Here is a 143,389-nt window from a genome sequence, read left to right as displayed (position 1 = left end):
TGATAGATGCTGGATAGAATTATAAAGAATTAACAAGAGGCTCAAGGAAAACTATGCAGATGGACATAAACCAAGCATTTGTTGATTGTAGGGAAACAAACAGGAAATATTTAATTATGTAAATATATGTAATTACAATGTTCAGGAGTGAAGACATTTGCACAAAATAATCATAGAATACCGCTTTAGCTCAAAATATAAAACAGCAGGATGCTCGTGATGAACGCACCCTGCAGTAGCTGGACTTAGGATACCATGTGAGGGACCCCACCTGAAACCAGCGCCTTCTCAAGGGCAGGCAATTCCTCCTCAGCTGGGGGTGGATTTGGGGTTGGGAAGTGGCTTCCTGAGGTCACTGGGGATTTTCAGATCTCATAGGCAGTTGAGGGGTGGGTCTTTACTGCCTTACTTTTTGTGACCATATAGACAGCTAGGAAGTGTTGACTTCTAAATAGCCCTAACATATCTCCCTGGCTACCTGAACTAGAACATCAACATAGTAGCAAAACACACGTAACTGTGGGGCCTGTGCAACAAAACGTGACAATAAACAATATGTAAGGGGGGAACAGCGACTGGCAATGCCAGAGACCCCAATTCTCGTCTTTACAGGCAGTCTGTAAACAATGCCTAAAACTAATGAACCAGCAGGTGGCAGTACACATACATGTATATATATAGAGAGAGAGGGTGAGAGAAGGAGATAAAAAAATAAGAGAAGAGCAAAAATAGTTAAAAGTCCGTGCAGTGGCATGGGGGCTCTGGAGGGAATTGTTGGGACAAGGAATCCCTGTCTGACTTTTCTTTTTTTTTGAATGTGGTTGTCTTAGTTCCCCGGGCTGCTGTAAAAAGTGCCCCACTGGGCGACTTAAAGCCGCAGAGACGTTCGGCCCCCCAGTTGTGCAGGCGGCCTGCCTCGAGGTGCGGCAGAGCGGCCTTCCCTCTGAGGTCCGCTCCCTGCCCCTTTCTGGCTTCCGTGTGGTCTGTGCCTCAGCTGGCCCGTGCCCCGTCCCCTCGTCTGTCCGTCGTGCCCCATTTCCTCTTCTTAGGACCCAGCCACATTGCACCAAGGACTGCCATTCCCCAGGGCCACCTCATCTTTGTCTAACTCCACCCGTAACAATCCCACTTCCAAACACGTCCACGTTCCGAGCTGCTGGGGACACAGAGGAGCAGCTCTGGGTTCCTTCCAGTGCGGTGGCGCCAGCTCCACTCTCCACTTCCGGAACATCGCATCACCCCAGGAGGACACCCCGCACCCATCAGCAGTCATTCCCCAGTTCCCTCCCCCTGCCCCAACCCCAGCCCCTGACAAACACCCGACTCCCTTCTGTCTCCATGCATTTGCCAGCTCTGGATATTTCATAGAAATGGAATCACACAATTGGTGGATTCTTTTTTTTTTTTTTTTGAGGTACCTGGGCCAGAGATCGAACCTGGGACCTCGTGTGTGGGAAGCAGGTGCTCAACCACTGAGCCACATCGGCAACCCTCAGTTCGGTTTTTTTTAAGCTGCCAAAAACAAAACAAAACACTTTAATTGTTAAGAAAGAAAACATCATTGCACTAAATCTTTTACACATCAAAACATCAAATCAGTCCCCTGTATATTTCTTTTTTTTAATATTGTATTTTTTTGAAGATACATAGATCACGAAAAATGTTTTACCCCACACAACTCCAAGTCCCAAAAATGTTCCCACGTCACATCTCTTCTTCCCTCCCTGCCCTCAGGAACTCCTGTGGCCACTTCCTCCATATCAGTGCTACAATTTCTTCCATTGCTAGAGTCACACTAGTTCTATAGTAGAATACCGATAAGTGCACTCTAATCCGTGTTTTATTCCTCCATCCCGAGGACCCTGGGATGGTGCTGTCCACGCCATGTGGGTCTAAGCCCCCTCTCGATATAGAGTTCATTTGTTTTGCTTGTTGTTTGTTTTTACGAAAACCCAGGGTGCAAATCGGGACCTCCCAGGTGGGAAGCAGGCGCTCAACCGCTTGAGCCACAGCCTTCCCAGTATGCGGGCTTTGGTGTCTGGCTTCTTTTGTTTATGTGCACATATGACTCTGGAAAAATGAAAACGATATAAAAGCGAGGGAACTCTTAAAGTTCTCATCACCGGCCGCAGCCAGGAGGCACACGTTTCTTTTCTTCCCTCCCCAGCGCTGTGTCTCGGGCAGGCCAGAAGAGCCGAGGAGGGTGAGTCTTTCTCCAAGGCGCCCCTCTCTGGGGGGGGGGGGGGGGGGGTTGGCAAGGCCCCAGGGGCGTCCAGGAGGCCTGACCCCCGCCCTGCTCCCCGCAGGCTCCCTGCCCAAGCCCTCGCTCCAGGCTCTGCCCAGCTCCCTGGTGCCACTGCAGAAGCCGGTGCGCCTCCAGTGCCGGGGGCCCCCGGGCGTGGACCTGTACCGCCTGGAGAAGCTGCGGTCCGGAAACTACAAGGACACGGACGTCCTCTTCTTCCCGGCCATGGAGAGGACACTCGCCGGAACGTACCGCTGCTCCTACCAGAATGGGTCGGTCTGGTCTCCGCCCAGTGACCAGCTGGACCTGGTGGCTACCGGTAACGGGCGCGGGGCTGCGCGCGAGGCTCCGGGCTGCGCGAGGGCGCCCCCAGACTCAGGAGTCGAGATAGGCAGTTTCGTGCAACATTTTAAGAAAATAAAAATCAATGCAAAAAGAAGCCATGATGAACGAAATACCATGATTTAAAATAAAGACAGGATCCCGCCGTGCGGTGCGGACGCACGCTGAGGACTAGCGGAGAAGAAAAGCGCGCACCTGCCTCCGTCCGTATTTTCATGGACTTTGAAAACGATTAGCTGTTTTCTAGAAATAGAGTCCGAAAATATTATTCAGGGGCTTGTTTCCATGAAAGCCAGGAAAGTAAACTGACAAATTCTGGTTTTCTTGTAAAAAAAGAAATATCTAAAATTAAAACAATGTGTTTGAATAATCCACTTTTCAGATTGTCGATTTTTAAAATCAGCTCCTTTAATATTGTAGGAAAAAAGTTAACCGTTTAAAAATAGAAGCATGCCTAGAAACATGGCTTATCTTCTAAGCAAAATTCAATTTGACAAAATAAGTAATTAAAATACCTGGCAGGGCCGGGTTGAATTCTGATATTTTTGTTCATTGGGAATTTGCTGGCATTAATTTTGATGTCTAACAAGTTGTCCTAAAATGTTGCTTATCTTGATTATGGAGTTTTTTGCCTCCAGAGCCAGGGTCTCCCTGTCCTCACCCTGACTCCAGCCCTGCCCCGCAGCGATCCCCCAAGCCTCAAGCATGCTGCCCTCCCCTCCTCGCTCCGCCCGAGCCCTTGCCAGCCCTCCTCAGCCTGGCCTCCTGCCTCCTTCCTGAGATGCTGACAGGTGCGCTCTCCTCTCTGAGTTTCTCCATCTTCGCCTGACCTGTAGTTGCTGCTTGCCACCTCATCCTCCACCCTGCTTCCACTCTCTCCTTGGCCCTCGTCACTCTCCAGTATGGCGTGGATTTACACGTGATCTCAGTTACTGACTTTTTTTTTTTTGAAAATGTTATAACTTTATTGTTTTTATTTATTTTCAAGATTCGCTTATTTCTCCCTGGCTCCGCCCCTGCCCCCCATCGTCTGCTCTCTGTGTCTATTTTTTGTGCATTCTTTTGTGTCTGCTTGTCTTCCTTTTAGGTGGCACTGGGAACCGATCCTGGGACCTCCCAGAGTGGGAGAGAGGTGCTCAATCTCTTGTGCCACCTCAGCTCCCTGCTCTGCTGTGTCTCTTAGTGTCTCTCCTCTGTGTCTCTTTTTGTTGCGTCATCTTGCTGCACCAGCTCTCCGCTCAGGTCAGCTTGCTGTGTAGTTTGGCTCTCTGCTTGGGTCAGCTCTCCACCTGGGCCACCTCACTGCATGGGCCAGCTTGCCTTCACCAGGAGGCCCCAGGAATCGAACCCTGGACCTTCCATATGGTAGATGGGAGCCCAATTGCTTGAGCCACATCTGCTTCCCTATTCTTTCTTCCTGATAGGATTTTTATTTGTAATGACTGGTGCTATATTTCCACCCCTCAGAACAGATCCCCACACTAACACTAGCTTAAGAAAATAAAAACTGTTGAAAGAATGAATGAGTCATAAATATTGGGCAACTTTTGTTTCTGCCAGGGTTCTCTGCCCGGTGGGCATTGCCATGCTTGAAGAGGGTGACAATAAATTATAGAAGATCCACGTTTAGGAGGGAGAAATGGAGCCAAACTCCCTGCTGCTTATTATGTTATATCCTTGGACCAGCTATTTAACATCATGCATCTTTTTTTTTCTTCAATTTTTTGTCTTTATTTATTTTTTTAATATTACATTAAAAAAAATGAGGTCCCCACATACCCCCCACCCCCCTCACCCCACTCCTCCCCCCATAACAACAACCTCCTCCATCATCATGAGACATTCATTGCACTTGGTGAATACATCTCTGAGCACCGCTGCACCTCATGGTCAATGGTCCACACCGTAGCCCACACTCTCCCCCAGTCCACCCAGTGGGCCATGGGAAGACATACAATGTCCAGTAACTGTCCCCACAGCACCACCCAAGACAACTCCAAGTCCCGAAAATGCCTCCACATCACATCTCTTCCTCCCATTCCCCACACCCAGCAGCCACCATGGCCACTTTCTCCACACCAATGCCACATTTTCTTTGAATAGAATATCAGTAAGTCCACTCTAATCCATACTCTATTCCTCCATCCTGTGGGCCTTGGAATGGTTGTATCCACTCCACATCTATATCAAGAGGGGCTTAGATGCTGGATGCAATCCTCCTGCTTTCAGTTGTAGGCACTCTTGGCTCCCTGGTGTGCATCTTAGTTTACTGTAGAACAGAATTAGCCATGACTTGAGTTTATCGGTCTTTGAGAGGATTCAATAAAACTGATAAGTGCTGTGAACTTAGAACCGCTGGAAGCTGCTACATCGACGCTCTTCAGCTGCTACCACTGTATTTTGAGCACTGACTATGCACTAGGCCCTCTCCTAACTGCTTACTACATATTGTCCCATTTAATCCTGAGGGGGTTGCTCACTCCTGCTTTATAGTAGGGGATGTGGAGTTTCCTGGGGCTGCTGCAAAAAACTAACACACACCTGGTGGCTTTAAAGAACGGACACTCAGTGCCTCACAGTCCTGGAGGGCAAAAGTACAAAATCGCGGTGTCCGCAGGGCCGTGCCCCTGGAGCCCGTCGGGGAGACCCTTGGCACCCCGAGGCCTGTGGCCGCTCCTCTCCAGCTCCGCCTCGGTCCGCGTGGCCTCCTCTCCTCACCTGTCTTCTGTCCCTTGTGTCCAGGTTTCCCTCTTCTCATGCGGACACTGGCGCCACTGGGTCCGACCCCGCCTAATCCAGTTTGGCCTCATCTTAATCAATCACATCTACCGAGATCCTCTTTATAAATAGGGTCACACGGTGCTGGGGTTTAGGACTTGACTCTGTCTTTTTGGGGGTCACAGTTGAACCCCTAATACTGACAAAGGAGGCCTCACAGACCCTAAGCTGCAGAACTGCGTTGCAGCCCAGGCTGACCCTCCCCACGGGCTGGGCGGGGGTAAGCTGGGAAGCGGACCCCGTCCTGAACACCGGCGTCTCCTTCTCTCCCAGGAGCTTACGACAAGCCCTCGCTCTCAGCTTTGCCCAGCCCAGCAGTGTCTCCGGGAGGGGACGTGACCCTGCGGTGTCAGACCCGGCATGGTTTTGACCAGTTTGCTCTGTACAAGGAGGGTGCAGCTGGGCCCTCGAAGAACCCCGAGAAGTGGTACCAGGCTGATTTCCCCATCATTACGGTGACTGCAGCCGACAGCGGGACCTACAGATGCTACAGCTTCTTCAGCACATTTCCATACCTGTGGTCGGCCCCCAGTGACCCCCTGGAGCTCGTGGTCAAAGGTGAGGGGGTGCAGGTCAACTCCTTCCTCCCAGATGGCAGGTCCATGGGGAGGTGTGAGAGAAGAGGGAAGGCAGGAGAGGCCCAACACTCTATCAACTCTGGAGGACGTGAGTTCCCTGTTGCTGCTGTAATAAATCACAAATTCATCATCTTACAAGTCTGGAGGTCAGCAGTTCAAAATCGGGCCTCGTTGGGCTAAGATAAAAGTGTCGGTGGGACTGTATTCATTCTGGAAGCTCTAGGGGAGAGAATCCATTTTTTTTGCCCTGTCCAGTGCGCAGAGCCCACCTGCACTCTTTGGTACGTGGCCCCTTCCTCCATCTTCCAAGATGTCAGCTCAGCAAGTTCAAATCTTCCTCCAACTTTGACCCTCTTGCCTCCCTCTTCTAAGGATCTTTGTAACTACATTAGGTCCGCTTGGTTAACTCAGGATAATCTCACCTTTTTAAGGTCCTTAATCATATACACAAAGACCCCTCTGCCAGGTAAGGCAACATATTCATGGGTTCTGGGGGGATTTCCAGATATCTATGGCTATCTTTGGGGGGTCATTATTCTGCCTACCACATAGGATATGCATTAATGAAAAAAAAAGCTTAAGACCATGAATAGAGCTTTGTACCTTGTCTGGATTTCAAATAAATAGCAACCAGAAAAGTGGAGAAATTACTAACTGAAAAATGCTGCTGTTGTAGGAATAAAAATGTGAAATGTCTCTCTTTATACCATAATTACACAGTCAGACCTTCTTATTTTAATGGTTTAAGTACAAGGTAACTTTATGAAAAAGCTTGCTGCTAAATCTTCATAGCAACTAATGCAATTTTAAAACCATTACTGATGTTTTGTACTAATCATAGTTTTATGGTTATGTCCTTTCACAAGTATTTGAGGCAACCAAATTATTAATATTTAAAATGTCTCAACATACACAATGGGAAAATTCTTATCTTTCTAGTCATTACTGGATGAAAAAACTGACTCTAGGGTAAAGTGAATATATCATTTGCTTTCGGACTTATTTTCATTCCAATTTAGAGAGTGAGGTCACTATTAACTAAAAGTTTTCTCCCATTCCACAATCCAGCTTTAGAACATTTCCATTACCCCATAAAGATCCCTTCTACTGATTTGCTGTGACTCCTGCCTCTAGCTCTGGACATCCACCAATCTTCTTTCTGTCTGTGTAGACTTGCTTCTTTTGGGTTCCTATTCATGTGCAGCTGCTTTCATTCAATGCATTTAAGGCCTGCGCTGAGACTGGTGCTCTGCTAGGGGCAGAATGTACAACTGTGAACCTTCCTCTTATACAGCATCTTTTTCCTTGGACACTCATGCAAGTGCACACACGTACACAGCAATTAGTAGAGCAAGCAATCCTTAACCAAAGATGAATCCAACACACATATAATTGCAATTGTCATAAGCACTATGGGTTAGAAGTGTGTAGTGCTGTCAATACCTCAAAGGGGAGGTGGTCTGGTGGAGCCTCTCTGAGGAAGCAATATTCGATCTGGGTCTCAGGTAGATGGCATGGGGTGCAGGTGGGTGGAATAGCATGTGCAAACACTCCGTGGTGGGAAGGAGGTTGACAGACTTGTGTAGCTTCAAGGCCACGGTGGCTGGAAGGTGGTGATGGAAGGGAGACTGTTTCATTCCTTAGGGGTCTGTATTAGTCAGCCAAAGGGGTGCTGATGCAAAATACCAGAAATTGGTTGGTTTTTTAAAGGGTATTTATTTGGGGTAGGAGCTTACAGAGACCAGGCCATAAGGCATAAGTTACTTCCCTCACCAAAGTCTATTTTCACGTGTTGGAGCAAGACAGCTGTCAATGGCTGCGAGGGTTCAGGCTTCCTGGGTTCCTCCCTTCCAAGGTCTTGCTCCTCTCTGGGTTCAAGGTTCCTTTCCTCCCAGGGCCTGCTTCTTCCTGGGCTCAGGGTTCCTTTTTCACTGGGGCTGGCTTCTCTTTCCTCTGTGAGCTTACTTCCCAGGGCTCCAGCTTAAGGCTCCAGCATCAAATCCAACATCAACCCCCCCCCCATCTCTATCCTTTGCCATGTCTTTTATCTGTGAGTCCCCACCCACCAAGGGGCAGGTACTCAACGCCCTACTGATTACTTAATCAAGTACACCTCTGAATCCAATATAATCTCATATGCCCGGAGGAAACGACCAGTTTACAACCATAATCCAATCTTTATTTTTGGAATTCATCAATAATATCAAACTGGTACAGAACCTGCACCCACAAGTGATAACTATCCCCTCTCTCCAACTTATGCTGTGATCCCTGTTCCCATATCTGCGCGCCAGGGGACAAGGAACTGGTTTTGCTCCAGGGACAAAGTAAGGATTTAGGTCGCAATGATCCAGAAAGGGGTGGGGGGCACAAAACTGAGACTGGGAAAGGAGAAAAGACAGCTATAGGGCTTGGCATTGGTGATGGACCTCAGAACGCGCCATGTTCTGCAGCGTGTGCTCATCAAGTGCTACTTAATCCTGACAACAAGGCAGTGATGCAGGCTTCTTTACCCTTATTTTTTCCTGGTGAGGAAACTGAGTCCCAGAAATGTTTCATTATTTGCTCAGGACTCATAGCTAACAGATTTCTGTCCTTTTTTGGTTTTTCAGGAACCTCTACGACTCCCGTACAATTACCTACAGAACCACCTTCCTCTGTATTAGGTATGTTGTAGAGGATGCCCCCTGGTGTCTGGGATATGAAGCATATGAATATCTCCTCTTCCTTTCTCTCTAGATTTCTCAATTTAATTCGTCTGTCCTTTTCCAAAATTTCTTTGTTTAAAAATCGGTTTCTGTTCGTAAATGGTGTGGGTAGAGTAAGTCGATAAATATTAATATGCTGTCCTATACCATCAACTTTATCCTGTTCTAGGCGGATGGTTTAAAATGTCTAAAATGTAGGAGAATAACCTGGGCAGCCTGTAAATTGTAGAATCCTGGGCTCCATTTCTGAGTCTCTAATTCCATAAGTCAGGGGCTTTCAAACTTTAGCGTGCATGACTGTCGCCCAGGAGGCTTGTTAAAGTGTAGATTTCTGTGTCTCACCCCTAAAGCTTCTGATTCAGGATGTCTGGGGTAGGGGTACGGCACTTTTCATCCCTAACAAATTTCCTGGTGCTGCTCCTGCTGCTTGTCCAGGGACCCCACTTTGGGAACCACTGCACCAAATTTTGGGTGGATCGCAGTATTCCCTCTTTTACAAGCATTTTCTCTGATTCTCGTGTACTGGGCTACAGCCTGTGCTTTTATGAAATAGCATGCTAGGCGGCGTATGCCTAACATTTCCTGCGTCTCAGTGGGTAGAGCCAAGTTTCGAGTGACAAGAGGCATGATGAAAAGAGCTGCGATTGATCAAGGATGTGCTGTTGTGTTGGATGGAAGGTAACATGGGGGCTGTCCTGCCAAACGGAGCAGGGGCACATAAAAAGGCATGTGTGTGCTTTCTTGATTGGATTTTTAACTTTTAACTTTTGAAATAATGACAGATTCACAGAAAGTTGCAAAGAGAGTATAGAATGATCCCTTGCACCCTTCACCCAGTTTTCCTGATGGTTTCATAATTATAGTACGACATCAAAACCAGGAATTTGACACTGGCACAATGCACGTGTACAGTTCCGTGTCAATTTATCTTATGTGTAGAGTCAAGTAACCACCACTGGTATCAGGATACGTAACTGTCCCATCACCACAAAGCTTTCCCTGTGTGTCCTTTAGAGACACATCCATCCTTTCCCTCTCCCTCATACTTACCTCCAGGAAACCACTATTTCATTCTCCCCCTCTATAATTTTGTCATTTTGAGAATGTTCCTTAAATGGAACCATGCAGTATGAAACCTTTTGAGATTGGCTTTCTTCACTCAGCACAATACCTTTGAGATCCACCCAAGTTGTTGCATTTATCAGTAGTTCATTCCTTTTATTGTTGGCAGTATTCCATGGTATGCATGCACAAAGCACTGTGTTTAACTCTAAACTCAAACAGGACTTCATTAAAACTCATGGGACTGAAGTAGTAGTGGAAAACTAATATGTGATATCTCATTATGCCCTGGATAGCTGAGAATAGGCTAGGTTTGGCTGTGCTGCTTCCATAAAAAAAAAAAAAGGGCCCCAGATATGGTTCCCACCTTCAAAAAAGCCTGTGTATATGTATGGGCTGAGGGGGTTCAGAAAGTTTTGGTAGCCATGGAAAACAACAGGAGGTTCCTGGTTAAGAAAACGGCCTTAGTTGGCATGGATGGGGTGGGGGCACCTGTTCTCAGTGCCTGGTATTGGCTTGTTCTTCCACTGAGCTCATGACTCATTTCTTATTTTTTAAATTGAGATTTAACTCATATACTTCACCATACCCACTAGGATGGCTGTAATAGGAATAAAAAATGACAATAACAAGTGTTAGCGGGAATGTGGAGAAATTGGAATGCTCATGTGCAGCTGGTGCGGATGTCAAATGGTGCAGCCACTTTGAGAAACAGCTTGGCACTCCCTCAAAACGTTAAACATGGAGTTACCAGGTGGCCCAGCAATTCTACACCTAGGTGTATATCCCAAAGAATTGGTAACTTATGTTCACACAAAACACGTACAAAAATGTTCATAGCAACGTTATTCATAACAGCCCCAAAGTGGCAACAACCCAAAGGCCCATCAGCTGATAGACGGGTCCTCTTTCTATTAAGCCAGTGAGTGACAGGAGACAAGACGTTTCAGGTTCTTTTGAATTGACACTATTCTTCCTCAGTTTCTGTGAAGTGTCAGAGAAGGGGCTTCCAGAAAGCTGAGATATCTCAGAAGGGCTTTAGGGGAGGGACCCACTGAGCAGACCTGAAATCACTCCACTTCTTTATACTCTTCCTGCTTAGAATTACAAGAAGCATCCAGGGAACGGAACCTCTTACTTATGAACAAAAGCCCCACAACCCGTGAGTAACCAGGCCCTTTCTGCTCAGTAGAAAGGACTGTGAGGGTGGGCCCCTCTCTTCCATCTAGGGCCATAGGCTTTCAGCCCACTCTACTAAACGACTCCATTTCCTTACAATCCTTTTAGAATTCCCAGAACCCTTCAGGAAACTGGACATCTCACCCACGACCAAAGGCTCCACAACCTGTGAGTAACCAGGCACTTTCAGCTTGACAGAAAGAACTGTGAGGGTGGGCCTCCTTTCCATCTCTAAGGCTGTAGGCTTTTTTTTTTTTTTGAGGTACTCGTATGTAGAAACTTGGTGTTCAACCACTGAGCCATATCGACAATCCTGAGGTGTTTTTTCTTTTCTTGTTTATTTTTTTTTGGAGGCACTGGGAACTGAACCGGGAACCTCCCGTGTGGGAAGCAGGCGCTCAACTGCTTGACCACATCCACTTCCCAGGCTTTAGGCTTTTAATCTGCTTCACTAAACCACCCGACTCTTTCCAGGAAACTGCTTGGTTTGAGAGGGAGGGAATGGGGTGTGAATGGGCTCTGAAGTTGGGGACAGAGGAGCATTCTGGGCAAGATAGCCATTTCAAAGATGGCGGAGCCAAAGATTTAATGGGCAGACCTGAGTGGGGGGAGATGAAAATGAGCTCTTTCCCCTCACATATTCTAGACCCAGAAAGTCCCAGAAAGACTTCCACTCCTTATCTGCTGATCCAGATTCCTCAAATGGTAACAAGGGTCTTTGGAAAAGAGTAAGGAAGCTTGGACTGGGCCTACCTCCCATATCTTTGGTTCATCCAGATCTGAGCTCCTAAATCATGCTCATATTGTCTTGAATCTCTGAAAATCTGATCCATGCTTTCAGGAGTACCCCATGAAAGGGGACCAAGTCTGGCATTTGGGGAGGTAGGGGGAAGGAGTCCGGGAGCCCAATCCTTGTATTATGGGAAGCAAAAGATGGGAGAAGGGCATGAAGATGATCAAGAGGTGAAGCTAAAAAACAAATCAAAAAAAGGAAAGAAAAGAGGGGAAGCTGCACTAATGAGGGGGTGAGAGTAGGTAGCCTTGTTCTTCACACTAACATTTCCTATTCTTTAAAAATTTTTTTTAAAAAATTGAGATATAATTCGTATACCATAAAACCAGCCATTTAAAGGTGGATGGTTCATTGGTTTTCAGTATATTCACTTACTTGTGCAACTATAGAACATTTTCTTCCCCCCAAAAGTATCTCCATACCCTCTAGCAGTCACTCCAACTTTCCTCCCACTGATCTATTTTCTGTCTCTGTGGATTTGCCTATTCTGGACATTTTGCATAAAGGAATCACACAATATACCTGTCCCTACTTTCTTATGCTCCATTGGTTCTAGCCTCTTATCCATAGAGATAGCCACTTAATGGCTGAGGGACTGTGATCTCTCAGGAAAGGCAGGGGGATTTTCTGATGTGCCTCGGGCTTCAACTTTTCCATGCTTGTACTGCCCCAAGTGTGGGCCATAAAGTGGCAGAAACCACCTCTCACGATCCTAGTTTGCACATTTGGCTTTGTTCCTAGGGTATGACTGTCTAGGTGGGTCACCAGGGTGACATTTCTCTGCCCACCTTCAAGTTCTTCCTTTTTTTTTTTTTTAAAGATTTATTTTTTATTTGTTTCTCTCCCCTTCCCCCCACCCCCCAGTTGTCTCTTCTCTGTGCCCATTCGCTGTGTGTTCTTCTGTGTCTGTTTCTATTCTTGTCAGTGGCACCAGGAATCTGTGTCTCTTTGCTGCATCATCTTGCTGTGTCAGCTCTCCATGTGTGTGGTGCTATCCCTGGGCAGGCTGAACTTTCTTTCGTGCTGGGTGGCTCTCCTTACTACACCCACGTGGCATGGCGCTCCTTGCACACATCAGCACTGTGCATGGGCCAGCTCCACACGGGTCAAGGAGGCCCTGGGTTTGAACCATGGACCTCCCATGTGGTAGGTGGATGCTCTAACAGTTGAGCCAAGTCTGCTTCCCTTCATGTTCATCTTAAATGCATAGGATTCTGCCTCACAAGTGTGTGTTTTTAGGGTGGGGGCAGGAACAGATAAAAGGGAGATAGTCCCATCCCTTTACACTTACTCTTTTTTGATTCCCAGGGACCTTTAGAAATAGCACCAACTTTCAAGAGGGGTCAGACTCTACAGCTGGTAAGTAAGTGGTCCTCTCTGGAACGCTTCCTTTTTACCCCTGTCTCTTCATCCAAAGCTGACTCCTTACCCTATGAAGGCTATACAGATCTGTGATCATGGGTTCTGGTTTGTAAGATATAAAGGGGAGGGGAGAACATTAACATTAGGGAGTCCAAAAATGAGCAAAAAGTTTAGGTGGGAAGGTTGAGATTTTCTCAAAGGGTCAGAGCAAGAGAAATTCTATTTCTACCCCCATCCCTTGCAACAGTCTTCTCTTGCACAATTATCCAGGTAATTAGATAGTGTCTGAGCCTGGGAGGTGTTGATTTGGAGACAGGGGTGGGGGTATTGAACAGGAGAGGTGATATTCAGATAATTGGGCATATTTAGCCCTGACTTTGGTGAGGAGAGGAGGGGCATGACACCCCAGGAAGGAGATTCACACACCAACTAGTAGAGAATAATAGGATCTCAGATCGAGATGTGGCTTGGAGTAAGTCCTTGAGATGTGCTTTTATCACCTGCTCTTGTCTCTCTTTATTCCTCCAGGTTTTGACCACCAGTACTACACTAGGAGTAATGTGGTTCGGATTTGTCTTGGCGCTGTGGTTCTAATACTCCTGGTGGGGATTGTGGCAGAGGATTGGCACAGCCGGAAGAAACCCTTGCGGCATAGGGTCAGAGCCATCCAGAGGCCACTCCCACCACTCCCACAGATCCAGAAACCACATGGCTCTCAGGATGGGGGTCGACCAGATGGTTACAGCCATGAGTACCACCATTAGAACTATGGGTGCTGTCATATCTAACAGGTAGATCACGCAAGTGGGAAGGGGACTTAAAAAGGCGTGAGAAGTTTGTGGAGGGCTAAGGCAACAGGTAGAGAGGGTACAGGTGAGAAAAGGAGGTGGCCTCTTCTTGGTGATGCCCAACCTGTGTCCACTCCATAAAGGAGCTGGTGAGTCAGTGTCTATTTTGGCTGTCTGTCCAAGGACTCCCTCTATTTTGGGATGTAAGGGATCTTGCACAGGTCTAAGAATCTATACACTGTAGATCTTATTCCCCTTGACTGGACTGTCACACTATCCTCTTACTTCAACTGTCTCTAACATGGGCTCCAAATGGGCCTCTCTAACATCTGTAATTCTCACAGCTGCACCTCTCCCTCCTCTGCACAGAATCTTACGATGCTTCTCCCTTGTCTCTTCCATGATTCCCTCTTTCCCTCTGCACTTCTCTGTGGTCATCCCTAAATTTAGACTTTACCCTAACTCCTTACACTCCATTTTAGGTTCCAGTCTGATAAATCTCCTTTTCTTCTCTGAATGGGTCTGGTTCCTTCAGGCTGTTCAGCATGCTATTTCTTTTCCCTAGAATATAATAGTAATTATGATTCACGTCATTAGGTTCCCTTTATACTTAGAAAAAGCATCCAAAGTTGTTCCCTTGTCCTAAAAGGCTTTTTGCAATTTGACTGGTTGGCTACTACTCAGAGTGTTCTACTCCCGTGCCTCTGAATCACTCCATTTCAGCCACAATGACCCACTTGATGTTTCTCCAATATGCTGAGCAGGTTTACAGTTTCCAACTTGATTTCAGCCTAGGTCCCCAATTTTCCTATAGCTTTCTCCTTCCTTAATTTCTTCCAGAGTTCTGGCCAAAAATACCTCTTCAAAGACATGTATTCCCAACTCCATATTTGAAGACTTAAAATGTATCAGTTTTGTTGTTATAAATCTTGCATTTCATATATATATCTTTTTCTGCACGTGATCATTTTCTTTAGGAGTAGAATAGACTAGCGATTTCTGCTTATTTTAGCTATTAACATGTAATAGAGAATGATTTTCTTAAGCGGTAGGACTGTTTTATACTTCTCATAGAAGTTCATGAAAGTTCTTATTGTACTACCTCATTGCCAACCTTAATATTTTCAGACTTAAATTTGCACCAAAGCTATTAAACAGAATTTAAGCAAGATTTAAAGAGAATGCCAACTTTGCTGGTAAAAAGAATATACAATATAAAGAACCATGAGAAAAAAATCAGACTAATTCATTATCTTGATTCTTTTACTAGACTATAGGCAGGGTAACTCCAAAATCCAGGTCATAGAAAGTTTTTTGGGAGTCATGATATAAACATAAGGAGGTTAAAAACACGTAACAACTAGATGCAATGCATGTACTTTTTCTTTTTGGACTATAGTTAGAAAATAGCCATTAAGAGATTAGAGAAATTTAAAAATCAACTGGTACGTGATATTGATGATTTATTATTAATTTTCTTAACTGTGATAATGATATATATGTGGGCATATATATATATGGCATTTAGAAGAATTCTGAAGTATTTATTAGTCAGTTGTAAGTTTTGGAACACTGGATACTTAAGGTTTCTAAAATTCAAAATGAAATGAATGAACTTATGATTGAATAAAATTTCTGAAAAATAGATCAGTGAAGGTAATTGGGGGCAATAGAAAAATACCAGATGCTAGTAGAAGGTGAAGATTTCACAGTGCAGTGAAATGGTGATTACCTTGAAAGATTGTATTTATGAAAGAGCAGAAATGCAGTACCTAGACTTGTGATGCAACTCAGTGATCTTCTCCTAACACAAGAAGAGCTCATTTCACTTATACATAATTTTTAGGAAGGATTAAAGTCACATTCCATGTTAAAAATATGCTGGAGATATGAATAAGATAACTATTAAAAGGAAAAAATCATAAACACACTGCTATAAACCAGAGGCAAACTGACATAATATCAGCCGTATGGAATTAGGACATAGTTAGAAGCAATGAAAAAATATTATAACTGTGAATTAAAGAAGTTCAGATTTGAGATAGGAAGGAAACAAGAAGGTATGAAAAGTGACCCCAAAGTTGTAGAAGACCAAAAACGGTGTGAGCAAACCCTGTGATACAACTCCTGCTCCAGAGCTCCTTCTGCTGAGACCTCATTCTAGCTTAGCTTCTGTCTTCTGCCCTATCCTGCTTCCCATAGAGCACTTTCTCAAAATTTTACTTGCAAAAGTCTCTCTTCTAGTGAATTTATCCAAGACAGCTATACCAGGGATGGTCCTAGGAGGCATAATGTAAAGATGGGACACTTAGGTGAAGAACTTCTTGGCCAGATGTCAGTGGAGACCCCATTCCTGGTATTAGGTGGAGTTTTAATTATCTCCATCATGCTGGGCCAGGGAAATTTTGAAGACTTTCGAAAGTCACGAACTGATATTGGTTATGAACAGCAAGGGTATGAACTTGCTGATAGGATATCTCTGGTTTTTGGGAGATGTAGTGGAAAAAGCGTCTACAAGGAATTTGCAAATAGGTGTCTGCTGCTAAGTTCCACTGATAAAAGTAAAAGACGAACTACTGGCACAGATCTACTAATCAGCATTTAAAAGTAAAGCCAGAGAGAGAAGGGGAGAGAGAGAGAACGAGAGCCCATGGCGACATTTAAAGAGCAGGTAATATCCCCGCAGCCCTAGGGCAGGCAGAGCTGACGATCAGGCAGAGGACCTAACTGCAGTAGAGCAGAACCTCAAAGACTGATGCATGAGCCCAGGTGAGCTGCTACGGTGAAGTCAGGGCCCTGAGGCGGATGTGGGAGGTGACTTAGCATGGGAAAGCAGGGTAGGTACACTTCAGCACCTGGAAACGCCAAATCCCTTGACCCTCTAGGTTTTCAGAAGCGGCCCATCCTCCCTTGTAGATGACACACCTCCACTTGCTTGAAGGCAATGCTTGCCCAGCTCAGGACTTGTCCCCAATCCGCATCCCTCCTGGGGATACGCAAACCTAAGCATAATTCAGCTAGGGATGTGCTAGTCGTGAAGGAAAGGAGAGCGATTATACACCACAGGGACTGTAGGAGCTCGCTGACTGAAGAAAACCAGACACCTCTTTATAGATACCTTTCCCATTTTAAAAACCACGCTCAAGTGTACAATTCAGTGATATTTATATATTCTGAATATTGTGCTACCGTCTCCAACATGCATTATCCAAACTTCTTCATCACCTCAAACAGAAACTCTGCCCCCATTAAGCAATAACTACCATGCACCTCATCCTCTGGTCCCTGGTAACCTGAATTCTCCTTTCTGTATCTATGAATTTGCTTATTTCAGATAAGAGAGATCTTGCAATATTTGTAATTTTGCTTTGGCTTATGTCACACAATATGATGTCTTCAAGTTTCATCCTTGTTGTAGCATTTTTCAGAACTTCATTCCTTTTTTCCAATATTTTATTATGAAAATTTTCAAACATCAGTCAAAATGAAAGAATTTTACAGTGAATATTCATATATCTACCACTCGAATTCTATCATTAACACTTTTTTTGTTAGGGCAGTTGCAGATTTACAGAAACGTCATGGGGAAAGTTTGAAGTACAGTGTGCCCACATACCCCCTCTCTCATACCCAGTCTTCTCTATCACTAACATTTTGTGTTAGTGTGGTAGCTTTATAATTCATGAAATAACAATATTTTATTTAGGTTATTTACTTTGGCCCACTGTTTACATTAGGATTCACTCTTTGTGATGTGCAGTTCTGTTTTTATTTGTGTGTGTGGTAACTTATATACATACTAAAATTTCACTTTTTATCCCTTTTTAAATATCCAAGTCAGTGGTATTAATTACATACACAAAGTTGTGCCTCCATCACCACCATCCATTACAAAAACGTTTCCATCACCCCACACAGAAACGCCATACCGATTAAACATTAACTCCCCACCCCCCACCCCACTCTGTCCCTGGTAACCTATATTCTAGTTTCTGACTTTGTGAATGTGAATATTCTGCTTATTTCATATAAGTGAGATCATACATTATTTATCCTTTGTGTCTGCTTATTTCACTCAACATGATGTCTTCAAGGTTCATTCATGTTGCAGCATGCATCAAAATTTCATTCCTTTTTATGGCTGAATAATATTCTGTTGTATGTGTACACCACATTTTGCTTATCCATTCAGGGGGCTGTAATTTTTCCAGGATGTAGCATATATCTTGCATTAGTTTCCTCTTGCTGCTGTAATGAATTACCACACATGACCATGGCTTAAAACACTCACAGTGGCTTAAAACAACACAGATTTATTTTCTTACGGTTATGGAGATCAGAGGCCCAAAATGAGTCTTCAGGACTAAAAGTCAAGGTGTAGCAGGACGTTTTCCTTCTGGAAGCTCCAGAGGAGAATATGTTTCCTTTCCTTTTTTAGTTTCTAGAGGCTGCCTGCATTTCTTGGCTGGTGGCCCCATCCTCCTCCTTCAAAGCGCATCACTCTGACCTCCGCTTCCATCTGTGTGTCTCCTTCTCTTACTCCATCCCTCCTGCCTCCTCCTTCTAAGGACACTTGTTACTTCATTGGGCCCCCTGGATCAGGATCGCATCCCCTTCTCAGGATTCTTCATGCAGTCACATCTTTAAAGCCCCCTTTGCCATGTAAGATGACATTTTCAAAGGTTCTAGGGATTGGGACACAGACATCCTTGGGAAGGGGCATTATTTTGCCTACCATGGTGGGACTATAGGATGCCTCTATTTGGTAGATGAGGTTGGTGCTGGAAGAAATCATACATAATGAAATTATAGATTGAAAAGATGAAGAAGTGAGAATTGAATTGAGTGCAACCCTAGAGTTTATGATAAGGGCTTGGAAAGAAAATCCGCTAGTGTTTTCTACTTCTCATCACCCCTGTCGTAGAACCAGGTGGTGTTCTGGCCTGAGAAGTATCATCAGGAAAGTCAAAATCCAAAGCCTAGATTTGAAATTCCAAAATTCAAAGTGAAAGGGAGTAGAATGGGGAGCTGTATCCAGTGTATAATGGTGTTAGATAAACAATATTATTGGAGGGTGATGGAGGCTATTGGTGCAGAAATGGATAATGGAAGAAGAAATTCAAAGATAAGAGTTGGAGAACCAGGAGACAAAACTGGAGAAATTGAATCTTCCAGTGCAGATTATTATGGGTAGTTAACTGAGGTAAGCTTGCAATGCATAGTTGATGTTACGAGTCCATTGAGTTATATGATGTGATATGTGGGCATTTTAAAAGGCCAGGAATGAGGCTGAGAAGAAACTGAGAAGTGGCAGGTACATATGAAAAGGAAACATCAGAGATGGCATCACGGAAGAGAAAGAGATTGAAAGTCTCCAGAAAGCCGAGTTGTTCTTGGACTCTTCTCCTGAGATCAAAACCTGTTCCCCACATCATACGATTCCATTTGTATGAAATAGACAGAGTAGGTAAATCCATAATGCAGAATGTGGATTGGTGGTTTAGGGTTTGGGAGAATGGGAGCATAGGGAATAACTGTTTATGGGTAAAGGGGTCATATTTTGGGGTGATGAAAATGCTTTGGAACTAGATAGAGGTGGTATTTGTACAATCATGTGAATGTACTAAATGCCATGGAATTTCTCACTTTAAAATGGTTAATTTTATGTTGTGTGGTTTCCACCTCAATAATAAAAATTTTTTGCTCCCCGATACCTATCCTTCTCCGTGTGGGGTAATGTCCCTGGGAAATCATGGGATTACACCAGAAATACCTCTCTTCTACTGGCTCCAGGCTCTGGCATCCTGCAGAGAGCTATCTTCGCATGGCAAGCCTCTCTGTTGCTGATACTCACAGTCCTTGGGTGGAGTTCAGCCTGGCTTCTCCAAGGATATGACTCTTGTACCCACATCAGGTTCTCCTATGAATTGAATTGTGCCCACCAAATATATGTTCAAGTCCTACTCTCTGCTCCTGTGAATTTGATCCCACTTGAAAATAGGATCTTTGAAGATGCTATTAGTTAACAGGAGGCCAAACTGGATGAGGGTGGGTCCCAATCCAGTATGACTGGTACCCTTACAAGGAGAAGAAATTTGGATAGAAAAGTTGTAGGAGAAAGGCAGAAAGAAGACAGCTATGTAACAGAGGCAGAGAGCAAGTTATCTCTCAGATTGGTGGGAAACCACCACCAGAACCCTACAGGTTTCAGAGGGATCATGGCTCTGCCAACACCTGGATGGTGGACTCCTTGCTTTGAACTGTGGAGCAATAAGTTTCTGCTGTTTTAAGCCTCTTGGCTTGTTACCTTGTTGTGCAGCCCTAGATATCTAAGATAGGTTCTATCTTCCAGCAGAGAGAACCTCAAACCCTGAGGTGGCTCCCTAACCCTGGAAGGTAACTTCCCAACTGGGTCCACCATGAGGGTGGGCTAAGATGACATGCTGGTATGTATCAATAAAATGGATTTGTTAAAAAATACGTGTCAATAAAATTGATTTGTTAAAAAAAGATGACATGCTGGACTTGGTCATGGAATCTGCTAGAAAAAAGAAACACTAGAGGTTAAAATGGTATCTCCACTTCTCACTGCTAAACGCCATGTTTGAACCTGATGCTGAGGAAGAGGTCTAGGGGGAGTGGGAAGGTTGCTTCAATTAAAAAAAAAAGATTCACTTTTCTCAACTCTACAATGTGAACAATAATGTCTATATTATAAGGTAGTTTTGAGCATTAAATGAGATAACAAATGGGTAAATATTTTAAAAGAGTCCATACTTATTAAGTCTTCAATAAATGTTATCTATTATAGTAAATTGATAATGGCTCTGTTTCAAAGAACTGAAGCTTAACTAATAAAAATGGGTATTGAATGAATTGTTTTAATGCAACTATAACTGTAAAAATGTTGACCACTCTACATCAAGTCCCTCTGTAGCAAGGCCAGCTTATTTCTGCTACTCCTACGTCTGTTCCTGTAAACCATAATGTAAACTATAGACCATGGGTAGTAGCAATGCTTTAAAATACGTTTATCAGTTGTAACAAATGTACCACACTAATGTAAGATGTTGTTAATTGGGGGGAAAGTGTGCGAGGGGAAGAGGGTGGGGTATATAGGAATCTCCTATATTTTCAATGTAACATTTATGTAATCTAAAGCTTCTTTAAAAAAAAAGAAAAAAAAAAAAGAAAAAAGAAACCTCTGAAATGTAGAAATGGAAAGAGTTCTTTTTGTCTTAACACAGTGGACAATTGTACTGGGAATCTATTAGAAGACAGAAGAAAAACAGTTACAGAGATAAAGCAAACTAAATAGATAGGAAAAAGACAAATATTAATTTCATGGGAAGAAAACTGAAAATAGGAAGCAAGTTATATTCTCCAAGAAGTCCCAGCTGTAGAATATCCCTGTCTACATATAAAAACAGGAGTTAAAAATGCTGTTTGACCTAAATTAAAGGGGAAATGGAAAGGACAAATGAGTTTATATGGCTATGAGTCTCTAAAAAAGAGTCTGGAGGTTGTCAGAAGGATTGCCCTTATGCACACCTGAGCAGAGTCTCAGAGACAAATAAAGTAGATACAACCCCAGGTATTGGTTCTTTTGAGGGCTAAAGAGACCCACAGGTTCTATGGTAATGGCAGATGGAGTTCACTGCCATGTCAGTTGGCCCTTCTTTGGAGCTGGTGTTTCTGCTTGATGGAGCTGGACTCAGATGGGATCTCTTTTCACAAGCCTTTCATGCTACTTTACTGGAATTGTAGTTGGTGCTGGGGTTTAAGATATATCTAGGGGATTTGAATCTCTGGACTGACAATATGATAGCCAGGCCCTGAGCCTCAACAGACTTCAACTCCTACACTCTGATTTATTGGACTTACTCCACTCAGCTAACACAGAGTTGAAGAATGTCAACCACCACATCATGGAGCCTAGAGTGCCTACAACTGAAAGCAGGAGGACTGCATCCAGTATCCATGTGGAATCTAAGCCCCCTCTTGACATAGATGTGGAATGGACACAACCAAGCCAAGGCCCACAGGAAGGAGGAATACAGTAAGGATCAGAGTGGACTTAATGATATCCTATTCATGAACTATTGTGGTTAATAATTGAGAAAATGTGGCATTGATGTGGAAAAAGTGGCCATGGTGGTTACTGGGTGCGGGGAATGGGAGGAAGAGATGAGATGTGGAGGCATTTTTGGGACTTGGAGTTGTCCTGGGTGGTGCTGCAGGGACAATTGCCGGACATTGTATGTCTTCCCATGGCCCACTGGATGGAACGTGGGAGAGTGTGGGCTATGGTGTAGACCATTGGCCATGGGGTGCAGCGATGCCCAGAGATGTACTCTCCAGATGCAATGGATGTGTCATGATGATGGGGGAGAGTGTTACTGTGGGGGGAGTGGTGGGGTGGGGGCGGTGTGGGTGAATGGGGATCTCATATTTTTTGAATGTAATATTTTTTAAAAAAATGAATAAATAAAAAAAATTAACAAAAAAAGAAGTCCTAGCTGTGAATAACATCTGTGCGGGTATAATAATGCTAATATTGAATGCCAATATGTAGATGTAGATGTAGATATTGGAAGAGGAAAAACAATAAGAATAGCAGCATAAAAGAACCAAATCCTCATCTTTCATGATAAGAATCCAATAGTAAATGTCTAAGTTCATTATTCACATGGTGACACTTTTTTTTTTGAAATCTAGTGATATGGAAAGGCCTTGAGAACCAGTTGAAAGTGTGTCTCTTAGGTCAAGCGCAAGGAAAAAGACAATAGCAGAGGTGGTCAACAGCTGCATCTTATAAACATCTTTTTGGTGCTATTGGAAAATTTAAAAATAGGTACATGTATATTTTTGTAATAAAATAAAATAGATAACCAGAAAGATGGTGGCAGATTAAGGAGCTTCCTAGAGTCAGCTTGTGCTACAGAGTAGTTAGTAATCACCCAGAACTCTCTAAAGCACCTGATTGGGGGCTCCAGGAGATTAGAAGAGCATCCTGCCACATTCTTGAAAGAATGTAAGGAGAGAATTGTCTATCTGCAGAGAAGATTCATAAGTAGAACACTCCACATCACAGAGGCTGGTGTCCATCCTCCACTGGAGGCACAAGCCACCTCAGGAGCTATTCTGCAGCTGGAATTGGAAGTTCTTCTCAAAAATGGGGGAGGAAGAGACAATTGGGCACCAACTTCAGCTACTGATTAGTAAATTAGGCGGGCTAATGTATAATCCTAAGAACAGCTCAAGTTTGAACTTGTCCAAGTCAGAAAGAGGTCGGTAGCTGCCATTTTAACTCTGCCCCTGGCACAAGGGGAAATGAGGTGGACTGAAAATCACTGTTCTGGCAGGGAAAGGTTTCTTTTTTTTTTTTATTTAATTATTTATATATTATTTTTTTAAAATTACATTAAAAAAAAATATGAGGTCCCACTCAACCCCACCGCCCCCGCCCCCCACTCCCCCCACAGCAACACTCTCTCCCATCATCATGACACATCCATTGCACCTGGTAAGTTCATCTCTGAGCATCACTGCACCCCATAGTCAATGGTCCACATCATAGCCCAGACTCTCTCACGTTCCATCCAGTGGGCCCTGGGGGGATCTACAGTGTCCCGTAATTGTCCGTGAAGCACTAAGGGAAAGGTTTCTTTCCATCCAGATCAGGTTGCAGCTCTAGCCTAAGCCTCAGCCCCACCTCTGGCAGGGAGGAAGCTGGGGGGACTTGCATCAGCTTCTCTGGGAAAATACAGTCATGCTGGTGATCATCCTACTCAGGTGGTGCAAACCTCCTCAGGAGCTATTCTGTGGCTGGAGTTGGAAGCTCCATTTCCCAAAAACAGGAAAGAGAGATGGCCACCAACTTCAGGTACTGATTAATAAGTTGACTGACTAAAATATAACTCTAAGAGCAGCTAAAGTTTGAACCTGTCTGAGTGGGAAAGAGGCCAGTAGCCACCATTTTGACTCTGCCCCAGGCATGCGGGGAAGTTGAGCTGACTGGAAATCACAGTGACAGTAGGGACCGGGTTTTTTCACCCACATCAGCCTGCAGTCCTGGCTTAGGCTTCAGTGCCACCTCTTACAGGGAGGAAGCTTATGGGCCCTGCACCAGCCTCTCTGGGTAACTGCAGGTATATTTGGCTGGCACAGACTGATTAGTCAGAAGTCTACCTAGGCAACTGTGGTCATTTTGGAACTGCATGACATAGATTGCTGCCCACACCTGCAGCTCCATCCCTGCCCCAGGGAGGACAGAAACTGGTGTGAAGCTTCATTAGTCTCCCTGGACAACTAGAGTCTAGGCCTGCATGACTTGGATTATTCCACACAGCTGTGACTCTGTCCCTACTCCTGGCAAAGGAGAAAGTTGGGAGAAGCTTCATCAGTCCCTGGGGCAATGAGGGCAGCTTCAGCTCCAAGCTTATAGCACCAATTACATCCTTAGCTCCTACTGTACAACCAACAAGGGAGAAAGGGCGGGAAGCCCCAAACTAAAGAGAAAAACTGCACCCAGAGTAAATACTCTAGTAAACCAGATGCCAAGACACCAACAAAAAATTACAATCCACACCAAGAAACAGGATGCTATGGCCCAGTTAAAGAAACAAGATAAGCCTCCAGATGACATAAAGGAGTTGAGACAAGACAAATCATAGATGTTCAAACAAATCTCCTTAATAAATTCAATGAGATGGCTAAAGAGGTTAAGGATATTAAGAAGACATTGGATGAGCACAAAGAAGAATTTGAAAGTATACATAGAAAAATAGCAGACTTATGGGAATAAAAGGTGCAATAAATGAAATAAAAAATACGCTGGAGGGAAGCAGATGTGGCTCAAGCGATTGGGTTCCCATCTACTATATGAGAGGTCCTGGTTTCAATTCACAGGGCCTCCTGGTGAAGGCAGGCTGGTCTGAGCAGCATGCTGGCCCACATAGGAGTGTTGGCCCATGCAGGAGTGCTGGCCCATGCAGGAGTGCTGGCCTGCATGGAGTGCTGGCCCACATGGGGAGCTGATGTAGGAAGATGACACAACAAAAAGAGACAGAGAGGAGAGACAATTGGAGATGCAGTAGTCCAGGGATCTGAGGTGGCACAAGAGATTGAGTGCCTCTCTCTCATTCCAGAATGTCCCAGGATTGGTTCTTGGTGCTGTCTAAAGAGAAGACAAGTTGACACAGAAGAGTGTGCAGTGAATGGACACAGAAAGCAGACAGCAAGTGCAAAACGATGGGTGTGTGTGTTAAAATAAATAAATCTTTTTTTTAAAAAAGAAAGTACACTGGTATCATATAATAGCAGATTTGAGGAGGCAGAAGAAAGGACTGGTGAGCTTGAAAAAATGGCCTCCAAATGTGAACATATGAAACAACAGATGAAGAAAAGAATGGAAAAAATTGAACAAGCACTCAGGGAACTAAACAACAACAAGAGATGTGCAGTCATACATGTCATGGGTGCCCCAGAAGGAGAAAGGGGCAGAAGGAATATTTGAAGAAATAATGGTAGAAAATTTTCCAACCCTATTGAAGGGCATGGCTATCCACATCCAAGAAGCCCAATGTACTCTTATCGAATAAATCTGAATAGACCAATACTGAGACACATACTTATCAGAATTGACCCAGGCCCGCCCGCGGGCCAGGCCAATACGACAGGACGTCTCCCGTCCGACCAAGCTCGGGGATCTAGAAACAAAGCAAATGACACAGAGACTGGGACAAGAGACACGAAGAATGGAGGCAAGACAGGATTCTGATCAAGCCTCGTTTATTGGGGGTAAAACACGGGAATTTATAGGGAGGGAAGGGAACGTGTACATAGGTGATAGGCTGGTATTGTGGGTGGCAGACGTCCAAGGAGGGGATTGGCCGACAGTTCGCGTCGGGTCTGCAGAGTCTCGCACCTTATGCATACGTATTGCTGTGGTCACCTGAGTTATGGCGGGAAGGGGAGAACAAAGAAGCAGGGAGGAAGAAGAATAAGGAAATGACAGGGCAGATTTGTGAACTCTGCCATGTTGTGAGATCCGCCATGTTGTGAGATCCGCCATTTTGTGGGAGGTTGTAAATAGGTCTCACAGCGGGTGGCTCCCTACACAGAATGTCAAATGCCAAAGACAAAGAGAATTCTGAGAGCAGTAAGAGAAAAGCAATGCAAACAATATAAGGGATACTCAATAAGATTAAGTACCAATTTCTCATCAGAAACCATGGAGGCAAGAAGACAGTGGTATGATATATTTAAGATACTGCAAGAGAAAAATTTCCAGCCAAGAATCTTATATCCAGCAAGATTGTCTTTCAAAAATGAGGGTGAGATTAGAATATTCACAGGTAAACAAAAAACTGAGAGTTTGTAACCAAGAGACTGGCTTTGCAGGAAATACCAAAGGGTCTGAAAAGAAAAGACAGGAGAGAGAGACTTGGAAGAGAGCCTAGAAATGAAGATTATTTCAGCAAAAGTAACAAAAAGTCTCAAAAGAGTGGTGAAAATTAAATATGAGAGGTAAAACCCAAAGGTCAAAATGGGTGAAATAAGAACTGCCTTTTGTAATAACATTGACTATTAATGGATTAAATTTCCCAATCAAAAGATATAGACCAGCAGAATGGATAAGAAAATATGAGCCACCTATATGCTGTCTATAAGGGACTCACCTTAGACCCAAGGATACCAATAAATAGAAAGTGAAAGGCTGAAAAATGATATTCCACGCATGTAGTAACAACAACAAAAAGAGCCAGAGTAGCTGCACTTATATTAGATGAAATAGACTTTAAAAGATACTAGTAATGTACAATCTGAGAAGAAATCAGGAAAAAAAATTTCATTTACAATAGGGACTGAAAGAATCAAGTATTTAGGAATAAGCTTAACCAATGATGTAAAGCACTTGTATTCAGAAAACTACAACTTATTGTTAAAAAAAAATAAAAAAAGGTCCTAAATATTTGGAAGAACATTCTATGTTCATGGATTGGAAAACTAACTATCATTAAGATGTCAAATTGATATATAGATTCAATTTTATTGTAACCCCAATTTTTATTGTAACCCCAATAAAAATTCCACCAGTATTTTAAAAATAAATGAAAAACAAGATTATCAAATTTATTTGGCAGGGTAAGAGGTCCCAAATAACAGAAACATCTTAAAAAGGAAAAGCAAAGTTGGAGGACTCTCACTTCTGGACTTTAATTCATATTACCTAGCTACAGTGGTAAAAAACAGCATGGTACTGGCATAAAGACAGACACATAGGCCAATGGAACAAAACCAATGGTTCAGAAACAGACCCTCACAAGTGATTATTGACAAACCTGTCAAACCCACCCAGCTTGGGGAGAACAGTCCATTTAACAAATGGTGCTGAGCAACTGAATACCCATAGCCAAAAGAAAGAAAGAGGACTCCTATCTCATATCTCAAAATCGATCAAAAACCTAAATATAAAAGCAATAACAATAAAGCTTCTAGAAGAAAATGTAGGAAAATATCTTCAAGACCTGGTAGTAGGTGGTGGATTCTTAAAGGAGATGAGAGAAAGACTGAGATGGACTATTAATGTTCAATGTATGTAGAAGTATCAATTAACTTTATCGTAAAAGTGTGGAAATGTGTAGAGAAGATGGTAACTTATTATAGTGAGTAACTCCTTGTTTATAAATCAGAATGTGGCTGAAAAGGGTAGTCTAGGGATGTAAATGCCAATTGAAAGAAAGCTAGAGAATAATCTAGGGACTGAATAACACAGTGAACTAGAGGTTGGTGAGAATTGTGGTTGATGATACAGATGCAAGAATGTCCTTTGTGAGCTAGAGCAGATGTACATCACTATTGCAGGGTAGTGAGAATATGAGGAAGCATGGGAAAAATACAACTGGAGTGACTTATGGACTGTGGTTAACAGTCATAATGTAATATTCATGCATCTAAGTCAAAGATATAGTGTGTTGATAATGGGGGAGTATAGAAAAAATGTGCCAAATATGTGCTATGGACCATGGTTATTGATAATAGTCTGATGATATTATCTCATAATCTGTAACAAATGTTCCACCATGTTATGGTGTGTTGATAGAGGGGTGTTATATGGGAATTCTGCATATGTGCTTGGATTGTTTTGTTAAATTTACAACTTCTGTCATAAAAATATATTTAAAAAGTAATAGTAGTGTGGACTGGGGAAAAAATACACCATGTGTAAGATAAGGACTATAGTTAGTAATAAGATTTTGATGATAGTCTTTCATAATTTGTAACAAATATCTCACAACAATGCAAGGTGTTGGTAGTAGGTTGATGTGCGGGACCTCAGTAAGATGTTATGCATGTTTGCTTGGTAAGTTCATAGCTTTTACTATACACTTATTGTTCATATATGTTCATATATAAATGATATGTAAAAAATAATAGGGTGGGTTGGGGGAAAAATACACCAAACATGAGATACTTTGGTTAGTAGTAATGTTTTGAGGATGCTCTTTAATCATTGTAAAAAATGTTTCACAACAATGCAAAGTATTGTTATTAGGGTGAGGCACGAGAGCTCTGTATGATGTTATGTATGTTTGTTTTTTAAGTCCACAAGTGTTACTATACACTCATTGTTTATGTATGTTCAAGTATGAGTGATATACTTCAATAAATTAAAAAAATAAAATAAATGGCAGCATACACATTTTTTTTTTTGGTGGAGATTTTCTATTAATGGAATTAAGGACAGAAAGTCTCAAAATTGTTTCCCTCAGGGAAGACGGCCTATTAAAGGGGAGAGTTCTGAAATATATATTTGCTTTATATAATGTGCCATCCTGTGGTTTAAAAATTGCATCTCTCTCTGAAATATCCCAATAATAGCACAAAGAAAAATGTGTGTAATTCAGAATGGAACTGCAAAGCTAAGTACATGAGATGGCTAACACTCAATTAGTCATGGTAGCAAACAACAATTTAAAGTACAAGGTAGTTGAAACTCACCTTGGTCAATAACTTTTCACAGTAATTCAGCCATTTAAGCTGGGATTCCATCTCCAAAAACAAAGGAAAGGAGCCAAAGAAGAAAGATGAGGTGTTTCAAGAATGGGAGCAGGAGGGAGATGTGGGTGGCTGAGCTGTGCTCACTTGCTCAAGTAACACAACCCTACATGGCCAGTCAGGGCCGAAGAGGGAACTGGAGGGAAGGAAGTAGTTTCTGCCCCCACATCCTGGGTTCTGACTCACCTTCTGACTTCCCTTGTACAATAGTGGCCCCGAGCTCAGGGAGTGCCATGACCTTCGCATCATCAGCCCTGCTCTGCCTTGGTGAGTCCTGGAGATGGGGGCTGGAGAAGCCTTGATTCCAGACAAAAGAGGCAGGGGGTGCTTGCCTGGGAGCCGTGGACCTTGTCTGGGTTTGGGATCCATGGGAATGGGTGTCACTCACCGAGGGCTCTCTTCCAGGGCTGTGGCTGGGCCAGAGGATCCTGGCAGAGGAGGGTGAGTTCTTTGGGAAGCTCCCTCACTGGGGACAGCAGGGGAGTGAGGAGGGTGTGTGGCTTAGCTATTGGGGGGCCAGCAAAGAGAAGCCTGCAGGGGAGCTCCGAGGTGCCGGGCGGGGTGAGGGTGTCAGGCTCTCCTGACTTCTGGTTTCTATTTCCTGCTAGGAACACTTCCCAAGCCCACTCTCTGGGCTAATCCAGGCCCTGTGGTCCCCCAGGGTGCCAAAGTGGCTCTCTACTGTAGTATCAGTGAACGGACAAAGAAGGTGGAGTTGTGGAAGGAAGGCCGTTGCACATATTCCGTCAAAGAACCCAAAGTGAATACTTCATTCTTGATCACCAACATGACCAGAGCCAAAGCGGGCACGTACCAATGCCGCTATGATCCTGGGGACACGTTCTCTGAGTTCAGTGACCCACTGGAGCTGGTGACCCCAGGTAAGGGCTGCCAATTGAACAGGGCAGCTGTACCCACCCATCCCTAGACACATACGAACTCACACAGACTCACTTGAGCATGTGGCCATTGTGTCTCCACTTGAACATAGGAGGGTGTGGCTGGGTCACAGGTGGACATGCACACTTGGGGGAAAGGTGGTAAGTTCACTTTTGAGCATGAGTTTGCATTTTACAGGGCACTGGAACGTCAATAGTTACTAAAGGTCAGGAGAAAAGCAACCTTGGAGATAAACTAGTAATGAATAATGTTTACTGTGAACATGGTCTTTGTGCAGATGTGTTAGCAACAAATTGTTTATCTATTCATTGGTTGGTGGACATTTAGGTTGTTTCCACGTTTTGGCTATTGTGGGTTTCCTTTCGGGGTGATGAAAATGTTCTGGAACTGGGTGGTGGTGATGGTTGCGCAACGTTGTACCAAATGCCACTAATGGTAAATTTTACATTATGTGCATTTTTCCGCAATAAAATAGTGAAGAAATGCCATAATGGAAGCAGAAAAATAGTCAACATTTAAAAACATTTATATTTAATAATTAATATTCTTCAAATGTTAGGTTGCACCATATGTAATTGTTTGTAGAGGTAAAAAACAAACATCAACAGTTTCGTATGGTTTACCTTAATCCACATCAAACAAAACATGATGTAATGTACTAGTCTTAAAATAATTGTGATTTATGAAACTATTATTCATGGTTTACTATAGGAGGAGTGGCCCAGTAATGGAACTCAAGTTTAAAATGAATGAGTTTTTTTCAATCTTGCCAATGTATCGCTATGATGTATGAGTAAACAAATTCTGAGATAATGTCGAAAGTAAAAAACAAAACAAAACAAACTCAGATGGTGAAACCCACAATATGGATTTATTTCTCCATTTTGCAGATGAGAAGATGGAGGGTCAGAGACTTTAAATAACCTGCTAGAGCTGTTCAGTTGTGGAGCTGAGTTTAATTCAGTTTTATCCATTTGATTCTGAGCCCTCTTACAGGAAACTTGGTTTGCAGGAGGGAGGTTAAAGGGAAGATAAACCAGAAAGAGAATCACCAAAATTTCTGAAGGGAGGGGTTTATGGTCTGTGATATAAAACTATCACAGAGGACCAGACAAATTAGGGAAATCTGCATAGTTCTCCACTTCCTCTATGCAGAGCTTTTTATAGCACCATGGTATAACTTCTAACACAGCCACGGAAAGAGTGGGTGTGGATGGGCTTGATGGTACAAATATGACCAAATCCTACAAATTCTGGGGGTGTTTTTCTAGTGTATTAGTTTCCTAGGGCTGCCATAACAAACGACCACAAACTGGGTGATTTCAAACAAGAGAAATCCAAAATCAAGATGGTGGCAGGGTTGGTTCCTTCTGGAGGCTCCGAGTGAGAACCTGTTTCATGCTTCTTTCCTAGCTTCTGAGGATTGCTGGCAATCATTGGCATTCCTTGGCTTGTAGACATATCACTCCAATATCTGATTCTATCGTCACAAAGCCACCTTCTCGGTGTGTGTGTCTTCACATGACCTTATAAGGACACCAGTCCTTGACTTTAGAGCCCAACCTAATCCAAGGTGATGGCATCTTAACTAACTACAAATGCAAAGGCGCTATTTCCAGATAAGGTCACATTTTGAAGGGCTGGGTGGACATGAATTTTGGGGGGACACTATTCAATCCTGTGCACCTGGGATTGCAAGTGGGTAACTCAACTGTTTGGGACTGAGAGTGGATTTATCCTCCAGAGAACCTAGATCCAGCTATACAGATTGAGGCATACAAGCAGGGTTCTAATCCTAGGGTTTATTTTTCCCACCCAGATTCCATGTTAAAGCCCGCCCTTCCAGTCTTGCTTAGCTATGTGGTGGCCCTAGGTGGAAATGTGACGTTGGAGGGCAGGGAGCTCCAGGTTTTCTCTGACGAAGGCAGGAGGGCTTGTGTCTGTAAAGGAGGGGAACCCCCCAAGGAGCCAGTCACATCCTGGGTGATGTGACTGCCAGTGATGGTATGAGGTGAGCCCAGGAAGGCTGTGCTTCTCCTGGTGACAGATAAGGAGGTGGCCCTTGTATTCTCTGTGGGGTCTCATGTGGCTCCTGGGATGCGCGCCCCACCCAGATATGGGGATGTGTCCATTGAACAAGTTTTGATCTCAGGAAATGGAGAAATCAAATAGTCACTTCTGTGTTGTGGAAATGTTTGGAATCTTTGCCTTCCATGAAGACATTCTCTCAACACTCTTCCTACCACCCTGACTGCTCCTTCTCGATCTCTTTTCCATACCAGATTTGGCCTTTATATCCATACTACGTTTGTACGTTCTTCCGAGGCTTAGCAATGTCTAATGCCAGCCTGGTATTGGCCCATGGCATGTATTTGTGGAGGTAAAAAAAAAAGCCACTTATTCCTCAAGACACTTTACTGCCATCTGATGGGAACATAGGTAAAATTGATAAACATACAAATGATTATGACTATGAATGGCACCCCCTGGAGTTGTTCATCACACAGCCTGTACAATATGGTGTGTGGGGTGAAGCAGACATTTAATAAATGTTTGATGAATGAATAAATGATGAGTAAGACAATCCAAAAAAATACAACTTGCCTCAGCAGGTCCATGTAACTTCCCACAATCTTGCCCAGGGGCTGGAAGATGTTTCTTTGGGTTGGCCTCCCAGGTCCTCCAACCCATGATTCCAAGATACCATTTTTATTGTCTTTTGGGGGACTTCTTTCTGTCTGGGCATCTAGTCATATTATTCATTGTTCCCAATGACTTTCTAGAAAGTTCTCTATTCTGTGTTGCTTTAGAATCTTGCTTCCTTCCTAGTTTTGGATAACACAGTACTCACAGAACTTACCATCATTGCCAATACCTGAAAACACTCTGACATTAGGGATGAAAACAGAGCTTCATTGGTTTCTCTTCTTTTGTCCATATGGATAAAGTCTGAGGAAGAGAGACAGAATGCAGTTAAAGCCCCATGATATCAAAAGTTCCCACTTCTTGCTCGTGATCCAAGCTAGAAAAATGAAAACAAAATGAGGCAGTTGTAGTCTTGCCCATTAGATAGATGAAGGAAATGGAGCTCAGAAAATTTAAATTACCACCCATGGTATGTTTGAGTCTTATACTGTCTCACAGCATTTGAAGAGCAGAAGAGAGAACAATCCTCTCATCCTAGGACCTTTGAGTGTGGGTGGGAATTCTAACTGAAGACATTTTCTGGGGAAGATCCAATGAGCAGGGAGTTCTTAGGAACCAAGGAGGCGGGAAGAGAGCAATGGGAGCAGAGGCCACGGAGGCTGACCCATGGATCTGTATCCTAATGGTGGCGTTCTGGGGAATCGCACCTGTGCTCTGGCTTCCAGACCTGCTCCCTGGACCCTCCTTCTCAGCCTGGCCAGGCCCTGAGGTGGTCTCAGGTGGGAATGTGACACTTCTGTGCCAGACACCATTCCAGGGTGTGGAGCTTGCTCTGTACAAGGAAGGAGAAGCTGCACCTGTGAAGACCAAGGCACCTACTCTAGGTGCTGCTGAATTCCACATCACCAATGTGAGCATCAGACACTCTGGGAAGTACAGCTGCCGTTACTACCTGGGCCCAGACAACTCTGTTCAAGCACAGTCCAGCAACTCCCTGAGGCTGGTGGTGATAGGTAAGAGGGAAACCCTCAAGGGAGAAATTCTCTATTTTCTTTCTTCTTATGTATTTTTTTATTTTTAAATGAGCCTTTATCTTTAAAAGATATTTAGATTACATAAAAGTTACATAAAAAATATAGGGGATCCCCACATGCCCCACTCCCCACATCTCCCACACTTTCCAAATTAACACATCCCTCATTAGTGGGGTACATTCATTGCAATCGATGAACACATTTTGGAGCTTTGCCACTAAGCATGGATCATGTTTACATTGTAGTTTGCACTCTGTCCTGCACAATTTTGTAAGTTATGACAATATATGGCCTGTATCTGTCATTGCAATGTCATTCAGGACAATTCCCAAGTCCCAAAAATATCCATGTATTTACACCTGTTTTCCCCTCTCACTGCCCTCAGAATCTTTTGTGACCACTGCCTCCACATCAGTAACAGTTTTTTTTTCCATTGCTAGAATCACAATGAGTCTATAGTAGAAAACCAGTAAGTCTACTTTAGTCCATAGCTCATTCCCTAATCCTGAGGATTCTGGGATAGTGATGTCCACTCCACCTCTAATTGAGAGGGGGTTTTGATCCCATAGGGCTGATGAATGGGACTCTCCTGCTTGCAATTGTAGACTCTCTTGGTTCCTTGTGATGGTCATTGTCCATCATCATCTCCTTGTTAGTTGTCCTGGCAGAGTCTAATGAACTGGAGAGTTGGTGTTGCAACACAGTTGAGATTCAAGGCCCAGTTGGAACATGGACAGCCCAAAGATTTTAGTCCCTTGCATGTACACCTATCAACCCTAGTACTAATTATAGATTCAAGTAGAAGGGTCAGAAGAGCCATGTTTAGGGAAACCACAACTGAGTCCAACTCTGTCACACAGGGGAGCATAAATTCCAAAGTAGGGCCCACTGGTAGGACACCAAACTTCTGAGCTATCTGCCCTGACTATAGTGTTTGGGTGTTTCCAGAGTCCTCATGAGCCCCAATTCTGAGATAATTACTTTGGCAGTCAGTGAGAGTCTACTGAGACATGCATAAGTGTAACCTCTAGAATGACCTCCTGACTCATTTTGAAGTCTCTCAGGCATATAAACACATTTGTCTTTACCTTTTCCCCCTTTTGGTCAAGGCCTTTTTCCGGTTGTATTGCTAGTTGGTGCTTGGCAGTAATGCCTTGGTGCTAGGGAGGCTCATCCCCAGAATTCATGTCCCACACTGAGGGGAAGGTAGTGCATTTGTATGCTGAGTTTGTCTTAGAGAGAGGCCACATTTAAGCAGTAAGGATGCTCTCAGGAGGTAACTCTTAGGCATCTATTTTCTTCCGATGAGCTCACCATCAGGAGAGTCTTAGAAGCAACCTAACATCTTTAGGGACAATGGCAACATTCCTCGCTCACCAGTCCAAAAAGGGCAGGTTGCATTTTGGGGAGGAGACAGTGGAAGAACCTTCAGAGACAGCTCTTCCTTCCTAAAAACATATACGTACTTTCCACTGTGGTTATTTGTAAGTCAGAGATGGGTCATGGTCTGGGTCATCTAAATCCTCATAGTTTTCTCAGTTTCCACGATCTTTCCAGACATGAATCAGACTTGGTATCTCAGTTTGAGGCAACTCCAGTGTATGCAACTCAATATTGGAAGGTGCTAAATGCAGAGAATTTTTGGTTGTGGTGGGCTAATGCTAGGAAAAAGAATGAGAGAGAGAAGGAAGAATCAGGAAGGGAATTATGGAGACAATGATTGTGTTCACTCCTTTCCCCCAGGCTCAGAACCCAGGGACAGCCTAACTATCATCATCACCTTGGTCTGCCTTGTCGCTTCAGTCTTCCTCCTCATTCTCTTGGTCTTCTGTTACCGACACACCCAATGCAGTGAGTTTGGGAGGACATAGGAAATTGCGGGAATAAGCATGCAGGATGAGAACTCACTTTGGGGCTGATTCACTCTCCTATGTTTATTTTGCAGGAGCACCACCTGGACGGACTGCTAAAAGGCATGGAGATTCAGTTGCTGTCTTTCTTTCTTGGCTGTGCTTGCTATACTTCAGCCATGCACATGCTGGTAGATAGATCCCAAAATTTAGCTGGTCACTTAGACACACCAGAGGAGCTCCTAGATTCATTTTCTCTCTTTTCTACATACAGGTTCCCAAGCCTCTATCTGTGTCCATGTTGCAGAACCAGCAGCTCTGGAGAGAGCCCTGAAGACATAATTTGTAAGTGAGATAGGTGTGGATAATTTGGATGTCCGCGTTGTGCTGGGGAGATGGACATTCATTCCATGGGGAGGGGGATGCTGATCTTTTCCTCTCCCTCTTCCAGATGCAGTTGTGGATAACCAGAGGCATTTGGCTACATGTGTGAGTTCTTAGGACCTTCCTCCCCAAGCCTTCCCACCCTGAAGATGTCCTTTTCCTATTCTTATAGCGCAAATACCTTTCTCCCAAAATCTGGGGTGGGGAACACAGTCACAGAGCCTCTAACTTGTTGATGTGGGCAGATGATGAGCCCTAAATTGACGTGCACAAGTCACTCGATCTTCTTGTGCCCAAGATATTACGTGGGGGTTGGGCTAGATTACAGTGATTCTCAACTTGGGGACAATTTTGCTCTCCTAGGAGACATTTGGCAATATCTGGAGGCATTTTGGGTTGTCACAACTGGGACGGGAGAGCTACTGGCATCTAGACAGAGATGGCTAGTGATGCTGCTAAATGCCTTACAATACATATGACAAACTTCCACCCCACCCACAGAGAATTATCCAATTCCAAATGTCACTCGTGCCAAGGTAGAGAAACCCTGGGCTAGAATACATCTAATTTTTTACTTAAATTTCTTTCTTTTTCCAACCTAACCACTCCCTACCAAAGGCACTGGCCCCCCAGGATCCTGAGAATAGAAATTCTCTAGGAATGACGTATGCCCAGCTGAACAAGAAAGCCTTGAGCCAGGAGCAGAAAGAGACTTACAGGAAACCCCGGGAGCCCACATTGTATGCAGTCATGACAGTGAAGTGATGGAGTATATGGAAAGGTGGTTTAAAGGCAACGTCTGGAAATGGTACAGTGGGTGAGAAAGGTAACCAGATGGACGCTGTATTAGTCAGGTGTCTCTGGAGAGAGAATGTACATAATAGCAAAAGATTTATTATAGGAATTGGCTCACACAACTGTGGGGCTTGGCAAGTCTGAATTCCACGGGGCAGGCCACAAGATGGAAACTCAAGTGAAGGTGATGCTGAACTCCCTGGTAGCAGCTGGCTGGCTGAAATCAAGTCGGGAATTCTTCCACCTAAGATCTTTAGTTCTGGCTTTCAGATATCTCCAACTAACTGCATGAGGAGCCTTTCCATGTTGCTGAGGGCAGTTTCCTTTGTTGATTGTAGATGCAATCCAATAGCTCCAGATGCAAATCCATCTATGAAATGCCCTCACAGTAACAATTGGGCCAGTGCTTGCTTGACTAGACCGGACACTATAACCTAGCCAAGTGGACACATGAAATAGAGCCTGAAGAACAGGAGTATAGGAAGAGCAGGGGAAAAACAGTATACATAAAGGTTTGACAGGAGCATTTTGTAGATGGCTCAAGAGTGCTTGGAGTGAGAGACAAGTCAAGGGGAGAGAAAACTATTTTAGGATTAATGCTGTTCACTACATGTTCAGTTTACACTGTAAGAAAAATACAAATAACTTGTTTTTGAATTACTCACTGGAGACTGTTTCTTGGTCCACCGTGCTGCCCTGGGATTGCAGTGTATGGATCGCCATGGCAACAGGGTTTGTGGGCTAAAAGTTGGTCGTGTGGAGCTGTTATGCAGGAAAGTCCGGACCATCCTGTTTGGACTGCTGCTTTTGATGGCTCTGCTTAAGACGATTGTAACACGGACCAGAATGAGTCAAGCCCTGTGTGCAGTGGCCACCTAATTCTGCATATGAGCAAATGTCTATATGAAACACATTTATTCTCTTACAGTTCTAGAGGTCAGAAGTCCAAAATCCGTTTTGCTGAGCCAAAAATCAAGGCATGGCAGGGTCGTCCTCCCTCCTGAGGCTCTAGGGTGGAATTTGTTTCCTTGCCTTCTCCACCTTCTGGTTCACATCCCCTCCCTCCATTTGATGCCGCTTTGCCTCTTATTGGGTCACATGGCCTCCTCGTTGGTCTGTAGTCAACCCCACCCCCATCTCTCTCTTATAGGACACTCGTGGTTAAATTTATAGGGCCCAATCAGATAATAGAGGATGATGTCCTCATTTTAAGACCCTTCACTTAATATTTGCAAAGACTCCTTTTCCGTATAAGGTGATACCCACACGTTCCAGGGAAGAGGACCTGGGTATTTGGGGGTCATCTCAGCCTCCCACATAGCTGTCCTGCTCGACATGACAGCTTCTCAGCTGTGTTCACTTACCCTGCTGGGTTGTTGGAAGTTAGTTGAATGTGTGTGTGAGCGGGAACAAGAGCCCATGTATGTGCACCTCGAGCATTTTGGTCATCGACTTGGATATAAACTAGTGCTAAAAGCACAATATTGCCACTTAATTGTATACATGAACTAATTGTATGCTTGAATATGGTTAAAGAGAAATTTTTTAAAAATTGGGGAATTTCTACTGGCATTGTTTTTAAAGAGTTTTAGAATTCTGTGTCACATGGAAATATTGAAGACCACATGGAAAAGGGCCATGAATATCAGGAAATTTCAGTGAAGTTGGAATCATTAGAAACTTAGTCAGAACCCTGATCTACAGATATGTGCTTCGTTGAAGCACCTAGGAATAAAGTTATAGGGTTGGGAGCAGAAATACTCTGACGAGTTGCATTCCTTAGGCAGCTATTCATGCAGATCAAGAAATATCAGAACCAGGGAAGGGATGTGGTTCAAGAGGTTGGGCGCCTGCTTTCCACATGGGAGGTCCTGGGTTTGGTCCCTGGTGCCTCCTAAAAACAAGCAAACAAATGAAAAAACCAACTCAGGGGAGGTTGAGCACTGACTTCCCATACACGCGGTACAGGGTTCAATCCCTGGCACCTTTTAAAAACAAACACTAGAACTTGGCTGAGGTTGGGAGGGCAAAGATAAAAGGGGTATGGAATCACACTGATTTAACTGAAGTACTCCAAAAATAAGGTTTCTTTTCTGAGGTGTCAGAACCCATGGAAAAATAGGGCTTCATTCACACATGCTTTTACCTTTATTTCTCTTTACGGACATGTAATACAGAAGTACCTCCATATAACAGGGTTAAGGGAGGTATTTTATATATGCCAAAGACAGAACGAAGGCTAAAATTCCATGCAGCTGGGCAGCTGACTTGTGACTGAGGGGACTCTGATGACATCCACCGTCCCCTTGAAGGCCCATAGCTTTGTGGAGAAGGACTCCAGGGAGGTTCAGAAGAGGAAGTCACAAGAGGAGGGCCGGTGTTCCCTGGGATTTGGAGTTTCACTCTCAATAGTCAGTTGTGGGTTGCTTTCTCTAACCTCATTCAGCAGCTTCTGTGTTTCAGGACCAGGTGCATCTATCTTCAACCTAAGTACAAATAAAATTTCTTGTGTTCAATTTTGTTGTTTTGAGGAGATTCATTTCAAACTCCCAGTACCTGTAAGTCTCAATGTTTTAGGACTTCAGAATCCACCTTTGTTATGCTACAAAGTAGAGTTTCATATTAATTTGGTAGGGGAAATAAAGATAACAGGCTAACATGATGGTTTAAGGCTTCTACTGTGTGGCTTTGGCTGCTTGGATGATTATCATACTGTATTCGGAATGAAAGATGAAATTGCCATATCCATCAATACCAGGTAGTTCTAATGCATACCTAGTTCACAACCCACTTCGATAGCTTCTACTCAGGTGGACCCAGGAGTGCCAGCAAAGGAGATGAGACATATACACTTGAACCAAGCCAGTCAGTTTTTCTCCCTTGGCCAAACAATACTGTCCACTTACCACCCTTTATCTGACCCGAGCTGATGACAACTTCAGTTCTAGGGCCTACTTTGTGGTAGTCACATTCAACTGCAAATATAGGGAAATGGGGATGGGGGAGATGGAAATAGAATAATTACAGCAAAATATGCATTAAAAACAAGAGACCAAGGTGATTAGCTGCCATGTTTCTTGGTAGTATTATATTCCTCATTGTTCACACATTCGCTGTAGTTCTTATTTTGTTGTTTGAGATTCATGAGGCACCCATGTGACCTTAAGCTAGCTTGAATAGATATCTTGTTGGCAACTGAAATAACTGACCGAAATAAGGACCAGATAGCTTCAAGACATCTTAAACATGACCTTCCAAGGTCAACTGTAATCGTGTCTATTCATGATCGTTAGAGGTTGGTCATGGTAGGGGGCAGGAAGGAAAGGCAGTTCTCCCTGTGGATCTATGTTCAGCCAAGCCTTAAAGGAATTGGAAATGGAGCACAAAGGCCCACATCAGAAGACATAGATGTCTTATTCAAAGAATGAGATATGACGTTAGTTCTTCAGTTGCAAGTAAGAGAAAAGGACTTTGGTAATTTTAAAGGGCTTGCTAGAAGTATATGGAGTAGCTGATAGAATTAAAGTTGAATACTTTTACCAGACCCGTGGTTGGTGCTGGGGTTTAGTGTATATTCAGAGGACCTGAATCTCTGGACTGTCCATGTGACAGCCAGGCCCTGAGCCTCAACAGACTTGCAACTTCCTACCTCTGGTTTACTGGATTTACCCCAGCCAGCTAACAGGGAGGTGAAGAAGGTCAACCACCACACCAGGGAGCCAAGAGTGCCTACAACTGCAAGCAGAACTGCATCCATCATCCAAGTGGAACCTATGCACCCTCTCAATATAGAGGTGGAGTGGACACAACCATTCCAGGGTCCGTAGCATGGAGCAATAGAGTACGGATTAGAGTGGACTTACTGATATTCTACTATGGAATTATTGTGATTAGTAATGGAAGTAAATGTAGCATTGATATGGAGAAAGTGGCCATGGTAGCTGCTGAGGGTAGGGAGTGGGAAGAAGAGCTGTGATGTGGAGGCATTTTCGGGACTTGGAGTTGTCCTGGGTGGTACTGCAGGGACAGTTACTAGACATTGTATATCCTGCCATGGCCCACTGGGTGGACTGGGGGAGAGTGTAGACTACAATATATACCATTATCCATGTGATGCAGCAGTGCTCAGAGATGTAGTCACCAAGTGCAATGAATGTCCCATGATGATGGAGGAGGTTGTTATGGGAGGAGTGGGGTGAGGGGATGGGGGGTATATGGGGACCTCATATTTTTTGAATGTAACATTAGAAAGAATAAGACAAAAAAAAAGTTGAATACTGAATTCAGAAAGGGTGAGGCCAGGGCATCTCTGCATTTCTAGCATTCGTGATCTGGGGAACATCCCTACCCTTGAGACTCAAAGATCCAGGAAAGAATATCTGATGGCTGTTCTAAGCAAAGAGCCTCACTGTTCTGTGAGTGGAGGACACCTTGATTGGAACTCACCAATAAAGTGAGAGAGCTAACTTACAAGAGTGATAGGAAATTAAAACAAAGTAAAACAACAACAAAAAAATCCACTAGTGTCTTGACTAGATTCATGGTAAGTAAAACATATGTATGATCTATATTTCTTCTACATGATGGTGATTACTTTAACTTACCAATACTGTGTTCCACCTGAGTAGTTTTAAAGAGTGTGAACAAACAAATGTATAAAAATGTGATCTATCCATTCAATGGATTATACAGCTCTAAAAGGCATGAAATTCTGATATATATTACAACATGGATGAAACTCGATGACATTAGGCTGAGTGAAATAAGCCAGCCACAAAAGGACAGATATTTCCCTTGTGAAATATCTAGAATAGGTAAATTCATAGAGACAAAGTAGATTAGAGTTTACCAGGGCCTGTGATGAGTCAGGGGAAAAGGGAGTTTTTGCTTAATGAGTGCAGAGTTTGTTTGGGGTGATAAAGGTTTTGGGAATGGAATATGGTGATAGTAGCACAACATTATGAATGTAGTTAGTACCACTACATTATATACTTATGGGTAAAATGGCAAATTATGCTCTGTTTGTTAATGCAATAAAAATTTAAAGTCTCTCCCTACTCCTGGGAAGCCTCATGGTTCTTTGTAGCCATGGTATAAGGAAACAATTCAATGACAACTTGCTCCAATGAGCAAGGAGATGAGAGCCAATGATAGCTTCACATCCTGAGAACATAGTTCTAAGGCTGATGTTGATCCACCAGGCATCACAGTCCAAGAACAAACTCTTCCCCTCAAAGCACCATTTGAGGTCAGCAATTTGATTTTCCTACAGAGATAATGGCTGACCACCATAGCTTTCCCTCATTTAATAAGCTATTGGTCCAGCTTCTTGGTTTTAGAAGAGTGGTGGTCCCATTCCTTGAGTCTTCTTATCCAAAGCAACAGAGAGAATTGATGGGAGAATTATCTAGTGTCCAAAATCAGTGATGAAAGCCAGATCTTAGGGACAGATGCTGTTGGGGATTGAATCGTGCCCCCATGAAAGACATGTTCAAGTCTTAATCTGTGTTGGCCCCTCCCTAGCTCCTCCTAGACCTCTCCATGATCCAGCAATGAAGGGCTGATGAGGATTGACAAACTCAGATCCTAGTCCCTGTTCTTGAGGGAGTGAACTCATTTGCAAATAGGACCTCTGGAAGATGTTATTAGTTAAGGTGTGGCCAAACTGAATCAGGGTTTCATAAGATGACTGGAGGACTTCTAAAGAAGAAACCTGGAAACAGAAGCCAGATGTCAGAGGTGGCCATGGGAGGAGACCAGGACATCGCCCTGTGGAAGTCATCACTAGAATGCTCCAGTCACCCTGGAGAAAGCATGACCTTGCTGACTCCATGGTTTGGGACTTCTGGCCTCTCAAACTGGGGGCCAACAAGTTCTTGTAGTTTACGCCAACACATTATGTGGTGTTCATCATAGCAGCCTGGAAGCTAGGAAAGGCGCCTGTGCCAGCTTTTTGTGATTTGTATTCCCCCAACGCTTATCATGAAAGAAGTGCTTGGGGACCAGAGGGGACATACCTGAGGGTCTGGAGTGGGCAAGTTTGGAGTTTCAAGGCCTCGCACAGAATCATTATCCCACTGTGCCCCAAAGTGTTCTGGCCCAGGTCCAGACTGATGAGGCTCTGGTTGATGCTGAGAGCAGAAGAGAGGTCCATGCAACTGAAAGGAGGGAGGGCACATCCCCACAGCCTGTTGGGGAAACAAAGGAAGCCATTAGTTCAACAGATACTTGATTGCATTCTACTTGGCAGGTGCACTCTTAGGTGCTGGGGAATCCAGCAGTGAGCAATGGAAGTCTCTTGCCTCAGAGCTCATTCTAGCAATAGGAAACAGTAGCAAATGCAGTATTCCAGGTAGAAGGAAGGGGTGAAGGGCAAGGGGTAAAGGAAATAGTTGAGGGTGCTAGTTATGACAGTTGAAGATAAAAGGGAGTGAAGGGAATGAACCATAGAGAAATCTGAGGTAAGAACTCTCCAGGTAGAGGAAGAACCCATGCAAAGACCTGAGGGCTAGAGGTTAATCCTGAGGTTAGAAGGATTCACATAAAACAGATCATCGAGATAGCCAGCTTTGAGAGAACCAGGGAGGGAGGTAAGAGATGAGGTCATGGGTAAACAGGGGCCAGAGCCTACAAGGCCCTTGGACCATTGCAAATTTAGGCTTTTACTTGGAGTGAGATGGGGAACTACCGAAGGCTTTGAGTAAAGAGGTAACATCAGTTGACTTACATCTTAGAAGTTTTTCTTTCTGCTTGGTTGAAAAACAGTAGAGTCACGTAGAAGGTAGGAACACGACTTGTTTGTAGTCTATACAACAACCCAGGGGTTACCAGCGGAGGGGGTATGAGGAGAATGTAGATATACAGAACTATGAAATGGACTTGACTATAGGTTTGGAAGGAAAGGGCAATGAACGTCCCACAATGATGAAAGAGGTTGTTGGTGTGGGAGGAGTGGGGTGAAGGGGGTGGGGAGTATATGGGGATCTCATATTTTTTGAATCTAACGTTTAAAAAAAAAAACAAAGAGGGGGAAAAATAATACAGCAACAACCACCAAAAAAAAAAATGACATCAAGGATTTTGTTCTGAGTAAATAAGATATTTGAGATGCAGCAGGAGCAGTTTTACGTGGAGGAAAAAGATCAATTCAGTTTTGGACAAGCATATTTGAGACACATGTCAGAGTTCCAAGAGGAAGTTTCGAGCTGGATGCTGGATGAATGCAGTACAGAGGAGAAAGCTTTCTTCAATCTGAAGTAGGTGAAAGGGCAGAAAGGAAGGTAAACAGAGATGGTATAAATTCTCAAGGTGTGTGTATGTATTATACATTAGATAAGGGAATAGGTCATGTGTTCAAGTTTGCTCCACATTCTAGAACAGAAAAAACACAACCAAACATTTAGCCTGTAGCCTGGCACATAGCTGTGTAATGAGTACATATTTTGTTATCATAGTCACCTTTTGAAATGGAAATAGTTAACCTTTCCTAGGTTGTATAATGAGATACTACCTCTAGGAAGGTACAGCTGACTAGAGCAGTCATCTTCCCCACGCCAGCAGGGCTTGTAAATCAGAGACCCTTCATTCCCACCAACATCACTGCTTTCCTGCCAACAGGCACAAGCTGTAAATGGTAGGAACCAGTGGTTACCTACCTGAGATTGAGTAGTTGCCTACTCAGCACCTTTCAGAGCACTGCAAGTTGCAATTACACTGAGAGCTTTAAAAATACTGATGCCTGGGTCTCACCTCTGGAGATCTCAGATAGAAATCGATCTATCTGGGATTTTCAAATATACAAACATTCCTACTACGCAATTTTAGTTGAGAACTGCAATTCTACTCTACTGTCTTGTACTGTAAAGGCTGGGGAATGAATTATCTTGGGCCTCCTTTGCAGGTAGGGTTCCAGGTTCAAGAGCACCCAACTGAAGTTTCCTAACTCACATGGGATTTGTAGGACAGAACAGAGTCAGAGGCCATTTTCCAGCTCACGGGGAACAAAGCTTTCTGGTGTAATAGAATTCCTACCTCTGAGAGTTAGGAGTTTGGGTAGCAGCAACAGCTTCTTGAGGATTGTGTCCTTTAGGCATTACAGACTTAAGAATTTTTTTCATTGGTGGCCTTTTGATATCCCAGACTAGCACCTAGTCCTTCAGCCATCCTAATGGGTTAAGGACACTCAATTGCTATTCAAATTCTTTCCAAGTTATAGTTGGAGGGATCTGCGCTACTGGCATCATTTTAGGTATGGGTTAAAGTTTAAGAGGATAACTTACCAAAGACATTTCAGGCTACACAGTGGCTCCTTCAAAGCCTTACATAGAGACTTCAGCCCAATAGTTCCTATGCGATTCAGCCCCAGGTCCAAGTGAGTGAGACTTGTTTTCCGTTGGAGCAGCTTTGAGAGATGATCACAACCAACTTCCGTTATGTTGCAGCACCACAGCCTAGAAGTTATTCACATGGGAAAAAAAAATCCATTAGTTCTTCCTGATTTGATGCTCCAACACCAAGATCTTCCAAACTCAAACCAAGAACTTCAAACAAGCTTAGAAATGGAGACATGGAGATAAAGTCATGTGGTGGTGTGATCCAGGATATTGGCTCTCCTAAAAGATGTCCATACCTGAATCCTCAGAACCCGTGAATGCTTTCTTGAATGGCAAGAGAGACTTTGCAGGTGATTGAGGTAAGGCTCTTGGAAAGGGTAGATGACCCTGGACTATCTGGATGGGCCCAATGTCATCACATGGGTCCTCCTAAGAGGGAGGCATGGGGTTGGAGTCAAGGAAGGAGGTGTGGGAGGAAGCAGAGGACAGGAGGGATTTGAAGATGCTACGTTGCTGCCTTTGAAAATGGAGGAAGGCGCCATGGGCCGAGGAATGAACATGGCCTCTAGAAGCCAGAAAAAGCAAGGAAACATTCTCCTCTAGAGCTTCTGGAATGAAGGTGGTCATGCTGCTGCCTTAGTTTTAATCTGTAAGACCTTTTGGACTTCCGACTTCCCTAACTCTAAGATAATCAGTTTGGGTTGTTGTAAATCACTACACTTACAGTAATTTGCTATGGCAGCAATAGGTAACTAATAGAGGTGGTGTATGTTATTCCTACCCTCAGCATGAGATAGGGGATTTTAAGCTTGCCTGCTATCTTCCATTGAGAGGACAATACTTCTAATCCAATCCTGAATTGGCATGGCCCCGATCCAGACAAAACTGGCGCTGGATTCTAGATATTATCCAAGTACACAGAATATGAGTGGTGTTTCCCCTTAACTGTTTTTCCTTTCTCCTGCCCTGCTACTGGAGTTCTGCTAATAAAGTTCAGAAAGCCAAAGACACTAGAAGATACCAATGGCTGTGGTGGAAGGCAGGGTAACAGTCCCCCAATGATGCCCATGTCCTAATTCTTGTAGCCTGTTTTCACTTCTGTGACCAATGAGACTTGGGCGTAATTAGGGCTAAGGACCTCAAGATAGGAAAGACGCTCCCGGGTTAAATAATATAAATATAATTACATGAGTTCATAAATGCCGGGGCCTCTTCCCAGGGGATACAGAGGTTCACCAGCTGTTGCCAGCTTTGAAAAATGGAGGAAAAGGCTCATGAGCTAGGAATGCTGCCACCTCTAGAAGCTGGGAACCACCCCAAGTTTACAGCCAGCAAGAAATGGGGACCTCGAGTCTACAACAGCAAGGAATTTAATTCTGCCAACAGCCCAGCGGAACAAGGAAATAGACACCATGCTCCATGTATCTTCAGAAACCAACCCCTTGGCTTTAGCCTGGGGAGACCTAAGTTGGCCTCCTGAACATATCTTCCAGAAATGTAAGATAGTTTGTTAAAACTAAAAAGTTGTATAAGTTTTCTATTGCTGCTGTGACAAATTGCTACGAATTCAATGACAACACAAATTAAAGTGCTGGCATAGGCTTTGTTTCCCAGGAAAGCCTCCGTGATGTGGCCAGACCCCGGGGGGTACGGTCATGAGCTATACCTACGGGGTGGTCCCCCACACATGGCGACGGCAGCCGAGGGCCAAAGGATCTGAAGGGATGCGAGGCTCGGGCCACTGGCCGGTGGGTGGCCTCTGTGTACAGAGGAAAATGGCTACCTCGCATCCCAAAGTGGCCTGATAACTTCTAAGGTCACAGAAACTCACACAACGCTTGGGTAATAGAGGATGGCCCAAATGAGACTAAAACTGAGAATTTAGTGAAATGGGGGCCTGGATTTAAAAGAAAAATTGAGTTGAGGTTTAAAAAGAAAAAGGACTTGCCTAAATTTCCCTAGAGCCATACCTTCTAAAGAGAGGCAAACTTGGTGGGGTTTACTATCTAAGCCTTAGTTTTCTCACTTGAAATCAGGAGAGAGGAGTATGTATCTCACAACTGAGAAGTTGATGAAATAATCTTTGGCAAGACCTTAGCAAAGTGCCTGGCACACTTTAGGTGCTTAATAAATACCAATCATTATTTTGATTTTGTTTAGATGCTTTGCACGGCAACAGCCTAATTCAAGTTTAATTTGAATATAGGGTTAGAGGGTGATAGTCCCTATAGAAGTTTACATTATTTTAATTTGGGGGACTCCAATGGGGGCAGGTGGGAAAAAAAAAAATCAACCCTTTCCCTTTACCTGTTTCCTACTATAAACTGAATACTACATTTTAAGAGGGCAAGTAATTCCCAGACATTAGATGTATTAAAATACATCTTAGATTAAAACTTAGTTTCTAGGAAAAATAGTTACAAGGTTAACTCTCAGGAGGTGGTTTTTGCAGGTGACAAGAGCCTGGGAAATGTCAATACTAAATAGAATCTCTGAACAGAGACAATTAGTATAGCACCATTCTTTATCATTATTGTCTTAGTTACGATTTTAGTTTTGAGGATTATATTAAGCTTGTTGCCAAATAACTGCATTTACTCTCAACTTCAGGTGGCAAGAACAGGTAAAAATCAGATCTGGAAACCAGTTACACCCCCCAAATTCTTCCTTTTCCCCTAGTCTCCCGAGATTGAACTATCTAGCAGCCTTATAACTTGGGGTAATTAGAGGAATTATTAAGCTCTTGTATCTGTCCTACTTGAATCCAATGTGGGCAAGCGTGTGCTCACACGTTTGTGTCCACACATCAAGGCAGCTCACAGGGACTTACACCAGCCTCTGTAGCTTGCAGTTGGGGTGACTCAAGCCCTTGCACAGAAGTTTCACCCCTTCATCCCCGAGGTCGTTCTTGGCCAAGCACAGGTGTGTCAGCCTCTGGTTGGCGACCAGGGCAGAGGAGAGATCCTCGCAGCAGGCTTCTGTGAGGCGGCAGCTCTCCAGCCTGCAAAAGCATGACACGAAGGCAAGACGGTGAGAGCATTTCCAGAGTGCAGAGCTCTTGGCCGTCCCCAAAAGCTAGAGTCCTCAGCTACCTCCCCTCTTGCTGATTCCCCTCTCTTGAGTCCTTGCACACACAGCCCTGAAGGAACAGCAGGAAAAGGGCAGGATGCACCAGCCATCTGCCTGGGAGCCACCCCTGGGAGCCACGTCTACACAGGAGCTTCCACTGGGTCTCCCAGCACACTCCCAAGTCCAGGGGTTACCACCGCCCCTCCCTCCACAGCCAGATCTAAAACGGAGGCGCTCCATGGGAAGACGGGAGACTTACGACAGCCTCTGCAGGGAGCACTTTGGGTGGGTCAGAGTGGCACACAGCAACCGCACACCCCCCTCTGAGAGCTCACTGGATGTGAGGTTCAGGCACATCAGGGACTGGTTGATTCTGAGGGTGGAGAAGAGATCAGCCCACTGCTGAGTGGTGACCAAGCAGGACTCCAACCTGCAGGAGATACGGGAACAAGCCATTCAAGAACCCAGACACTGTAGGAACATCTCCCAGTTTCACATCTTGCTCGCTCCTGCTATACCCTGGCCAGAATTGTTGAGCCCTGGTTCTTAAAGGGTGGTCCTCGGACCAACTGCTTCAGCATCATCTAGAGTGAGAAATGCAAAATCTCAGATCTCACCTTAGACATACTTTTTTTTTTAAAAGATTTATTTTATTTATTTCTCTCCCCTTACACCCCCCCCCCCCCGCCCTGTTGTCTGTTTGCTGTGTCTATTTGCTGTGTCTTCTTTGTCTGCTTCTGTTGTTGTCAGCGGCACAGGAATCTGTGTTTCTTTTTGCTGCGTCATCTTGTATCATTTCTCCATGTGTGCAGCGCCATTCCTGGGCAGGCTGCACTTTCTTTCGCGCTGGGTGGCTCTCCTTACGGGGCGCACTCCTTGCGTGTGGGGCTCCCCCACGCGGGGGACACCCCTGCGTGGCAGGGCACTCCTTGCGCGCATCAGCACTGCGCATGGCCAGCTCCACACGGGTCAAGGAGGCCCGGGGTTTGAACCGCAAACCTCCCATATAGTAGACGGATGCCCTAACCACTGGGCCAAGTCCGCCGCCTCACCTTAGACATACTGATTCAACTCTGGATGTAGAGTCCAATGATCTATGCTTTAAGGTAGCCTACAATCACCTGGAGGACATGTTAAAGACTCCTGGGTCATACGCCGATAATTTGATTCAGAAGATCTGGGGTGGGGCTGAAGATTTTCTTTTTAACCAGTTCCCAGGTGAAGCTGCTGCTGCTGGTCTGGAGACCACAGATTGAGAGCCACTTAGGAACCCCATTTAGCATATCATCCAAGCTTATGTTTTATTCCTGGAGATACTGTGTGCAGCTTACATTGGAATATTACAGGTATCAGCATGGGCTCTCTAGAGAGAGGGTTTCTCTTAAAGAATTTTTTTTTAGTTACTGCCTCTGCCATTTGCTGTGTATGAAATCCTTTGCTCAAGCCTCAATTCCTCCAACTTCAGGTTGGAAATAAGAGCTCTGCCCTCATGCTTGGCCTTTAAATCTCATGACCCGTGTCAAGTGCCACTTGGAGCAACCGAACATAGCTAAAATTCACTAAAACTCAGCTAAAAAACACTTTCTTTCCTTGGACCTTAAATCATAACAGGGGAACCAGATCTAACCAAGGAATCTTGTAAGGTAGAATGTCAGCTGCTTCAAGTAAAACAAGGGGAAACTTACATGGATCTCCTTCCTATTTTGGTTACTCATTAAGAAACAGTGATCAGTATTTGAAGGTCACAGAACTCCCCCACCCGCCTTCCAGTTAATCCTCATGGGAAAAGCAAAAGTGTCAGAGTGGTTTGTAAGGAGGGGGGCCTGTGAATTTGGGCTGTTTCTCTCAAATCCTCAAGTCCTTGTGAGGGATGCACTCCACAACTGAGGAGGAAAAGGCCTATTGAATAGCCCAAGGTGATAACAGAGGCAGAGCCACAATCTGAGACCAGATTGTCTCCAACTCAGCTACTACTCTAGTCAGGTTGAGTAAGAGTCAATGGAAACCCAATGACATGTCACCTCCGAGGAGCCAAGCGGAGAACTTTCCTAAGGGAGAGGCCTCAAACCACAAGACTTCTGGGGAAAGGGCAATGGGGTATCCTAGAAGGGTCCTTTCCTGGAAGGGAGAGGCAGTGACTGCTATCCTGAATCATGACAGGAAACACGAACCATGAACAAATTCTGATAGAAGATGACACCCAGAGTCTGGGAGTTTCTCTGGGCTCAGGGATGTCACGGGTGGTTGTTTGGATTGTTCACTGCTCAAGGCAAGGGGAGACTAAACTACAGTTTGTATTCTGTTCTGGATAGTACTGTAACCATTCAGAATAAGGGACCTTTTCAAATCCACACAGAAATATTCCATAGGCTTGTGTTTGGATATTGAGTGTTTAGTGAAGGAGAGATATACCTGAGATACTGAAGGTTACACTTTGGTTGTTGCAAGACCTCACACACCAGAGGAAGCATATCGATATGGTCATTTCCTTGAAGGTTCAGATGAGTCAAATATCCTTGACCACTGAACGTGAGGCAGAGGTTCTGGTAAGCATCCACAGGGAAGATGTTCTTGAGGCTAGGAAGACAAAGGGGATCTCCCGTTTCTGCCTGTACTGAGTACAAATAGAACAAAGGGCTGTGATGTGTTTTATCTTCCTAAGAGATCAGAGGCTCTAATTTTTAGTCATCTCAGACTTTTGCAAAAGGAAAACGAATCATAAGCAGTTGTTTGAAACAATAGTTATTCTTCTTTGGCTTTGAGAAAAAGGCAGGGAATGGAATGAATCCCTCTTTTCCCCACAGGATTACCAATGGGCCTATTTCATGAACACCTTTTTCTGGAGAATATTTATGAATCCAAGGAATTCTCTTGCACTTAGAATCAGGATCACATGGCTGACATAACCCCAAGTAGATAAGAGCTTATATTCTCTACATTGAGGGAGAAAAACACAAAAGAGGATACTAGCAGCTTGAGGCGGTCTAAGGTAATTTAGCCATATTTTGCATTGTATTACTCTATATAATTCTCCCATTAGATACATTTAATGCACAGGGGTCATCTCAATTCCTTGTGTCCTGAGCATCCGGTAGGAATCTAGGCAAAGGGTTCAAATATTCCTCTAGTATTAAAAATGCAAGAAGTTTATGTCCTAGGGATTTTAATCCAGGGATTAGCTTCTACTTACACCACCTTCTGAAGATTACAGGTGGCAGAGACTATGTTTTCACAAAGAATTCTCACTGATGAGTTACTGAGGAAGCTTTCACTGATGTCCAGAAATATCAGATTATTGTTCGTGGCAAACACGGAACAGAGGTCTGTCCAGAAAGGAAGGATGTGTCGATCAATCTGGGACCTGAAAGGAAAAGATGAAGGGGGAGGTTTACCAAGTACTACTGGAGAAAAGGTCAACGTTTGTCCATCATGACAAACCATGACAGGTTGTTCTGGACATAAGCCCCCCCAATAGACAGGTATGCCTCTAAGAGTTGGATGATTGACTTACTTAGTGCCACTGTGGGGCAACTCATTTGCCAAACCTATCACGGGGGAAAGGGCTAATGCTTCTTGCAACAACAGTTTGAGGGTTAGAATAAGTTAGAATTCCAAGAACATCACTGATAAAAGATTGAAGTCAATAGATATACCAATAGGGGATATTTGAATATCTAATGACAGAGCCATGTACATTATGTTTGGCCATTCCTCAAGCTAGTTTACGACTATATATGTTCACCTCGAATGATACCCATTAAAAGTTAAGATATAAAGTAGTTATTTATTCACATACATAGACCTCTCAAACACTCTTTACTTTCATCTGGTGGTTAGCTCTGGGTGGTAGGAATGGTGTGGCTAGACCATTGTCTACCTTGCCCTAGTTTAATGTATCTATAATATCTTCATAATCAGGAAAAAATATTGTGATTTTTCAGTTAAATGGTGAGGACACGTGAAAATATATTGTGTCAGAAAATTAAAACAGATTTTAAATGTTGACCAGAGAGTACTATCTGAAGGATAAAAAGTACAAGTGTCCAAGGGAAAAAAAAATTAGACCAAGTTAGTTAAATATATTGATAGCAAAATGCAATTGAAAGCAACGGCTAATATTTAAGCTCTATATGCCAAGCACTTTCAACAATTTGAGAGTTACAAAAATATTTATGGCATACAAATCTGAAGTAGGTATTATGGCAACTTGAAGATGATGAACTAGAGGCACAGATCGCATGTAACTCACTGCACACTCATTCTTGTGAAGGCGCTGAATGGAAAGGTAATTTTGTGTTACTGAATATCTTTCTCAGACTTAAAAGAGTCCAGGGAAGAAATGAGCCATCTCTACAGGCAGGGAACTTCCTGGGTAGAGCTGCGTTCAGCAAGGCTATAAAAATGAGACATTCTATGATTTGAGCTGGGAAAAGAAAATCAGATGTAACTTAGATTCGCTTAGCTCTAGAGTCCCCGTGTGGTCTTAAAATTAGGTTGTCTTTTTTGGTGGAGCCAGGGTCAGTCAAAGCCACACATTTGAAACGAACCATCTTACCATAAATCTTTAAGTAGCAAGAGGGAAAATCTCTTAACCCAGGATTTGTGACTTTTAAGGAACATGGTTTAGATGCCCTGGGGAAAAGTTATCAAAGACTGTTTAGGGTTAGTGTTAGCAAACAGTCTTACTGAAATAAGAAATTCAAGCTGCTAACCAAGCACACCATTCCTTTTGTCTTTGCCAGTGAAGGAAGTGATTTAATGAGAAATCCTCATGATTTAACTATCTTGAGATTTAGAGTCCAGCAAAGCTACGGGAAAGTGACAAAAGGCATACAAAGGATGCTTTCATGAAAAGCATGAGCTTGCATTAGAAAGCAGAGTTACCATATAAACCTAGAGACAGCCACACTGTCATTCTCTTCTTCCCAGGCAGGAGCTCAGAACGAGGAAATCAATGGCTAATTAACTGGCATTCAACCCTAGCATCTCCATTAATTTAAACCATACCAAAGTTAACAAAAGGGACTTGGGAGCTTTGAGGAGAGCAATTTTTATACCAAACTGATGACCAGACACTCCCTGAGGGTAACTCAAGTTAATGACACATTAGTGAGATAAGGAACCTCAAGGGACTAGTGACAGAGTAAGAAAAAAAAAAAAAAGGTAGTTTTTATTCTGGCCCAATAAATATGATAAGAATTACCTTGAGGAAGAGGTGAGTTGGTAAGAATTGTCAGTGTGATGGAAAATGATGTTTTACCACAAGATAATTTTGGAGTGTGACTACAGGACTTCAAAGCCAATAGACTTGATTTCCTAACCCAATGACATTTTCCTGAAGCCAATATCTTCACCTGAACACAGTTCTTAGTAGCTACCAGATTAGACCCATATGTGGAGGCTATAGGGGTTCAGTGGATGTTTCCTGAACCTAAATCAAGACTCCTACTCTCTGGTTCATTGGACTTACCCAGGTCAGCTAACAAGGAGGTAAAGATGGTCAACCACCATACCAGGGAAGCGAGAGTGCCTACGACTGCAAGCAGGAGAATCGCATCCATCATCCATGTGGGATCTAAGCCCCCTCTTGATAGAGAGGTGGAGTGGACATCACCATTCCAGGGTCCATAGGATGGAGGAATAAAATATGGATTAGAGTGGACTTACTGGTATTCTACTATAGAACTATCATGACTAGTAATGGAAGAAATTGTAGCAATAATGTAGAGAAAGTGGCCACAGTAGTTGCTGAGGGCAGGGAGAGGGAAGAAGAGATGTGATGTAGGGGCATTTTTGGGACTTGGAGCTGTCCTAAATGATATTGCAGGGACAGATGCTGGACGTTATACATCCTGCCATAAGCCACTGAATGGACTGGGGGAGAGTGTAAACTACAATGTAAACTATAATCCATGTTGTGCAGCAGTGCTCCAAAATGTATTCATCAAGTGCAATGAATGTGGAACAATGATGAAAGAGGTTGTTGATGTGGGAGGAGTGGGGGTTTGGGATGTGGGGTATGTGGGAACTTCTTATATTTTTTTAATGTAACATTTTTTGTGATCTATGTATCATAAAAAAATTTTTAAAAGACTCCTAGAGACTCATAAGTGGCTGGGCCATCTCTTTCCCAAGTCTGCAAGGTGAGGATTCGTTGGAGAGAATCCTCCTGCTCACCTGTGAGGCTGTAGCTTTCAGATACTTTGTTAATTCATCCTCTGACTACAAGGCTTTATACTATTCCAGCATTCAAGCCAAATATGTGAAAATTCATGTGAATTTCCTGAAGCATATACAACCAACATGTAACCGGAACAGATTAAGGCATTTGCTTTAACTGCTTAGCTCAAAAGAAAAGGAGACAAAGCTCAAGTGGTTGAGCACTTGCCTCCCACACACAAGGTCTTGGGTTCAATTCCCAGTACCCCACCCCCCAAAAAAGGCAGTTCTCAAAAGCAGGTCTGGTTCCAAAGCCCCCGATTCCTAGTCATGATCATGGTTGCGTGGTAGGCAGGCAAGGAAGTCCAGCAAGAGGGCGAATTCTGACACTGAGGCACAGGGAACAGGAGACTGCCTCTGCCTACTGGAATATGTGACGTGAAGAGAAAGTGGGAGAAAGCGTAGGGTTCTTACCTAACTTGAGAGTCTGATTCCAGTGCAGCATCGTTCTCCAGAAATAGTCCTTTTTCCACCTGCAGTGAAATTTTCTGCAAATTCGGACAGTGTTTGAGGCAGAATGAAGAGTGTACGATATCCGTCTTATCTTTCAAATGCAGGGACATTTCCTTCAAGTGGCCCACAAAATCCTTCACAAACTCCTCTTCCTGAGATTCATAAAGACAGTAAAATAATTCCTTCATGCCCATCATGGAAGGGAAGGGTTTATTCTCAATATACTTTGCTTTGCATCTCAGCAATTGCCGTTTGACCTCCATTGAGATCTGGCAGCCAAAAGTTGTCTCCAGCTCCTTGACTCTCTCTTCGTTGAAGAGGCCAAATAAGAAGTACCCCACTTGGGTCAGGCTGGGGTTCTTTAGTCTTTCCTCCTTGGAGAGCAGTTCCTCCACATCCCCGATATCCCACCGGCTTCTGTCCCTGTCTTCCTCTTCGCCCCCCAGAAGGTAGAACACGGCAGCGAGAAACTGCTGGACGCTGAGGTGGGCAAAGCAGTAGGCGCCTTCACAGTCTCTGTCCCTCAGGAGGACGCTCTTGTCCAGGAAGAGGCCGAGCTCGCCCTCCTCTAACCCGAGCCTCCTGAGGTCCTCTCCATCAAACGTGGACGTCCGTGCCCAAATGCCCTGGACAGCCAGGAGACACAGGGCCTTCATGGGGGCTTGGAGGCGCTCAGTGGGGTGGGCGCCGGGTGTGGGTGTGAACTGGCCGCACAGAAAACGCAGGAAGAGCGAGGTGGTGGTCTGGCAGGTCAGGGTGGGGTCCTGCCCCCTCAACATCTGCAGCTTCAGGCAAGAGCAGATGATCCAGCACACCGGGGGCGCCGCGCCCAGGCCGAACAAGGCCGCGTTGCTCCTGGTGGCGGCCAGCGCGCGCAGGGCTCCGGCCTCGTCTTCAAAGTGCTTCAAGAAATACTCCTCCCTGTCCGACTCCGAGAAGCCCTCCACCTCCAGGACGACCGGCTGCTCCACCAAGAGCCGGAGCTCCCTCAGCGCCCAGGGCCGCGTGGTGACCAGCAGGGTGGCCTTGGGGCACATCTTCCTTTTCAGCAAGCTGCCCAGGAGGACGGGCACCGGCTTCTGCGTCCTCCAGTCGCCGCACAGGTCGTGAATAAGCGCCCCGGGGGGGACCCTCAGCTCATCGAAGCCGTCAACAACGAACAGCACTTTCTGTGGCTGTGCCAGGACGTCCGCGATGGCCTCCGGCAGGGCAGGCCAGCCCTGGAGGACGAGCTCAGCAAAAGTGCACGGCCCCATGCAGTTGAGCCGTCGGCAGCAGAGGTAGAAAGCGTAGCGGAACGTCTGCCCGAGCTCATCCTCGGTCCAGTCCAACATCAGCTTCTTGGCCAGCGTGGTTTTCCCAACACCGGCAGCCCCTTGGAGCACCACAGTGTGTGGAAAAGGTCCTGCAAGCGCTTTAGGATTATACAAGGGGATCAGCGTCTTGTATCGCTGGGTGACAAAATACGAAGGGTGGAAGCTCTCACCGGCTCCAGGGTAAAAGTTTTTCTTCTGGGTTTGCCAGAAGCTCCTCAGTATACTACTATATTGATCTCCTTTACCTTCAGTGATAGAATGTAGGGGACAGACAGGCAGAGTCAGTTATTTATTAGGAAAAAAAAAGGATATTTTGTCTTAGGTAATAAAGGGAAAAAGCAGAAGTTTGTAAAGAACACCCTTAACATCAACTTACTCCAGGAAGACAGGATACAGACCTGGCTTTTCTCTTTCCAAGCTCTCTTTTGCTCCTCCCAGGCTCTTGACATCTTCTTCCTGTACCCGGGAAAGCTCTGCAAAATGCAAAATGGAGTGAACGTGATACAAAAATAATCAGAAGCCTGATTAGGCAGGTTCCAAAAAGATTCCAGAGTGGAATCTGAAATTTTTCTAGATTTTGTGCTGGGAAACACAATGGCCAAGTTCACCGAGATGAACAGATGAAACCCTAAATCAACTCCCGTGCATGTGCTTTGCAGAACCCAAACAAGAAACACCTTATGAAAACTCAGCACTTGTCATAACTACTCATCTCTCTTTCTACTGGACTTGAACAAATGTTGGGAGACAGGAAGTTGTTTACTCACAATGTCAATTATTGCTGCTCAAATAATTGAGTGGACGGATGTTGGCATTCTCTCTCTCTAAAATACACACAACCAGTAAGTTTCTATCCAAGATAGACCAAAACGTGTCTACATGAAGACTCGCACACGGGGACTCAGAACGGCATTCTTCATAATTCTCAAAAAGTGGAAATAATACAAATGTCCATCAGCTGGTGAATGGACAAGTCAAATGTGGTATATCCATGCAATGGAATATGATTTAGCAATAAGGAGGAGTGTATCGGTGAAACATGCAACAACCTGGATGAACCTTACGAAAACAAGGCTGAGTGAAAGAAACCAGAGGCCAGATCCCAAGCCTACAAAGTGGCTTAGTGGTGGCCTGGAGGCTGCAAAGTGGAAGACAGGGAGTGACTGCAAATGGGCACAATGGGTTTTTTTCAATTTTTCAATTTTTGAAAAATTTTTGAGGTACCGCGGGCTGGGGATTGAATCCGGGACCTTGTGTGTAGGAAGCCAGTGCTCAAGCAGTGAACCACATGAGCTCCCTTGAGTTGTATTTTTAGTTTGCTTGCTTGTCTTTAGGAGGCACTGGAGACCAGACCTGGGACCTCCCACGTGGGAAGCAGGCGCCCAACCACTTGCTCCCCCAGTGAATCCTTTTGGGAGATAGAAGCGTTAAATTGCAGAGTGGTGATGCTGTACAACTAAGTTTGCTAAAGTGAGTGATTTATGGCATATAAATTGTACTTTAATAAAGCTATTTAAAAGATACTAGACTATATTTCTACATTGACTACTAAGTCAGCTCAGACAAGTCACCTACCTGCAATAGGTTAAGTTTGTCATCTAAGTTGATATTAAACTTGTCTGCGTATCTGAAACTGCAAAAGTCTAAGATGTGCTATATAACATACTCCTAAGAACTGAATTCTGATGCTGTCCAGTGTCTAGTTTGCCGACCATTCATGGGGGAGGGAGGTATTCTCCATGAGATAATTGGTGAATTATAAGCAGTGGAGAAAATGAGTTGAAGGATTTAGACGCTCCAAAAGGAGTGGGAGAGGCAGCTGGGTTGGGTTCGTTTCACTTAGCTTATTCCAACACTGGATGTTCTAAGACCAACCTGGGTTTTCTTTTTCTAAATCCTGTTCAATCTCTTTCGTGCTTGAATCTTTTGGTTCTGAAGTCCATGATGGCTCTGAAGAAAAAGAGGAGTTAAACGCGGGAATAACTAATCATAACAACTTGGGTTAATGTATAAATGGGGGGGGATTTTTCAAATCTTCGGTTTATTATTGCCTTGAGCCCCGGTGATATTTTCCAAGTACATTGGTGACATCAAGAAGGTTGACAACCACTGACCCAAAATCCTTTTGGCCAGGGGCGGAGGAGTTGGCAAACCTTCTCTGCAAAGGGCCAGATAGTAAATATCTTAAGCTTTGCGGCCCATACTGTTTGTTATAATGGCAGAGTTGAACAGTTGCATCACAAAAACGGCCATAGATAGGATGTAAGCAAGTGGACGTGGCTAGAGTTCCAATAACTATGGACACTGAAATTTGAATTTCATGTAATTTCACATGTAAAATATTCCTTTCAGCTATTTAAAAACAAACTACTCTTAACTTATGGGAGGTACAAAAACAGGTGTTAGAACAGGTTTGGCTTGTGGCTAAACAGTTTTTTTTTTTTTGACTCCTGCTTTAGGCCAATGTAAAACCCAGTCTATAGATTCAAAGGGAAGGTTTACTTTTCCACATGTATATGTGTTTACTGATTTCTTGTATAAATACAGTCTTGTTTTAGCTTTTCATGTCTAACTACTGCCCAGCTGGATGAGAGCCTCCTCCGTGGGAGCAGGACTGAGGGCTTGTATTTTTTTGCATTCCAAGTTATTAGTTTGCCAGAGCTGCTATGACAAATACCACACCATGGGCTGGCTTAAACAAGAGTTTACTGTCTTAGTTTGAGAGGCCAGAAGTTCAAGTTGGGGCATTGGCAAGGAGGAGGGAAAGGGGGAGGGAGATAGGCTGGGAAGTAGAGCTGTTTTAAATATCCTTGCTGCAGGATATGGGAAAAATAAACACCCAAAGCAGGGCTGTCCAAAAGCAAAAAAGCCACCTATATGGTTTTTAGTGGCTACATTACAGAGGGTAGAAGGGTGAAGTTAACATCTTAAAAAAGTAGGTTAAATAAGTCATCAACACATAATAAGAGTTAGTGATCTAGTACAGAAAACAACGTAGTCAAGAGATGCTGCATGCTTTGGCTTTGCAGCACTCTTCAGTTCCAGCTAGCCACATGGAGGGCTTGGGAGCCACGTGAGTTAGTGGCTACCACATTAGGTGACACAGCCCCAGAGAGGGTTTTTCCACCGCAGACGCACAGTAGCGTCACCTATGAAGCTTTGAGAAATCTCACACCTCGGTGAAAGCCTAGACTGTTTGGTATCTAAGTTAGTATCTTGGTGATGGGTCTAGTACTTCAGTATACTCAGAGCTCCCCAGAGATTCCAGAGCACGCACCATAGAAAGCAGTGGCTCTCAAGTAGGGGCAATGTTGACCCCCAGGGGACATGTCAGCGTTGTGACATTTTTGGTTGTCAAAACAGGGGTGTGAGGGTCAGGGGATGGCTCCTGGCCTCGAGTGGGTGGAGGTCAGGGATGCTGTGAAACATCCTGCAGGCAGGACAGTTCCACAGCACATCATCTAGCCCAAGATACAGAGATGCTGTCGAAAAACCTACTGAAGAACCCCTCTATAAATGGAAGACAGAGGCTTGAATCTCTTTAAGAAAGAATCAGGCATTTGATAGGAAACAGAAGTAGAAATTGAAGACTGAGGACAGGATAAGGTACGTCTTGGAGGGCATAGGAGAGAATGGGGTCATGAGTCCATGCCACATAAATAGTTTTGAGCAGGAGAAGGAGGAGTAGAAGTATAAAACCCAGGACAGAAATGACCAGAGTCTGGATGGTCTATCCTTTGTGTTAGAACAGGTAAACTTGGCAAGGCTCAGTGTGGTTTTCTGTATTTCAAACCCTGGAGACAGTCAATCATCCTCCCACCACTGTAGACAGGTGTCTGCTTACCCCCGGCTTCTTCCTTTTCCCTCGTGCACAGATCTACCCGGCTCATCTTGATCAGCGCCTGGATGGTCACGGTCTCTACCCAGGAGCTGGGGTAGGTGTTAATGAGGATTTCTGCCAGCTGCTTCGCATCAGCCTCTTCCACCTCAGTCGGTGGGATCTGCTGTAGCCCACTAGGCGGGGGAAAGGTCCTCAGAAAATATTTGAACATGACCAACTCATCCTGATCGAGCTGTTCCAGAAGAAGCTGCAGGTTAAAATCCAGCTTTGTGGAAGATCCCATCTTGTCTCAGGTGTGAGATCTTAGGTTTCAGCATCAAGGAACAAGTAAAGAAATGGAAAAAGAGTAAATCCGTACCCTTACGTCAAACACTGCTTGCCTGTGTACCAGAAACAGGGCTATTCTCACCACCTGACCTTCTCCTTTAAGATAAACTTCTACAATAGACACAGAACTCATGTAGAAGTTGATGTTTTTGCTTGACCTAAGCAGGTCACTTTATTAAACATTTTATTGCAATAACATACAGTTCAGAATTTTATATTGTAATCACTTTAAATGTGAAATTCAGTGGCATTAGTTATATCCACAATGTTGTGCTACCATTGCCAACATCTATTATAAGAACTTAATTACCTGAAATGGAAATTCCGAACCCATTAGGCAATATTTCCCCATTCTTCTCCCTTGCTACCTGTAGTCTACCTTCCATCTCCAAGTTTGCTTATTCTATAAGCAAACCCATAAGTGAGTTCATACGTTGGGAGTCTTTAACCCTTTGGAAAATGGGCAAGCCCCTGCAGGCCAGCAGCGAGTGGACCCTGCTGGGATCTCCTAAAGCTAGTAGATCTGTTAGTCTTCTGTAAGTTTCAGGCATAAATGAGCTAACAAAAGCTACCGATTTCAGTTCTAGATAACAGTTTTTCCTTTGGTTATTTTAAGAAGTTATGGTATTTGAGAACTAGCCAAGGATCTGGAGTTGGAAAACATCTTAAAGGCACTAACAATTGCAATTGAGTGGTGCTCCTTTATAAATTATTTTTTTTGGGGGAGGGGGGGATCAGAGGGTCTGCGAGTAGAGACTCAGACATCTCTATTGTTCACAAGGGGCTCTACATATACCCCAGTCCACGTGAGTAGAAGCAGCAACATGCCATGAACCATCAACATTAGTCATAGCCTAAGGAATTTAAAAACATCTTATCTCAAGGTACAAAGTTTAAGTGTTCTATTTACTATCTGCTCATCTTTTCTTTAAGCCTTTCACAGCTTCATCCTGTTTGCTGGGTGGCCCACTGGGTGGAACGTGGGAGAGTGTGGGCTATGATGTGGACCTTAACCATGAGGTGCAGCGATACTCAGAGATGTACTCACCAAATGCAATGAATGTGTCATAATGATGGAGGAGGTTGTTGTTATGGGGGGAGGAGTGGGGTGAGGGGGGTGGGGGGGTATATGGGGACCTTCTATTTTTTGAATGTAACATTAAAAAAATAAAGACCAAAAAAAAAAAAAAGTATAAATTACTCTTACTTAAAAAAAGAGGTTTCCTGGTCTAGGGTGAGGCCATGGAAATAGTCTTACTGATAACAGATATGGACTTGAAGCCCTGTCCAATTAACAGCTGAGTGCTTGAGGCAGATGTCAGTCTGAATTTCCAGTTGTAGAACAAGTAAATCACCCAAATTTTATCAAAATAAAAGGACTCTTGCATACCAGGGAGAGTTTTAGAAATGAAGTTATGCTGCAAAATGAATCAGAACCCAGCCGGCTTAGGATTGATAATCAATTTGTTACATATATGGGGTGGGGAGAAAAACAGGCACTTCACAAAGAACTTCGAACAGACGTGACAGAAAACACGAAGATGGACACTAGGCTAGAGAAGTGGGATATTGTTTTGGGTCACATGGTCAGGGCCCTTCTCTCAGAGGAGGTAGCATTTGAACGGAGCTCTAAACAACCGCGAGAAACTAGTCTTGGGAGCAAACACGGGATAAGAATACTTAGAGCGACAACACACATCACAGTCTTGTTGGCTGGAGCAGGTGAACACAGGATGATGGAGGGAGTTACAGGCTTAATTAGGATTTGATTTTATCCCAAAGACATCAGGAAGCTGCTCCAAGGCTTCCAGTGGGGGTGCCTCGTGACCAGAAGCACTGGGGAGTGGAACCAGGGAGCCCTGTCAGGGATCCGAATTCATCCAAAGAATGACACCAGCTAAGCATGCTTTTCGTCCCTGCTATGTTTCAGGCACTGCAATAAGCCCGTTGATGTGTCACTCATTTGATCTTGACAATATGCCCAAGTGCTACATTCTCCCTATTTCAGATAGTCACATGGAGGCATCATAGTAGTTCAAGATGTTGTTCAAGGCTGCATGGCTAGAAAGAGGCAGGATGAGGCATCAAAATCCGGGAGCATATGCTTTACTCATTGGGCCGCTTGATCCTGAGTGTAGCTGTGGAGAAAGAATTCAGTTCAATAGCTGTGGGAGAAACCAGCTGTTCTGGTGGATATGGTGTGAAGGAAAGGAAGAGCAAATGAGAACACGAAGTGCCCCTGAGGCAGGCGGCCACCCGAGGCGGGTTCTTTCCACCTCCAGCCTCGTGGGCTTGCCGTGTACCCCTCAAAATGAGGACGTGCTGGGTGTAGCATTAATGTCAAGGACCTTCCCCTCCACTGTGTTCCTCAGCTACATGCTTACCCTCCTTCCTTCTGAATTTCCAGGCTCCATTCACAAAGCTTTCTCCCTAGCCGTGTGTTAGCTAAAAGTAGCTGGGATATTGGGGGCCAAAGAAGTTAGCCGAAGTCCTCTTGGGGGGCTTCTGATGAGAAGGGGAGAGAGAATGCCCTTTGGCCCCCGCCCCTTCGTCCTGGCAAGTAGAAGCAATCTGGAGAACTACCTCATGACCCTGATGTTAAAAGCTGTATCCTGCCACAGAGCGTACTCAGCCTTCGATGTGACGTCCAGGATTTACCTGCTGACGTCCGCGGAAGCTGCCCCGTGTCTGAAGTCTCTGTTATGAACATCCTACTCTCAACTGGACCGTCGTCCCGACTCCCACACACACACACCAAGCCTGCCCTACAACACGCCTAAACCTCTATTAGTATCGGGATTTTAAATAAATGCTATTGCGTACCGGCTTATGTGAGCCTTTTCTCCATTTTTAAAGTAAAATTCACTACAAGATTAACTGTTAACCATTTTGAAGTATGAGATGGAGTGGCATTTAGTGCGTTCACAATGTTGTGCGACCGTCTCTAGTTCTAGAGCATCTTCAGCACCCTCAGAGGAGGCCGTTAAGGGCCACCCGGTTCCTCACCCCCTTTCCCCAGTCTTTCGCATCTGCTAGTCTGCTCTCAGTCTCGATGGAATCACTCCTCTGGAAGCATCATATAAATGGACTCACACCATATCCAAAAGTTAACTCAAAATGGAGCAAAGACCTAAACGTAAGTGCTAAAACCCCCTAGTGTGTTTAAGTCCTCACGAGCCTCCTAGAGTTCTACGTGGACCGAGTGGGAAGGGCACTCTCCTGGAGTTTCCTCCTCGGATTAACAGAGGTGACCGAGAGCGTCTTCCTGCTTTCCTCCCTCCAAGAGGCGAGGAGCCGCTGCCCAGAGGGCCTCAGCTTTGACTTCTCTCCAGTTTGTAGCATTCTTTTTGCTTCTACGTTGTCCTTAAAGTTGAGTTTAGGTTACATTTACCAACCTCTTTTTCTCCTTAAAATTTCACGCCTAGGTTTCTCAACAACCGCTCCAGAGTGTCCGGGGGTTCTCAGCCTGGGTTGCCTGTGGGAATCCCCTGGGGAGCTTTTGGACCTGCCGATGCCCAGTTAGAGCCACCGCAGCCCAGGGCAGACATGACGCTTGGTAATCACATGCCCAGACCAGTAACATCAAGATCTTCCTGGAGGGCCCAGGCAAGGGCAGGCTGAGCACCCCGCCTGATGCCAGCGTGCAATCAGGCTTGAGGGCCAACCGTAGCCATTGCGGGGAATTTAAAACAAGCTCTCCAAAAAAAAAAAAAAAAAAGTCAATTACCTGGGGTAGTTCGATTTTTAGAACTGTTTACCCTCACATTTTAAGAAAGATAGGTCACAAAAAAGAAAAGCACCTAGAGGCATCATTGTTAGAAGATTCCATTTACATAAAACACCCAGTATAGATAAGGGCAGAGACAAACACTAGTGGTTCCCGGGGCTGGGGGACTGACTGTCTAGTGGGTGCAGGGCCTCCTTTTGGGGTGAGGAGAACGTTCTGGAACTTGAGAGGTGCTGGCTGCACAACCCTGTGACTGTGTAAATGCCACTGAGTCTAAGATGGTTAGTTTTAGGTTCTATGAATTTTATTTTACAAATCTAAGAAGTAGTACCTACAAAAGTAGTACTGTAGGGAGCAGTTTAGCTCAGTGGTTGAGCACCTGCCTCCCACGTACGAGGTCCTGGGTTCAATCCCCAGTACCTCCCACACACACAAAAGCTGAGAGGACAGAATGATAGTATTTAGATTTATGAAGAACAAAAGCCTTGTTGTGAACCAGGATGTGAAGTCCTTTTATAAAATAATCTTCTTCCCAGATTAGTATCTAGTTTCAGGCACAAACTCAACAGATAACTTAAACCTAAATCTGGGAAATTGTAAGGTAAACAGTTGGATTTAGAAGTGTGAATGGGAAGGAGTGGACAAACAGATGTTCAATATACCTGAAGAACTGAAACAGAACCCTTTCGTATAAGAATATCGATGGTACATAAAACAAATCCTAAGCAGACTTTGTTTATAGACTTGTACAACATGAGCTCACTGAAAAAATATGGATTACTCAATCAGTTCTGGACAGTTAAGCCAAGACCAGGGAACACAGATATCGACCTCATGATGAAAACCTGTGTGTTTCAGATGGACACGAGGATAAGAAATATGTCAGTTGGAAATAGTAGCAAAGACTATTTAAAAGTGACAAGTTGGGAAGCAGATTTGGCTCAGCAGATAGAGCATCTGCCTACCACACGGGAGGCCCAGGGTTCAAACCCAGGACCTGGGCCTCCTTGACCCATGTGGTGAGCTGGCCACATGCAGTGCTCACGCACACAAGGAGTGCGCTGCCATGCACGGGTGTCCCCCGTGTAGGGGAGCCCCACGCACAAGGAGTGCACCCAGTAAGGAGTGCTGCCCCATGAGAAAGAAGTGCAGCCCACCCAGGAGTGGCACCACACAGAGAACTGGCGCAGCAAGATGATGCAAGAAAAAGAGACACAGATTCCCTGTGCCGCTGACAAGAATAAAAGCGGACACAGAAGAACACACAGCAAATGGACACAGAGAGCAGACAACTGGGGCTGGTGGGGGGGGGGGGCGGGGGGGAGGGGAGAGAAATAAAAATAAATCTTTAAAAAAAGAGTGACAAGTTGAGGGAAAGGTCTAAAATAAGTTTTATAATGTGCACATTTTATGACTCAAGTGCTTTTTCTGGATCAATAGTTTCCTTCAGGTTTCATCTCTCCCCATTTCAAATGGGAAATCTTATGATGGCAGCTTTCCCTTCCCCCATAGAGCTTTTATGCTAGTCAGGTGTTCAGCATTTAATTAAGCCCTTATAAGGGTTAAGTGAGGTAGCATGTAAGGATGAGTCCTTTTAAAAGATGAAGAAGGGTAGGGAAGTTATATTGCCCATTTCATACAGCTGCCAAGCGCTGACACCAAGACTTGAATCAAGCAGTCTTATCCCCAAACCTGTAATCTTAACCCCTCTGCTAATTGAGTCAAATGTAATCACAAGTAAAAGTGGACAATTTTAAAGAGAAAAGTCAGCTGATCAAGGTGTGCTGTCAAACTAGGGGACAGATTAAAATGTACCAAGATCTAATGGGTTACGGCTGGTGATCATAGGGCAATACTCACTTATACATGCAACATGATTACAATTGCAGCAAGGAAAATAATCTTACATGGAAAGAGTATATGTAATACAAACAGGCAATGGTGTGTTCAGCTCTCAATGTGGTGGGAAATTCATTTTACTAGTCTTTACTTTTCCGTCTTTAATTAGCATGCATTTCATTTGTAGGGAAATACTTAAGAATGCTGCAGCCATGTTATAAAGACCTATTGAGGAGGACCAAAAAGATGTCCTTTGTATTTAGCAGACAAGATATTAACAAGAGCAATTTTGGGAAAGAGGAGGGCTTAAAAGTCAGACTGCAATGGATTAAAAACATACAACGACTTGGAGCAATGAGAGGACAGTGCTATTTCTAGAAACTCAACCAAGAAGAGAAAAAGATTAGCTACCAGCTCAGATGGCCACACACCATCCAGGGTCTCCCCACCGCTAGTGTTTTCTGGACTGCTCAAGGTCTTCATGCATAAAGGTGCATCATTGTGCATTGCTCTCGTTTAGGCAAAGCTTGTCCAACTCACATTCGCATTCCAGTGACTTGGGAAGGTGAGTCTCTATCAATGCTCTACATCGTGGAGTGTGGCGGGGCGAGGACAGGAGGGAGGGAAAATTTAAGGAGTGGAGGCAATGTTTATGGGGGTGGTGCAAGAAGAATGCTCTTAAACGTTACAGATGGGGAGCTAAGAGAAACACACATAGTGGGCTGACAACATTTTATATGTTCCCAAGGAGTGGGCAAGCTTGGGGAAAAAGGCAAGCACAGTGAAACACGAGGCTGTAGCAGAAAGCCAACACGTACTTCTTTACACAGATTTGGTTATAGATAGATAACACGGCGTATCTGACTGCAGCACAACCCAGGGAAGGGCTGCTCAGCGTTTAAAAGCAAAACCACTCTCCATGTTCTAACAGTGAGGTAAAAGAAAGATGAACGTGCTGACTGTCCATGGAAGTGGATAGCTCTGGAACACCCAGGACATGGTGCAAACCATCTTGGATTCCTGGTGGAAATCGGGGTGAAGTTAAAGGAGGAAACCAAGAGAGTTTGTTTCCATGTCGTCCGGAAAATGCAAGCACGTGCCTGTGAAGCCTTCCAGTAGTGCTGCAAGGCCTGCTCCTCGCGGTCATGCAGTTGAAAGTCCCACCTCGCACATGTTTGCCTGGTTGAAGTTGTACGCATGGGGCCGTGGTCTGGGGTGCTCTGGAGAGCACTGTACCGGCACCTCGAGGGGCCACCCTGGGAATGTGGTGATCCACACTACCTGCTGCTTAGGTGTTTCTTCCAAGCAGAATAAACGGAGAAGGTGAAAATGGAGACAGGGCATGGAGGGTGCTTAGGGAAAATGACAAGTTTAGGAAGACCTGAAAATGAACCATGGCTTGAGCCTGGTCTCAGAGCACAGGCGAATGGCTTTAATCTCAGGGAAGGTATACCATGTCTCTCTACAAGACAGGCGGGAATGAGTGAGGAATGAGTGGTGCAGGTAATCACATAAGACCCAAGTCCAGAACCTGAACTAGGGTGATTCTGAGAGTCTTTATACATCCGTGAAAAGAGAAAGTCTAAGAGGAGGGTGTGCATTAGAGCCAAAAGTTACAGAACTGTTCGTGACTTCACATAGTTGCAGTGTTCTACCTATTCAGTTTTTCTTGGCATTCCACGTGTCTCTATGCATACTCTAAATCCCCCAGAAATAAAGACACAAACACTGGCCTCATTTTATGGGTCAACATAGCTATGTTTGAGTCTCTAGATCCAGGCATTTGCATACTTCTTAAGTCACAGAAGCCCAAACATTATGATGTCAATCCGCCCCTTTTTACAAAAGATCTGAGGTTCTGCAGGAGAAAAAAAGAGTTGTTCAAAGTTACATTAGTATAAGGAGTCTTATCAGAAGTTCCCCTCCAAGTTTGTATCAACCTTTGTACAAAAAGGAACTTGAAGACTCAGTAATCCATTAAGACTTTATACATAAACTTTCAGAGAAGGAATTTTATTGACGACTCAACTAACAGCCGAGCCAACAGAAGAGACACGAAGAGGAGAGCAGAGCTGTCACTCACCTTCCCAGTCCTGGACCGACGTCCCAGCTACAAGGGCTGAAGGCACAGAAAAGGTCCAACAAGAGGGGTCCTCTTTCTGCCAAGCTCTGGGATTGGCTCTTGAGTCCTGCTTCGTTTGCTTAGAACTTTATTCACCCACCGTGATGACTGATAGGTGGAGACAATTTCCTCAACTTGATTTTCCCCTCCTCCTAAGCGAGTATCAACCCAGACTGCACATTACACTCACCTGGGTTTCCTCCTGAGAGATTCTGATTTATTCGTCAGACGTTGGGGTTCTTTAAAGCTTCCCAGGTGCAGTCAAGTTTGAGAACAACTTCACTGGAGGTCTTTATACTTTATGCCTCTTGGAACCACTGTCTAGGGTCCTTTCCGTTCAGCCTGAAGAAGTTCCTTTAGCATCGCTAGGTTTAGTGGTGAGACACCCTCAGCTTTTGTTTATCTGGGAATATCTTAATCTTCCCCTCATTTTTGAAAGAAAGTCTCACCAGATATAAAATTCTTGGTTGGCAATTGTTTTCCATCAGCGTTTCAAGTATTTCAACTTACTGTCTTCTTGCCTCCATGGTTTCTGTGGGAAACCTCACTTCATCTAATTGGGACTCCCTTGTGCAGAACATGCTGCTTTGTCTTGCAGCTTGCAGAACCTCTCCTTGCCCTTTGTATTCAACAACCTGATCACTATGTAACAGGGGAAGCGGACTGCGCTCAACTGATACAGCGTCTGTCTACCATATAGGAGGGGTTCAAACCCAGGGCCTTCTGACCTGTGTGGTGAGCTGGCCCCTGCACAGCGCTGACGCGTGCAAGAAGTGCCGTGCCATGCAGGGGTGTTCCCTGCGTAGGGGAGCCCCACGCGCAAAGAGTGCGCCCCGTAAGGAGAGCTGCCCCATGTGAAAAAAAGCACAGCCTGCCCAGGAATGGGGCCGCACACAAGGAGCTGAGAGAGCAAGATGATGCGACATAAAGAAACACAGATTCCCGGTGCCGCTGACAAGAATGAAAGCGGATACAGAAAAACACACGGTGAATGGACACAGAGAGCAGATGGGGAGGAGTGGCAGAGGGTGGGAAAAATAAAAATAAAAAATAAAATACATCTTTAAAAAAATGCAGTGGAACCCTTCCTTATTATATATCCTGCCATAACCCATTGAATGTACAATCCATGCAGTGCAGCAGTGCTCCAAAATGTATTCACTGAATTCAATAAATGTGCCACAATGAGGAAAGAGGTGGTTAATGTGGGAGGAGTGAGGGGGTGGGGGATATGGGAACCTTATACATTTCTTAGTATAACATTAAAAACATTTTTTTGTGATCTATGTATCCTTTAAAAAAAGGCAATTAAAAAAATTAAGAAGATATGCAATGGAACAATTTTCTTCAAGTTTATCCTGTTTGGTGTTCTCTGGGCCTGTTAGATGTGCGCATTTACATTTTTTTTGCTAAGTTTGGGAAGTTCTCTGTCATTATTTCTTGGACTATCCCTCCTGTCCCTCTCTCCCTGTCTTGTCCCTCTGGGACCCCCCAATGTGTATCTTGGTGTGTTAGATGGCATCTCGGAGGTCTCTTAGGCTCTTGTTGCTTTATGTGATTGTTTCCTTTCTGCTCCTCAGCTGGACTCGTTTCAATTGTCTTGTCTCTGAGTTTGCTGATTCTTTCTTCTGCCAGCTCCAGTCTGCTGTTCAAACCCTCCTAGGACTTTTTCATTTCAGTTATTGTGGTAAAGTAGAACCACTCCTGTAGTTCTGCTTGGTTCCTTTTTAAAATTTTGATTTCTTTACTGAGATTTTTATCCTGTTCATACATGCTTTCCTGATAGCCTTTAGTTCTTTCTCTGTATTTTCTTTCATCTCCTTGAGCATACTGAAGATCATTCTTTAAGTGTCTTTGTCTGGTATTTCCACAGTCTGGTCTTCTTCGTTGATGCTTTTTGGATTTTTATCTCCTTCCTTTGAATGGGGCATACTTTCCTGTTTCTTTGCCTTGTGATCTTTTGTTGCACTCTGTACATTTTAATATTTAAAATATTAACTCTGGGATTTGTTCCTTGAGATGTCTATTTCTTGAATTTGCCTCCAGCCGGTGATATGACAGAGGTTTTCTTGGCATCAGCCCTCCCAGCAGGAAGCTCTGCCCAAGGAGAATGCAGAGCTCAGCGTCCCCTGTCTTTTCTGGGCCAGGGTCTTGTCCTGGGCTTGTGCGCTTTCAGGGCCCCAGAAGGTCCCTGTTCACAGGAACTTGAATGCCCCCCGACTTCTCAGGAGACAGACTTTCTCCCTCGGCTGGGGGTTCCACTTCCAGACTTAGAGCAGGTGCATCTGTGCCCCAGGACGTCTACTTCTATTCCTCTAAAACCTGGCTGCCTTTCACACTCTATATGCTTCGTAGATTTGAACCACATACATTTGAAATATTATCCTCCTCATGCGTGTGTAGTGGAGGTTTCACACATTTATTTAAAATAATATTATTTTAATATTTTAAAAATATTATTTATTAAATAATAAATAGGTGAGCCAGAAAATGCTCTTGAAATATTTAAATTCTCATTCCTTTTCTTTTTCTCTTTCCCTTTCTTACCCACTCTTTTTTTCCTCTCCCTCTGTTTCCCCAATTTATGGTGGAAAATATAGAATAACAGTTAAGAGCAGGGGTCAGCAAACAATGACCAGTGGTCAAATCCTGCCCAACACTTGTTTTTGTAAATAAAGTTTTATGGGAATGCAAACAACTCATTTGTTATGGATTGCCTGTGGCTGTTTTCTTGCTATAATGGCAGAACAGAGTAGTTGTGACAGGCTGGATGGCTTGCAACACTAAGAATATTTACTGTTTGGCTCTTCATAGAAAAAGTTTGCCAACTCCTGGTTAAGAATAAAGCTTTTAAAACTTGGCTGCCTTTCACACTCTATATGCTTTAGTTCTATCTGCAAAATAGTTGTATCAATTATATAATATTAGAGAAAATAGTATATTTATTATTATATGTAACAGTGATACTTGCCTCATACAACAGTTTTGAGGATTGAATGAGTCTATATATGCAGCGGGCTTAGTTCATGACACATAATCACCATTAAATTTAGTTTCTTAATAATAATAATTATTAAAACTGTTATTATTATTGACCGACATCTTACCTCTGTGCTTTATCTTCTAAACCCTTCTCCCTTCTTCTCCTAAGTCAAAGTTAAATAAATTAAAAATTATGTTTCTTTCTTTCTATCTCTCTTTTCTGGGATCTGTAATCCTGGAGAAAATTCCAAGTCCCAAACAAAAACAAAACCCAAAAGCCCTATTTTGTTGAATTCTTTCATCTCTCTGTTATAGCCATAGGCTACTTTCAAGTCCTGGACCATAGAAAGTCTTCAAATGTGGTTCCTGGGGGGAAAAAAGTCTCCCAAAGAGGCAAAATCAAATTAATTCACTTATTTAAGAGTCAGTACAAATTAATATTGTCAACTGTAAAACAAATGAGCTTGACCCTTAGGATATATAAATTTTATCTAATGCAGAATATGGATCCATTTCAATATACTTGGTATAAAGACAGCTAATTGCAACAGATCTTTAGTTCACAACCTGGGGTAATTTTGTCCCCCTGGGGGACATTTGGTCATATTTGGAGATATTTTTTTAAAAAGTTTAATTATAATAGTATACAGAAAACTCAATTTTACATTTTTACAGTTCAGTGGTTGGTATTAACACATTTTTGGTTGTCACGACAGTGGGGCGTCCTGGCATCGAGTGGGTGCTGTGAAACATCTTATAGTGCACAGGATGGTTCCCCAAAACAACCATCCTTCCCAAAACGTCAGCGGTGCCAAGGTTGAGAATTCCTGATCTAGATGGTCTAGGAAAGATATTCTCAACCAGGATTGAACTTCAGAATCAACTGGGGACCTTTTAAATTTATTGTGGTAATTATATATATTTACACATACATACAGACATAAAATGTGCCATTTTAACTATTTTAATCTGTATAGTTCAGTGGCATTAGTTACTTTTTACAATTGTGCTATCACCCTCTTACATTACTAAAATTTTTCATTATCTGTAAGAAAGAAATCTTCTGGAAGAAAATAAGGCTCACCAGATTGTGGAGAAGAAAAGAATTTATTCTTAGTCTTCCAAGAAGGGGCGCAGAACCGGAAAACATGGCTGGCGCCCCGAACCAAGAAAATTGACACAATTTATACCCCTAAGCCTAGCACGCGAGCCCTTCCTCTGTTTCTCCATAAGATCGGATACTTCAGAAGTTACAGCCTATCTGAGAAGATCTAACTTTCCCGCGCAAAAGTTTGTGATTAACTGCTTCCCCATCATATTCCAACCATTTTAGTTTTTACCTGCTCCCCTTTGCCAAATAAGGAATGGAATTTAGTGCTGAATTGGCACCGACTTAGCTCTTTCTCGGGCATCTTTTTTAAAGCCTGTAGGACTGGCTTACGCTGGTTTCCTTTGTTCCTGACTAACACGGGAGTGGGAGACGGAGGCAGTAGGCTGCCAGGTTACATTAAATAATATTTTCTTCCTTTATGTGAAAACTAAACTAAACTTCATTTCTTACATTATCCAAATAGACACTCTTTGCCCATTAAGTAATAACTTGCCATTCCCTTTCCCCAAGTCCTGGTAATCTTTAGTAAATTTCCAGTCTGTGTGAATTTGCTTATTCTAGATATTTCATGTCAGTAGTACCATACAATACTTGTCCTTTTGTGTCTGGCTTATTTCACTTAGCATAATGTTTTCAAGGCTCATCCTTGGAGTATGTATCAGCATTTCATTCCTTTTTTACAGTTGAATAGTGTTCCTTTGCCTGGATATAACACATTTTGTTCCTTAACTCATCTGTGGATGGACACTTGGGCTGTTTCCACCTATGAGCTGTTGTGAATAATGCCGCTAGGAACATTGATGTGCAGGAATCTACCTGAGTCCCTGCTTTCCCTTCTTTTGGGTTTATATGTGGAAGTGGAATTGTGGGGTCATAAATTCAACAACAAAGACAACCAGATTAAGAAAGGGGCAAAGGACTTGAATAGACATTTATCCAAAGAAGATATACAAATAGTCAAGAAGCCCATGAAAAGATGTTCCACACCACTAGACAGTAGGGAAGTGCAGATCAAAACCACAATGAGATAGCACATCATACACATTAGGGTGGCTCTTATGTTAAAAAATGGGAAAGAAGTGTTGGCGAGGCTATGGAGAAATTAGAACTCGTGCACTTTGCTGGTGGGAATGTAAAATGGTGCAGCTACTGTGGAAAACAGTTTTGGTTCTGTGATGGTTAGGCTAATGTGTCAACTCGGCCAGGTCATTGTCCCCAGTTGTTTGGTCAAACAAGCACTGGACTAACTGTAATCCAAGGGCATTTATGGACTTTAGTCAACATTGACTTTACTGCAGTGGTAAATCATAGAGAGCTGGTTATAATTACACCAATCAGGGAGACTGCCATCAGCAATGAGTGAATGCCTAAAAAAGGAAAGTGATTCCAGCATTGAGTGAAAATTTCCCAGCTAGTCTTTGGACAGCCAACGTCTCCCAGAACTCATCAAGAACCTTATTGGCCTGTCTTTGGAGCCCCTGGTTGCACCTGCCTGCGGAACCTGGACTTGTGCATCCCCACGGATGTGTGAGAGACTCTTATAAAATCCATACTACTGATGGATATCCCTTGTTGATTCAGTTTCCCTAGAGAACCCTGACTAATCCAGGTTCCTCAAAAAGTCAGACTTGGGGAGCTTCCAAAGACACCTAAGGCCCACCACAGTCCCATTAAATTAGCATCATTTAGAGTAGGGCCCAGGTGATTGCAGTGTGAGTCCAGGTCCATAACTGAGAGCCACCAACTGATAAACACGGTGGGGCCTCGCACCTGGGGTGGGGGGGAGCAATGGGAAGGGCCCGCCCACTCAGGCTCCCGCGGGCCAATCGCAGAACTTAGGCCAGCAGAAGAGCCCTCTTATTGGAGAGTTCCTGTGCCTGTAACCTCCCAGGCAGGAAGCAAGTTCTACCGTTCTGGAGGTGAGTACCCATTCTCCAGCCTACTTCTGTGCTCTGTCTCCTTTTTTTTAGGTGAACGGCAGTTCTTGGTTGAGTCTCTCTGCAGGTCTAATTTTGCAAACTTTAATCACCGGAGTGAGGCTTGAAGGATCTGAATCCTTATGCTGGGTTCTCTTTGTAAGTATAAGAAATGAATTTGCAAGGGACAGCTGCTAATGATTCCATATACAGTGTCCCCCTCCCTTCTAACATCTTTTATTTCTAAGAACTTTATTAAAGTATCACGTATGTACCTTAAGCAATGCCATTTTAAGCATATAATTCAGTGACTTTTTGGGGTAGATTTATGTAGTTGTGCAACTCTCACCACAGTTTAGTTTTAGAATATTTCCATCGTGCCACTATGTAGCCAACCCCTGTTCCCACTGTAACTTTAAGTGGAGTACGATTCTAAGCCTCAGTCTCTTCATCTATAATTTGTTGTGACACCTGATCTCAACAGAAGATGCAAATGCTGCAGCCCTGGAGGCTAAAGGGAGTGATGTGTGCTTCTGTGGTTCACAGGTTTGTAACTTCCCTCAAGCACCTGTGGTGACAGCGCGCTAAGGAAAATTGAAAAGACCAGGGGCTGCTGCTGAGCGTGTGAGAATCCTTTAACAGTCCTGTAGTTCTGACACCACAGCGGGCTAGCGCCTCTCAGCAGGGGCCTTTGCCTCCGCTTTGCGGTGGTGAGCAGCCCCTGCGGCTTACTCCCGCTCAGCTCCTAGGTTTGTCAGCACTGGGCTTGTTCTGATGGGGAATCGCCCTTCCTCCCTTCCGAGGGTAACGCTCTCCACGTGTCGTCCCACTGGGGCTTGGCTCCATCACGTGTCCGCTTTCCCAGGCTCGCTCTCAAGTGCCTATCTACTCGGTCACTGACTCCCTGCTCTGTTCCCCCCTCCTCTGGGTGGAAACCCCCTCTTTCACATCGGCAAGGGCAGAGAATGATCTAAGCAAAGGGCCTGCTGTTACTGCAGTCACAAGGAACGCACCTTTCCGTTCCCTCGGGGGCATGGGCTGCATAGCAGTGGCTGAACGGGAGCACGAAGGACCTAGAATTACAGGAGCCCACGCACACCTGCTCGAGCAGGGGAAGCAGGAGGCGGGCAATAGCCCCCATCCTGGGGATTCTCAAGTGCACGTGCTTATTCTTATTTTTACCAAACTGTTTTGCTTCCTTCTCTGACTTCGTTTGGGATTTCATCTCCCTCATTGCTATGTGCCATCCCCTGAGCAGCCCAAAGAGCCGGCTACCCGGGGTTTCCCCTTGGGCGTGGGCACTCGCCTTGTTTTTCACCATGCAGCTCTAATAAGACTTAAAGTGGTAAGATACAACAAAACTTGCTGCCTGTGCCTCTTTAAAACGCACAGCCCAATGGCACTATGTGCAGACTCTGCACCGTGTAACCCTCTGCAGCCTGGCGGGCTTGTTTAGCGACTGGGCATACGTAGTCGGTGTCAGCGCTAAACCCAGCTGGCTCTATGTGGGAAGCAAGTATCAATCTGTAGCCAACACTATGAATGGACCCAGATGGACTTTCAGCGTATCTTAATGTCCAGTTTCATATTGTGCTTTATTTTGTTCTGTCACTATAATTTTTTTTTTTTTTTTAAAGATTTATTTATTTATTTAATTTCCCCCCCTCCCCTGGTTGTCTGTTCTTGGTGTCTATTTGCTGCGTCTTGTTTCTTTGTCCGCTTCTGTTGTCGTCAGCGGCACGGGAAGTGTGGGCGGCGCCATTCCTGGGCAGGCTGCTCTTTCTTTTCACGCTGGGCGGCCTTCCTCACAGGCGCACTCCTTGCGCGTGGGGCTCCCCCACGCGGGGGACACCCTTGCGCGGCACGGCACTCCTTGCGCACATCAGCACTGCGCATGGCCAGCTCCACACGGGTCAAGGAGGCCTGGGGTTTGAACCGTGGACCTCCCATGTGGTAGACGGACGCCCTAACCACTGGGCCAAAGTCCGTTTCCCTGTCACTATAATTAAAGACCATATATTTAAAATCCCATTAGACTTAATTTTTTCCTTACCACAGGTATGCTTTTCAAGGAATTCCATCCCTCTCGTCCTTAAGGGCATTTAAAGTTGGATTCCAAGTTTTCACTTTCTCAATCAGGTTTCTAAAAAAGCTTAGGCGTCTCCAAGTTGCTACCACTCCAGATTTCTCTGTACAGCAGTATGGTCATCACTCTCCTGGAACTGTGTTTTAAAAATTTGTATTTTATTATTAAAAAAAAGTGTTCCTCATCTGATGACTCTGACCTGATTGACCCGGTCTTTTTTCCTCACAATCAAATGTATGCTGATCTAAGAGAGCCCTGAGTAAAGACGAAAGTTATCTGGTACTGACACTCGAACACAATCACTGAAGATTGGGGTGTATGTGCTTCTAGTACTTTCCTATTGAAGATCATTGTTGTTCAATTGAAGCACTACAAGTATAGCTCTACTTTTATGTTTACATTTTATATAAATGAAATCATACAACTAGCTTCACTGTTTTTCTTCCTACTTAGCATTTTAGCATGAACGTTCTTGTTAAATACTTCCTAATCAGTCTATAGTCCATTGTGTATTGAAACACTTGGCATAATCGTTCTTCTACTTAGCTGTGTCCCCCCTCCCTTTGGACTTCACAGTCTATTTCATTTTATGAGTCATCCCTGAGCTTTGCTTTTGTTTTCAGCTGTTTGAGGCTGTGTGCCCGTGGCTGAGAGCGCCGTGATGGGGTAAAGCTGCCTTGACTATGACCTTGGCCTCAACTTGGCAGCTTTACGAACTTGGGCTTTAACTCCTCATCCTTCAGCATTGACCGCAGTCACCTGGAGGGATTGTTAGAACAGGTTGCTGGGCCCATCCCCAAAGGTTCTGATTTGGAAGGGGCTGGGGGGAGGACCCGCATTTCTAACAAGTTCCCGGGCGATGATGGTCAGAGACCACAGGGAGACACGGGGCCCTAAGCTCCAGAGTCCTCATAAATCACAGACATAAATTCTCCTGGTAAATGACAAGGACTAACTGGCCTCGCTGATTGATATGAACCGTTTATGTCAAGCTGGGAAGCGGAAAGAACAGCCTACATAATTTTTACTGCTGTTGGGTGGTTTCTCACAAGTTTGGGTAAAAACAGCCCGCTCCTGGCACCTGGATGATTGCTCTTTCCCATAAAGATGCTGATTTAGTAATTGCCTTCTGTTCCTCTCCCCACTTCAATCTCAAGCCTAAGGTGTCCCACCAGGGACAGTGACATCGCCACAGTCAGAGTTTCACCTGCAACCCCTTCTGGGGCAGCTGAACACACACGAATTAAGCTCAGATCTCTACTAAGGGTCCTTCCCCTGAAAGGAGCTACAGCAGACCCCTGAGGTGAGGTGGAAGAGGCCAAAGGCAAGCAACTGGCAGAGATTCTGACCAACTCCCCAGATTCCTGGACGAGTGGATCATGGATGCCTTGGAAAAGATGAACCTCCCGGAATTGTCTAAGCCAGCAGAGGCTCCAGTCCCGGGTAAGCAGACCTCAGTGCACACTGGGCATTTGTAAGAAGGAAAGTCCCCGGGGTTTTTGGGAACATTGGGAATATCACAGCGCTGCCCTGAATACAAATGCTAGCTACTGAGAGGTTAGTGGTAAGAACTGCCAGTCTACTTTCCATCTACCCTAACCTCTCCGCTCTGTCCCCTCTCGTGCCGTTGGCTCGCTTACCACCTACACTAGCATTTCATGTGTCCTCACGACTTTTATCGGCTGCCTCTTTTACCAGTTGCTTTCCCATGTAGAATAAATTCACCCAATTCTGTCATGTTAAAAGTTTAAGTCGGCCTTTTCTTCTAAGCAGGAGTTAAGAAAAGGCTAGCTGTAAAGGGCTAGCTATATTTTAGGCTTTTCGGGCCACACATTTTCTGTCTCCACCGCTCACCCCTGCTGTTCTAGCACGAGGGCAGCCACAGGTGATGGTAAATAAGTGGGCGCGACTGTTCTAAACTCTTGTTTTACACGCAGGCGGTGCATAGGATACGGCCTGTGAGCCAAGCAGTGGGTTTCAAACTGGGTTGCTTGTGCCCCTGCGTAGAGAACTCTTAAAGATACTGCAGTGCTCCTATCAGCGCAGTTCTGACGTGGTCGATGCTCCCTGGGAATTGTCTTTAATATCAAGGTCTTATTGGTGGTGAATTTAGGGTTTAAGAGTCTTTAAAACCCAGGAACCTACAGTCCACCTATAGGAAAACCTCTTATTCCTAATTAGTTGACCTAATTTTCATCAAGATTATTGACTTTTCGCTTTGTAGTTTCTATAAAGAAATAAGACAGCGTATAGATTTAAGCAGCTTTAAGAACCCCAGATGTATATAATTTTGCTGAGTTACTCTCCATTAATTACCCTGCATTTGATTCAAGTACATCGATTCCTTTTATTCCATGTGATAACTGAAGTTATCAAAATAAAGTCTATGTTCATATGTGGTTTCATTAGCGTTTTCCAGCAGATGATCATGGTCCATGCACTTGTTAGAGTAAACTTGTGAGGCTTGTCCGCCGTTTATTGACCTAACCACGCTTAGGCCTTCTAAAACAGCTGTTCAAGTGACTCTTTTAATTTAAAGAGGTTTTGGATTAGAGGTTACATAGAAAGCATAAGGCTTTCCAGGGGATTCTAATGTGGTGAGGCTGAGAAATAGTTCCATGTATCCTTTCTCATCTAAATTTCCCACAGTTCTCTAAAATAGCTCTACTTGGCTCACTGTCTCTTTTAAACCCAGTGCTACTGGTGATAGAGTCGTGCTCCAGCAGAAATCTCAAGGATGATCAAATCTTCATGAAAATGGAAAGTAAACCTCAGGGTCCACGAGCTACTTTTGAACAGATATTCAGTATCGGCTGCCCACTCCATATTTTAATACCTATTTCTGGTTTCAACTGCCTTGCCTTCATTCTCTTTCTGTAGGACTAATTCTTTAAGTGCTCATGTTCTTTTGCCTACTCTTCAAAATTAGATCCCAGTGGACTGTTTTCACATCCTACTTGTCCTGGTTGATACCTCTTAAAGTTTGAATTATGCTCATGCCTCCCCAGCAGGGAATATCCCAGCCTGCATTTCCCCCTAAATCTCAGAATACTTTATCATTTCCCTTTTGTGTATATCTTCTGAGTCCCATAGTAACTTCAATTCTTCTGTCAAAAACTGACCATGTAATTTTCCTCCCTTCTAAGTCCATTTCTTCCTCTCTTCAAAAGGACAGATATTGCCCAATTCTACTTATGAAATATCTAGAATAAGCAAATTCATAGAGGCAAAGTAGATCAGAGGGGTTGGAGATAGGGGAAGGGGAACTGTTGTTTATGTAGTTTCTCTTTGGGGTGATGGAATTCTTGGTGATGAATGGTGGTGGGGATAGCACAGCGCTGCGAATGTAACTAGTACCTCTGAATCTTAACGGCTAACATAGGGAATCCTACACCACTTTTTTTTTCTTGAAAGTGATTTTATTTAAAAATGTGGCTTCTTGGCAAACGTCTTATTAAAAGTTAAACTTTTGTTTCATTTTTCTTCTTATAAGCCTATACTTTACGTGCAGAAGACTTTACTGGTATATTTTTAGCAGAGCCTGAACAATGAGGTTTATTTTCCACTAGTGTGAAAATATTTCAATGATTTAATAAAAATATTGTTTTCATTGATTGTGCCTTATACAGACTGAAAACTGAATGAACAATCTGAAACTGTCTGCCTCACTATCATAGTTCAGTTATCATTGAGCTCTGTGTTCCAATGGGCACTTAATCTGAAACATCTGAAAGTATATTTTTTCTAAATAGACTTGACTTTTTTTTTTTTGCTATTGACTTTTTTCCCCCTCTTTATTTTTTTTATGTTACATTAAAAAAAATGGGATCCCCATATATACTTCTCACCCCCCTTACCCCACTCCTCCCACTTCAACGACCTCTTTCATTGTGGGACATTCATCGCATTTGACTACACCACTTCTTAAAAATAAAAACAAAAATTAACCCATGAGGCCTCTTGTTCTCTCCCTGGGTAGAAGCAGGAATATGCATGTGAACTTCTGAAAGAAGCTTCTTTGAATTGTTTGTGGAAAGAAGGAATTCACAAAGTCAATCACCTTGTAGCCCTGAACCTGTGGCTTACCACATCATGACTATCATGCTAGGGTAGTAGGAGCTTAACAGTTGGAACCAGAAGGCTGAATTCAGGCCACCTTGAAGCCTCTTTATCATCCTGGTATATATTTCAGTAATACTGCTGTGACAAGCCCAATTCCACTCCTTCAGAGAATACGTGGTCCTCAAAAGCACTAGATGCACACCTGCAGGAGAAAAAGGAGCATGCAGATAAAGGAGAACTGGGTTTGTGTCCACATCATCAGATGCTGGAGTGATAAGTGATGGTGACCTGCTTCCCCATCCCGGGCTAACGTTACTGCCTTTTTACTGCTTCCATTGGTTACAGTATCTGTAATGCATCGTGGAGGATGGCTTTTCTTAAACCAGGAGACTTATAAGAGTCAACCTCCTGAAGTCTAAGAATATATTATATCAAGGTTGTGCTCCATGTTAGGATTTCAGATGCCTAGGTGAGGTGGACCCCATTTCAAAGACTAAAGAATGGGCAACTATGAGTGGGAGTGACTAACTCGATGACTCTGTTGGTAATCTACAGCAGGGCTTCTCAAACTTGACGCTGCCATTTTGGAGTAGATAATTCTCTGGGGGATGTTGTCCTGTGATTGTCGGGTGTTTAGTAGGGTCCCTGGCCCCTATCCAGGAGCAGCAATACCCCTTCTCCACAGTTGGGTCAATCAAAAATGCCTCCAGACACTGCCAAATACTACCACCCCTGGGGTGGGGGGGGCAAACTGCCTTCAGGTGAGCCACTGGCCTATAAGGGTTTTATTCCCTTCTCCATTACTGGTGCTATTTCAATCAGCTGCCTTACCATCAAACACTTGAGCTTCTCTAATGTGGTAGATATGGGTCATGGGCTAAACATCAGCCCACTGTTCGTTTCTGTAAGCTTTCAGTGAAACACAATGAAATGTTTAGATTGTCTTTGGCCACTTTCAGGCTGCAATGGCAGTGTTGAGTAGTTTATAACAGATCTTAAGATGTATAGATCCTAAACAATCATTTGGCTCTTTCATATAAAGTTTGACCTCTGATTATGAGGTTGAGGGAAATGTTTCCTACTCCACTAGAGCTTATGTTCCATCCCAGTAGTAGACACAAAAGCAGACTAAATTGTGATAACTTCTAATTAATTTGCTTGAGTGTTTTGGCAATTCAGAGTAGAAGCACGTAGCTCAAATTATGCTGAGCGAATGAAGCCAGGCACAAAATATGATTTTACTTACATAAAATACCCAGAATAGGGAAATCCATAAAGACAGAAAATTAGTAGTTGGCAGGGACTGGGGAGAAGGGAGAATGGTGAATGACTGCTTAACGCTGAATTTCCTTTTGAGGTGGGGATAAATGGTTCTGGGACTAGATAGTGGTAATGGCTGTACAATTCTGTGAATAACAATGCCATTGAACTGTAAATGTCAAAATGTTAAATTTTATGTCTCTTACCATAATACAAATAAAATAGACTCAAGAGTATTTAGAACCTTATCCATAAGGTCTGATCTAAAAGATACAGATAACGTGTATCACCCTTATATCTACACTGTCTTTTAGAGTGTATACAGGTGAAAACAATGGATGACCCAAAGCTGGGAGAAGCAGAAGAAGACTTGGAGGTAGAAAAGCCAGGTTGGTAAATACTATCTTTTGGGCATAAGTTTAGTGTTTGGAGGAATGCAGTGAAAAGCACCTCTTCTTGGTGATTCCTCACTTCTAGTACTTTAACTGGTGAATTTGTCAACTAAGTATGATTATTTTTTTGTTTTTTGTCTTTATTTTTTTATTACATTAAAAAAATATGAGGTCCCCATATACCCCCCACCCCTCTCACCCCACTCCTCCCCCCTTAACAACAATCTCCTCCATCATGAGACATTCATTGCATTTGGGGAATACATCTCTGAGCACTGCTGCACCTCATGGTCAATGGTCCACATCATAGCCCACACTCTTCCACGTTCCACCCAGGGGCCATGGGAGGACATACAGTGTCCAGTAACTGTCCCTGCAGCACCACCCAGGACAACTCCAAGTCCCGAAAATGGCTCCACTTCTCATCTTGTCCTCCTACTCCCACCCCCAGCAGCCACCATGGCCACTTTTTTCACACCAATGCCACATTTTCTTCGATTACCAATCACAATAGTTCATGAATAGAATATCAGTAAGTCCACTCTAATCCATATTCTATTCCTCCATCCTGTGGACCTTGGAATGGTTGTGTCCACTCCACATCTATATCAAGAGGAGGCTTACATTCCACATGGATGCTGGATGCAATCCTCCTGCTTTCAGTTGTAGGCACTCTAGGCTCCATGGTGTGGTGGTTGACATTCTTCAACTCCATGTTAGCTGAGTGGGGTAAGTCCAATAAATCAGAGTGTAGGAGCTGAAGTCTGTTGAGGCTCAGGGCCTGGCTATTACATGGTCAGTCCAGAGATTCTAAGTATGGTTTTTTACATTTCTACTTCTATTTTTCCCTCCAGGCAAAAAGGAGAGTGATAGAAACATGGTAGAAGTTATTTCTTCCCTCTGGAAGAATAAATTTTGCCCAGCAGACAGCGAAAATTTTCACTACAACGTCATCCCGTTCGTACCATTCTTTAATCCCAAAGCACCTGTAGAGCTAACGTCACACACACTGGTGCTCCAAGGGGCTGCTGGTGTTGGGAAAACCACGCTGGCCAAGAAGCTGATGTTGGACTGGACCGAGGATGAACTCGGGCAGACGTTCCGCTACGCTTTCTACCTCTGCTGCCGACGGCTCAACCGCGTGGGGCCGTGCACTTTTGCTGAGCTCGTCCTCCAGGGCTGGCCTGCCCTGCCGGAGGCCATCGTGGACGTCCTGGCGCAGCCACAGAAAGTGCTGTTCGTTGTTGACGGCTTCGATGAGCTGAGAGTCCCCCCTGGGGCGCTTATTCACGACCTGTGCGGCGACTGGAGGACACAGAAGCCGGTGCCCATCCTCCTGGGCAGCTTGCTGAAAAGGAAGATGTGCCCCAAGGCCACCCTGCTGGTCACCACGCGGCCCTGGGCGCTGAGGGAGCTCCGGCTCTTGGTGGAGCAGCCGGTCGTCCTGGAGGTGGAGGGCTTCTCGGAGTCGGACAGGGAGGAGTATTTCTTGAAGCACTTTGAAGACGAGGCCGGAGCCCTGCGCGCGCTGGCCGCCGCCAGGAGCAACGCAGCCTTGTTCGGCCTGGGCGCGGCGCCCCCGGTGTGCTGGATCATCTGCTCTTGCCTGAAGCTGCAGATGTTGAAGGGGCAGGACCCCACCCTGACCTGCCAGACCACCACCTCGCTCTTCCTGCGTTTCCTGTGCAGCCAGTTCACGCCCATGCCCGGCGCCCGCCCCACTGAGCGCCTCCAAGCCCCCATGAAGGCCCTGTGTCTCCTGGCTGTCCAGGGCATTTGGGCACGGACATCCACGTTCGACGGCGAGGACCTCAGGAGGCTCGGGCTAGAGGAGAGTGAGCTCGGCCTCTTCCTGGACAAGAGCATCCTCCTGAGGGACAGAGACTGTGAAGGCGCCTACTGCTTTGCCCACCTCAGCGTCCAGCAGTTTCTCGCTGCCATGTTCTACCTTCTGGGGGGCGAAGAGGAAGACAGGGACAGCAGCCGGTGGGATCTCTGGGATGTGGAGGAACTGCTTTCCAAGGAGGAAAGACTAAAGAACCCCAGCCTGACCCAAGTGGGGTACTTCTTATTTGGCCTCTTCAACGAAGAGAGAGTCAAGGAGCTGGAGACGACTTTTGGCTGCCAGATCTCAGTGGAGGTCAAACGACAATTGCTGAGATGCACAGCAAAGTATAATGAGAATAAACCCTTCTCTTCTATGATGGGCATGAAGGAATTATTTTACTGTCTTTATGAATCTCAGGAAGAGGAGTTTGTGAAGGATGTTGTGGGCCACTTCAAAGAAATGTCTTTTCACTTGATAAATACATCTGAAATGTTGTACTCTTCATTCTGTCTCAAGCATTGTCAAAACTTACAGAAAATCTCACTGCAGGTAGAAAAAGGAATATTTCTGGAGAATGACTCTACATCAGAATTGCACTCTCAGGCTGAGAGGTAAGAATTCCTTTTTACTTTCTTGGCTCTCTCATCTGCAGCCTTGTGTCCCATTTCATTGGGAAAAATTCAGAATCTCTCCTGTCCTCTGTAGCTTTGGGTCAGGTTTCTCTCTTGCTGGACTTCCTGCCTGCTTCCCACTCAAAGAGTGAAGCATGGTGTGCCTAGGATGGGGCTTTGGAACCAGCCCCTTGTTTTAACGTGGGGACTGGGTTGTAGGGCGTCTATAGATACTTACACCGTTTCATGTACTTTTCCCTCCATGATGATACTTGTTACCATTTCCCCATTCAATTAGTAGGTCATCTCCTGTCTTTCTTGCAGGTCCCAGAATGATCATCACTCTCTTCATCTCTGGATGGAGTTCTGTTGTGTGTTTAGCTCAAACAGGAACCTGAGCTTTCTGGAAGTAAGTCAAAGCTTCCTCAGTGACTCCTCGGTGAGGATACTTTGTGCACAAATTGTCCAAGGCACCTGTAATCTCCAGAAAGTGGTGTAAGTAGAAGCTACTTCTGGGATGGGATATCCTTGGTATGGCCAAGCTTCTTGCATGCATAATACTAGATAAAACCTGAATGCCTGGACAGACTGAAGTATACCAGATACCTGGTATAAAGATAAAATGGTTCCTACCCTCATCTGTGTAGTGGGAGAACAGTTATATCATTTTTATGACATTTGGTAGAGTTTGGATGTTGTCACTCTGCTGTGGGCATATTTGGTTAGGGTAAGTCTTAGCATGCCATTTAGTCTATCCATTTCTAAGAATTTTAGTAGATGAGTATAGAGGGTTGAATAGCATCTCCAAAATTCATGACTACCTGGTATCTGCACGTGTTATTTCCTATATTTGGAAATAGAGGGTCTTTGCAGATATAGTCAAGGTGAGGTCCTCTTGGATTATGGAGGCCCCCTAAATCCAATGACTGGCCTTATAAGAAGGGGAATTTGGAGACACACCCAGGGAAATTGGCCATGTGAGGTTGGTGGCAGAGATTGGAGTGATGTAGCTACAAGCCAAAGAGTCCTGGGGATCACTGGCCACCAGAAGCTAGAATAAGCAAAGAAGGATTCCTTCTTAGATCCCTCCAAGGGAACAGGGCTTGCTGACACCTCGATTTCAGACTTCTAGCCTCCAGACAAATGTCTATGGTTTAAACCAACAAGTTTGCAGCAGCCTGTTACAGCAACCCTAGGAAGTTAATATAAGTTCTCAATACAGTCAGTGGGAGAATATGGGCTTTGTAGCATCAGTTTCTCATGTGTACATAAAAACCCACAAGATGCTTAAGTAACTTGCTCAGTGTCAAATACTTGGGCCCAGATTAGAGTCCAGATCAAGCTTAATAAATTGTGCTTATATCATAGGACAAGTTTTTAGCACAGTGCCTCTACCTAGTTATCACTGATCAAGTGCTAGACAGTTAAATAACATTCTTGGTATGGCAGGTTCACTAGGAATAAGACTTAATCCCTTCCTTGGATAGATGACCATTTACAATGAACCATGTCAGTGGGACAATGAGAGGAGGTTTAGTCTTTTTATTATTTTTTGAAGATACATAGATCACAAAAAGTTACATTAAATATAAGAGGTTCCCACATACCCCACACCCCAACCCCCCCCCCATCCTCCCACATCAACAATCTCTTTCATTATTGTGGCACGTTCATTGATTTGGTAAATGTGTTTTGGAGCACTACTGCACCACATGGACTGTAGTTTACATTGTAGTTTACACTCTCCCCTGGTCCATTCAGTGGGTTATGGCAGGATCTATAATGTCCAGCATCTGTCCCTGCAATATCATTAAAGACAACTCCAAGTCCTGAAAATGCCCCCACATCACATCTTTTCTTTCCTCTCCCTGCCCTCAGCAACTACCATGGCCACTTTTTCCAGTTCAATGCTACAGTTTCTTCCATTACTAGTCACGATAGTTCCATAGTAGAATACCAGTAAGACCACTCTAATCCATATTTATTCCTCCACTGCATCTCTGTATCGAGAGGGGTCTTAGATCCCACATGACTGATGGATGCAATTCTCCTGCTTGCAGTTGTAGGCACTCTCAGTTCCCAGTTGTGGTGGTTGACCATCTTCACCTCCCTGTTAGCTGACCTGGGTAAGTTCAATGAACCAGAGAGTAGGAGCTGCAACTCTGCTGAGGCTCAGGGCCCAACTGGCACATGGCCAGTCCAGAGGTTCAAGTCTCCTGAGCATACACCAACCCCAGCACCAACCACCAGTTCAGTAAAAGTGACAGAAGAAGCATGTGTCAAAAGGCTCTGGAGGTTTAGGCTTCTACAGCTATAGGTCTGTGCAAGGAAGAAGGATTGGGTATACCTGGTAACTGGGCATTGGAAAAGACTTACCTGACCTGGCCCCCACAGGTCTGCCTGAACATGACAAAAGTCAGAAGTACATAGTGGCTGTATCTGTTAGCTATTGCTGTGTAAGAAATCACCCCAGACTTAGTGACTTAAAACCATGCACATCTATCTGTTTATGGGTCAGGGGTCTGGGCACAGCTTCGCTTCAGGGTTCTCCACTCCAGGGTCTCTCTCCATCCTGTAATCAAGCTGTTGGCCTGGTGTGAGCCTCATTTGAGGCTTGGGGTCCTCCTTCAAGTTCACACAGTGGCTGGCAGAATTCAGTTCCCTGCATACTATTGGATCAAAGATCCCATTGACTCCTAGTTCTCTGCTATGTAGTCCTCTCCATAGGGGAAACTTGAATACCTAAACTTTGAATCTGTTCCTGGAACTTAATATTGTTTGTTTATATAAATGATAGACTGTAAAAAGCCTTCAAGGTGACTTAGAATAAATACAACTTGATTAGCTAAGTTACTGCTAGCTAGTCTTGCCATGAAAGACTCGGGTAAGCCAAAGCCTACGAAAGCTGTAAATATCTTTGTGGTTTACCTTTTCCCTTACCCGTCTCTTCATTAGCAGTAGGATTCTAAACCTCAGTGCAGGGGTCTTTCTAAATTCCTGTAAAATGTGTTTTTTTTTTTGTCCTCAAGATTTAAGGAAAATGGTAGTCACTTTTCCCCCTTTATCAAAAAGCCATAGAGGGAAGCAGCTGTAGCTCAAGCAATTGAGCTCCTGTTTGCCATATGAGGACCCAGGTTCAATTCCCGGGACCTCCTGGTTTAAAAAAAGAACACCCCCCCCCAAGACTGCCTCTCCTAGACAGGTGTACCGCACCAAAAAGGTGATGACACAACAAGATAGAAAGAAAAAAAAAGCTTAGAATAAAATCCATTGTTTGAAATGAAACGTGGTTTATTTCCCTTGGGTAAAAGGTTGCGACAACGGATAAACAAGCTTTTATAGTGTCTAGGTCTGAAGCGCACTGCAGCATGTTGTTTACACATGCCTGCCTGCAATGCAAGGATTAAGCTAGAAGGAACCCTGTCCTTTTTTCCTCCCCTAGGATTAAACACGTCTCCCCTGCTGATGCTTATCGGGACTTCTGCCTGGCTCTGATTGGTAAGAAGACTCTGACGCACCTGATCCTGGAAGGCAGTGTCCAGGGCGAGCCACTGCTGCTGCTGTGCGAGTCCCTGAAACACTCCGGGTGTAACCTGCAGTACCTGAGGTAGCTCTCACGGTCTTGGCATCCTCGGTATCCCGAGGAGGATGCTTGAGCCACCAAGTGCTGCCGCGTGAATTAGAAAAAGGGCATGTATACGACTTACACCTAGATTTAAGTTTTATAGGCCTTGCCCCTTACATTTGTCTCTCAACCATTTTGAGTTTCTTCTGTATGGTGTGAGGTAGGTCCAACTTCCTCCTTTTGCTTGTGGATATCCAGTTGTCCCAGTACCACTTGTTGAAAAGATTGGACTCTGTGATGAATTGCATGGGCCACCTTGTCAAATCTATTGACCGTGAAGGTGTGGGTTTCTGAATATTCAATTTTTTATGGGCCTTCAATTCTATTCCATTAGTCTTGATTACTGTTTCTCTGTAACAAGCCTTGAGATTGGGATGTGTGGTGCCGTGAAGCATAGAAGCACATATCTGAAACAGGGCCTGGATGGGTTTTAGTCTCTAGTCTTTCCCCCAGCCAGCTTTCTTTTGCACTGAACTAACCCTGAATCCAAAGAAACACCCAGAATTGCCTTCTCTAGTCTAGGAAAAGATATCTCGGGCTGCAGGTTTTCTAACTTGTAATTCAGGGCAGGCATCGACCTTGACTTGCTACTCGGGACGCTGTGGGAGCATCAGTTGCCTTGTTCCCAGTAGCTCACTGGTTTAAAGAGATCCACACTACGCCCCTGCTCAGTTTGCTTTCCTGATGAGTACTCTAATTATCCCTGGACTCAAGATGCCATTTTTTCTTAGCTCAGTAGAAACTGCAGAATATTGGCTAGAAGCATAGTGTTTGAGAACTGAAAATGAGTCAAGTCCTTGCTCTGATATTTCTTTTTTTTTTTTTATTAAAGATTTTACCTTTATTTCTCTCCCCTTACTCCTCCACCCTGTTGTCTGCTCTCTTGTGTCCATTTGCTGTACTCTCGTGGGTGCAGCACCCCTCCTAGGTGGGTGGTGCTTTTTCGCGCAGGGTGACTCTTCTTGCATGAGGTAGGCTCTCCTTCTGTGCAGCAGCACTGCGTGTGGGCCAGCTCACCACACGGGCCAGGAGGCCCTAGGTTTGAACCCTGGACCTCCTATGTGGTAGGCAGATGCTCTATTAGTGGAGTCACATCTGCTTCCCTGTTTGGTTTTGACCTGTGCCTTCCCTTTTAAGATGGGTTTTGATAATTTAGTTAAGCATGGGATGTGAATTGTTTTACTCAGGGGCCAGGCACAAATGCAATCAATGATAATTTACTCATTTCTGATATGGCTGTTCTTTTAACTAGGGGGAAAAACCAAACTTTAAAATTCTAATGTTTGTCAGTGTGTAAATTGAGGCTCCGAAATTACAAATAGTTATACTGAATCTTATTCCACTTGATTTGAGAGAGGCACTTAATATTCTACCTGTAATCTGATTACATAAGTAGATATTTAATGTTTAAGCTTTTAGGGAAGAAAGATGCTGATTTTACGAGCTCCAAATTTACCCACGCGACACACATTCCAGGCACAATATGTGGATGATCTCCTTTAATTGCCTGGCATGTTATGAAGGTCTTCTATTTATGAGACATAGCCGTGACTCAAAGCTTGCCCCAGAGTCCCCCAGTACAGCCTATAAAGTACCTCTGCCTTGTGAGAGGGTCTGTGGTAAGAGTAGCTGGATTGTAGAGTCAATATGCTGGATTATCTGAATATTTTCCAAAATAGCCATACCAAATTCATATTCCCATCAACAGGCTTAGTCCCAGTTCTCTAAGTGTAACCTTGTAACACTTAAATTTTAGACCTGAATTCTTAGGTATCAAATCCCTAGTTTTATTTTATTTTACGGGGTACCGGGATTGAATTTGGGACCTTATACATGGGAAGCAGGTGCTCAGCCACTTGAGCCACATCTGTTCCCTAACAACTTTCAATTTTAATGTTAATTTATGAGACTGAAATTTCTTTTGTAGTTGTAGAAGGAAAAAACTTATTAAAATCTAAGCGGGGTTAGATTAAACTCAGGCAGAGAAAGTGATTGCGATGAAAGTGGCATTTGAGAAAAATACAAGCCATGTTGTTAATTTCAATGATAAGTATTACAGATATGTATTTTTTTCCTCTTGAGAATCGAAGGCATTTAGCTCTCCAATAATTCAGGCCAGAGTTGTATATGTATTGGAATGGAGGGAGATGAAAACTCAGTCTTCAGGGAAACGTCAGCTGGTAGAGCATCTGTGTCCTAAGAATGGCTTGTCCCTGTATCTCCTGCAGGTTGGAGTCCTGCTCAGGCACCGCTCAGCAATGGGCTGATCTCTTCTCCACCCTCAGAATCAACCAGTCCCTGACGTGCCTAAACCTCACATCCAGTGAGCTCTCAGAGGAGGGTGTGCGGTTGCTGTGTGCCACTCTGACCCACCCAAAGTGCTCCCTGCAGAGGCTGTCGTAAGTCTCCCGTCTTCCCGTGGAGCGCCTCCGTTTTAGATCTGGCTGTGGAGGGAGGGGCGGTGGTAACACCTGGACTTGGGAGTGTGCTGGGAGACCCAGTGGAAGCTCCTGTGTAGACGTGGCTCCCAGGGGTGGTCCCAGGCAGATGGCTGGTGCATCCTGCCCTTTTCCTGCTGTTCCTTCAGGGCTGTGTGTGCAAGGACTCGAGAGAGGGGAATCAGCAAGAGGGGAGGTAGCAGAGGACTCTAGCTTTTGGGGACGGCCAAGAGCTCTGGACTCTGGAAATGTTCTCACCGTCTTGCCTTCGTGTCATGCTTTTGCAGGCTGGAGAACTGCTGCCTCACAGAAGCCTGCTGCAAGGATCTCTCCTCTGCCCTGGTTGTCAACCAGAGGCTGACACACCTGTGCTTGGCCAAGAACCACCTCGGGGATGAAGGGGTGAAACTTCTGTGCGAGGGCTTGAGTTACCCTGACTGCAAGCTACAGATGCTGGTGTAAGTCCCTGTGAGCTGCCTTGGTGTGTGGACACACACTTGCCCACACTGGATTCAAGTAGGACAGATACGAGAGCTTAATTGCTCTAAATACCTATATTGAACGCAACTGGTAAGGCCCTGGTGGGGAACAGGGAAAGAAGAGATAGAAACAAGGAGAGAGGTTACCTGTACATCCTTCAGGGCAGGAGTTTGCCTCCTTTCCTCTTCCTTCTATGGGCATTTGGGATAGGTAACTCGTCCTCAGATCTGATTTCGTTTGTTTGCATGTTTATTTTTCAAATCGGGAACCAAACCCGGGAAGCAGGTGTTCAGCTGCTTGAGTCACATCTATTCCCCCAGATCCGATTTTGTGTTCTTAATGGTCACCTGCCATAATTCTGCCTGGAATTGGGAATAGACTGGGTTATATAGTAAGGGCTGGTTAACTTTCTTCTTTAAAATGCCAGATAAAAAATACTTCTAGGCTTTAGGGGCTACATGGTCCGTGGTACATACTTAGCTCTGCCATTGTCATGTGGATGTGTGAGGGAATGAGCGTGGCTGTATCCAGTGAAACTTTACTTACCAAAAATAGATGCCGGTCAGATTTGGCCCACGGGCTGTAGTGCACTGATCCTCGCTCATTGGGCCTGAGCCCAATATTGACTTCCTGCCCCTAACTGACCCATAGTTAGGGCAATTCTAAAGAGATTGTAGAGGACTAGAAACTCATTCTTACTCAGAAACTTTTTGGTTTTGATTTCTCTGGGGCTCTTGAGCCAGTTAACTTCTGGCTGGTCCTAGAAACTACCAATATCTTATTCTAGTACATATTTTAATCCAGACATATCCCAATAATTTAAGACTAAAGGGAAAAAAAACTTAAGTTTTCAGCTTCTAGTGGTGCGTAGTGAAAAGGAAAAGATTGCATCCCTACCTAAAGCCTATCCATCAGAACGTAAGTTCCTGTGGAACGCGATGCCATCAGTAAGTTAGAATTGATTTAGCATCAGAACAAATACAACAAGTGGCCAAAGCTTGTTAAGTGCAAAATTTTGCCAGGATTGTTTTGTTTTCTCCTAAGAAGCTTGAAATAGGTAACTTTATTTCAGTTTTACTAGTTAGAAAAACTGAAGCTTAGCCACTTAGAGTCCTTGATCACTTGTGAAGCCTAGTCAAAAACCGGAGTTGTTGGGGATTATTTAAAGTCCATGTTTGGCCAAGTTTCCATTTTCGTAAGACAGCTTTTAGAATGTTTTAACAGTCCCCTCCCCAGCCTCCTTGGGTACATGTAGGGCTTTGGAATTTGAGGCATGGCCTCGCGTTACCCGGCTAACTTTCAGCCTGGTCGTCATCCACGTGGTCTTGGTGGTACCCCCTTGGTCCCACAGCCTCTACTGTTAGGCCATGTTTGGGGCACAGGTTGCTGAGTTTGGCAACAGGTTCAGCTGCCTAAACGTACCACGTGACCATCCTCTTGTAGGGACTGACCTCCTAACCAGGAGGTTTTATAGCTGTCCCAGCCTGTAGGAGAATTTATAGCATTTAAGTTAGAAAAGCAGACAACAGATATTGGGAATAGTTGATGTTAGGACATGCCATGGTTCTATTGGCCCTATTTAAATCTAGAACTTGAGTGGGACAGAGTGTCAAACACAGGGAGGGGGGAATAGAAATGCCCCAACTATGCAGAAATTGAGCTTTCAGATTGTCATGGGTCTGTGAACCTGGAGTCTGAGCTCTTGATTTATAGGATATACTTTCACTGTAGGAAAATCTGTATCTTAGACTTTTGTTTTTCCACAAAAGGCAGCAGATGATGCCAGCATAACTCTCACCACCTAGCAGGGTGGAAACAATTTAATCATGGTTCTATTTGCATGCTCTCTCTAACCCTACTGGCAATATGTGCCTCAGTAGAAATAAACACCCACTTCAGAGGATTAAGCCACAGAGGAATAACAGACTTCATGTGATTGTCCTGCAGGTTGTGGTCTTGCAACATAACTAGATGCAGCTGCAAACACCTCGCGAAGCTTCTCCAAGGAAACTCCAGTCTAACACACTTGGACCTGGGTCTCAATCCCATAGCTGCTGGATTGTGGTTTCTCTGTGAGGCCTTGAAGGAGCCAAACTGCAACCTAAAATCCCTGTGGTGGGTGCTTTTAAAGTGTCTTGGAAAGCATTAACAGCTCTTTGCAGTAGAACCACTCCTTGTCCAGTTTTAGGAGAGGCCCTTCAGAAACTGAGTGCAGGTGACTGGGTGCTTAGGAGGAGCAGGAGCTAGATAGAGCTGACTCCGGGGAGTGGTGGGCTTCAAGAGCACACTGCTCCCACTGGGGTCTAGTGACCAGGAAGCAGCCCTGCTGCCCTCGCCTAGTACCAGGGAGCTGCCGCCTGGACATTGTTTCAGGAGGTGTGCTGGCTCCATGAACAGGCCAACGGGCTCTTCTGAGCCTTGGTCGAGTGAGTCTGACGGATGTAAACTTCCTCACAACCAGAGCCCTAATGGGGTGGGAATCTGGGTCATTCCTCCTTTAACCTTGCTGTGATAAAATACCCTGAAACAAGAGGTTCTCTTGCTTTTTGTCTTGGGTGTCCCTGGGGAACTTCTAGAATTCCTGGTGGTCAGGCTTCCCATGACAGACTAAATCTGGGGCATGGAGAAGTTGTCAGTAAGTTTTGGGGTGATATGTAACATAAAATTAACCGTTTTTAAATGATATTCAATACATTCACGATGTTGTGCAACTGTTTCTATCTAGTTCTAAAACATTTAATCACCTGGTAAAGAAATGCTATATCTATATTAAATGATTCAATTCATATGAAATACTCAGATATAGACAAATCCATAGATATAAAACATAGGTTGGTAGTTGTGAGGGGATAAAAGGAGGTGGCAAAATGGTAAGTAACTGCTTAAGGCTTGAATTTTTTTTAAAGACATGATTATTCCAAAACCTAGCCAAGTTTGAGAACGGCTGTATTAAAAGCTGGAGAGAATGCTGAGCAAACAAAGCAGGATTGGGATTCATCTTTGTACACATCTAGATGATGGCTGAATAGGTGCTTTGACCTCAGAACATGGATCAAATCCCGCCTGAGCTATTTGTTAGCTGTGATTTCTGACATTGAATTTTTTCCTTCTGAAATAGGCGATTCTTCTGAGTCATTCTAGCATTGCTAAAGCATTTGTTGAATTCCTTTCTGAACTTGTCAGCCTCACTGCACAGTTTTATGTAACAGGCATGTGTCTCCGTATTCTCTACCAAGCCCTAGACTTTCTCCATAAGCAAGACCCTCCTTATCTCTCTAGCTTTATCTCATGCTTTTCTCCCCACTCAACCGACCTCTTAGTTCCTACAACACACCCAACTCTCTCCCACCGCAAGGTCTTTGTTCTTGCTTTTCTTCCTGCCCGGGGCACTCGGGCATATACGGGGCTACCTGCAAATGCTTTACTTCTCACCTTAGTTACTATGAGGGGAAGAGAATGATTTATTTTCTTCCTCATTGTTTGGAGACCTCAGTGTTCTATCAGCATCTCCTCTTTAGTAGTAACTATAAACTGATTACAGAATCCCCCATCACTGGAACTACAAACTTCTAAAATTTAGGTAAAACTCCGATAACCTTGATTTCAAAGTATACAGTTCTGTGGCATTCAGTAGTCACAATGCCATGTAACCTGACAACAACTAATCTGCTTTCTCTTTCTACAAATGTGCTTTCTCTAGATATTTCATATAAAATGGAACTATATAATATGTGGCCCTTTGTGTTTGGCTTCTTTCACTTAGCATGATGTCTTCAAGGCGCACCTCCTTTGTAGCATGGATCAGGAATTTGTTCTTCATGGCTGAATAAGTCTATTATAGACATACCATGCTTTGTTTACCTGGCCACCTGGTCTAAATTCATATTTAGAGGAGAGCATGCTCTGGTCTCTGGACCTCCACCTGCCATCATGCTTGAGGCAGCAGGAGAAGGATGACTGGAGATACCACATTAGATGGTACAGAACTCCAGGGAACATGACTGGCAGTCAGTTGCCTTGGCTCAGCTCACTAGGCTATACATGAGCTGTATCTACCCTAAGGAAGCACCTCCTCATGCCCTCCACTAGAAAAAGCATCTTTTAGCTCTAAAGGGGCCTTGGGAGAAGAAGGTAAGGAATGGAGGCAATGACATTACTGAGTATGATTAACTTGACTCTGTAATGAGGTCTAACCAAGCAATCCAGTCCTTTGCACTGACTCTCAGGATTCCTTCTGATCCTTTGCTCTTTCTTTTCCCACCTCATATTCAAACCATCAGTGGCGCTTGAGGCACCTCGGCATCTGACAACCTACTCTTCCACAACCAACACCATGATCTGAGCTACTAACACCCTTATAGATTGTTGTATGATCTCTGAACTGGCTTCAGTCCTTGATTTTCTGCAGTTTCATAACCCATAAGCCAGGGGGATCTTTCAAGTTGTAAGTTGGATCTTGGCACTTCTAGTTCAAAAGAGTCAAAAGCTCCTATCTCATTACAGGTAAAGTGAAGGATTTTAGAATATCATACATGACCATATGTGGTCTTCTTGTTATGAACTAACTCTGTTTTCCTCCTTGATCTCTCAGCCTTACTAGCTTCCTTGCCATCTTTCTGGGGGCAGTAATTTTTCTCTGCCTGAATAACTCTCCTCCAATTACCATAATGGTTCCCACCCCTCATTTCTTTAGATTCGTTCCCTTCCCCTATCTTTCCTAACTACTGTGGATGCTCCTAGTACCTCCAAGGTGAACTCCCCCTTACCCTGTTCGTTTTAACATAGATCCATTGATCGCCAACTTCAATACAACATGCCTCATTGTCTGCTGTCACTAAAATAAACTCCATGAGGACAAGGACTATTCCCCCTACCCTTCCCCCACCCCCACTACTTCGTCACTCCTGGATCTCCAGCAAGTAAATGTGTCCCAGAAACATGGTAAGTTATCAATAACAACTTGCCGATGAATGAGTGGCTTATGTACTACTTCTCCACAGGCTCTGGGGCTGCTCCATCACGCCTTATTATTGCCAGGACTTTGCTTCCGCTCTCATCAGCAATCAGAGCCTGGAAACTCTGGACCTGGGCCAGAATATCTTGGGGCAGAGTGGAGTAACAGTGCTCTTTGAGGCTCTAAAACAAAAGAATGGTCCCCTAAAGACACTCAGGTATGGCCTTTCTGTTTCATATGGTGAATCTCCCATGAAGAGAGTACTTTGCTGCAGGGAGCATATTTCATGTCTGTTGATAGCATCCTTCTCCTAGCTTAGGGACTTCTCCAAAGTGCTCCTGTATTTTCATATTCCCTCTCAATTCTCCAGATGCCTGACAATGGGGTATACTGATGGGTTAAACCATCCTATAGGACAGGGTGTCTATACCATCCTCACATCTTAAAGAGAATACTTAGGTAGCTCTGGAGATCCCAGAAACAGGAACTAAGGTCTTGGCTTGACCTGTGGACCATAGTTTATAGATCCCTGTTTTAGTGTGTTATACACTGTTCTGCTTTTACTTTTTTTCCCCTGTAAGGATTATGGTAGAGGGTTGGTAGTGAGCCATGTTCTGTAATCTTTCCACCCCCACAAAAAATCCTAACTTCAAACACTTGTGGAAAAGCTCACTATCCTATTTGCTCAAGAATGGAATACTTGGAGTTTCTTGAGACTGAGACTTAGTCCAAGGTATTTTGGTTGTAAATATGATACAAACTGGCTTGACATTGTCATGCTTCTGTTTGTGGTACCAAGACCTATCAAACAAACAAAATGGTGACTAATCTACCCCTGTTTTTATCTCACATTTTGGATTTATTTTCATTGTCTCTTCCTTGGTGTCTGACCCCTTCTCTACTCACCCTACTTTTTTTTTTTTTTTTAAGGGAAAACATTTATTCTTTTTCCAAATGTTACAGTAAAAACCAGATGGAAGAGAATGGTTTTAGCAGTTAGGAAAAAAATTTACAAATCTGGGGCTTGGCCATTAAAAGTTATTTACAACGGGGAGAAAAAAACAAACGAGGTTGTTTCACATTAGAGACCTCCCCTCCCACGCCCAAAGCCTAATACTTGCTTACCAAGTCAAAAAGACACAGTTGATTCACAAGCTGGAGGTTTGAACTTGAGTACTAAGACATTTCTAAAAATCTAGACAGGGGCAGTGTCCTCCCCAGCGCAGCGGCCACTAGGCACAGCACAAGAGACTAAAACTCAACAGGGAGAAAGGCTGGACATTTAGGGTTTGGGAGTGCAGGCACCCCACTTCTGGCTCAGGGATTTGGGGAGCAGGGTAAACAAAACCTACGTAGAAAAGAATCAGGGAAGAAAACCAGCAACTGCTTCCTGGGTGGGGCCAGGAAAGGAGGTAGGGACAGGGGCAGGAACATTTCACCTCACTAACCTAACTTGGGGAATTGCAAAGCACCATCTCCAACTGGCCTCCAGAGGAAGACCAGATGGATGATGGGAGAATGCACAGGAGGGAGAGGAGAGGGAACGTGGCTGGGAAGAGGCAACAGCCCCTTCCTTTCTGGGCACAGGAAGGCAGCCAGGGCACCAGGTCCAGGCAGTGACCTCACAAGGACAGCACAGTTTTTGCAGCTTGGAGATCACCCACCTGCCCCCAACCCAGCTACTCATTCTGCTCGCTTGCAGGTGTAGGGACACTCTCCAGCGCCGAGGGAGTGGAGGGCTCTGCAGCCTGGGGCCCTGCCTCTTCTTCTGTGTCTCCTCCCTTGGAGGCTGGACTAGCCTCTGCCCCCTTGTGGGGCTCCTGGCTCTCAGGGGTAGCAACAGCCTTCCCCTCCTGGGCAGCGCCTTCGTCGCTGCAGACGCCCATCTCCCCCTGCTCCTGCTCTTCCTCTGGGTGAGGAGGCAGAGGAATCACCCCCACCCTCCTTCCGATTTCCCTTGAAGGACAGGCCGCTCAATTTGAAAGGCTTCTTGAAAGAGAATTTCTTCTTTTTCTTGGGGGTCTCCTTGGGGGGAGCCTCCGCCTTGGCCTCGGCGCCCTGGCTGGGGGGTGCTGGATCGATGGCATCGCAGTGGCCCCGGCTGCCTCATATGTTCCCTTCACAGGGGGCGACTCCCCTTCACCCTTGGGGGATGAGTCTCCATTGCTTTTCACGTGGGCGCTCTCCTGTGCGCTGGCCTTGGCGGGGGAGGTGCCGGCTGCCTCCTCGGCGTTCACGGGGCCCCGGGGAGCCTTGGCGCTCTGGCTGCCCAGGCTGGGGGTCTGCTGGGGGGCGCCCGGAGCCGCCCCGGGCTCGCGCCACAGGGGATGGTTCGGCGGGGTCGGCCGGGCGGGTGGAGGGGTGCCGGGGGCCTCCCGTCTGGGGGGGGGCGGGGTGCCGGGGGCCTCCCGTCTGGGGGGGGGGCGGGGTGCCGGGGGCCTCCCGTCTGGGGGGGGGCGGGGTGCCGGGGGCCTCCCGTCTGGGGGGGGGGGCGGGGTGCCGGGGGCCTCCCGTCTGGGGGGGGGGGCGGGGTGCCGGGGGCCTCCCGTCTGAGCTGCACCCCGGCTCAGCGCCCAAGCCGCTGGCAGCGCCCGTCACCGCTCCGCTCCGCGCTGGAATGCCCCCACCCTACTTCCAATCAGAGTTGGATGTCGCACTTTCTGTCATTAACCCTGGTGGCTATCTAATATCTCTAGCCAAATTTCCTGAAATAGTAACCTAGTGGGCTGGTTTGGACGCGCTGTATACCTCTCCTATCTTTAGCTGGTAGAAGCTGTGACCTACACAAAGCACGCTGTGCAGAGAAATCGTCAGGAAGAATAGACTTCAGAAGGACTATTGACAAACACCAGGGCTAGATGGTGTTAATACTGATGGATTAGACTGGAGGTCACGCAGATAATACGTAATCATGGAACTGGCAAAAGCCAGCTGGGTATCACTGCAGTGTTCTGACTTTAATCTGACTTCTGCTTTCTCTATAACATTTAAATGGGTCCCTACTTTGTCAGTCCAAATCCTTAAACATTTTCTACAAGTGTCCTGAAACAGACTTTGGCTTAGAATGAATTGCTCGAAACAGCAAAAATAGGTGCCTAGGGATCACTTCTTCTCTCTGATCTCCAGGCTGAAGATAGATCAATCTAGTGTGGAAATCCAGAAGCTGTTAAAGGAAGTGAAGGAAAGCAATCCAGAACTGACAATTGATTGTAATGATGCCAAGACAAACAGACCCTCATGTTGTGACTTCCTTTCTTGAATACCCAGAGATAATTTTCTACTAGTTGATCCTCCAGAAGGAGGGAAGATCTGGCCTCAAAGACTTCTCACTAATGAAGAGACAATCAAATGCCAATCACTGGATTAGATGTCAAGGTAGAACTTAGTTTTTTTTTTTTCTTGGGTTTATAGTAAATTCTGTACAGTTCTGTCCCCACTTCTGTTAGTTTCTCACAAGGGTAATAAAATGAAAATTAATGCACTTTGAGTGAAGTTGTACTTATATGTACTCCTCCCAAGAGCAAACTTAAAATAACTTTTCTTGGTGTTACTGAGAGGATCACAGGCTTCCTATTTCTTTGTCTTGTCCCAGCTCAGATTTTTTTCAGCCTAGTTTAATAGTTGCCTGAATCTACAGGATCAATATTTTTATTTTTGTCTTTAATTTTTTAATGTTTCATTAAACATTATGTTACATTAAACATAATGTTACATTAAACACTCCTCCCCCCATAACAACAGCCTCCTCCATCATCATGAGACATTGATTGCATATGGTGAATACATCTCTGAGCACTGCTGCACCTCATGGTCAGTGGTCCACACCATAGCCCACACTCTCCCACAGTCCACCCAGTGGGCCATGGGAGGACATACAATGCCCGGTAACCGTCCCTGAAGCACCACCCAGGACAACTCCAACCCCCAAAAATGCCCCCACATCACATCTCTTCCTCCCTCTCCCTACCCCCAGCAGCTACCATGGCCACTTTCTCCACACCAATGCCACATTTTCTTCGATTACTAATCACTATAGTTCATGAATAGAATATCAGTAAGTCCACTCTAATCCGTAAGTCCACTCTAATCCATACTCTATTCCTCCATCCTGTGGACCTTAGAATGGTTGTGTCCACTCCACATCTATATCAAGAGGGGGCTTACATTCCACGTGGATGCTGGATGCAATTCTCCTGTTGTCAGTTGTAGGCACTCTTGGCTCCCTGGTGTGGTGGTTGACTTCACCTCCATGTTAGCTGAGTGGGGTAAGTCCAATAAGCCAGAGTGTAGGAGTTGCAAGTCTTTTGAGGCTCAGGGCCTGGCTATCACATGGACGGTCCAGAGATTCAGGTCCCCTGGGTATACGTTATACCCCAGCACCAACTACAGTTCCAGTAAAATTAACAGGAGGGACTTGTGGACAAAAATCACATCTGAGTCCAGCTCCATCACAAAGAAACACAAACTCCAAAATAGGGCCAACTGACATGGCACTGAACTCCATCTGCCATGACCATAGAACCTGTGGGTCTCTGTAGCCCTCAGAAGAAGCAGTACCTGGGGTTGTATCTACTTTATCTGTCTCTGGGACTCTGCTGAGGTGTGCATAAGGGCAACCCCTCTGATAACCTCCCAGCTCTTTTTGGAGACTCATAACCATATAAACTCATTTGTCCTTTCCATTTCCCCTTCTATTTAGGTCAAAAAGCATTTTTAACTCCTGGTATTATATGTAGATGGAGATATTCTGCTGGTCTAGGTTGACCCTTTAATTCAAGGTCATTTTCTAGTTACATCATCTGCTGGTACTTGGTAATAATCTCTCGGCAACAGGGAGGCTAATCCCTGGGAGTCGTGTCCCACGCTGGGGGGGAGGCAACACACTTACATGTTGAGTTTGGCTTTGAGACTGGCCACATCTGGGTAACACAGAGGCTCTCAGGAAGTAACTCTTAGGCACCCTGTAGATCTAGACCTTGTTCTTATTTCAGGTGCACAGGCTCACAAGCATAGTCATTAGTATCAAGGGCTCATTGTTGGACCTTCTTCTTTTTTGGTCTTTGCCGTTGCATTTGAGGGATTGTTGTTATTCCTCTAGGGACTTTGATAGAGCTCCCCTGGCTAGGAACTCAGCACTCCTTCAGTTGTTTTTAATTGTATGCACTATGAAAATATCCAAACATTTTTATGTACCCTGGATATATGCCCTGTAGAACTCCCTGCCAACCATGTGTCCCCTGTCAGTAACATCCCACACCAGTGTTCCTCCCCTGCCATTGTCGAACCTCTCTGTGATCTAAAACTTCAAAAATGAAGCCCAATATATTGCCAGGTTCCATTAATAGTAAAGTGGAATATAGTGATGAGTTTAAAGGTTAGATATAGAATACATATTAATTTTGAAAAATTAAGGTTAAAACAAATTGGGGTATCAAAGTTAAAAAATGCCAAAGCTTTGTTTTTGATGTTTTTCCTTCTATCACTGCAATAAGTGTTGCCCTGTATGCAAATTGGCAAGGCAACTTCTTCTGTCTTTTCCTTAGTGTCTAAGGATCAATATTTTTTCTTTGATATTCTAACTGAAGAGTTGGTAGACTTTTTTTTCTGTAAAGGACAAGATAGTAAATTTTTTTTTTTTACAGGTCACATGGCCTGTCACAACTACTCAATGCTGCCATGGTAGAAAGAAAGCAGAATGCACGTAGCTGAATTCTGAATTTAAATACTTTACAAAGGAGAAGATGTAGCTAAAGTGGTTAAGCACCTGCTTTCCACATGGGAGGTCCTGCGTTTGGTTCTTGGTACCTCCTAGAAACAAAATAAGCAAATGATAAAACCAACTCGGGAGCAGATGTGGCTCAGTAGTTAAGTGCCTGCTTCCCACACATGAGCTCTGGGTTCAATCCCTGGCCCTGGTACCTCAGACAAAAACACAGAACTTTACAAAAGCGGGCAATTGGCCAACTTGGCCTGTGGGCTGTAGCTTGCTGAGTCCTGCAACTTGCAAAACAGATTTGACCATGTTGCTGTTCTTTCAGTGATTATGTGTAAAACCTATTACCATGGAAAATATGTAGTCTCTCCCCATTATCCACAACCTATAGCTGGTAGCTCACAGAAAAGGCAGCAAACCTATTCTAGGACCTTCTTAAAAATCAAATCATTAACATCAATACCTAGGTACTGACAAAGGTAATTGATCCATGTCGGCACTTGATCCTCTCCCCACCCCACTCCACAAAATTCAATGTCTTAATTTTCCAGGGCTACTGTAAGAAAACCACAGACTAATTGGCTTAACAGCAATTTGTCTCATAGTTCTTGGTGAGGAAATCTAAAATCAAGGTGTCGGTGGGACGGCCTTTCTCTGAAGTCTGTCTCTAGGGTTCTGGTGATGGCTTGCCTGGAGATCTGTAGCTCAAGCTCTACCTCCTTTTGTCTCCTCACTTCACTGTGTCCGAATTTCCTCTGCCTATAAACTTTCCAGTCATATTGCATTAAGGCCCACAATGCTTAATCTTGGCTTTGTGTTAAACAGGATCTTTGAAGATCCTATTAAGATGGTTTCATATCCACAGGTCTAAAGGGTTCTTCATGTCTTTGTGGGAGACATGATTCAGTCCATCACAGTAGGTGATGTGACTATCTAATACTGGAAGCATAGATAGGCAGAAGTTGTAAGAGTCCCAGAAAGACTGAATGTCACTGAGTTTGCATAGATTGTACAAGGCAGGGGACCATATAACAGTGAACCCAGTGTGGTGAATGATGGTTAACAGTACAAATATGAGAATGTTTGGAACTATAACAAATATACAGTACCAAAACATGGTGTTAGTAAGGTGGTTTGTGGGGGAAAAATACACCAAATAAACTATGGGCTATAGATGGTAGTAATAGTATGATGGTGTTCTTTCATGTTGGTAACAAATGTGTCCCAACAAGGTAAGGAGTTGGTGGAGTGGTATATTGGGAATCCTGTATGGTATGCATGGTTGTCTTGTAAATGTACAACTTACCAGATAAGAATTACCTCTATCTCGTGACAAATAATGATTTAGGCTGAGCTTAAATGACAGTTCTTTTTAATTTGGGTGCGGAGGTAATTGTGGCTTAACTCATGACTGCATGATATCAATGAAGGAGGCTAGGTCTTTTAGTGTTTAGCACTGCCATCCTAGGAAGACTTATCAAGACATGCTCAAATGCTCGAGACTGTTGCAGCATTTGTGGTTAAGTTCATCTATAAAGTTAACACAGTGACTAATGAGATTGCTCATTAGATTTGAATGTAAACCAGGCTTTGGATAACTATCTAGTAGGATGTGGGAGGCAAGGATTTCAGATCAAGACTACAGTTTGCATCAAGGGGAAAAATCTGGTGTGGGAGTTGGGTATAGATCAAGGAAGTGATAAAGTTTTTAGAGGTGGGGTGGAGTCAAAATTCAAGGTCACATTTGGGGTACAAAACTCATGAATAGGACTTAGGTTTAAAAACAGATCTTTATGTAGATATAATGTAACCTACAAAATTGTGTGGGAGAGGGTATAAGCTAGAATGTAAACTATAATCCATGCTTTGTGGCAGTGCTCCAAAATGTGTTCAACAATTGTAACGAATGTACCACACTAATGATGTTGTAAATATGGGACGAGTAGGGAGCAGAGCATATGGGAATCCCCTATATTTTTTAATGTATCATTTATGTAATCTAAGTGTCTTAAAAAAAATTAAAAGACACAATCATAGCAGAGGAAGGTTGTGATTAAAAACAAACCCTGTCGGATATATTAAATACTTTCACTGAAACCTTGCAGCAGTTTTTAAAAAGATTATTTCACTTATTTGTGAACAAGTAAACAGCAAGAGGATTCAACAGCATGGAACGACATAGCCACTAAGAAGCAGACCAAGAATTAAAACCAATTTCATCAGAGTATGAAGCCCGTGACTTGTCTTAAAGCTTGTTTTGTAAGGAAACTTTAAATATTGTCTTATGGAATTTTGGTCAAAACAGCATAGAGTTTAGAATACTGTAGCAGTGATTCTCAATGGGGGAAGGGCGGCTAGTTTTCCTTCCAGGGCATATTGGGCAATGTTTGGAGGTATTTTTGGCTGTCACAGTTCTAGTCCCATCTGTGGATAGAGATCAAGGATACTGCTAAATATCCTACAGTGCACAGGAACACCTCTGCCCTCAAACAGTTATCTGACCCAAGATATCTATAGTGCCAAGGTTGAAATCCTGCAGTCTGTCCATTCAATACGTAGAATAACACAGGTTCTCAACTAGGGGCAATTTTGCCCCTAAGGGGATACTTGGCAATGTTTGAAAGACATTTTTAAAATTGTAAAATACACATAAAAATTACCATGAGAATCACTTTAAAGTGTACAATTCAGTGGCGTTTAGTACATTCACAATGTTGTGCAACCATCACCAATGTCTAGTTCTAGAGCATCACCTCCACCCCCAAAAGAAACCTGTACCCATCAGGCAGTTCCTACCCACTTCTCCTCTCCTATGATGACCACTAATCTACTTTGTCTATGAACTTGCCCACTCTGGAGCTTCTGTTGTCACAACTGGGAGGTTACCACTTGCTTTTTTGGGTAGTCCAGGGATGCTGCTAAACATTCTACAGTATGCAGAACAGCCCTCTCCTGCCACTCCCACCAAGAAAGTTTTCCAACCCAAAGTGTCAACCTTGCTAAGGTTGAGAAACACTGTGTAGATATTGCACATTCCCTTAGTACAAATGCTGGCCAAAGAAGAGTGCAGGAGGAGTTTTTTCCTTCAATAGAGGAGTGTTGGAAACCTCAGCCTCTTGGTGTCTGGTGGTCCCCATCCAAAACTCCTTTACCTCTACCTGGGCTTCCAGCATCAGGTCCCTTCATAGATCCACTCTCTTGGGGCTGAATGGCTGCAGAACCATGTATCCTCCCCTTGTCCACCCTGCAGTGTCATGGTGAGTCCCAGAGAGAGGGTGATGCTATACAATGTCTAGATAGGGAAACCCTTGAAGTCTGGGCTGGTTTCAAAGAGCTGCTCTTCTAGGCTGGTTTGTGGGCCAGAAGATCCAGGCATAGGAAAGGAAGTCCTTTCCTCAACCTTGTAGTTGGTTTAGCTTAAGGCAGTTGTGGGAGAAGGACTAGGGACTGGGGGGAGGGTGTGGACTTACTTTGCCCATAGAAGGCTCAGCTGAGAGGACGGCATGCAGAGATGAGCCCATGGACAACCAGGGTCTGTTCCTCCTTTCCAGGATTATCTGTCAGGCAGGTTATGGGATGATTCTACCTGCCCCCCAGAAGATATGTTGAAGTCCTAACCCCTAGCACCTCATAATGTTACCTTATTTGAAAATATGGTCATTGCAGATGTAATTAGTTAAAATGAGGTCATACCGGAGGAGTGTGTCCTGAAAGCTAGTGCCTGGTGTGTCTTTGAGAAGAGGAATAGGTGCCTGTGCAGACATGCAGAGGGCATGTGGCCACTTGAAGATGGAGAGAGACTGCTACAAGTCATGGACGTCGATTGCCAGCATCTGCCAGAAGCTAAGAAGAGGCAAGGAAGGAGGCTCTCCTAGAGTTTTTGGGGGAGGTCATGGGCCTGGTGGCAGCTTGACTTTAGACTTCTAGCTTCTGGAACCCCGAGAGTGTAAGTTTTTGTCATTTTAAGCCACTTGGTCATTTGTTAGGGCAGCTGTAGGAAAACAAGACACTTATTTCAGCTCAGCTTGACTCCATGGCTCCAAACCAGAGCTCTGTGACGCTCATGTAACTGGGGTCTCCAGAAGCAGGACCACACAACATGGACCAAGCAGGGAACCTTAGCACTTGGTGTAGAGAGAAACCACCAGTGTCCAGAGCCATAGGCACCATGTACATCTCAGAGGTATGTCCAGATGGAGCAGGGAAGGGCTACCATTCCCCCAGAAGTGGAGACACTGGTCAGAGCTCAGTGGCCAAATGGAGTTGATGATGGCAGGCGAGCAGGACTCCCAGGGACATCTTGGCTAGGACTAGGCTGGGGTATATATATCTCCAACAGATCCCATCCTAAATCTTTTACCAGTCCTTTTGAGCCCATTCTTATTCAGAGCTCTTCTAGCTCCTACTCTGTGGCCAGGCTAGCCTCCTGGCCCTCTTTCTAGCCCAGTGGTTCAAAACTGGGGGTGATTTTTCTCCCTGACTCAGGACATTTTTGATTGCCATGTGTGCTGCTGGCACGTATTGGGTAGTCTAGGGATAATGTTAAATATCCTACAATGCACAGGACAACTGCCCACAACAAGTGTTTGGCACAAGCTGTCATTAGGGCTGATGCTGAGAATACCTGCTACAGTCCCTCCCTTTCAGACAACAAAACCGTCCCTAGGATCCACGCTGAATATAGAAAAGATAGAGATGATATAAATGCACCTTTGAGAGTGGAAATTGGGCTAATAGAATATTGTTTTTAGGAGGGTTGGAGGCATCTCTGCTCTCAGGGTCTTTAAAAAGGGGCTCTGAGGGGGGATACCCTCCCTTTAATATCAGGGTCTCTTTTCTTCTTGGAACATTAAAAAAACCTCACACTCTCAAGCAAAACTGGCCCTGTGGTGATTTCAGGAGAAAAAGCAGGATTGCAGTGTTTCTCAAGGTTGTCATTTGGTTCATTTTATTCAAACAAGGACAAATCAGCCACAACAAGAACTGAAGCTCAAAGCTCCAGGATCAGACAACCCAGTCTGTCATCTTCTACTGGAACCTGGAGTTCCTTTGGTCTGTTCAGGAGCTTGGACTATGTGTGGTCAGCTCCCAGCAATCCCCGTGGAGGTCATTGTCACAGGTTTGCAAACCCCAGAGCAGGATGTCCTCTCTGGTCTGGTCCCAGGGGAGCTTGGGATGGTAAAGGAAGAGCAGGGTCAGATGCAGGGGGAAGCTAGGCATAGCCAGCATGGAGATGGAAGCAGGGAGGGAATGCTTTGCTTGCTGTTTTCATAGACTCCTCATTGCAGAAGCACAGGCTGACTGTACAGAGCATGGTGGGTGGAGGAGAGAGGGATGGGAAGAAACCTGGAAGGGCCTGGAGAAGTTGGGGAAAGTCACTTACTCCCTTTCCTTGTTCCCAGGTGCTCCTGATGGCCTCAGAGTCATCAATGCCACAACTGGTGAGTAAGGAGAGGGAGCTAGTCTGCCACCCCTTTGTCCTGTTGATATGTCCCTCTCCCCACACTGTGTGAATCAGGGGAAGAGTTTTGTAGTAGGAGAGACAAGGAATCTTTACAGGTGGGGTGAGAGTATCATGTTGCATTCTGGCATCTGGAAAAGGATATAGAACAGGTGTTTTGGGTCAATGAGCCCAAGATTTGAGAGGGCAGGCACAGCTTGTGTAGGAGAGAGGAAAAATAGACCCAATCTATCATGGTACCCCTTTCCCAATTACTGGGGAACTTTGAGAGCCCCAAACTCTTCTCCACCTTGGTGAGTTCCCAGATTGCTAAGTGTTTTCTCTCAGCATGTGAGTTGGAATCTGGAGCCAGGGTAGTGGTCTCTGCTTTTTTTTTTTAGTATCTCCATCACTTGCATTTAGATGGGCTACATGAAACCAGGTAGTATTTTTTTTTCTGTTTGCAATTTGTTTATTTTTTTAATTTAAATTATTTATTTTTAAAAATTACATTAAAAAAATATGAGGTCCCATTCAACCCCACCGCCCCCACCCCCCACTCCCCCCACAGCAACACTCTCTCCCCTCATCGTGACACATCCATTGCACCTGGTAAGTACATCTCTGAGTATCACTGCACCCCTAGTCAGTGGTCCACATCATAGCCCACACTCTCCCACGTTCCATCCAGTGGGCCCTGGGGGGATCTACAATGTCCCGTAATTGTCCGTGAAGCACCACCCAGGACATCTCCTCGTCCCAAAAACGCCTCTACATCTCATCTCTTCCTCCCATTCCCCAAACCCAGCAGCCACTATGGCTACCCTTCCCACACCCATTCCACATTTTCTCTGTGGACATTGGATTGGTTGTGTCCATTGCACATCTATGTCAAGAGGGGGCTTAGATTCCACATGGATACTGGATGCACTCCTCCTGCTTTCAGTTGTAGGCACTCTAGGCTCCATGGTGTGGTGGTTTGACCTTCTTCAACTCCATGTTAGCTGAGTGGGGTAAGTCCAATAAATCAGAGTGTAGGAGCTGAAGTCTGTTGAGGCTCTGGGCCTGGGTGTCATATTATCAGTCCAGAGATTCAAATCCCCTAAATATATCTAAAACCCCAGCACCGACTACAATTCCATTAAAGTAGCATGCAAGTCTTGTGAAAAGAGATCCCCTCTGAGTCCAATTCCATCACGCAGAAACAGCAGCTCCAGTGAAGGGCCATCTGCCATGGCAGTGAACCCCATCTGCCATGACCATAGAACCCGTGGGTCTCTTTATTCCTCAAAAGAACCAATACCTGGGATTGTATCTACTTTATCTGTCTCTCAGACTCTGCTTATTTGTGCATAAGGGCATTCCTTCTGACAGCCTCCAGACTCTTTTTTAGAGACTCATAGCCTTATATTCTCATTTCTCCTTTCCATTTCCCCCTTACATTAGGTCAAACAGCATTTTGAAGTCATGTTATTATATGTAGACAGGGATATTCTGCTGATCCGTGTTGAACCTTTAATTCAAGGTCCTTTTCTAGTTGCATCTTCAGCTGATATGTGGTAGTGATCCCTCGTGCCAGGGAGGCTCATCCCCGGGTGTCATGTCCCACGCTGGGGGGACTGCACTGCATTTACATGCTGAGTTTGGCTGTGAGAGTGGCCACATTTGAGTAACATGAAGGCTGTCAGGAGGAAACTCCCAGGCACAGTGCTACTCTAGGCCTTATTCTTATTGGAGGTGTATAGGCTCAAAAGCATAGCCATAAGTATCAGGAGCCCACTGTTGGGCCCTCCTTCCTTCCTAAACCAGGTAGTATTAATAACTCCAGGTGCCCAGGAGCCTTAAAACCTGGTGAGTGTTGATTAGAAAATGAGAGAAGTGTCAGAGTCAGCCAGCGAGCTGAGTGTTCCAAGGAGGAAGTGGTCAGTGTTTCAAAGACAGATGGACCGAGATAAGGGCTGACCAGTGTCCACTGCATGTTCCAGGAAGCTCGTTCTTGTTTGCCACAGAAACAGAATCAGAAGAAATGTGGAGCAAGAAACCACCTTCCAGCGTTGTGAGGAGTGAGGGTGGGGGAGAAAGTGAATATCTGGGGGAAATTGGTTTCCAGATCCATGGGCCAGTACAGGTAGAAGAATGTGAAGATTCTCCCGCTTGACAGTCAGTGCCCAGGATCCGAGGTATTCGCTCCCGTTCTTCACACGGAATTGGAAAACTTTGGTTCCAGGGTGGTGCTTGTGGGGGCGGTCCCTGATAATCCCGGGAAGACACAGCTTCATAAGGAGGTTAAGACAGAGACACTCCTCTCCTTTTGGCAGATGGAAGATAAAAACGGAGGGAGGCATCTTGGCTCAGGACTACAACCAGTCCGGGGGATTGGACTTGGACCCATCCGAGTGTGCTCCTCTCTCCTACCTTCTGATCCTGCAACGGGCTTTTTATATGAAACAGGGTGAAGGAGGGATCAGGGAAGACGGGCTGGACATCCAGTTCATTGGTGTGCTTGGGAATATATGGAGAACACGAGTAAATGGGGAGGAAGCGAGGCTGGGCTGAAATGGGGAAGGAGATGCTGTTCCAACCTTCAAATTCCACCTTCCCTAACACCCACTGCAGCATCAACCTGCAGAGTCGTACTAGCAAGCAGGTGAGCACTGTGGGACAGGGAGAGGGGCTAGACCAGTGCGGCAGTAAGGGGTGGCGACTGTGCTTTTGAAAAAAATTATTGTGGTATATGTGTGTGTATGTGTGTATCCCATAGAACTCCAATGCTATGCTACCATTTGTAGCATCCAGTGGAATATTATGCAGCCAAAAAAGGAGTGAAGTTCTGACACCTGCTACAACATGGGTGAACCTTGAAAACATGATGCTAGGTGAAATAAGGCAGATACGAAGGACAAATACTGTATGATTCCGCTTATATGAAATATCTAGAGTAGGCAAATTCATAGAGACGGCAGATTCGAGGTTCCCAGGAATGGAGGGGTAGATGGGAATTATTGATTAGAGGGTGCAGAGAATCTGCATTATTCACAACAGTGAAAAGGTGTGCCTGGTTTTAAAAATACTCTTCAGTTTGGGAAGAAGTACCACGAATTTATGTCTTCACCTCTTCCATAAACTTATTCTCTTTTTACCGCAGCTATTGTGGTTCATCAGTGATTTTAGTAGCAAGGAGTAGGAGTGAGGAAAAATAGCTGTACCATTCCTCGAGCCAGTTTTCTGATTTTCAAACTTCGGAGTCACTGTGGACCCTGCCTCCTCTTTAGCTACCACTGCTCAACAATTTTTTAAAAGTTTGGCTTCTACCTTTGAAAGTTCAAAGGTGCTCACTTTTCTCTGTGTAGTTATCAACTTTTACCTTGAATAATGTACTCATCTCCAAGCTGGCTTTGCTGCAGCCATTCTGTCTCTCTCCTAGTTTTCCACATCGCTAGTGATAATTGCACGCATGTGTGCATTTCGTGTACACATATGCACGTGCACACATGCATAACGCACAGATGTGATCACATCTGTTCCTAAACCTTCAGTAGCTTCTCACTGCTCCCACGATGAAACCCAAATCCCTAATGTGGCCTCCTTCCCCTTTGTTACCCTTTTACCCGCCAGCTTCACCTTGCCCTTCACATCACTGCTTTCTCAGCTTCAGCTGCACAATTCTCCTTTCGTTTCCAGGAGAGGACTGGGTTCCTTTTTCACCAGCTCAGGGAGTCTGCACCTGTGGTTTTCTCCCCCTTGAACACTCTTCTCCCCAGTCCTTTCCTATTTTTCTTCTTCGAACATTTTCTGGGATGGTGGAGGTGGGAACTTGGAGTGGTTGGCAGAGATGCTCAGGGCTCCAAGAGGCTTACAAGAGGAAAAGGTAACAAAGAAAATACGACAGCCTGTTTCTTAGTGAAAGGTGGAACCATTCAAAGGTTCAAAGACACATAGCTGTGTCTCTTATTCCCCCTTTCTGGATTTTAGGAGTGCTGTAGAGCTCCTCCTTCCACCACCCATGGGGCCAACTACCCCAACTCACAATTTAGGCACCCCGTTTGGTGTGCAGCATGAGAAAAGACGTCTCTTCAGACATTCCCAAATATCCCCTGGGGGTAGGGTTGCCAGATTTAGCAAATAAAAATACAAATATTGCACCGTATATACACTAAAAACATGATTCATTGTTTAATCTGAAATTCAAATTTAATTGGGTGTCCTGTATTTTATCTGGCAACCATAACTGGTGGACAAAATTGCCACAGAGTGAGAACTGATGAGATAGAGGAAAAGGGTCAGTTTCTTAGGCCAGAAGCTGGGGAGGAAATTTTTCAGAGGAAAGGAAATGCATCAGAGGAAATGCTGAAAATGTGCAACTGAGTGAGTGAGGTCTCGTCTTAGCAGATGAGGTGAGTGAGGCAGGGTCATGCAGGCGTAGGGTTGCAGCCTCTAAAATTTTGACTTTTGTCATCATGGGTACTTTCTGTATTACTTTTGAATTTCTGAAAAATATCGCACTAAAACATTATTTACCTTGGTGACTGACTTGCTACCCCCTTAAATTTTATATCAGAAGAGAGTAGCTCACTTTCTCAGCCTGCAGTTTAGGCATTTCTTTCATTCATCATCTCTCCATCTAACTCTATGTCATGTTAAACATCAGGTCTCAGGAGGAGTATTGGGAAAGTATCCTAGATTCCAAACTCTTAATCCTTCTACTATTTTGTCCATCAAAGAGTCCTGATACAGAATAGCAGGAAGGAGGGTAAGGTGAGTCCCCTACCAAGGAACAGGCTCTGTTCCAAAACCTTTCTATATATCCTCATTGAATCCTCCCAGAGTTGACAGTAGGAGGTGCCATTAAATGACTTTTAGGATTGAGGAAATTGAAACACAGAACAGTCTTGCTCTCGGCCTCAGACCAGTACTGCACGGAAGCTCAATGACGTGACTTCAGAGCTCACCTCTTCCACAACTGTGAAGAAGGACCACGTTGGATGGCGTGATTGCTAATGGATGGTGGGGCAGGGTGGATGGACATCCTTGAGAAAGGCAGCCTGATGTTATATTGCTATTGATATAAGTGGGAATGTAAGACAGGTGAGCCTGAAAGACAAAACTCTACTGCCAGGTCAAGAGTCTCTGTGCCTTTCTGAGGAATGGCCAATGGGCAGGCAACCACCGTCCTCAGCTGGCCCTCCCTCTGGGTCACTAGCGTTCGTCTTCCTGGTTATCAGCCCCAGAAAGAAGATAGCAATTCTCAGCTCTCTCTTTTTCCCCAAACTTTTGTTTTCTTCCCTATATTCTCTTTCTCCTCACTGCCATCAGAAGGATGTTTACATGGTGCCCGTTCTTCATATCACACCCATTACTATAAATAAAGCTTTACTGAGCTCTGAGGATAAATTACGCACTTGTTAACATCGATTACAAGGTCATGCTTCAGCTGTCTCCTGCATCATCCCCAGCTGCTCTTTTTCGTGTTCAAATCTCCAGTTATGCTGGATGTTTTCCACTCTTGGTTGTGCATCTGGGTCTTTGAGTGAATTGAGACAGACATCCACCACGGCTGTCGCCTTTCCCCAACTCCGCTCCTGCCTCTGTGTCTTGCTGTAATGGGATCTTGCACAGGCTCCGACACATTCAGTGTTTCCTCTCACAAGACTTCTCACCCTTGTGTTTACTCACCTAGTTAAGGTCTGTCCACCTGGACCATGAGGTCTGTGATGCCCATTTGGTGGGTCATCCTTGCCCAGTGCCTGACATGCAGGAAGCACCTGACACAGAGACTGGGGCAGCCTGTTTCAACATTTATTATTAGTGATGGACTGCTGGTGTTTAGCTTGACACCTTCCACCTGGAATCAAGGCTGCATTTCTCCATCTCTTTTGCATCTAAGTGATGCAAGCTATTAAGTTGTAACCATTAAATGGATATGCTGTGTGTTTCCAAGAAAACTTCATAACAAACAATTGGCCACTTTCCTCCTTCCTTCCATTCTCCTTCCCTTCCTCCCTCCTTCCATTCCTCCAACACTCCTTTCCTCCCTTCCTTCCACTCTCCACTCAATTTTTATTTTGCTGCCTGGAATATAAGCCATATTCAGCATTTAAAAAAGCCTAATGCACTACTTAAGCATTGGGTCTTGCTCTATCAACCAGTTTTGGGAGATTTTTGACTTGAAAACAGCAGGGATATGGCTGGAAAGGACTTACTATTTGAAGAGACTCATTTGCCTAGCTCAAATCCCTTCATATATTCCATGGAACATAAAATACTTTTACCTTTTACCTTTTCCTTTGAAGATTCTAGGTTCCTTGCCATAGACAAGAAAATGGGAAATTTAGAATGTCATAACCCACTCTCCAAAGTCCAGCCCACTGGGAGTGACTGGAGATGGGGCTGGAAAATTATAACCCACACTAATTTATACAAGCTTGAACCATGGAATACCTGATAGATGAAGTTCAGAAGGAAGAAAATTCAATATTGGGGTCCCTAGTAATGAGGTGATCATTGGTTCAATTTTTCAATTCTTTGTAATACTAGGAAAAATAAGAGTTACTACGCATTGAGAAACATATATGTCAGAGCTTATGCTGGTATCTTGATATTCTTTATCTTGCTAAATCTTCATGTCATCCTTTTGAGGTAGGAATTATTAATCTCTGATATTTAACAGAAAACTCAGATTTAGAGAGATGGATTTGGCCTGCATGAGGTCCCAGAGGGGTTGGGTTCCCACAAAATGAGTATATTAATGGGCTCACCAAGGAGCAGCTCTAAAGGAGGGACAGACCGGTGGTCCAGCATTTCAAGACCCATACTCAGGAGTCTCAAATTCTGATCTGAGTGCCATGTCAATTCATCCATTTATTCAATATGTATTTCCTGAGAACCACTGTAGCAGAAATGCGAGCACAGCACTAAATCTAACCTAAATTTAATTCACATGTGTTCACATTATAGACAGGAAAACAGACATGTATGCAGTATTAGGATTCATGTGCTATTATGGAGAAAGAACAGATGTTTTGGGAATATGAAAGTGGTAGCGATAGGAAACTGGAGAATTATGGAATCTTTCTTGGAGGAAATTGTATCTATGCAGAGACCTGAAGAACAAGGCAAAGAGTATGGATAAAACAGAAGAAGATGGAATACTTCGGTGGAAAGAAACTTCCTTGACAGAATCAAAGCAGAGCTGAGATCCAGCCAGGGCACCCGTGTATGGCTACACCATTATTTTTTATAGCTTGCATGTCCATTGACTGGTGGTTGATTCCCTGGCTCATGTTTCATTTGATAAATCCCTCTTCTAGACTGGTTGTTAAATATGTTGACAGACTTCCTGCAGAGAAAGGAAATAAGAAGTGGGGATAAAGGACAAAGTCAAAAGGAAATATTTCCATAGCTATACTGTCGTAGAAGGAGATATGTTCAGGAAAGACAGGGTGGTTAAAGTTTGGGTTTCAGTAAGTGGTACAAGAATACTTGGAACCAATAGGACATTGGATAAACCGACAGTTCTCCACAGTTACAATGGCCTATTATATAGCAATAAAAAGAAATGAACTATCAAACTATGAAAATACATGGGGAAACCTTACATGCACATTGTTAAGTGAATTAAGTCATTCTTAAAAGGCTACTTACTGTATGATTCTAACTCTATGATGTTCTGGAAAATGTAAAGCTATAGAGTAAAAAGACCAATGGTTTCTATGGTTTTGGGATGTGTGTGGGAGGGATGAATAGGCAGAGCACGTGGAATTCTTAGGGCAGTGAAACTATTCTATATGATTCTTTATTGGTGAATACATAACATTACACATTCATTAAATCCCATAGAATTACAGTGAATCCTAATGTAGACTCTGGATTTATACTTATAATGTATTGGTTCATCAACTGTAACAAATGTACCACACTAATGCAAGATATTAAAAATAGGGGAACTTGTGAGTAGGGCTAGAGGGGTATATGGGAACTCTCTTTCCTTTCTGCAAACTTAAAACTGTTCTAAATGTAAAGTCTATTAAAAGACACCTAGAACCTAGAAGAAACAATGGGATTTGTCTATAGAAAAAATTTAGCATCTTCATTCCCCCAGGTCACTTGGCCGGCATCCCCTTGTTTTCTGCATTTCCTCCCTCTGCCATGGGGTTAACACAGAGTTTGCATAGCCCAGGGTCAATGATCAGCTCTCTTGGTCTTTGTTGAAGGATCTTTGTGTTCTGAACCTTCTCCGCTCCCAACCAGAAGCTCTGCTGGGTCCCTCCCAAGTCCTCTTCCTGCTGAGCCGGTCTTCCACCAGGAGCCACACGAGGGCCACCAGGACCAAGGCAGCCAGGCCGAGCCGAACAAGATTCTGTGCGGTGTGATCCCAGAGGGCAAGGTCTGGGGTCCAAACAGACTGATCACTGGTAGGAACACACATACCCTCCTCACCACATCTCTTTCCCCCTCTCCTCCCTAGATCAGAGTCCTTGTTCAGCTCCTCCCTTTGGAACTGATTTCCCTGCTTACTTGCCTTTCTGGAATCCTGTCTTCGTGGCGGAAGGGTAGAGGTCCCAAGTATCTCCTGATAATCAGGGAAGCAAAGAAGAGAGGAAGAGAGAATGGCATTGGCCTCCTCCATCCCAGCCTCTCCTTTCCTTGGCATTCCATAGTTTTCAAGTCCCCTACCCCACATTTCAAGTCCTACTGGCTTTGCCTGGCAGGTAGGGTGGACAAGGCTGAGGTAGAATTCAGCTCTGGAACTAATAAGTTGTGTGTCTTCATGCAAGTCATATCTCCCATGTGGTCCTCACTGTCTTCATTAAATCAACATCATTTCTTCCTCCTCACCCTTAGTATAACTCAAAGTCTTCCCATGCTTTCCAAGGTCCTAAATGAGCTGCCTCAACCCCACCCCAGCCATCACCTTTCTGACACCATTTTCAATCCCACGAACCTCCTTGTTGTTCTTTTATCACTCTTGGCATCTTTTTAAAAAAATATTTTGGACAGTACACTTTTATAGATTTTGATGAAGTTTGACATGGCCAGTCTGTATCCATCCTTGCAAGATGATGTAAAACAATTCCATTGTCCCCAAAATGTTCCTTGTGCCAACTATTCTGTTACTCCCTCCTTCACCCCTTAGGACCCATGGTAACTACCAACATTAATTCATTGAAGGACCAGATTCATAGTTAGTTGCAACAACATTGAGGTCCTGACATACTGTCTGGGCATCTTTTTATTTGGGGACATTTACCTTGGCTATTTCCTCTCTTTGGAATCCTCTTTCTCCAAATAACCACAGGTCTAACTCCTTTAGTTCTTTCAAGTATTTGCTCAGATGCCTCCTTTCCCGCGAGACCAATGCTGACAACCCGTGATATTGCCATTGGTTCCCACCATCGGCACTCGCAATCACTCTTACCCTGTTCTGAATGTCTTTTACCACATCGTCATCTCCTCCTTATGTGACATATAATTCATTTACTAATCCTGACTTTGACTTATGGTCTGTTCCTGCTAGAATACGAGTGCCGCAAGGCAAGGATATTTTCCTGGTTGACTGATACACTTACATTAGGCACCCAATGGATAATTTGAATGAATACCATGTTTTTAATGTTGCTGGGAGACCTGGGCCCCTCCCTTGTGTTAGAGGCATTGATTACTTACCAGGAGAAGTGGTGGGCTCTGTAGGTGCAGGGCTGGTGTCCCCAATTTCTCCTGGCCATGGGGGCAAGGAAAAAAGTAAGAGTGGTCTACCCACCTATTCTATCCCTGCCCTCCCTGTCCCTCTGGTGATCTTTTTCACAACTACCTACTGGGCCTTGAGGCAATGGATGAGGGCATTGGTGGGGGTTGCCCTCTCTGTATCTTCCCATCTGTCTCTTTGCCCACCTTCCCCATCACTGCCTGGGGTTTACTTAGGGCTCCAAGGAGGGCATGGGGAAAGTTGGGGGTTTCCTCACCTGTGACCAGCAGCTTCACGGGCTCGCTGGGGGAAGACCACGCATAGTTGTTGTAAGAGCCGAAGCACCTGTATGTCCCGCTGTGGGCTGTGGTCACAGGGCCGATGGGAAACTCCCCTTGGATATTCCTATATCTCCGCTGTGGGTGCCTGGGTCTTTCCTCCTTGAGCAGAAAGAATGTGCTTGTTCCAGTCTCTATCTGACAATGGAAGGTCACGTTCTCTCCTGAGACCACCTCAGGACTGGGGTGAACTGAGAGAGTGGGTGTGTCATACATTCCTGTGAGAGAAGGCGGGTAGGTAAAAAGAGTAGATGCAGCCTCCCTTGTACACCTGTTGCCCTTGTCTTTAAGACTGGGATATAGCTCCCCAGTGTCTCTGACCCTTCTTGTAGGCCCTGGCTTTGGACTTGCTGAAGATCAAATCATGCCCCAACCCCCCCCCCCCCGCATTCACACTCAAGCCCTAACCCCCAGACCTGTGGTGGGAACCCATTTGTAAATAGGATCTTTGAAGATCCTGTTTAGATGAGGCCAAATTAAATCAGTGGGAGACTTAATCCAACATGACTGGAGTCCTTATGAGCAGAGGAACCTGGACATGGAGGTAGAAGCCACAGGAGGAGCCAGAGGAGACAGATTGCCCTTTACCAGGGAGTCAGCAACAGGATGCTACAGACTTTGGAAGAAGTGTGGCCTGGGGATGCCTTGGTTTTGGACTTCTAGCCTCGAAAGTGTGAAATAAATTCCTGATGTTAAGCCAACTAGTCTGTGGTATTTACTATATCTGCCTTGGAAAGCTAAAACATTCCCCCATTTCTCCCTTAAGACAGACACTCCCCTGGTTTCTGGAAGCATTAACACTTGCAATCACACAGTTGAATCTTTCTCTGAGATTTACCCCCAGGCCAGGGGTCCTCAGAGTTTTGCTCCCCTACCAGCCACATCAGCACCTCCAGGAAACTTGTCAGAAATGCAAATTCCCAGGCTCCACCCCAGATCCACTGAGTCAGGAACTTGGGGGAGGGGCAGCCACCTGTGTATTAACAGAGTCCTCCCGGTGATTCTGATGCTGGTTGTTGGAGAACCATTGCCCTGGGTTGAAGAAACTGCCTGGAACCATGCAATGATAGGTGGGAATGTGGGTTGAAGAAACTGCCTGGGAGTCATGCAATGATAGGTTGGGGTGTGCAAAGGCCCAAGCCCCCAGCCTCATTTTGAGACAACTCAGAAAGGCCATCCCAGGTCCAGAGTTCCCCATTTGCTTGGCTGAGTTCTCTGTTGAAAATGCATCACGGCTCCACTTCCTCCTCCACCCAGTCTTGCTTCCCTCATACATCACAGCGGTTGGTACTGTGGAAACTGCAACAACCCTCAGGCATGCAAATATCCAACTCAGAGTCTGTTTTCTGGGTGCTATGCTTGAAATGTGTCCCCCACAAAGGTATGTTCAAGCCCTGATCCCTATAACCCCTGGTCCTGTGAATGTGCTCCTATTTGGAAAGAGGCCTTTGAAGATGTTATTAGTTGAGTTAGTTAAGATGAGGCCAGACTGGGTCAGGATGGGCTCTAATTCACCATGAATGCTGTCCCTATAAGAAGAGACAGTTGGACACAGATGAAGGGAGAAGGTAGCTGTGCCATGCAGCAGAGATGAAGTTATGCCACGAGTCAAAGAGCACCGTGGATTCCTGGTGAGCCACCTCCAGCACCCTACGGACTTCAGAGGCTGTACGGCCCTGTTGATACCTCGACTTTGATCCTCTGGCCTCCATAACCATGAGACAATACATCCCTGCTATTTTAGGCTATGAAGTTTGCCATACTTCGTTATGGCAGCCTTCAGAAAGTAAGACCAGTGGGGATCTGGGCCCTCCTAGGACATACGGCCAACTCACTGAAAGTACCCACTCTAGGAAGTGGGTGATCCTCACAAAGAAGGGTGCTTGAGTGGGGCTTGGAAGAGCTTAAAGGGCATTGAAAAATGATGACCCTGCCCAGGATTCAGGCTGAGGAGATTACGAAAGCCAGGGACTGCGTCCTCTTTGCTTACCTGTCATGATCAGATCCAGGGGATCGCTGGGCTCTGACCACAGCTCCCCGTTCTGATACGAGCAGACGTATTGCCCTGCAGTGTGCAAGACCATGGTCAGGATGGAGAACTTGACCCTGTTCTTCATTCCAGTTGGTTTCGGTTTCTTGGAGGCAAAAAGGCCTCCCTCAAAATACAGCGAGTACTCAACAGCTTCATGGGTTCCTTGGCACCAGATGGCCACGGGCCTTCCCTTGGAAATTATGGAGCTGGGCTTTGCCCAGATGGTAGGTTTCAAGAGAGTCTCTGGAAAGGAATCAGAGACTGGAGTTCCAGATGAATCCCCCCTCCACTTTCCACCCAGCTGCTGGCTGCCAGCCCACCCAGCAGGTCAGCACTGCTGCCCTCTCCCCCCTGTTATTCTTGGGTGGACACTCAGTTGGACCCCAGAAGAGAGACTCTGGGGCTTTGGAGGAATGACTCACGCTCCTGGGTGCTGATCCTCTGGCTCAGACACAGCCCTAGAAGAGGAATAATGAGACATGTTGTGCCACCCACACCCAAGCCCCTCGATTCCATCTCCCTTCCGGAGAAGAACTCACCAAGGCAGAGCAGGGCAGCGAGTGTGGAAGGCATAGCAGAGATTCTGCCAGGCCGATGGTGAGCAGCTGGGTGGGGACCAAGGCCAGCAGGCCAGAGAGACACACAGGATATTGTGGGTAAGGTCCAGAGCCAATTGCCACGGGACTTTCATATTGACTTTCTCACAGGAAGGTTCAGAACTGTCTCCTCACCCTGACCATATGAGTCTGAGAGAAGGACATGCTGCCCATGAATCTGACCGCCCCTGTGGTCCAGCGAGAGCCTCTGAAAATCGTCTATCCCGCCCGCCACTCTTTCTGAGTCAATCTCTAAATCAGGGGCTCTAACCAGGGGTCCGTGGGCTTGAACTGCAATTCAAAAAAACATTCTTGTGGGGACGTGTTGGTGCGGTGTGATACATTTATTAAATAATACGTAGTACAGCATGGATTTAGTAAGGGGTCTGTGGAACAAAAAAGGTTAGAACCCCTGCCCTATATTCTTTTTTTTTTTTTAAGATTTATTTTATTTATTTCTCTTCCCTTTCCCCCCTCCCCCCGCCCCAGTTGTCTGTTCTCTGTGTCCATTTGCGGCATGTTCTTCTTTTTGTCCACCTCTGTTGCTGCCACGGGAATATTTATTTTTGTTGCATCATCTTGTGTCAGCTCTCCGTGTGGGCGGCACCATTCCTGGGCAGGCTGCACTTTCTTTCACGCTGGGTGGCTCTCCTTACGGGGTGCACTCCTTGTGCGTGGGGCTCCCCTATGCGGGGGACACCCCTGTGTGGCAGGGCACTCCTTGCGCGCATCAGCACTGCACATGGGCCAGCTGCACATGGGTCAAGGAGGCCCGGGGTTTGAACTGCGGACCTCCCATGTGGTAGGCGGATGCCCTGTCCCCTGGGCCAAGTCTGTTCCCCTGAATTCTTAAATGTGAAAATTATGCCCAGAAAAGGCGTGGGGGCAGTGTGCAGAACGAAAACCTGACCATCACAAAAACGATGGGCTTAAAAAATTTTTTTTAAATTAAAAAATTTTTAAATTTATTTCTCTCCCCTTCCCCCCCGCCCCAGTTGTCTGCTCTCTTTGCCCATTCGCTGTGTGTTCTTCTGTGACCACTTCTATCCTTATCAGTGGCACCAGGAATCTGTGTTTCTTTTCATTGGGTCATCTTGTTGTGTCAGCTCTCCGTGTGTGCAGTACCATTCTTGGACAGGCTGCACTTTCTTTCATGCTGGGCAGCTCAAAAATGATGGTTTTTTAAACCTTGTCTCCCTAATGTACAGTGTTCATATCTTTGGATAAGTTAGTTTCATTAGAGTAGAATGATAACACTATCTTTAGAGATTTGTTATTCTTCAATAAAATGTTATTTTTAAAGCAAAATATAGTTCTAAGTTACATAAGAATAGCCATCAATTCTGTGATGAGGTGGAAATTAAATATTAATACATAATAAATATTTTAATAATCTTAACTCAAAATATGTCCATCTATTTTCAAAATGTCTAAAAGAATTTGAAAACAAAATACTATGCCATCTTACATTCTGCCTCACATTCTATGAGAAAAATCCCCAATCTATTGCCATTTTGTTGTTTTTGTTATTGTTGCTGAATCTGTTTCATTCACTAGTTTATTTGCATGCAGTAAAATTCATTCATTTTGGTGTTTAGTTCTACAGTTTTGACAAATGTGTATAGTCATGTAAGCAGCACTCCAATCAAAATATAGAACAGTTCCATCCTCCCAAACAATGGAAAATTTGAGTAGAGATTGTTCAGATTTTTTTTTTTTGAGGTACCAGGGCTGGGGATTGAACCCGGGATCTTGTATGTGGGAAGTCAGTGCTTGACCACTGAGCCACATCGGCTCCCCTGAGTTAGCTTTTTTGTTTGTTTGCTTGTTTTCTTTTTTTTTTTTTTTAGGAGGCACTGGGAACTGAACCTGGGAACTACCATGTGGGAAGCAGGTGCTTAACTGCTTGAGCCACATCTGCCCTCCAGGGGTAGAGATTTTGATTCAATGAAAGGCATATATTGGGTGCTCACTTAATATATTCAGTATTACTTTCATGCATAGGAATTGGCTTGAGAAATAGCATAATCTCTAGGATGTTATAAGGACAGGGCTATAATCTGCAATTCTAGAACCAAGCATGGAATCCATAGAACATGAAGATTGATGGGACTTCTATTGACTTACTGGTGGTTACCCATGCGGGAGGAGATAAGAAACTCAGTTTCTCATGACCCGCAGAGAAGTTAGTCTGGGATATTCGTGTTTAATGCCTTTTCCTCATAAAGGCGGTATAGAAGATGGTTCTGTCTCCTCTGGCAAAGGAATGTGCTAATTCAAGACACTGCACAGCCATGGAGAGTCCTCAAGCAGGTCCAACAAGAGGATGGATTGAGCGAAAAGTGGGTTTCCTATACAGTCCTGGAAGATAAATAACAACAATGATGGTAATGATAGAAGTCTGTGTTAGGGATGAATCACTGTTTTTCTCCACTGTCCAATGACTCCTCTCTGGACTGTATGAGAAGAAAGAGGGAAGAAAATGTTTTTCACCCTTCCACTAACTCCTGAGAAGTGCTCAAGTGCTCCTTGCACAGCCATTGCCTCTTCTCCTGATGGAAGAGCTTGTCTCTTTCTCACTTCCCATATTGACCTAGCTCTCACAGTGCAGAGTCAGCTTTCTGAAGATGGAGGGGCAAGATGCCAGACTGAGCTAGTGTCCAAAGACCATGTCTGAAGAGGGGGCATCCTTGAGGATGCTGACATCTGGGATGGACCTGGAAATCCTTAGAGGACACTAAAGCAGCAGGATTACCAGACACATAGAGTCCCATGTCACTTCTAGGGCAGGGCTTCTCAACCTCCACACTATTAACATTTTGGGCTGGATAACCCTTTGTTGTGTGGCTGACCTGTGCATTGCAGAACGTTTAGCAGCACCCCTGATCTATGTCCACCAGATGCTGCTCCCTGGACCTGTTATGACAACCAAAATTACAGACATTGGAAAACGTCCCTCAGAGGCAAAAATGCCACCCCCCTTTATAGAACCACTGCTCTAAGGTAAGAGCCTGAGGTTTAGCATCCTAGGTATCTACTCTTAGCTCTCTTCTCCAGTTCCAGGGAGTCACTGACCTGGTAGCACTGTTCTAAGAATATCAATGGTCGTGACTCATGATCTCTGTTGTCACGGGGAGAAAAAAAAACGACTTTGTTCCCAGATCCAAATTGTTATGTATAGCTCAGAAATCAAATCAGAGTTTTCCTTTCTATCCAAAGGAATGGATCATTTCCTAAAGTCCCAGGACACCAGATGGTTCCAGGTATCTGTTGCAAGTCATAGAGGCAGGCTCACATTCAATGGAGGGTTTGGAAGAGACCTCAGAAGGAGTACTATTTCCTTTCCAGTGGCTCTGATCCTCAATTCCAAATTCAAGAATTCCCCTCCGCCATCCATTCTATCTGTCAAGATAGTCTCCACCAAAATGTTCTTATATCATTTTGAGGGAAGGTGTCATCCTCATGTGTCTATAACATCTTGCCTATAAACTATCCTGGAAAAGAGAAGCTAACATGAGACTTTCACTCTTGAGAATCATGGATGTGTTCCCGGGGCGCCATCCTGTCTAGGGATTGAGATGACACCTGGGACACCAAAATCCTAGGCAGATTCTGGCCTGAAATCAGGATCTCTTCTCCCCATGTGAAAAGTGTCACCTGTTGGCTTGCTGTTGCGTTTTTCTCCCAGATTGGGGTATCCAGTGCAGGATAAATGTAAGACTCACCAAGCTGCTTCAAACAGCACCTTCTGTTTTCTGTGATTTGGAGACCTTAGCCTTGTGAGACTTACAGGAAAGATGGGTGCAGAGGAAGTAGGTGAGGACACGGCTTACCCATCAGAGTTTCCATGTTGATCACACATAATATATAGAGAACGGACATAGCCCATGCATGTGAGAAATGTGGTTTTATGCTATGATAATTTTAAAATCACACTTTGCCTGTGGGGACATCCAGATGCTGAAGCATAGGGGAGGAAGGCAGGACTAGCTACTCAGAAGGAGATGACTGGGTGAGCTTCCTGGAAGATGAGAAAGAGGTCTGGGGTCCAAGAGAGCTTCTTGCTCCACCTTCCTTAATGTATCCTTATTTACTCATCTTTATCAGCCAAAAATCCCTTAGTAACATGAAGATAAGGTTTCTAGTGAATAGGGACATGTGTCAGCAGAGGGCTAGGCTGTCCTTTTGGGATATTGTCCAAGGACAGGGAAGTCGTTCCTCTGCATAGTTAGAAATTTCTGCTGCTCCTTCTTTTCTCAGAAATTTGGGGAATTATATTTAAGTAACTGGTTTCCTGGTAATTTCTTCCTGGGAAATGGTTTATAAAGTAGAGAGACAGTACCCTAGAATTTGAGTCAGCCCCCTGGCACCACCAGAGATGTGACCAATATCTCTATTGCATGGCCCTGGACTTTAGAGAATGGGTCTAGCTTTATTCCCTTATGGTTTCCCTCTCTTACTACTTTCCTAATTTGCATATGCATCTCATAGTTCTGTATCTTAAGTTCTTGGGAATTCTAATCCTTTCACTGTATTTTTGGGGGTAGTTTGTCTCCTCATATGGTTTGCAATTAAAAAAAAAAACACTTTATTTTATTTTTATTTTTTTTAAAGATTGATTTATTTATTTTTCTCCCCTCCCTCCCCCGGTTGTCTGTTCTGTGTCTATTTGCTGCATCTTCTTCTTTGTCCACTTCTGTTGTTGTCAGTGGCACAGGAATCTGTGTTTCTTTTTGTTGTGTCATCTTTCTGTGTTAGCTCTCTGTGTGGGCAGCGCCATTCTTAGGCAGGCTGCACTTTCTTTCGCGCTGGGCAGCTCTCCTTACGGGGTATACTCCTTGTGCATGGGGCTCCCCTACATGGGGGACACCCCTGCGTGACAGGGCACTCCTTGCACGCATCAGCATTGTGCATGGGCCAGCTCCACATGGGTCAAGGAGGCCCGGGGTTTGAACCGTGGACCTCCCATGTGGTAGACGGATGCCCTATCCACTGGGCCAATTCCACTTCCCTGGTTTGCAATTTTTATGGAGGGTTCATCTACAGTGAATTTTTACAGAGGTTTAATCTACAGTGAATTTTTATGGAGGGCTCATCTACAATGAACTTTTCTCTCTGGGAATTCCAGTATTTATTGTTCTGTGTACAAGTGGCTGTAGTGTCATCTTCTATTTGATTCTTCTGGAGTTCCCCTTGTTTAGTCACCAGACTAAAACCAATTTTACATCAATTTATGGATTTGGTGTTTTCTACGCCACTCAGGAGTGAAATTTAGCCTCCAAACTCTTGGTGAAAGATAGTTGTGTCTTTGATTTTTCATTGAGAGATTTTTGCTTCCAGACTCACAGACACAGATAAGCTCTCCTGTGATATTTCTAAGATGGTGATTGGAACAATTCTTGTGCCACTTTTCCTAAGAGAGCAGACCTTCTAGGGACTTGACTTTGCTTAGGTGGTCTTTCCACACAGTACTGGCTCTAAACAGAAGTCCTAGTTCGAAAAACCGGTGTCATGTGGGCTTACAACTTCTATTTTCTCTGGAAGCTGTTATAACCACATCCTCAATCATTTAGAGATAATATCCTGCCCAGTATTTTCCCAGTAACCAGGATTTCTGTTTACAAGTTAATCGAAAGGGCTTTAAGTAAAGTCTTCATTTTATGATCCTTGAGACCAAATCTTTATTAATTTGCTTATAATAACTGTATTTCACACTGATATTTCCCTAAACCAAATCCTGTCATCCACCCTTCCTCTAGGTATCAAGCTTTCCCCCTTTCATCCCTCCATGGCTCATGGACTGTCTTGAGCAAAATCTACTGCATTCTTATCTCTTCTTTGAATTTTCCTTTCAATCTACCTGAGATCTGACACTAACACGGGGACCCTGCTTGTGATGGTTAATTTTATGTCTCAACTTGTCTAGGGTATGCTGTCCAGTTTGGTCAAACATGGGCCTAATTGTTACTGTGGAGGTGTTTTATAGATGAGATCAGCACCTACAGGCAGTTGGCCTTAAATAAAGTAAAGTAAATCACTTGACCTCTATAGTGCAGGCGGGGCCTCATTGATTCAGCTGGAGGCATTAGAAAGTAAAGAACTAGGGTTCCAGAGATCAGAATTTCTGACTCAAGATTTCAACATCACCTTTACTGAATTTCCAGCCTATGGTTTGCCTTGCAGAAATCAGACCTGCCAGCCCCCACAACTGTGTGGGCCAATTCCTTATAATAAATCTCTTAATATAGATAGATATAGATGATGTAGATGATATAGATATAGAGCTAGAGCTAGATGATAGATATGGATATAGATAGCTATAGCTATAGCCATATCCGGTTGGTTCTGTTTCTCTAGAGACTCATGGCCAATATACTATCTCCTGAAAGCTTCTCACATAGTTACTGTCTCTTTCTACACATCCATGCTGTCAATGGGCTTGGAGGCTTGGAGATGAAATTGCTCCTTCTGGACTATTGCCCCTTGCTCCCTTCCTTAGCTGCCTGCCAGCATAGAAGCTGCTGACATCAGATCACATCCCTGCTGCGCCAGTGAGAGTTCAGGTAACTCCTGACTGCCAGGTCAGTCCTCTTTACTCATAAAGAATCAGCTCCTGGGTTCTGGCAATTTCCTCTTACTCTACCCAGGCAAAACCCATGGTGTGTTTTACGCCCATGGATGGTTCTTCTGTAGCCTAGCCTCTCATTTCCTTGGCCCTCACACTTGAGCCACCTCTTCAGTCAAACGACAGACCTTATCACTTCACCTTCACCATTGAAGTCTTTTCATTTTGACATAATTTTGGACCTATCAAAGAAACTTGCAAGAAACAGTTTAAATTATATGCTTCAGCCAGATTTCTCCCAAATTAACATTTTACCACATTTGTTTTATCATTTAGTCTCTCTCTCTGAAAAGTTAAAGAGTAATTTACATATGTGATACCACTTAACCTCTCTAAAATCTTCAGTTTATATTTCCAAAAAATCATGGACATTCTTTTACTGGTTATCAAATTCAGGAAATACCATTCATGTAATCCTATTATCTAATCTATTGGCTTTATTAAAATCTCACCAACTGTTTCACTAGTAGCTTTTATTTGGTTTATAATTCAAACCAAGATTGTACAGTGAATTTAATGGTCATGTCTATTTAGTCTCCTTTACTCTGAAAAAATTACCTAAGATTTTTTTTTTAGCACCATGATACTTTATTTATTTATTTAAAAACAACTAAACTATAGACTTTATTCTGATTTCACTAGTTTTTCTGCTAATGTCCTTTTTTCTGTTCTAGGGTCCCATCCAGAATCCCATGTTGCGTTTATTCATTATTTCTCCTTAGTCTCCTCCACTCTGGAACAGTACTTCATTCTTTGTCTTTCATGACCTTAAGACATTTGGAGAGCACTGGACAAGTAGTTAATAGAATGTCTCTTACCGGTCTGATGGTTTCTCATGATTAGATTGTGTTTATATGTTTTTAGGAAGAATTAAGGTACACTTCTTGGCACAATATGTCATGGAATACATATGATTCACCTGTCCTTACTGATGAGAACCTTGGTCACTTAGTTTCTTCACTATAAAATTATTGATTTTTCCACTTGTAATTAATAAGTATTTTGGGGCAGATGCTTTGAGACTATGCAAATATCCTGTTTCCTACCTAAACTTTCATCCGCTAATTTTAGCATTTATCACTAGATCTTGCCTGTAAGCAATTATTACTGTGGTGTTTAATGGTGATTTTGATTGGTTGTCATTCACAGGCATGAATCAGTTCTTTTATTCCCCCCTTGTGGCTTTTTTTTTTTTTTTTTTGCGTGCTGTCTGCTCTCTGTGTCCATTTGCTGTGTGTTCCTCTGTGTCTGTATTTTATTTTTATTTATTTCCCCCTCCCCCCTTGCGGCTTGCTCACTGTGTCTGTTTGCTGTGCGCTCTTCTGCATTTTATTTTTGCTTGTCTCCCTTTTATTTTGTTGCTTCACCTTGCTGAGCTGGCTCTCGGTGGTGCTTGTGGGCCCGGCAGCTCTCCGCAACATGCGGGCAAGGCTGTCTTCACAAGGAGGCCCCGGGCCGCGAACCCAGGGCCTCCCATATGGTAGACGGGAGCCCAACTGATGGAGCCACAGCCACGTCCCATGAAACAGCTTTTAATTGGCTGATATTTAGAAGCAATGCATTGACTGACTGGTTTAACCGAAGTGGTTTAATTGACTGACTGGTTTAACTGAAGTGAGCTGTCATTGATTATGCGTTAAAAACCAATTCTGCGGGCTACTTGTTATCCTGATTACAAGAAAATAAAGTCTTTTCTGAGGAGTGCACTATTTTTTTAATTCTCAGAATCCTTTTTCCAAACAATGCTCTGTTGCTGACAAAACTACACATGCGAGGCTAACCTTGTTTCTCTTTGGGATTCAAACCCAGTTGTGGCTCTTTGATCTAAATCCTTGATCTGATGTAAAGACTGAAATTGTGGCATTTTCCCTTTCTTTGATCTGGCCCCATCATTGACATTTCATTCATTGATTTATTAACTAATACTTTCAATAAATATTTCCAATATTTTATGTTTTCTAACTTTGGGGTGAATACTTCAAAGAAATGAGCCAATAGACTAGGTAGCTTAAAGTACTGCAATAACCCAAAGAAAACACTTATTCTAGGTTGTTTTCACAAAAGTCTGTCTCTGGTATCTGAGACATGAGACATTTTGAGCTATGCCATGGTTTTGAAAGAACAGGAGAATCTTCCTATTAATTTGTTAGTATACACATTAAATTTTTATTAGAAAAATTGTGGGTAAAGAGAACAATCATGCATTAAATTCAGGATTCCTGTATGCCACCTATTATTAACACATTGTATTGGGGGTATATTTATTATAATTGATGAAAGCATGTTTTTATGATTATACTATTAGATATAGTATATATTTTAACTTAGGGTTCACTGTGTAGTGTAGTTTCATGGATTAAAATTTTTAAAAATTCTATGACCATGTATAAACATTTCTCTTTTAACCACGTTCAGATATATATATATATATTTCAGTGCTGTTAATTATTTTCACAATATTGTGCTACCATCATCACCATCCATTACCAAAACAGGTCAAGTAGAATTTTTATTTAGTGTAAATAGGTAGGTTGAGTCAGAAATTTTAAGAAGTGGTGGGATTCTAAGTGGTAAAGTTTTAGATAAGTAGACATAAGTATATTTGGTTTTGCTGATAAATTCAGGACAAAATGAAGATATGAGCTGGAACTTCTATAGAGAAGGTGTGAAAAACACTCTAAGAACTGAGAAGTCTTTGCATTATTTTTTATCACAGGGAGTAGGTTAAACCAAGACCACAATGAAAGTTTTACAGTAGAGTTGAGCTCTCAATAAAGGATGAAGTGGGGGGCAGCACCACATCCAGTTTCACTGTAAGTTAAGACCCTTACATTTTAATAATGATATTTACTACAAAATGATACATCATTTTATATATTGATATATCAGTTTATAATGATATTATAAACAAACAACTGGAAAATGAAGTGAATAGTAGTTAGTAGCAGAGCCATGTGTGACTAACTTAGATTTCTTTTCTGTGCAGTCTGATGAAGAGGTTGGGTAGATTATAGAAAAGAAAAATGTGTGAACTATTTCAAAGAAAGTTTTGAGTTTTGTATGAAAGAGCTGGACATTGTATATCCTGCCATGGCCCACTGGGTGGACTGGGGGAGAGTGTAAACTACAATGTAAACCACTATCCCTGCGGGGCAGCAGTGCTCCGAAATGTATTCACCAAATGCAATGAATGTGCCACAATGATGAAAGAGGTTGTTTTTTGGAAAGTGTGGGGTGAGGGGTGTGGGGGGTATATGGGGACCTCATATTTTTTTAATGTAACATTAAAAAAAAAGAACTTACTTGAATTTGCACACTTGATAGTGGGTCTGAACAAGGAAGCACGTACCTGTGGCTTCTTATTTTAACTCTGAGTAAAGCCTGGGAAGCTCATTATCATGTAATTCCATATCATCGTTGCCTCACTTTTCAGCTCACCAGCATCTCAGCCAGGATGAAATCCAGGCATCATAAATAGAAGCTTTTTCCCACTGGGCTTGGGATCAGGAGCTGCTAAAAGATCCCCCACTCATTACTCCTCTGGGGTTTTGTAGCTGTCCATAATTGGGAATTCTCAGTGGGAATAATTAGAAAGTAATAAGGAAGCATCGGGGTCAAAATGGAGAGTTATGGAAGGTGAGAAAGAAGTCAAGAGCATAATCTCAGAATGTAATCTTACTTTGAGGCCAAGGCTATTTGGACACTATTTGTTACAGCAACCAGCACCATACCAAATGATTGTTCAATATATAAGATTTATTTTCTAAACTTGCTCATATAATAAATTCTCCATGTTGAAGAACCAGCTTCATGAAATTGGAATCAAACTGAATGACAAGAGGAAATCATAAATGCCCAAATTGGTGAAATCATATAAATATTCTGAAAACTAAACAAAAAAAAAATAAATTAATGGATAGTAGTGAAATACATTCCAATATTTAACTCTTCCTTGTAGGAGTGTCCCATAGAAATCGAGGTAAAGGAAGAGTTGAAGGAAGAAATCTCATAGGATTCTGGCATTTGCTTCTGCCAATGTATAAATGAACATAACGGATATCTTAAGGATAAAGGGAGGTTACTGAATGTCTTAAGTATGCTTACACATTATTAATATTTGGTAGAGACACTCATTTAAAAATGTAAAAAAAGAGGAAAAATTGAGAAGGAAGAGGAAAAGTACATGGAAAATCTGAAGCAAGATAAAGACGGAAGATTGCAAGCCATGTCCAGAAAGATGGCATGCAAATGGTACCCGGCCCACATAGGAAAAAGCCATTTGATTGGTCTGGAAATGGATCAAAGCTTCTTAGTGCCGCTTTCTCCTTTGTGTCCTCCAAGTAGCTTTGCTGGACTCCAAAAGTCCTGACCATCTTTGGTGAGTGTCCAAAGCTTCATATCTGCTTACTGTAGCTCAGATCAGCCACGTCCACTATTCTCCCTTGTGTGGCACCCTGCAACTGTGCCACTCCCCAGCCAGTATCGCCAAGAGAACCACGAGGACCAGCCCCGCCGCACCCATTCGGATCAAATTCTCTGTCGTGTAATCCTGGTCCGTAGGATCTAGAGACATAATTCAAAGAGCTGATGGTTGCTGGTCCTGCCATCCCAGCAGAGCACTGAAATGGGTGCTCACTTCCCTTACTTGCTTGCTGCATCGTGGTCCACTCTGACCCTTCCTCAGTGGGATCATCCTCTGACCCGTTCTACCTCCTTCTGACCCCTCCCCAAGAAGAGCCATATTCATCAGTCTGTAAGCTTTGGTTGCAGAGTGGTTCTGGTAAACACAGAAGAATGTGGTTATGAGGTGCTTTTCATCACCTCCCACTTGGTTATTTTACAGGACTGATTATATCCCTGCAACACTGCCATCTATCTGGAAACTTCAATAATCTCTTGTATACCTTCTTCACGCCACGTAACAGTTTGTGTTCTTCTGTAACACATGGTAAAAGGCCCAGCACTGTGGGGACCTGGGGAATATGTGGGGTGAAATTTCTGATAAACTAAGGTAAAGTCTATTTCCATTCTTGTACGACCTTTTGCGAGATAGGGCTGCTCTCGGAAACTTTTTATTCCCTTCATTTTTCACATGGGCTGTGGGAACCCACATTCTTCTCGAGGATGTAACATAATCCAGTGAAATTACAGTGCTGAAAATGCCCTAAAAAATCCATTATCCTAAATCAAAGAGATTCCTGAAGTCCGTCCTTCTGAGAGAGGAGGTCTGTGTAAGCCAACAGCTGAGGGATTGTTCTGTCCATGTGTTCACTGGTAAAGTGAAATTTGGGGCAAAGCTGAGTAACTGTGTTGGCAACAACTTTGACAGAAACTGGATCTCTCAGCCCTACCCATGGCACTCGAAAAGTGTCAGTCCTACCATCTCCACCTACTCCTGAGTTCTCAGGTACCAGGACGTTCCTGGGAACCAGGAAAAGAGAAAAGGTGAAGAGCTGGAATTTCCTTCCAGCTTTTCTGCCCACCACTACCCCCGTGTTCTGCTCGAAAAAACATGAAATTTCCTCTTTAAGGTTCAAAGCAGTTTTAAAAAGTTAAGCCGGCTCTCTAATACCTTCCCTGGCTCTCGCTGGGAACATCTTGGTCTCCTTCTATCAGTTTGGACATCCTCTTGGATGCCTTGTGGTGAGCACTCTTGTTCAGTGGAAAATGATGTGGCTGCAGCTTACAGCACTGATTGGGCAGTGACACCTATTTCCCCAACTGCTAGGATCCTGTCTGTGTCCTTTTTACTGTTAACAAATAACTTCAGGAATCTGAGTCCGGCCTCGTCACCTGGAGCTAAGAGTTCCCGCGTACTAGTCATTTAATCCAGGCTCTGTGGTGGGAACTTGGGGTTCCCAGTGTTCCTAGGGTACAGGGAAACGAATGGAGGAGGGAGTTATGGCGCTTCTCTTCTCCTTCACTGAACTGCATCCTCTCTCTCCTGGTCCTGCATTATACGTTTTCTCCTGTCCTGCCACTGATCACATACCAAGCACCGAGCATGACTGTAGAAAGCATAAGGTAGCGAACAGGAAGCCAGCGCTCAGCTCCTCGTGGAGCATTCAGTCCCGTTACTGAGACTACCCAGAAACAAGTTAAACCAAGTGCACAAAGCAAGAGCCAACCAAGTTAGAGACCAGGTGTCTCAGCCAATTATTCTACCCATGTAAGGGCGGGCCATAAATTGCCCAGGCTCACTACCTCACCACTTGACACAAGTTTGTTTACCCATGTAAAATGCCACAATTCACTATGTTCAGATATTAAAACAGAAAAAAAAAATCACATTATCAACATGATTCAGGTGGAGCAAAAAATACTCTCCCACACTGCTTGAAGAATGTAAATTAGAACAATCTCTTTGGGAGGTAGTTTGGCATCATCTAGTGCCAACAATCGTGCACACATCTTATAGACCAGTGAGTCTGCTCAAAGAGGTTTAGGCGAAGGCAGTGATGGGCCAAGTGTGGCCCACCAGCCCAATCTAATCTGCTGCCTGTTTTTTCGTAAGCCTGTGAATAAGAATTTTTTTTTTTACTTTTTTAAACAGTTGACAAAACTCAAAAGAAGAATAAATTTTGTGACACATGAAAATTATGTGGTATTCAAATTTCAGTGTCCATAAATAAAGTTTTATTGGAACACAAATAGGCTCACTCATTTACATATTGCCAATGGTTGCTTTAGCGCTACATCTACAGCACTGAGTACTTGCTACAGAGATCAAAATGTCCTCAAAAAGGAAGGAGGGCCCAACAGTGGGCTCTTGATACTAATGGCTACACTTTTGAGCCTATACACCTGCAATAAGAACAAGGCCTAGAGTAGCATTGTGCCTGGGGGTTTCCTCCTGACAGCCTTCATGTTACTCAAATGTGGCCACTCTCACAGCCAAACTCAGCATGTAGATGTGATGCATTCCCCCCAGTGTGGGACACGACACCCGGGGATGAGCCTCCCTGGCACCGAGGGATCACTACCACATACCAGCTGAAGAAGCAACTAGAAAATGACCTTGAATTAAAGATTCAATGCGGAACAGCAGAATATACCTGTCTACATATAATAACATGACTTCGGGAAGCGGTTTGACCTAATGTAAGGGGGAAATGGAAAGGAGAAATGAGATTATAAGGCTGTGAGTCTCTAAAAAAGAGTCTGGAGGTTGTCAGAGGGAATACCCCTATGTACAACTGAACAGAGTCTAAGAGACAGATAAGGTAGATACAACCCCAGGTATTGGTTCTTTTGAGGGATAAAGAGACCCACGGGTTCTATGGTCATGGCAGAAGGGGTTCACTGCCATGACAGATGGCCCTTCTTTGGAGCTGGTGTTTCTGTGTGATGGAATTGGACTCAGAGGGGATCTCTTTTCACAAGACTTGCATGCTACTTTATTGGAATTGTAGTTGGTGCTGGGTTTAAGATATATGTAGGGGATTTGAATCTCTGGACTGATAATATGACACCCAGGCCCAGAGCCTCAACAGACTTCAGCTCCTACACTTTGACTTATTGGACTTACTCCACTCAGCTAACATGGAGTTGAAGAAGGTCAACCACCACAACATGGAGCCTAGAGTGTCTACAACTAGAAGCGGGAAGAGTGCATCCAGTACCCATGTGGAATCTAAGCCCTCACTTGACATAGGTGTGCAATGGACACAACCAATCCAATGTCCACAGAGAAAATGTGGAATGGGTGTGGGAACGGTAGCCATGGGGGCTGCTGGGTGTGGGGAACGGGAGGAAGAGATGAGATGTGGAGGCGTTTTCGGGACGTGGAGTTGTCCTGGATAGTGCTTCATGGACAATTACGGGACACTGTAGATCCCCCCAGGGCCCACTGAATGGAACGTGAGAGAGTGTGGGCTATGATGTGGACCATTGACTATGGGGTGCAGTGATGCTCAGAGATGAACTTACCAGGTGCAATGGATGTGTCATGATGATGGGAGAGAGTGTTGCTGTGGGGGGAGTGGGGGGCGGGGGCGGTGGGGTTGAATGGGACCTCATATATTTTTTTGTAAATGTAATTAAAAAAAATAATTAAAAAAAAGTTCATATAAATGGAATAAAAAAAAATGTCCTCAAAGCTGAAATTATTTACTAATTGGCCCGATTATAGGAAAATTTTGCTGACCACTGTACTAAAGGAACACCAGATGAGGCTTTCCAAAGCAACGTTGCCTGTGATAACAAAAACAGTGGAAAAATGTAAATCTCTTTCAGCATTGAGTTGGATAAAAAGTTGTACATTCCTACAACAGAGTGCTTACTACAGTGGAATCAACAGACTGCAGGTGTGGTGTGGGAAAATAGCTTGAATTGCATTTGAACTTTGTACGGCCTGTTCCCTATTATTGTAGATGTTGCACCTGTTTCCTATTATTGTAGATGTTGCAGTTCTGATAGGGAACAACTCCTTGGTAGTTGCTAATAAATATGATGTGGAAAATAGGGTTGAGACTCTCAGTTCCAGAAGCTGTGAGTCCCCTGGTCTCATCTTTATTTCCTCTCTTGTGTCTTTCTTTCTGTCCTTTATTTCTTAAGTTCTGTGTTGTCTGTCCTTTGAGCCAACCTCTTGCTGAGCTGGCTCTCAGCAGTGTGGTTGCAAAAAGAGCAAGTCATACATAATGAATGTATACATTATAGTCCATTTAGATAAATTCTGAAAAGTAACCAAGGTAAACAATTCATTGTCTAGGGATATGTATATGCTAAAATGAATAAGGAAATCGTGAAGTGATCTATCCCAAAATCATTACTCTGCTTTTTTTCTTCTCTAGGGGGGTTGGGGAGGATGGAATGAGGTAGGGTGAGCTTCAGTGGTCTGAGGCAATTGCAAGGTCCTATTTCTTTTATGGGTGATGATTACTTGAGTATTACTGATCTGTAAAAACTATAGTCATGCATTTATAAACTCTGCTGTATTCATACCTATTTAAAATGATTAAATAATGAATAAAAAGCAATCACAAGATTAATTCAACTCCTATATCTATGTAATCAGACCCTCCTTCTTAGCCCAAGTTTCCTCCTTTAAATTTTAGCACTATTGTTGATGTTCATTTTCGATGATTTAATGAAAAAGAAAAAAAGAAAAAAAATGCAAACAAACAAAACAAATCAAAACAGACCTCTTCTTTCCTAGCCACCTCTAGAGAATGGAGGTTCCAAAAGTCTGTTTGGGTCCCCTTGGATGAGCTTTGAGCTGTCTGTGTGAGTAAAGGTCAAGTGCATGGGAGAACAGGACACACATTTTTTAAGAGAAAGGGAGAGGAATGGAGAAGGGCGGTGGTTATGTTCCTTCTGTGGAGTAACCTGCCTTCTTCTCTTTCTCCAGATTGCCTCATATCATGGACATCTCTTTCTATGATACTTTGTGAACCTTAGTTTCTTAGCTTGTAGTGCAAGACTGAAATGAGGCTAACTTTTTTTGCAAGGCAGGCGTGAGGGATGTCAGGAGTTGCCAGCTGCTTTCTTCTACTGTAACTCTGTCTTCTCTGTTTGGGCCGAGTGATGCAGGTAAACAATAGAAAAATGGGGCTCATTATAGATTTCTTTAGAGTCCTTCCTACAAACCCAAAGCCCCAGGTGATTTCAGAACTGGAGGTTAGTTTAAGGACTTCCAGCTGCAAGTAAGCATGTGGAAAAGAGAAGCAGAAGAGTCTGGTTGCATCTGATAATCTGACATTTCAGCATGACCCTTTAGTGTATGATTCTCAACACTGACCTCTTCTTTCTCAAGAGACCACATGCCTTCAAAGGGTGTTGTCTGGGGGCACTCTAGGAATGACATATTGAGTATGCTGTGGGTGGGAAACTCTTCTCTCTTCCCAGTACCCTGAGTAGGAAAGTCTTTCTCACCCCAGGAGTCTTTCTTCTTCATCTCTTCCTATTCCTGTCTGGTGACAAGGACCTGAACCTCAGCCCCAGGACAGACAGGGGGCTGGTCTAGGGTGTACTCACCTGCAACAACTATCTCCAGGGCATCACTTGGGGCTGACCAAACATAAGGGCTGCTATTGTACCATCCATAGCACCTGTAGCTCCCTGAGAAGCTGGAGTTCACAGGACCCAGCGTGAAGGCAGCCTGGTGCCCCCCGTTTTGGTGCTGAGGCAGGTTGGCTCCTCCCTCCTTGGTCAGTGAAAACTTGTCAAAGGGGCTCTGTGCTGAAACACAGTGGAGGGTAACATTCTCCCCCAGCATCACCTTAGGGCTCTGGTTAGCTGAGAGAGAGGGTTGATGGTACAAGCCTGAAAGAGAGGAGAGGGAGCCATTAGCCAGATCTTTCTTTCCTCTTTATCCCTGCGTCCTGGATTGGAGAAGGTTCTCTGCTCCAGAGCATCCCTTTTTACTGCCATAGGACCCACAGACTTCCCAAGCTCTTAAAGACAGAGCAAGTCAACAGGCAATTATCCATGGGGCTTAGGTGAGATAGAGCTTTCAAGAGAGATGTATTTTGGCCTCTAAAACCATGCCAGTCGTAGACTGGGAAAAGGGGGAGATGGTATCCAGAGGACATGAGGACCTGTATCAGGTGTAAGAGCTAAAGGACCTGGACTCAACATTGGTTCATTAATTACAATATTTTTAAGATGCTGACAACAGGGTAACCAGGATGCTGGGTATGTGGGCATTTTATGTTCTATTTCCCCACGTTTTCCAGTAATCTAAAACTCTTCTAAATAATAAATTCCATTAAAAATTTAAAAACAGCTGAGGGCTGGAGACCCTGGACTCCCCCTCACCTGTCACCACCAGCTCCAGGCCTTCACTGAGCTCTGACCACTTGAAGCCTCTCCGGTATCGGCAGGAGTAAGTTCCCGCAGAGCTTATATTCCTGTGTGTAATGGTGAAGACACCGTCCTGAATCCCCAGGGTTTTAGCCACCACCCGGTACTCAGAGTTTCCCCAGATCTCCAGTTGGAACAGGTAAGCTTCAGGAATCCCCCAGCACAGAATCTTCACCGTCTCATTCAAAGCGATCACAGAGCCTGGCACGGCCGAGATGCGAGGTTTGGGAAAGGCCCCTGGAAGAGAAATTGAGGCCAGTCTCAGACGACATGCCATGGAGAAATCACGCTGCTTTTCTTCTCTGTGGGGAACACAAGGAAACTAAAGTTGGAAGGACCTAAATTTTATTTCCTTCCTCTTTCACTCTCTCTCTTCCTCCCTCCCTCCCTTTTAACTGAGGTAACATATATACAATGCAAAATTTTTCATTTTAACTTTGTTAAGTAGACATTTCCGTGGCAGTAATTGTACTCACAATGTTGTGTTACCATCACCACCAAACATTACCCAACCTTTTTCATGACTCCGAACAAAGCTCTGTACCTATTAAGCAATAATTTTCTATTGCCCCCTCCCTCCTCCCTGGCCCCTCGTAATATCTGATCTACTCACTGTCTCTATCAATTTGCTTATTCGAGGTATTTAATATAGGCAGAATCATACATTTGTCCTTTTGCTTCTGGCTTATTTCACTCAACATAACCTGCTCAAGATTCATCCGTGTTGTAGCGTGTATCAGAATTTCATCCTTTTTTTTTTTTTTTTACAGCTGAATAGTATTCCATTTTTACCACATTTTCTTTATCCATACAGCAGTTGGTAGACACTTGGGCTGTTACCACATTTTGGCTATTGTGAATGGTGCTGCTATGAACATTTGTGTACAAGTAACTGCCCGAATCCCAGTCCCTGTTTCAATTCTTTGGGTATATATCTAGGGGTGCCTTTGCCAGGTCATTTGGTAATTCTATGTTTAATTTTTTAGAAAAGATTTATTTTTAATTTATTTCTCTCCCCCCACCCCCAGTTGTCTGCTCTCTGTGTCCATTCGCTGTGTGCTCTTCTGTGACCGCTTCTATCCTTATCAGCAGCACTGGGAATCTGTATTTCTTTTTGTCGTATCATCTTGTGTCAGCTCTCCGTGTGTGCAGCACCATTCCTGGGCAGGCTGCACTTTCTTTCACACTGGGCGGCTCTCGTTACAGGGCGCACTCCTTGTGCGTGGGGCTCCCCTATGCGGGGGACACCCCTGCATGGCAGGGCCCTCCTTGCGCGCATCAGCACTGCGCGTGGGCCAGCTCCACATGGGTCAAGGAGGCCCAGGGTTTGAACTGCAGACCTCCCATGTGGTAGATGGACACCTTATCCATTGGGCCAAGTCCGCTTCCCTGTTTAATTTTTGAGAAGACTGTTTTCCACAGTGGTGGAATTGAGGTGGAATTCCCATAACATTAAGTTTACCATTTTGAAGTGTGCAGTGCAGTGGCATTTAGTCCACTCGCAATGTTGTGCAACCTTCACCACTATCCTGTTCCAGCACATCTTCGTCACCCCCAAAGGGGACCCTAAACCTATTGAGCAGTCACTCTCCATTCTCCTCTTCCGCAAGCTCTGGCAACCACCAATCTGCCATGAGGTTTGCTTAGTGTTTTGTTTCCAGAATAACGTTTATCAATACTCAACACTACTCTTCACTCTAAAATGAGAGCTTTGAAACTTAGAGAAGTCATGTCAATTGCTCAAGACCACAAAACTGAAGAGCGGCCAAGCCTGGTTTGAACACTTGGAACATTTTACTTCAGATTCTTTGCTCCCTCCCCTGCAGGTGGGGAAAGCACTCTGTCATAGAGTGGTTCTGGTATGCTGTGCAGGGGGAAAGCAGCAGAGCATCTGCTGCACATGAGGCACCCGTGAGGCAGGGCTGAAGGCTGGGGCTTGGAAAGTGGATAGTGCAGGAGCAGGATTTAGGACTGAACAGGTTTTGGAAAGGGTTTGGGGTTCAGGAAGGTGCTGGCTAGCTTCTTGGCTCCATTCACTCATGCTGCCTGGCCTTAAACAAGGGAGTTTCTTTGCATTTTGAAACCTTGTGGTCTCAGCTCTAATCCTGATGTGGAAATGGACCAATGAGGCTTGTTATCAAGGTCTTCAATTGCAGCTCTGTAGAAGGGGATAAAAGGGGAGTTTGCCACCTCCCAGAAGGATTGTCCTCAAGAAAGACAAACCTGGTTACAGGTGGTGATTGAAGGGATTGGCTGCCCTCACTTCGGCTTGCAGGGATTTGAAATACTCAGTATCATTTGCTCATCAATGCACCCATGCATTTATCCTTCCACTATACACTTTATTACTCCAGGCACACTGCTAATCATTCGGGCTACAAGTTTGACCTAAATCAGTGGTTCTCAGCAGGAACCAGGGGACAATTTGGCAATGTCTGGAAACATTTTTGGTTATTTCTACTGGGGAGGATGCTATTGGCATCTACTGGGTAGACAGGATGCTGCTAAACATCCTACAACAAAGAATTATCTGTCTCAAGTTGTAAGAGTGCCAAGGTTGAGGGACCCTGAAGGAAACAGACCTGGTTAATGCCTTCAAGGAAATGATGTTGTGGGAAGTATCAGACATTACTGAAAAATACATAAGTATATAATTATAGATACTGATACGGGGTCTGCTGTATAAAGACAGAACTTGGAGATCTGATAATAAACAAGATGCTGCAGCTGATGTAGGAGAATGAACAGAAGTCACATAAGTGGACCAGCAGAGCGGGAGGGCTGCAGAGGGAGGGAGAAAGGGGAAGAGATGCAATGAGTGGATGAGAAACTAAATGAAAGTCAGTGTGGGTGACGATCAAAGAGGCAGAGGGAGAACGGGGAGAGGGGCTGAGAAATCAAGAGAAGCCAGAGGGGACAGGGAAGTTGGGGGGGGGGGTGTTATTTGAACTCCTGAGGAGTTTTAAGAGGAAGATACACATGTTTGTATTTTAAAAACACAAATAACCAAGCCACACTGTTTAGAAAGACCTGGAAGAAAGAAGACATGGATGGATGTGGGGCTTAGAGCCGTAACTGGGGTGAAAGAACATGAACTCGTACCTCAGATTAAGGCAGCATCTCTCTAACTGAAGTGAGGTGAACAGATGTGGGAGAATTAGATGTCCAGGCAAGCCCCTTGGCACAGGGAAAGATACAGGCAAGCAAAGATGACTTCCGATTTTCTTACTCCGCAGGTGTGAGAGTTGTAAAAAAAAGATCCTTGATGGACAAACAGCCTCATGGGGGCAAAGACTGACCTGATGAGTTTGAGGGGTCTGGAGATACCAAAGTGGGATGGAAATTATGCAAGGGGGAACAGAGCAGAGACAACTAGAATGGTGAATAACATCAGAATTCATTTGGGTTTTAGACGATCTCTCCAGTCCCTCTAGCCCAGAGCTGCTAGGAAGGTTTAAGAGGCTGGGGTAGATTTTGGGAAACACTTACCTTCCTGCGCTTGACTCCTCTGGCCCAGACAGAGCACTGAAAGAGAGAGAGTCATGAAAACTCAACCCTACAGTTCCCCGTCTCTATCACAAGCCACCTCTGATGGTGATGCACAGGGTTGAACAATTGTTTTCTCCCACAGAAAACACAGCTTTGAGGATCGTCCATTGGCTTTATCTTCATGTCAGATGCCAGATCCTAAGGCTCCACTCTGTAGAACTAGACCCATCGTGGAATCCAGAACACATGTCTGTATTCAGACACAACCAAAACCTTGAGGCTGGCTTGGACTTGACGGCGGCAGGGTTACAGGTATCAGGTCCTTAGCAGCCCTTGAAACCACTGAGTCTTCAAGTTAAGAGAGACCCCCTCCCCCTCGGGGCGGTGGACTTGGCCCAGGGGTTAGGACATCCGTCTACCACATGGGAGGTCCACGGTTCAAACCTCGGGCCTCCTTGACCCGTGTGGAGCTGGCCCATGTGCAGTGCTGATGCGTGCAAGGAGTGCCCTGCCACGCAGGGGTGTCCCCCGCATAGGGGAGCCCCACGTGCAAGGAGTGTGCCCCGTAAGGACAGCTGCCCAGCGCGAAAGAAAGTGCAGCCTGCCCAGGAACGGAGAGCTGACATCAACAAGATAATGCAACAAAAAGAGACACAGATTCCTGTGCCGCTGACAACAGAAGCAGACAAAGAAGACACAGCAAATAGACACAGAGAACAGACAACCGGGGTGGGGGGGGGAAGGGGAGAGAAATAAAGAAATCTTAAAAAAAAAAGAGAGAGACCCTCCTAATCTGGGATCTCCTGATCTTCCCCTCTTATCCACTCTCTTTCCTGGACTCACCTAGGCAGAGGAGAGCGGTGCCTCTTGGGGCCATGATTCAGATGTGGCCTTCACTCCACCCAGTGCACATCAGCAAGATAACAGCTTCTTACAACAGAGAACGTCCACGGGAAGCATGAAGTCAGAGTGTTTCCACATCTATTGCCCCACAGGAAAGGGGAGTAGCGCCTTTCCCAGGAACTTAGTTCCGTGTTGCTTCTGAGTAGAGTCCAAGAGAAGATCTGGCTTCCTACTCATGTTTCAGACCAAAATTGAGTGTTGAGTGTTTTCCTCAAACCAGCACCTAATGGGGCTCAAGTGTTGTGGGAAACTGGCTTATCCATTCCTTACTTGTTGCACTTGTCCCCAGTTATTGTAAACATTGCCGTGTTGATAGGAACAGCTGCTATGGAGTTCCTAATAAATATGATGTGGAAACTAGGGTTGAGGCTCTCAGTTCCCGAAGCTGTGAGCCCCCTGGTTCCATCCTTGGTTCCTCTCTCATGTTTCACTCTGTCCTTTATTTCTTTAAGTTCTGCATCGCCTTCCCTCCGAGCAAACCTATTGCTGAGCTGGTTCTCAGCACTCAAGTCCACATTTAGACTACATCCCATATCCAAATGGAGGGACTTGGTTCAGTGGGTGACATACAGACAATTTCTTCATTGCCACCAGTGAAAACCCATGCCACCTTTTCTAGCCTGTACTGGCCTCAGGTGTCCTCCTTGGGGCTCACGGGCTGACTATCCACCTGGCTTGATCAGACAGATGGTACACGGATGCTCTGGGGCTACATCAGTGCCAGAATGTAGAGAATTATTTTGGGGGCTAGTCAATATCTCTGAAGAAAGGACCTCTAATTTTTCTTTTGTTTGTAGATTCCTGGCTGCCACTGGTATGGTGTGGGAGAGTCAAATATTCTAAATCAAACTTCCTACTAACCATACCATTTTTACTGTAATACATCACTGCTGCATTCCAATACGTCAAGTGTTTTGAAGTCCTGAGTTTCTCCAATCCTTTGGAAGGCAAACCAGCACCCACACTGGCTATTTCGTCTTGTGCAAATTTAAGGTGTGTCTTCTTTTACCATATTTCATCAATTTCCAAATATATGTATATGTGTGTATATATATATGGGAGTACATATGTATTATATATGTATAAACACATATATATAGAAAATTTTTTTTCAGTCATCTGGAAATTCAATGATGTAGATTGCAAAAAATTTTACCCTATTTCAGTGTTCCTTTTTGTGATTTGAACCTTATTTATACCTTTGTCCTCATTTGAATAAGGCTTGCAGGGAGAGAGGAAAATAATGGCTGTGCTCTTAGTTCTCCCAGGACAATGTGTAAATACGTGATACAACAAGGTACTGTTTTTACTTAAAAATAAAATAAAATAAAATAAAATGAATAGAGGAGCAGTGGGAAATTCCTGTATTCTAGAGGCCGAATGATTTCATTACAAGTACCGCGTTTATTGCTTCAAGACCTTGTGGCTTTCGAATGGGAAGGGATGCTTCCTAGTGGTTGGATTTCCAGAACCTGCCTGTGTCATGTCTACTACCAAGAAAGGACACATTGTACTAGCTGATCACAACCTTCGGGGCTGAGTTTTTCTTTCCTTTCTTTCTTTTGTGGAACACAGCTGGAAAAGTGGCCCCGACTTTTTCCCACACCTTGATCTGCTCCCTCTCTCAATTGCATTTTGCCCCATTAATTTCAATTTCATTAGATTCTGGCCATCCCTGAAAGTTTAGACCTATATTGATGGATATAAAAAAGCTTTCTTGGACCTCTAGGCTCAACCCTAAACTCTAGCTCAGGGGTCAGCAAACTTTTCCTGTAAAGGGTCAGGGAGGAAATGTTTAGGCTTTCTGGGCCACATGATCTCTGTTGCAACTACTCACTTCTGCTATTGTAGCATGAAAGCCACAGACAATCTTTAAATGAATACTTGTCTCTGTGTTCCAGTGAAACTCTATTTACAAGAATGGTTGGGGGTCCATGTTCAGCCTGGAGGTTGTAGATACTGTAGATCTCAGCTTGCCAGACTTATTTGTATAAGGGGGTTGGGAGCTATAATAATAATAACAACATGCTAATATAAAGTGGTGTTTTGCTGTTCTTTGTTGCAGTGTTTGAATGAACACATCTCCACCCACAGCTTCATGGAGGCTGCAGTCTTGATAAAAATCAGGCATATGTGTGGACTGAGTTAGCGCCACCTTTATGCCCTCAGAGATCTTTCCACGTGCACTCACATTTCTCAATATAACAAAGGGAAAAAAATGACCATGTGGTCTTTTCAAGGGACTTCCACTTGCTCTTTCCTTATATAGG

General features: G+C 44.4%; 5 protein-coding genes and 1 pseudogene across 5 annotated transcripts in view; 3 read left to right on the top strand and 3 right to left on the bottom strand.

Moving 5' to 3' along the window:
• The window catches only part of LOC101445094 (platelet glycoprotein VI-like), a 15,868-nt gene extending 2,057 nt beyond the window's left edge, over window positions 1-13,811 (top strand). Inside the window, exons 2-9 of the mRNA XM_004450175.5 lie at window positions 2,168-2,203; window positions 2,307-2,564; window positions 5,639-5,923; window positions 8,556-8,609; window positions 10,816-10,875; window positions 11,001-11,060; window positions 12,994-13,044; window positions 13,576-13,811. Of these exons, the coding sequence (XP_004450232.3) occupies window positions 2,168-2,203; window positions 2,307-2,564; window positions 5,639-5,923; window positions 8,556-8,609; window positions 10,816-10,875; window positions 11,001-11,060; window positions 12,994-13,044; window positions 13,576-13,811 (1,040 nt within the window). The remainder of the gene's footprint in view (window positions 1-2,167; window positions 2,204-2,306; window positions 2,565-5,638; window positions 5,924-8,555; window positions 8,610-10,815; window positions 10,876-11,000; window positions 11,061-12,993; window positions 13,045-13,575) is intronic.
• A 15,288-nt stretch (window positions 13,812-29,099) lies between these two features.
• On the top strand, window positions 29,100-37,167 carry LOC101411830 (platelet glycoprotein VI-like). The gene is made up of 8 exons (XM_058280827.2): window positions 29,100-29,165; window positions 29,304-29,339; window positions 29,507-29,779; window positions 33,170-33,457; window positions 35,222-35,329; window positions 35,424-35,673; window positions 35,780-35,817; window positions 36,331-37,167. The coding sequence occupies exons 1-6, from the start codon at window positions 29,132-29,134 to the stop codon at window positions 35,525-35,527; spliced, it is 843 nt and encodes a 280-aa protein (XP_058136810.1). The 5' UTR covers window positions 29,100-29,131; the 3' UTR covers window positions 35,528-35,673; window positions 35,780-35,817; window positions 36,331-37,167.
• Window positions 37,168-38,854: 1,687 nt separating this feature from the next.
• Window positions 38,855-60,021, bottom strand: NLRP2 (NLR family pyrin domain containing 2). The gene is made up of 9 exons (XM_058279174.1): window positions 59,779-60,021; window positions 54,543-56,032; window positions 51,100-51,270; window positions 50,322-50,486; window positions 48,169-48,339; window positions 47,671-47,841; window positions 44,787-44,957; window positions 42,525-42,695; window positions 38,855-38,993 (listed from the first exon to the last, which is right to left on the bottom strand). Exons 1-9 carry the CDS (start codon window positions 60,019-60,021, stop codon window positions 38,855-38,857), a joined length of 2,892 nt encoding a protein of 963 aa, XP_058135157.1.
• A 16,488-nt stretch (window positions 60,022-76,509) lies between these two features.
• On the top strand, window positions 76,510-98,757 carry LOC101412699 (NACHT, LRR and PYD domains-containing protein 7). The gene is given in 14 exon segments (XM_058279173.1): window positions 76,510-76,514; window positions 76,556-76,713; window positions 77,024-77,098; window positions 77,101-77,213; window positions 77,216-77,291; window positions 81,485-81,559; window positions 82,417-84,001; window positions 84,383-84,496; window positions 87,444-87,608; window positions 89,855-90,025; window positions 90,352-90,522; window positions 92,492-92,659; window positions 95,545-95,715; window positions 98,625-98,757. Coding segments are annotated over 14 exon segments (3,180 nt in total).
• On the bottom strand, window positions 97,178-98,165 carry LOC139436927 (MARCKS-related protein-like; annotated as a pseudogene).
• A 15,535-nt stretch (window positions 98,758-114,292) lies between the features above and the next one.
• Window positions 114,293-141,161, bottom strand: LOC101447167 (natural cytotoxicity triggering receptor 1). Its single transcript, XM_023586268.3, has 13 exons — window positions 141,060-141,161; window positions 140,217-140,252; window positions 136,683-136,964; window positions 135,900-136,187; window positions 130,358-130,487; window positions 127,292-127,316; window positions 119,243-119,387; window positions 119,126-119,161; window positions 118,662-118,946; window positions 116,611-116,889; window positions 116,315-116,365; window positions 115,170-115,220; window positions 114,293-115,036 (listed from the first exon to the last, which is right to left on the bottom strand). The coding sequence occupies exons 1-13, from the start codon at window positions 141,091-141,093 to the stop codon at window positions 114,837-114,839; spliced, it is 1,842 nt and encodes a 613-aa protein (XP_023442036.2). The 5' UTR covers window positions 141,094-141,161; the 3' UTR covers window positions 114,293-114,836.
• Between the last annotated feature and the right edge of the window lie 2,228 nt (window positions 141,162-143,389).

The sequence above is a fragment of the Dasypus novemcinctus genome, chromosome 18, assembly GCF_030445035.2.
Source record: "Dasypus novemcinctus isolate mDasNov1 chromosome 18, mDasNov1.1.hap2, whole genome shotgun sequence".
Lineage (NCBI taxonomy): Eukaryota > Metazoa > Chordata > Mammalia > Cingulata > Dasypodidae > Dasypus > Dasypus novemcinctus.
The sequence above is the reverse complement of the archived record's forward strand: the minus strand, read 5'-3'. Positions and strand labels throughout refer to the sequence as shown.

Excerpts from the sequence above, each read along its gene's own strand:
- NLRP2 (XM_058279174.1), bottom strand. The coding sequence starts at position 60,021 with ATGGGATCTTCCACAAAGCTGGATTTTAACCTGCAGCTTCTTCTGGAA. Across the intron at positions 51,271-54,542 it reads GAATCAGACTCTCAAGTTAG|GTCCCAGATTGATCGACACA; the intron begins GTAAGAACCCTA and ends TTTTCCTTTCAG. Across the intron at positions 50,487-51,099 it reads TGTAATCTTCAGAAGGTGGT|CCTCAAGAACATCTTCCCTG; the intron begins GTAAGTAGAAGC and ends TTGTCTTCCTAG.
- LOC101411830 (XM_058280827.2), top strand. The coding sequence starts at position 29,132 with ATGACCTTCGCATCATCAGCCCTGCTCTGCCTTG. Across the intron at positions 29,166-29,303 it reads ATCAGCCCTGCTCTGCCTTG|GGCTGTGGCTGGGCCAGAGG; the intron begins GTGAGTCCTGGA and ends GCTCTCTTCCAG. Across the intron at positions 29,340-29,506 it reads GAGGATCCTGGCAGAGGAGG|GAACACTTCCCAAGCCCACT; the intron begins GTGAGTTCTTTG and ends ATTTCCTGCTAG.
- LOC101447167 (XM_023586268.3), bottom strand. The coding sequence starts at position 141,093 with ATGGCCCCAAGAGGCACCGCTCTCCTCTGCCTAG. Across the intron at positions 119,162-119,242 it reads CGCTGCCCTGCTCTGCCTTG|GGCTGTGTCTGAGCCAGAGG; the intron begins GTGAGTTCTTCT and ends TTCCTCTTCTAG. Across the intron at positions 115,221-116,314 it reads AGAGCCCACCACTTCTCCTG|GAGATACTTGGGACCTCTAC; the intron begins GTAAGTAATCAA and ends CCTGATTATCAG.